Raw genomic sequence first — 136454 nt, 5'->3', positions numbered from 1 at the left:
ATTCGGCTCGAGCGGGCCTTCGCGGCGGCTCCGGCGGCAGAAAAGCTGATGTTTGGGAAAGGCTCCCCCCCCCACTTCGTTTTTGCGCCACCTTCCCCCTCCCCGGGCGGGAAGGATGTCATTTTGCCCTCACGTTCTAGTTGAGTATTTTCCCGGCGTGACTTATTATAACCGCCTTGGTTTCACCCTCTCACGGCAAGTGGATGCTACAGCCCCAGTAGGAAAACTGACGTTTGGTAAATTCTAATTGGAAGGAAAAATTCGGCAGTCTTTTTTTTTTTTTCCCCCTTGCTGTGTCTAGACAGATTTGTTGACAACAACGGCATTTTTGCCTTTTTTTTTTTTTTAATTATAGGCAGGGTTGTTTTTTTTTTTTCTTGCTACAACTTCACATCTTGCTTTGAGGGCTTAAACTAGCGATTACAGTTGCCTGAGCTACGTCTGTGTTTTAAAAGCAATATAAATATGGAAGTGAAAATCGAGGGTCACAGCGTTTGACAGTCACGCACCGACCGTGTCCCAGCCCCTGGTGAGGAGGAAGTTCATCAGACAAGTACAAAAAAACCAGTAGCAGCCAGAGGCAGGTCAGAAGGATGACACCTGGAATCGTCAGAAAACCCTTTGCCCCATCCTTTTAGTTTTAAAATGCTAAAAAAATATATATATATAAAAATCAGTAACATCACTGAGTAGGTAGTCTGTACATTCTGTGCTTCTCTTTCAGTTCTTTCATGCTTCACTGTTCTTCCCTTCCCCCCATCTTACTTTTCCTCCTTGTCCCCTATTTCTTCCTTGTTTAATTTCATTAGGCTCATGGGAACGTGGCTCTGTAGCTGTAAAAAGCCGTTCTGCTTGTTCTCATATGCAGTTTCTATTTATTCATATCATGGGTCTTGTGGTTTGTGAGGCAAAGTTTGGTGTAACCCTTACTGGCTTACTTTGGAGGGAGTGTACTGCTGCTAAAAAAAAAATAGGTTGGGCTTCTTTCAAATGTTTTTCATCTGTGAATAGTAGTTTTATACTACAGATTATTAAAGTGCTTAAATTATGTTATTATCGTGGTGTAACAAAAGGAGATTGTGCAAAATGGTGTCAGAAAAATGTGTACAAACATCCCAGGACATTGCCCACGCTTCTAAAATAGCATTTCTTCTGAAGTTAAGTGTGTGTTTTGGTGTATGGGAACGGACTTGTTTCACTTCACAGCAAACCTCATGCATTAGAGGTAGGGTTTTTTTTTTATTATTATTTTAAGATGTGATTGCCATAGATGAGCAGAAGTTATCTAGGAAGGTTTGTTTGGATTTTTCCCCCCCTCCAGTGAATATTATAATATATATGTATATATCCCACTGTATTTTAAAGTTATCTTTGTACGACTGTTTTTATTCTTCAGAAGTAAGTATTTGTCAGCAGTACAGCGTCTTTCTGAGCTCCTGAGTCTTCTTGAAGTAGTGCCAGAGACGGATTTTGGTGATTAGGACGTGAATAACTATAGCGGTCGGAAGACAAAGCCTTTGCTTTTGGAAGCGGCCGTGGGCAGACAGATAGTGAGGCTGTGTTGTGTTGTGTTGTGTGCAGGAAGGGTACCCGGATCGTTTTCATGCACTTGGAAGGATTTTTTTTTTTTTTTTTTTTTTTTTAGTAAGCTGCGTGTCCTGCTATGGGCAGGCAAAAAAAAAAATACTGTAGGTATCAAGTGAATTTCAAAGTTTCCCTGGCACTGTTGAATATTTTTTTTTTTTTTTTTTTTTTTGAAGTTGACTAGAACAGTGTGTCCTTTTGAAACCTTCCGTGTGTCACGTCAGGGAACTGGTCTTACCACCAGCAGTTAATCGGGTTAATGGGCAGCTCGAGTTCGGAGCTCTGGCAGAGATGGCGCGCCTCTTATTTGCACTGTGTGGCTTTAATTTTCTTCCGTGGACGTTCTGACTTGGACTCCCAGAGAGATGCTCTTCAGTGGCAGTGCTTGTAATTACCTTTCAGAATGTATTTTAAAAGATCATCTATTTGTTCCTCATTAGCAACAAAAACCGAGTTAGCAATCTAATGGCATCCTGTAAGATGCTGATTAGACTAAATGAGGGGTTAGGAGTTGCCTTCCACCTCTTTTTATATCAATTTCCTTTTTCCTTCTCCTTTTTTCCTCTTGGCTTTTTTTTTCTGGTGTACACAGGGGTCTTTTTCAGCTTACATTTACAAGGATAAGCTTGAATCCTTCCTCTCCCAAGAACTTGGGTTAAGTTTCTAGTCTTTCAGTTCAATATTACCTTGAGTTACATATTAATAGTGTCCATTTCTGTTTGATCTGAATCTGGAAGCGACTCACGTTCTGTGGAAACGGGCTGTAATGGTCTAAATGCCTTTTATCGTATTCTCTGTATTCCCTGTGTAGCACTTGCTCATCTTAGAGAAAGCAATGACGTCAGTCTTTGAAAAGTAAACTGTTTTGAATTATTGACTGGCCACCACTCTTTCAGCCATGGAGATGAATACATGTGTGTCCACTCACCAGAAGCCAGATTAAAATGAACAAAATCCCTCGCTAAATGGATCAAGCAGGCAAGAAGTTTATTCTCTGAAATGATGTCATGACAGAGTGCACAGAGAGGGTGCAGAGAAGAAAAACTGGGTTATGTGATTGATTTACACTCGATTTAATAGAATTTGAGGCTATCCTTACATAAATTTATATTCTATCTTCATATAAATTAAAATTATTATTTTTTTTCTTAAAGCTTGGGAAGTGTTATGGCTTCATATTAAGGCATTCCGACAAGAAAAGCCCATCAAAATCTTCCCGAGTTTTCAGAAACATAGAATTGTACCACAAGGTTTCTAAATCCAGTGGACTTCATTCACATGATGAAAGAACTGAGGATACTGTGACCACAGCTGGTTAAATCTGTGCTCTAGATTTACTAAGGTCTGATGTTTTCGGATACTGAGCTGGGATTGTCGGTAACACTTATTTGAAATGGTTTTTCTCACCTCAAAGCAGAGTGTTGATCAAGAAAAGTAATGAATTTATTGCGAAATAAACACTCTTAAATCACGTCGGCCTATTAGTTCGACATTTTAGAAATGTATACGAGATTAGCTTAATTTAATTAGCCCAGAAAGCATTAGCGGTGCCTTAAGAGCTACTCGAGAGCTCTGTGATAATTGTGGAGCGCGATCCCGGGCTAAAAGTGGCTCTGCCACCGTCCTGCGGCCACCTCGCTGGTGGCCCAGAGCTCTCCATTGTGCTTAATGGCTACTGGGAGCCGAGGAGGACCCCGGGGCTGACCAAGTGCTCTGGTCTGGGCAAGGTTTTGAAGCTCAGCAGCATTTTTATGCTCTTTACCAGCAATATATTTCAGCATCTCTTGCTGTAATTTCTCCGTCTGGAACAATAAATAGTTTTCGTGGTTGTTTTTTCCCCCCTCTGATTTCTGTAGCTTTTGTAGCGTGAGCTCATTGCTGCCTTTTAATCCTTAAAAACTCTTTTACTGGTCAGCTATTGAAAACACAGAAAATGCACTTTAGAAAAATTATTATTATTATTTCCCTTAAAATACTAGCTTTAAACATATCCCTTAGAGATTTCTAAAAATTAAATTTTCCTTTATGAAAGATCCCCATTCAGATTAGCATATTTTCTTTTTTTTTTTCCTTTGCAAAGTGTCTTACTGTTTTCTGGATGTTCTGCGGTTTGGAAGAAAGCTATAGAAAAAGTTAGAATTTCCTCCTTGTGCTGGAAATATTACACTTGCTGGCCCACCCACATGCGAAACTCTTCAGGGGGGAAAAAACGCTCCTATTAAATATCTGTGTTTTTAAAGAATTGCATTGTCTTACTGTTTGAGTTTACAGTAGCATCAATAAAGGTGCTAGGCTAACGCTTTTTCCAGTTCTTTGAAATACACCCTGAAATATAGAGCCTTGTGAAGTTATTCCAAACAATTTCATTTAAGGGAAGATTCCCAGGGAAGCTCATCTTTTCAGAGTGTAATAAAATGTCAGGTTCTTTCTGGTTTCGTGGTCTGCTGCTCTTTTGGGACTTAGCAGGAGAAAATCAGTGATCTAAAAGGAATTGTGCAGTTTGTGCCTTGGTAGCGTGGTATTAATACATCTGTGAACAGGGGGAAATTGAGCAATTGTTGGACACAATCTATGTCCAAGTTTGTGTCAAAATACCATACAGTCAGCATTTGTAATCCTTCCATGTTTCCAAGGGGTGTCCTGAGTTTGAATTCTTCCTGTGTATCTGCCCGCATCACTCTGGGCCACTCTCAGAAGTCAGGACACCCTCCAAGCGTCCATGGATTATTTTTTTTTGGGAAGCAGTTTTGTTGGAAGCTGACTGTCCCTGCTGTCACCGGGCCTTGAAAGGAAGCAATCTGAGGACTAATCCAGTGAAGTGACTGAGACCTCCAAAGAATACTCAGGAAATGGTGTTGATGGTTGGTGTGCTGCATTGCTTCCTCTGAATATTGGGCTTGTCCCAAAGTAATGTTAATAAAAGCTGCTTTTCCAACTGCTCTCTCCCAGTTAAAGCTTAGAAGCAGAAGGCTTAACCCATTGCCGTGAGAGATCCCATGACAGTTTTGCAAGAGTGGCATACAGCTTGGGGTTATGCAAGATAATTAGCGCAGGTAATTACATTCTGATCGCCTCCATCCCCCTGCAGTTTCAATTGAATGTGGTATAGTTTTGCACATCCTGCCCTAAATTGTCGAGTATTTGCTATACCGTGGAAAAGTTTTCATTCCAGTCTAATGATGCCTTTTAACGATTTCTGCGTAAAACTTCATAAAACCCTTCTCAAACCAAAGCATCCAGCAAGTAGGCATCAGTGAGCTGAAGCTCTCACTGCTCTGATTTCATGGCTGTGACCATTTTAAAGGATGCTGATTGTATATTAGATGTCTTGGCTCTAATGTCTTACTTTGTGTGGGGGTAATATCACTCATGGACTTGCTTATTCCAAAGGGAGCTGACAATATTTTTTCAGCCTCTTTCATCCTATCATTTTCTTTTCTTTTTTTTTTTTTGGTACTCTTCATGCTTTGCTGCTTTTTCTAAACAGTTTTCCTGTTTCTGAGTTTACTCTTGAAATATTGTCTTTATTACCTTTGATGGGATTTCCATGGTTTATTTTAACCATTAATTTTGCTTTAAATTGTTCAAATGTTGTTTTGCATTTATACCTGCTTGGACTCTTCCTGAATAAATTTAATTTCTTCTTGCTTGGTAGTATTAAAATGAGCCACTTTTCAACCAGTTGTAAGATTAATATGTTATCTTCTCTAAACTTTTTCATTCTGCAGTGCTGAGTATATGTGTGCTATAATAGCTTCAACTCCAGTTGAACTAGGTATAAAGGAGGTAGCTTTAATACTCCTACCAGAAATACAGAATTTATGAGCTTGTCCAGGTTTCATAGTTTTTCTAGCCTGTTCTGAATTTTGTGGTTTTATCTTTAGCTAGATTCTACACTACTAGAAGCATAATGTAAAGCTTTGGTGAAAAGCTTGTGTCCCGTTGCACTCAGAGCAGATGCTTCGATTTTGGTGTTTTCATAATTTGGGAAATGGGTTTTTTGCTTTTCTTCCAGCCAATTGCTTCATTTTTAAGGGATAAGTAGTTGAGCTGAGTTATTTAAATAAGCTGAAATGAAGAAGCTGTTCTTTCTGTACACGTGGAAGAGATTACTTGCATTGAAATTTGTTTCCATGCTTCGGCAATCCCTCATTCCAAATACTTAATAACTACCCTCTATTACTTCTCTGATTTATCTTTCAGACCTTGCATGTTGTTTTTATTATGATTTAAATTTCAATACATTAATCTTAAGATTTCATATTACAATTTTATAGTGGTTTTATTCGTTTTTTGTTTTTTGTTTTTTTTTCCTTGTGAAATACTGTCTTCAAGTGCATTGTAGTTAGAGATACAGAAGTGTTTTTAACCCCTCTTTTTAATTTTCATGTGGAAAGCCACCTTGCTGTAGCTTCACTTGCTGCAGACGCTTTCTTGCTTAGTTTACTGAGTCAAGTATCTGGTCACGTCCAAAACTTGGAGAACCCTCTGATCCAAGGGTTCTCTCTGCTCTCCTACTTGCTATCCTCATTCAGATCGTTCTGCTGCTTTATTTAGGTTTAGAGTAGTACTAAAAGGAGGATGTGTCCTCCAGGCTTTCTTTGGGATGGGATTGTTCAGCAGAAACAAAATGGATTTTTGAGGACTAAGGGTAGGAAAAAAACCTCGTTGTTTGAATGTTTTCAATTTTTCCACTTCTGAATTGCAATCATTGTTGAATGTTTACAGAAGTGTAATTTTTGCTTTAAAAGTCTTCATTAACAGAATCTAGAAACTCATGGAAATGGTCAATATGCTTCTGACTAAAAATGTCTTGCCTTTAGTATTCCTTCAGTGTTAAATGAGGGATATCAGTGGTTCTTAAAACTTCCGTTATGTGGATCTTCTAGAAAAACTTCTGAGTGATGTGTGGACCCCCATTGAGCAGATAGAGACCTCTTCTCAGTAGACTTGCTCTTCTGAAGGTGTGTGATTTCACACGTGCTGTTAACTGTTGTGAAAATGAATAGACTTGCCAATATTCATGCTTGCCCGGCCATTTGATCAGCTGGATCAGCATCAGGTTACCCGTCCAGCTGAAACCAACCCTCCTCCCCACATCCTCCTGCTTCCTCTTGCCTCCCCTCCATCCCTCTGATTTGATTATCAGTAGAAAATTCATAATGTCACCCTAATTTTAATGCAGGCACAAAGGAGGGGAGAGGAACACCGGTGGTGGGAGTGCTTGGAGCGGGACAGTGAAGATGGGTGGAGGACAGACTTAAGGTTACTATTTTCTGGGCTTTGTCATAGTTTGGCAGAGGCTGCTCTGTAGCTCACTCTCCCTTTCTTTCATGAACCTACAAGTAGCCCATAGATTGGAAGAGCTTTTTTGCATGTCAGATCAACAGCTGTTGAAAGGCACTCAACCTGGATACCAACTGGCGTCTTTTTCTCTTATAGATAGGTTGCAACTATGAAAATACAGAATAAACAGTGTTGTAGGTAGTGGTTTCTATTTTTAACTTGCAAACTTCTAATTTTTCTCAAAAGCTTTCACATTTACTGAATAACCTGAACTCTAGAATTGAAGAGTTCCAGGAAACAAAATGGAACTCTGTTGAAAAAATAAAGCAGATCTTCTCATGCAAAAAGTATGTTTTTAACATGAATGAGTTGGGAAGAAATTATTGTCTGGAAAAGTCTAGATGATGGTATTCTTAATGGCTTTCATTGACGTAAGCATTGTTTACTGAAAACAAAAATACAGAAGCGGAATGTTAAAAGAATTTAGATCATCCTGCAATTGAGGCATTCTTTGCTATCATTATCACCAATGAAATACGGCATTAATAGTTGTTTATTCCAAGATCATCAAGCACTTAAGCATGAATCTTGTTATTTTTCCTTAACACCTGTGGAGAGCCAATGTCTGACAAGTGATTGTGTGCAAACAAGTGGAAATTAGAGAACTGCGACCAGAAGATGCGTTCTTTTAAGCCAACTTTGTCTCTTTTCAAGCTATCAGTAAGGTTAACACACGAGGTCCTTGATGAAACTTGAAGTTCTTAGTAAGGTAGTTAATGTGCTTTAATCCAAATACGTTTTCCCCAGCTTTTTGATATTTGAAGGCACAGGCAGTGTGCTTCCCCTGATTTTCAGGACACAGAGGCAGATGTTTAGCATGCAGCAGTACGTGATGTACCGACATGAATAGAGTCTGCAGTGACCTGGAGTTGAGTCATGTTGCCTTCTTCTCCCAGACCAGCGTGGCAAGTCTTACCTCTTCCCACCAAGCAGGTCCTCAGCCCTGCCATAAAAGAGGGGCTTAAGGGCATTTGCCAGGAAAACGTGGGTTGGGGTGGGGAGAGGAGCTTGTGAGGGATGTGTTGGTGCGGGAAAGAGTGGGTAGTGTGATGTGTCATCTTGAAATTAAGACCTAGTAAGGTGTAAGGTGTGGTCCCTATTTTGAGTGAGCTGATGAGAGGGTTTCAGCTACTGAAATTTTGTACTGAGTGTAGGGGCAGCTGTAGTTCTATTTTATTTTATTTTTGGTGAAGATGCTATAAAGCAAAGTGGTGAACTGAAAAAAAAAAGTTGAAATAGGATTTGAAGGGATTTACTAGATTCTGGTCAGATGACATTATCGCAGTCGTGGTAGAAAATTCATTTGATCTAGTTACTAGGACTTGGAACCAAATAAGAGCAAAACTAAAAATATCTCAAAGAGATTTTGAAGCCTTTTGATTTTTTTTAATTGCTTAGTATGCCTAGCCCAAAAATGCATTAGGATATGCAGCTCTTACCTAATTTTCATCAATAGATCTTAAAGTAGATATTTAATGCGATAAATTTGTAGAAGTTAATGTTTTAATCCATATTTTTTACTTTTGCAGAATGTGATACACAAGGGAGCAAGTGGCTTATCCAGAATCACTGAACAGACAGATAGTGTTTTGGTGTAATTTATTGGTATGGTTGAAATGACGTTAGAGTTTAAATGCAGAAAAAGCAAGATATTTGTTATCCGAGGGCAAAGATGAGTGATCAGCTTAAGTAATTGGTACACTGGGGACACAATCACATTTTCTTCACGGATACAAGCTCTATTTTGGAAAGACAACTTTTATCTTTTTATACCATTGGGATAAAAATATTTATTAAATGCATTAAATATTCCTGAGTCCGTATTTTATTTCTTTTAACGGACAGCCCGTTTCCAGAAGAACTTTGCATGAACTGGTAGGGCAAAAGGTCGATCAGATTTTTTTCACACCTACTTTTAAAATATTAATCCAGATTATTAATATTCTGTGACATTTGAGAAGATGTGTTGTTACACAGCAAGATACAGTTTAAATTAGGTTAGAAATAACTGGAGGACCTGAATCCAATTTCTCCAAAGTTAATAAAAATAGGAGTGAGAGATGTCTGAAGTTGTTGTCTTTTCAGAGAGTCAAATGGAGAGGAAAAAGTTACTTTTAAATATCAAGCTAAGAAATAAGTAGAGGTTTTTGAAAACCTGTAGCTAAAACAGATTTCCTGAAAATGTTTATTTTGTTATTATGAAGACAAAAGTAAACTCTGGGGTGTTTCATGCTTGTTCAGCAGGGCAAAAAGAAAAACTAATTAAAATAGTTTGTGCTTTTAACAAAATGGGGAGGAATAAGATCGATCAGTTGAGGATTGAATGTCATTGTGTCTTAATGTCATGTCTTAGTCACGGGAAGAGAAAACGGTCATAGAAAAGAGAAATCCACAGATGCTGAGGGGTTGAAAGCACTAGGTTGAGCACTGTCATGTCTGAGTTGTGGAGTTGTATGAGCAATGCTGACTTTCTGGGTGCGGCAGAGGGTTAGTCAGAAGAAGGGTGTGACCCACGAGATGTATGGTGAGGAGAGCAAGTTTGACCACGGTGGAAAACTCCAGCATTCAAGTCTGCGTACCTGTGCTTTAGTACAGCTGAACCTGTGGCAAACCAGACGGAGTCTTCTTCAGAAGCTGCGAGGTGTGGTTGTGTGTGGTTTGAATATTACTGCATCCCTTACTCACAAACTCAGTGACCTTGTGTTCACGTACTTGGAGATGATGGCAGTAGAGATGGTTTGTACTCATCCTGTATTACCAAAACTGCTGTATTGCAGTTGTCCGGGGTTGTTCAGACTAGCACTGTAGTGAGGGGTTCTTTGGATACTCTCTTGGCCAGGAGATTCAACTTACTGGAACAGGAAAAACAGAAAACCCCTGCCCTCTCCCCTTCAATGTGCTAGAAGGAGTCTTTGTTTTTTAACTTGAAAATTAATGAGCTATCATGCTTTCATTAATCAGTTACCAAGCTTTAGCTAGCTGGTCCCTGTGATGTACCTGAAGGCAAGCCCTTGTTGGTGAGGACTCCCCTGGTATGTATGTCCTTCAGTCAGGCTGAAAGTCTCTATTGGTGTAGTCACTTTTTTTCTAAGAGGGTCAATTGAGAAGGAAAAAGTCAGTTTTATTCATTGATTTCTTCTTTGTGTTCTTTCAAAACTGAAGGACTTGTCTCTAAATATTATAAATAAAGCTCTGTTAATATCAAATGGCTATTTGAAATTTAGGGATGGATATGGAAGAGGCTACAGGTAATATTTTTGTGGCTTGTTCATGAATGTATATATTATAATAAACATTTTTTCCATCTTTCTCCTTGTCATACAAAGTCGAGAAAACGTAGAGATAAGTATGCAGCTATATTTATTTTATGGCTTTATTTACTTAATCACTTTAGATTTTCTTTCTAGATCTATTGCTACCGTCACTCAGCCACTTTGAGTGAAGAAGGTGTGTTACCAGAGTTTGCCCCACTACCTCTGCAAGACTCTTGCTGTTGACTCTTAGCTCAGCAGCTACTTTGCAGTATTCATTCAGCTGTCACATTCCATGTTACTCTTGAATGCAAAGATCATGAAGACTCTGCTTTGCCAGTCTAGGCCATGGATGGTATCCCGTTAACTCCAGTTATTTCTTTACTCATTATTTGGGAGAGTGCTTGCCATGAGAAGCTGTGCTGGGCTCTGGTTGTTCTGGATCACAGCTGGACTTTGGTGTGTCTGTCTTTTCTGTGAGATCAAAGCAGTTGTGCTAAATTTCATTTACCTCTTTGTACTTGCTGACAGTACATAAATTCGTGTTTTGATTCTTCTCTGCTTGCTTTTTCTTTGTGGCTTTGGTATGCTTTCAGGCAATTTCTAACATGATTAAGATTTTATTAATTTGTATTCTCTGTGTTTTCTCAACATGTGAGTGCGTTGGCTTTGGTGCTGATGTTCCATTAGGAGCTTGGAGTTCAGAGCATTGGTTCCTGCTTCTGCGATTGCATTATTAATTTCTTAATTTTTAAGTTTGATGCTCGTGTCATACATATCTCTTTCCAGTCCCAGAACATTTTCATGATGTGTACTGTTAAGTAATAAGTTTCTGGGTTGAAACTGCAGTACTATTTTTAGTCTTTAAAGGTATAAATGCTTTGAGACCCAGTTACTTGAGGGAGCACGTTGAGTGCAGTGGAATGGTTAGACCTCTTTTGCTCTAAATGGGAGGAAGCGGTGGGTAGACTGCTCTCTGTAAAGGCTTCTCAAATTCAAATTAATTTCTTTTCTTGTTCTAGCATATCCCAGTTTTGCTAATCTCTTGAGTGTAATGAAAGCTCTATCTCCATATTTCACTGTAGGTAGGTGAAAGTTCTGGATGGCAGTCTAGGTGTGATTAGATTCCCTAGAGCTTGAATTTTTAAGATTGTCGGTTAACTGAAAAATGGAGTTTGGATTCTTATTAGTGTATATTTAAAATGTCAATGATTTCTCATTGTAATAGCTTTGTCACTACTTCATGGTAAAATACCTTGTATGTTAGTGTAACTTCTACAGCAGCTGTCCTAATGGGTTAGTATTTGGGCTTGACTGTCTTAAAATTTTGACTTGCTTTGTACTTGCTAAGTTAACGTGTAGAGTTAATATACAGACTCATGGCGGCTCAACTGAAAATAATATCCTAAACGAAGTCATTGGCTCTGTTAAGTAACTGCCTTCGTTGCCAGTCTAGTTCCTCAGGCAGCCGCACTGATGTGATCACATTGACGGGTACCCTGCTCTTCCAGTTTCTGAAGCTATTGGCCAGTATCTGTTCATTTGACAGTATTAGAGACCTCAAAGATACTCAGCTTTTATAAATTTAATTGATAACTCAGTAGCGGAGGGAGGCCTGAAGCAGCAGATTTAGTCTCCAGGTTAGTCGTTAATATTTTGTTTTGCCTGCCCACTGACCAGTTGGCATGCACACAGCACTACATTGCTGTATTGCTTTTCACCAATGTATAGACAGAATAAATAAGGAATACTAGCTAATTTTGAGACTTGGGACCAGAGGCAAGGAGCTGGACGAAATGCAGAGAAAGGCAGTCATAGAAGACCTGGGAGGGGTTAGGATTTTTGCATGGGAAGAAGTAGGGATGGAGTATGGGAACCTCTGCAGTACTAATTTCACTCCTCACAAAATAGCTTTAATGTTAGCCCTCATGAAGCTTGGTTACGTGCTTGTTCCTCTTTCTTAGCCTCATTTTCTCAGTCTCGCCTAGCCGGTTTAAAACTGGTTCTGTGGCTTACCTTGAAACTCTGCTTCTACCCTGCACAGGGTATAGCCCTTGTAGTTTCAGAAAGTAGTTACTAAAATTGACATAATGATGTCTTTCTCCACGTCCACAAATAAACTTTTGGCTTATTAAAGCAAAAAGTACGTACACAAATGCTTACAGTATTCAAAAGGGAATATGTACACTATTAAAATTTTGTGAAAAGTTGGTATTTTGTAGGTGCAGAGTGTTATGGAAAACAGGTGGGTGGCTGCACGTGTGATTTACAGCGCTATGCAAGGGGTGGGTGGTTTGTATTTAGGGATGGTGGTACTTACCTCTGCTACTGCTTTGTCTAAGTCCTAGTTTTAGATCCCAAATTCTGCTTTATCTGATTTAAAGTTTTGATTATGATCTTCTAACATGGATATTATTTTGAGTCACATCGATGTACTTCCTGAAAAAGTGAAATAACAAAGAAGAAAGAAGTATGGGTTTGGGTTGTTTTTTTTTTTGTTTTTTTTTTTGTTTTTTTTTTTTTTTTTTTTTTTTTTTTTTTGTTTTTTTTTTTTTACTGGGATTAGATAAATCTTAAGACTGAATCTTAATATAGACTGAGTTCTTTCCCTGGACCTACCTTGGCAGGCTGAAAATGAGATGTGAACATGGGCTGGTTAGCATTTAATACTAGTTTTTAGTATATTTTAGTATTATCAAAAGTATTTACAAGTATTTATAGTATAAATAAATATCATGTCTTTGCCAAGTACTTGGCATCTGAGAGAATCGTGCCTGAAGTAGCTGTGGAATTCAAGAGTTCCCACGTACTTCTACACATTTGTTTTTTTTCCCCTTTTCTTTCCTCATCCTCCTGAGTTCTGCTGACACTCATTTCATGGAGGGGGGGAAGATGTTTTTGGCAGATTCTTGTCTTTACCTGCAATATGCTGTGTGTTTACCCAGGGAAGTGGTTGAGTCACCATCCCTGGACGTATTTAAAAGATGGGTAGCCGTGGTGCTATGGAACATGGTTCAGTGGTGGACTTGGCAGTGTTGGGTTTACAGTTGGACTTGATGATCTTAAAGGTCTTTTCCAACCTAAATGGTTCTATGATATTCAGTCAATAAATACCATATCATAATGAATAATGTATTTATTAATTTATTAGTAGTATTATAAGTATTTAATATTAGTTAATATTTGTTAAAAATATATATTGGAAGACGATCTATTTCACTCCAGACAGTGGTCCCACCCTCACCTCATGTGTTTTTCTCGCATTATCTTTTGCCCTTGTCTGATTGCTCAGTGAAATGATTCAGCTCACTAACCAGGTAGGAACCTAATCTAACAGATGGAAAGTGAACTTCTGCAGCTTTAGTGAGCTGAGTTGGTTTATGGGTGGGCCAGAGAAACATCAGGAGAAGGTCAAAGAAGGTTGGAGCGGTGCTGTGTGGCCAGGCAAGGGAGTGCATGGGCCGGTCCCTGTTTTGGTGGTGCTGAGCTGTCTTGTAGACTGCACCAATATATTTGGATTTCTTTAGGCTTTGCCACTTTCTAAATGCTGTGCTGTGATAGTCTGTCTTCTTCTCTTAAGAACAAGAGTTTTTGTTGATTTTTTTAAAGTTTTCTTGAGTATGTGAGACATTGTGTTGTTGAGTTACCTGGAGTATGAATCAGGCTGTTGTTGTTAATAAGCCTGATGAACAAATGAGGCTGCTGTGTTCATCTTCTTGCATATAAGTAAAATCATCTTTTGTTCTTAGTCTCAGTGTTTACTGACAATTCCTGGACTTGAATATTTTGAAATCAGTTACTCTCTTGTTGCAAGAGAGAGGATATTTATTTTTTTAATCAAGACTGTTGCTGTGAGCTAAAATTTGTGGCTTCTAGAACCTTGATGGTTTTTAAAATTTTTTTTTGTGGTTCACTTTAACAGAAGCAGATCTTCCAAAGTTTGCCATCTGCCCACTTCTTACGTACAGCTCTGGAGTAATCCCTTGTGATCTTTGAGTTTCTGTCTACGTTATCTCTGATAAGCACAACAGAAAAATCCCCTCCGGTACTGTTTAGATGCTTCCTAAAGGTGTTAACACATGTTGTTAGTGTGTATAATGCTGTTAATGAACACATTAGATAAAAAGTGCCATAAAAGTATGAAGTCCACTTTCAGCGTCTGTTTAACCGTCTAAAGAAGAGAACAAGGTGTTGCAAAACTCTTACAAGAGGGGAGAGCATTACGTGGCTGTTAAAGCATTTTAAAGACAAAGATAACGTCAGTAAATTCATGCTGTGTTTCCAAGCATCATTTTCTTCAGTCCTTTTCTCTCTATTTGCACTGTTAGTTCTTTTGCAGGTAGGTTAAAGTTGCACTGTCATGTGTGATATAAAAAATACAGTGGGTTAGAGAAGAATGCGTGTTTGGAAAGAAATGTAAAATATTATATGAAAGTTTAATGCTTAAAATGAAATATTTTCATAATTTCCAGTAATGTTTGCAAAATAATAATTTTTAATATTTCTGCAAGCCGTTTACTAAGAGTTTGACAGAGACTTCCTTTTTGCGGCTTCCCCTTTACAAACGAGCCAATTAAGTATGGTGTGGTGCTTTTTTTTCTTTTCAGAAAGATGAAGGTAGTGATGCTAGTTTGAGTGATAGCCACATATCTCCTCCCGCCAAACGTACCTCAAAACATGCTGATCCTGTGTGCAAAGACAAATCAAAATCACGCAGTACTGGGCAGCGAGAGGAATGGAGCATCTCAACTGGACAGTCCAGGTAACTTGGTGCCAAGAGGAAAAATTATTTTTCCTGTGTTGTTAACCCACTTACCCTATTTCTGCAGTGAGCTGCAGCTCATGCTCAAGAGTGTATTTTTGAAGCATGTTATTTTCATACGGTTTTCTTTTAGTTTAAGACTCCAGGAACGTGGGTTCCATCAATTCTCTCGTCTCTGTGTTTCTTTTCTATGCAAATTTGTGCAAAATTGGAAAGTCATGTTATTTGAGATGCAGTCTGAATTCTAGTTTTTTGATACATCCACATTTAGTGACTTAATTGGCATTTTTATGTATGCAAGCAACAAGAAGACGTGACATTTTAATTAGGAAATCAGTATTATCATCTTTAAGGAATGGATAATGGTTGAGTTTCTTCCCATTGTTTTCAGCCTCTCTGCCCTGCTTGGTTATAAGGACTGAAGTAAATTACTGTCTTTTATTAAAGATAGCCTCAATGCTACTATATTTTTATAACTCAAAGGAGAAGTAATTTGTTTTATTTTATAACTCTGATGAATAATATTTTACAGAGCATTCTTGTGTTGATAAGGTTCTTCATATGGTTACAGATAATTATGAGACAGTGTAGACAGTATGTTCCCGGGACATGAACTTTCAGTTAACACTGATTCTTTTGTAGATACTTATTTCATATTTATGTACAAATCAAAATTGTTCTTGCAATGCTTTATACGTAAGAATGACTGTAATTCACTATTGGACGGTCATCTGCTAGGACAAGGTATATTTAAAAACTATGTAAACCTTAAAATAGATCTCTTTTTGTTTGTTTTTCCCTTTTAAACGAGAACAAATTAAATATAGCATATTATGTATCGTGGTCATCTGGGAATGTATTGAAACTCAGGCACCTTCTATTTCTCTTGTTTATAAGTGTAGACTTGTACTGTACCTATTAGAAATTCTAAGAGATTAAAAAAAAATATTTAGTGTGCCTGGGAGAATTTAGATCACTGTGTCAAATGAAATTTGGCCACGATGCTGAAACTCATGTTGTTACTCATGTATAACCCACTACGACATGTCTTTGCATCTTGAGATTTTTTTGCTGTTTTCTGCTAAAATCCAAATTGCTGGGCCTAAGAGTGATCTTGAGTCGCTAAGACTTTTTCCAAAAATTTTGTTGCTAAACCTTTATTATAATCAAATTTCCCTTCTTCAGTTGTGGTTTCTAAAATACTTCAAATATTTGACCAGAAAAATGTTATTGGAAAATTGGATGCGGACATGATTTTTGTAAATGTGGTTTTCTATGTTGTTATCCAGTCCTTGCAAAAATCCTTCCATTACCTTTGTTTTGTACAGATTTGTTATACATTTCTTAGGAAAATAATAGCAAAGCCTATGTCTTCTGTGGCTCTGAGTTGAACTCTTTGTAGTCTCTTGAACTCTAGGCCACGTTCAAGCTCAGATTGCATTTGGTATTAAGATTTCCCCTCCTTTTTCTGTTTCCCATCAGATATGTTTAAGCTTTCTAGTTTGAGAACAAGGAGTTCCTCCCTATCCAGTCCTGGTGTGCAGAATATACAGTTCACTTGTCTATGAAGTACTTGGTGTTTCTGAGAGTGGAAGAGAGATTAAAAAAAAATATTTTTGTTTTCCTTTTGCCTGATTTTATTTCACTTTTTTGCATAGTAATGTTGGAAGATTGCTTCTGACAGTCTGCCAGTGGTTGTAGAGTTTTTGTTCATTTATACTCTACTCTGAATTACCTTTCAGTAGAATCATGTCTAATAAATAAGAATATTTTCATTAAGATAAGAAATTAATGAAGGAACAGTTGCTTATGCAATAAAATTGCAGAAAGCTGGAAGATGTTTTTGTCTTAGGCTATGAAGTAGTAGGAGTTAATTTTCCTAAAAGTTAATTTAAAAAGAAATTAAAAATACTGGGTTGATAGAGAAAATCAAAGTATTTTTTACTGATATTAAATACACCCAGCATAAATTAATCCCATTCAGTTGCATTGGTGATTTTGTTAAATTCATTCTTTTTCTGTGTGTACAAAACAGCTTTTTATCCTTGTACTATTTTATCCAAAGTGTTTGAATGATGATTGCCTTTGAAGAGCTATATCAAGATCCTGTTCTGAAACTTTAGGGGGGAGTTACTAGTAGAAGATGGCATGAGGCAACACTGGAGGGATTAATAAAAGAGATGTTTAGATAATTGCAGGGATTCGTGTAATTGGTATTTGGCACTTTTGTCCTCATTGTGATGCTGGGCAAGAGGCAGGCTCTCCAGAGGTGACATGTCACAAAGGTTTTGAAGTCAGAGTGTATCATGTAACTTTCTATGCTTAATGTTTTATTTTCACTGTGTAATTTTTGCTTGACTGAGGAGCATTAAGATTATTTGTGTGTCTAATGTAATTGTTTCCTAGGTTAACTTCTCAGCCTGGTGCTACACTACCCAATGGACGTAGCTTATGTAAGTGTTCTACAGTGGACCTTTTGGACCTACTTTTATATTTAACACTTTTACGTCAATGATTTTCAGTTGCATATATTTTTAATAACATTACTGGTTACTCTGACCATTTTGAATAGAAAAGGTATTGTTTTGGCTCAGTTTTCTTCCGTCAACATCTTGGATGCTCTCTGTGGACATGGGGAACATTCCTAGATGCAAGTCCATTTCTCTTCTCAATTCAGACCTCTTGGCCATGATTGTGATGTTTTCCTTAATTCCTAAATCTACTGTTGTGAACTAATTTCGGCCTTCCTCTCCCAGCTGGTCTCTTTACTTACTCTCTTTGCTCATTTAAGATTTGGCCTTCTGTGGTTCTTAACGTCACTTAAGCCCACTATTGCTTTAGAGAGACCTGCCTTGTCTGCAGCTCTTGCTACTTCGAACAATTTTCTATATGCTTGTACCTTACAAACTTGCCATCTCATTGCATATCTCAGCTAAAACCACTTTCGTCTTTTCGTATCCCTTTTTCATCAGTTCTGTCTCATTTAGTTCTGTGTTGAATCTATATGAGTGTTAATCCATTGAGCATATTTGGTGTTTTTATTATTTATTGTGGTGCCTAAGGAACAATCAGGAGTGGGATCTCTGTTTGGTACTGTACAGAGTAGCTGATACGGATTTACTTCTGAAATCAATATGTTGCATCTGACCTTTTGATACTGTATTTGAAAGACTAAGAATTGAAGCTGTGGAACAAATGTGCATTTTAGTATTAATGTTAACTTAAAAATATTGCATATTTGAATGCCAAATTTTCATCATAAAATAGATTATCTAAGAAAAAAACCTTGAGTCTGAAGAAATAGCTTGTAAAACAACTCTGATAGAAATTTTAAAGATATATTTCTTCAGTGAACATAAGGGTGTTCATACCGTGCTCCATAACTTTTGGTTTATTGTCCTTGCTAAGTATTTTCTTATTCATTCTTGTTTGTGAAAATGTTGTTTCCTGCATTTTGAAGTAGTAATACAAATTTCTCTTAGCTCTCAAAAGCCATCCCCTTCGAGGGGAAAAAAAGGGAGATGGGGACCATGCTTGCATAAACGGAGATATAGAAGTCAGAAAAAGTTGTCGGTCCAGGAAAAACAGATTTGAAACTTTGAATCAGAGTTTATTGTTTGATCAGCTAGTAAACAGGTATGTGGGGATACTTCAGTTGTATTCACAAAGCATCTTAATGATTTTTTTTTAAAAGTTAGAAAACGCTGTCTTCCAGTGCCATCTGTGTGTTTTACTGTGGGAATGTTTTAGTGCTGAGGCAAGCTAGGCTGTGGTTTGAGTTACAGGCTGGGTCCTGTGCTGTAACTGCCTGTGTTATCCATCCTGTAAATGCAGAGCAACTCACCAGACTTCCACTGGGGAGTAAGTTACTCTGTGTTTACACCTGGATAAACCTGTCTACGTTGGCGGTTATTGCAGAGCAGCTGACACGCTGTAAATCCACACCCTAGTTTGTCTCTTAGTAACCTGTTCATGTAGTGATACCCTAAATGTGATGTAAATTGGTGATTAGCAGCAACGCTTGGAAGCTTTCTAGATTTTACTTGTATGGTTTTGATCATAAAATATCAAAAGTTTGTAGCTTTCTTTTTTTTTTCTTGTTTTTGTTTTTTACCATTTGTTAGTAAATCACATAGGGTGGGTGTCACTTTTTTGCATTTACTGTGCAGACAAAGTAGGTCAGAGAGGGAGGCACGGTCTGGTCTGAGCATAGGAATGGGAGCCAGAAATACTTTTTGTGAAGTATTATTTCTGTGTGACCCTGGGCAGGTCTCTTAATGTCTCAATTTTCCCACCTGCAAAATGGGTTTTAATAGTCACATCTGTGAGAGACTGCTTGCTCTAGTGGTTGGAAAATGATTTAAACATCAGCATTTAATTGCCAAGTATGATCTTTATTGTTAAATGTATTCTGTTAAATCATTTGTTAATTTAATTTTCTTTTTCAATTTACTCAGTAACTACTTGGTATCAGTTTACAAATTTATATTGAGTTACATTTATTTTTCTAGTTGCAGTTGAATCTCCCTCTCCTCATCAACAATAGGAAAAAGTCTACCATGAAGATTGTAATTTGATAAGATCATGGTACTGAAGTCTATATATGAACTTATACTGATAACAGTGTGTCCCATAATCATTGGAGGTTTTTTAAGAACAGGTTAGACAAATGTCTGTCAGGAATGATTAAGGTATTGCGTAGCTTGTTCTTGCCTGGCAGAGCCAGTGGACTTTTCAAGGTCCCCTCCAACCCTATTTTCTTTGATAGCAAACTATAGCATGATTTTACTTGGAGTCGTTATATCACACATCACAGATATTTTAGAAAAATTGGTTAAAATTGAGAGGGGCGCTCATAATAAAACCTTAACTTTACTGACTTCTGTCACCAGAACTTCCATTGACTTTTTTCTAGGCAGGATTTCACCCGTTAGATTTACTTTGAAACAATTTAAAAGAAAGGAACTCAAAGTTTCTGCCTTTTTACAAGTATTATAAAATTACAGTAGAATTCCAGTGGAAATCTACCATAATCGCTATGGAGAGCAGTAACTTGGTGTTGAGGACAGGTGGCCAAATAATTGACTTGGCCTGGCTAATACTCTGTTGTTTTCTTCCTTAGCAACGAAGCATCTTGGCCAAGGTTATTATTTATACACCACTATTGTTTTGACAGCTGTTTACAAATACTTTAGATAATGAAAATGCAGACTAATTAAATAGTAGACGATAAATGGTAGAGTAGTGAGGTCAAATAATGAATGATGAAATTCTATGTGTTAGAGATTTAACATTTGAAAAAAAAATCCTTTGTGTATAAACTCTCTTTCTGAGGCCAGGGTAAGGAGCTGTAAAGCTGATGGGGTGGAGGCATTAATTGCTTTCCCAATATTATAATTATGTAGGTTAAAAGCTTTACTTTCTTATTCTGCAAACTTAGTCTTATCTGACACCTAATCTAACATCTAAGCAATTACAAATTTATATGCTACAATTTACACTGAGCAAAAAAGGATTTTTTAACATTTTTTTAAAATGTTGCAGCCCAATTTGAACCCCAGATTTCAATAGCAACAGCATTTCTTCTTTTGCATACTCCTTAGTTTATATTCATTAGGTTCATCTTTCAGTTTTCTTTATTATGGTTGGTTCTGTAGTTAATTGATAGATTCAATTAGCTGTCCTAAAATGTTCAGATTTTAATTCATTTGTATGTTTAGTTGACTTGTAGACTCTAGTATAGCCATAAGAGACCATAGAATTAGGTATGTTAAGTTGTTGGATGCTATGTGAGAAGTTCTGCATGTCTGCTGTTTTAAGACTGATTTTTTTCTTTTTTGTGTTAAATGTTGCATATATTTTAGTACTGCTGAAGCTGTCCTACAGGAAATGGATAATATTAACATCAGGAGAAACAGGCGATCTGGAGAAGTAGAACGGCTACGGATGTGGACAGATACAGAATTTGTAAGTGCAGAGTGACTCAGGTCTTGGATAAAAGTAATATTGGGGGGAGCGTGTTTGTTTTTGCAATCTCCATACATTTGTCTGTAGCTGTGTCAAAAGGCTTCGGATCCTTTTCAGTGGATAATATTACAAAAACTTGATAAATTCAGAATAAAATTCACAGATCATGTGAACCTAAATCATGTTTTCTTTATTGATAAATTGACTGCCATGCTCTCATGGTGTTCTGTGATGGTTCTCCCTTGGTTTGAAGCACACTCTGGTAGTCTGAAAACAGGACCAGGGAGTTACTTTGTTCCCTAAAACAGCTTGATATTGATGTTAACTATGTATTAGATGGATTAGGTACACTCTGAGAGACTTATTTTATCACATATTAAGTGAAACTGCCTTTGTAGTCTACCTGTGGAGGGAAAAAGACTTTTTGGAAGACATGTAGTCTACCTGTTGGAAGAAGACTTGGGGGCTAGAGTGGAGTATTGCTTCCTGAACCGTGGGCTAACACTGAGAGTGATGTGGGACGACAGTACTGATGAGAGTGTATGTGAATTTTATTCCAGGAAAACATGGATATGTATTCTCGAGTGAAAAGAAGACGGAAATCACTGAGGAGAAATAGCTATGGGATTCAGAATCACCATGAAGTGTCCACAGAAGGGGAAGAAGAAGGTACGGATTGTAAAGAATTGTAAGGGTTTTGTCTGAAATACCTATGAAACGAAGCTGTCATCAACATAAGATAGCAATATATTGCACTACAGAAAGTAGTTTGGTTTTGGATCTGGATTTGGAGTTACTAAATAGACCAATTAACAAGACTGTTGCAAATAAGTACACATTAGAGGATTCCTCCTCTTGTGAAGGAGGAGAAGTTTTAGGGATCTTTACATCGTTTTCTCTAAACAAAAGCAAGTTTATTTGAAAGTAGCAGACCAAAGCCTGATTTCTTCATGTTTATATACTACATTCCCTTACTCCTGTTTTCCGTAACACTAAGTAATTGGATCTTTCCTTAAATTCCCTGTAACAGTCCTCTGGTGGAAGCCAGGATGTGATGCGTGTAGTCTACAACTATGTGCATTCTAACTGACTTGGTATTTCTTATATGCTCGGTGGCAGTTACCAGAAAGAATAGTCAGTTTTGTGTCCTTCCTCTGGGGAAGGTACTAATCAAAGTCTCTGTTTTCTATCCATGTATTGAATTTTAGAAGGCATACAACTGTATTTTAAAGTCTACCTTCTTTTAAAAATGTGGATGAAACTGGCCAGTAGGTTCGAAAAGTATTCAGAAAGAAGGGATTCTGGTTAACTTTGCCATGATCAAGAGCATGCTTGGCTTCCTTGAGAAATCAGACTCAGACTTCAGGGATCCATACAGGGTTCAGCGTAGTGTGTCTTGGTTTTGAACTGAAACTGCTATTAGAGGGATGGTCTTTCCCAATTAATAAGAATGCAGGCCTAATTCTGAGATACAGGATCAGAACTTCTGTCCATGTTAATAAATGGACCCTGGTGGTAGTTTTACACTTGTTTATTTGCTTTGTGCAAAAACGATACTGTGAATCGTAAAGTTGTACTTATTTTCATACCATGTCAAATGCTTGATTTTCTGAGGCCCCAATGGGAAAAGAGAAGAAAGGCATTATTCTTAATTTGAAGGATAATTACTGAAGGAGAAAGATAGTTCAGAAGTGATATGTTAAGTACTTTACAACTAAAACTAATTTGACTACATCTATTTTTCTTTCTGTTGCTTTTCCAGAACCTTCTGTGGGAAACTAGAAGGAAATTTGACAATGTGCTGTAAATTTATCTTGGTCGTCAAATTTCCAGTGATTTGACAATTAGCGTAAATTAATAAGAAGGGAATGATTCTCGGTGTCCATTACAATTTATTTTTAGGATGAAGGATAGCTCTGGCATCAAGTAGAAGTGTTCTGAAAATATTTTTTTCTCCCCTGACAGAATCTCAGGAAGAAGATGGAGATATAGAGGTAGAAGAAGCTGAGGGAGAAGAAAATGATCGGCCATATAATCTCAGACAGAGAAAAACTGTTGAAAGATACCAGGCCCCTCCGATAGGTGAGGAACTAGACGGTCCTCATGCAGTTCTGCTCTACTGACCTTCATTAATACCATGGGTGTAGGAAGGGAGAAGTTGGATGACTGCTCCTGATCCCTAACAGAGTTCCTGTGCAGCACTCAGTGACTTTCATCTCACCTCTGTTTCTGTTGTGAATACAACCATTGAGACACAAATTTTCAATATGCCAATGGTGGTGGCATTGCTAGTGCTGCCTCATTGAACTTTGCAAGTACTTCCATGTGCTGGGCTCAGGGTTGGAGGTGGACAGGATTTAGGTCAAGAAATAGTTGAAAGAAGTTGAATTCAGAAAACAGTCTAAGAACTTGCATAGAAAAAATTGTTACTGTTATGCCCACTTCTCTTCTTGAGTGGTAAGCCTAATTCGTAACTGTAGATAAATTGCACAGCAACAATTTTGAAACTTTTTGCCTAGATGAAAAACTTAGAATAGACTATTTCAGTTGGAAGGGACCTACAATGATCATCCAGCCCAACTGTCTGGCCGCTTCAGGGCTGACCAAAAGTTAAAGCATGTTATTAAGGGTGTTGTCCAAATGCCTCTTAAACACTGACAGCCTTGGGACATTGACCACCTCTCTAGGAAGCCTGTTCCAGTGTTTGATCACCCTTTTGGTAAACAAATGTTTCCTAATGTCCAGTCTGAACCTCCCCTGATGCGGCTTTGAACCACTCCCATGTGTCCGATCACTGGATCTCAGGGAGAAGAGCTCAGCACCTCCCTCTCCATGTCCCCTCCTCAGGAAGCTGTAGAGAGTAATGAGGTCGCCCCTCAGCCTCCTTTTTTCCAAACTAGACAAACCCTGCGTCCTATGTCCTGTGTCCTCACAGGACATAACCATCAGGGATCCATGCAGGATTCAGCATAGTGTCTATTAATTTTGAACCTGTTAATACTTGGTTTAAAATAATGTACTCTGTGCACGTTTGGTTTAGGTTACAGTGGTGTATGTGGTGTGCTACCTTAAGGCAGCTTGGAAATTAAGATTGTGGTAGAGAAATGCTGTGGGTTATTTAAGAGAAATTTAAAGACATCCCATATTACCAGCTGTGAAGAGGTTTCTGTATGGAGTTTCATATCCTGCAAATAAACCAATAATGCTAGTTCCCTGGATGAATTACATTCTGTGCCATGATGGCCATAGCTGTGATGATTTGAGGAGGCTGAGGATGGAATTCCCATGACTGTATCAAGCCAAGTATGGCAGTAGGGAAATAAAGCATAAAAGGTTTTAATTCCCTTCACCCTGCCAGTTCTTTTCTTAATTTGAGCATTCAGAGAAACCAGTGATAAATTGGTAAAGCAATAATAATCAAACACTTTTGCGCTGCATTTAAATTACTTTATTATTCTTTTGTAATTAATGTTACAAACCTGTACCTTCTCTTACTCAGTGCCAGCTCATCAAAAAAAGAGGGAGAATACACTGTTTGATATTCACAGATCTCCTGCGAGAAGAAGCCATATCAGGTAAATGTCAGTCTTTTGGTACACAGTTGTTTGCTTTTCCTGAGTACTTTTCTGTTAGCTTTTCATTTGCCAAACATTCTGGAGTGAGTTGTAACAGTTGGTTCACGCCTGTGTGTGGGTCGTGAGTTGTATTTTAGGTTCAGAACCTGATCAGCATACCAAGATGTATTTCAGAGCACTTCAGAATACCAGTAGAAGCTTTGTGATAAACAGACTGGAAACAGGTGTGCTGCAGTACTGCAGGGAGAGTTGCTGTTGCACACCGTGGCTTTTGCTATAAAGGTGTATGTTTAGTGTTTTAATCCAATGCAGTGCTTTCACAAATATCCCCTTTCTGTTCTACAAAAATAAACAAATCAGGATAATGTTTTTTGGTTTCTTCCAGTTCAAATTTCAGAGGTTAATATATTTTAAAAAGAAATAAACTTTCTCAAAACTTCTAAAAAATAAATCTGTCCATGAACAGAATCTGAGTAAACAAAGTCTCAGCTGAAACTCTTGTCTTACTACTCAATTTAATGGCATAGTGAAAATATGAAAAATAAATAATAGCAGCATCTTACGATTCTACAAGTTTATTTGTAATATAAATAAAAACATGTAATTTTGAAGAGCTTATTTTTGGATCTTAAAGTGCATATGACATTTTTTTGGGCAATCTCAGGACTTGTGCTTGCTAGTAAGATATAAAGAGTGTGAAGCATCCCTTCAGTTCTAACATGCTCATTGCTCCACTGTCAGTTTTTCCTTTCTTGACAGGACGCTGTCATAAAAGTTCTTCCTAATTGCATGATACTCTCTTTGATATGCTTTTAAATATATCTAATTTTTGCTCATCAAACAGTAAAACTGATTGACCATGTTATCCTTTGGCAAAAAACAGCTGATCAGTGCAGTATCATGTTAATACAAAAGATGCAGCTCAATATATTCACTAAAAATACAAGGATTTTTACTACTTCATGCAAAAAAGAGCCAACTTTTTTAAAACTGAACACCTTTTTGTACAGAAGATGTAAGGTACTTTCTCAAATGTTTCTGAAATACTCAGTTTTCTGAAATACTGTCATACTAAAATAAGAAGTGGTTTATGCAGACTGAGTAGTATTTATACTTAGATTCAGAGCAGAAGTCAAACTGCCGTACGAGCGCTTTGTGAAACGGTTCTGCTGTTCAGAATTAATGACCTCATAAAAAGAGACCATATGCTTTAGGAAGTATGGAAGTTTCTCAAAGAATATTTAAAGGGAAGCATGAATTTGACTAAGGAGATCTTGATTATTCTGGTATGTTGGAGGTGGCTAAAGTGGTTGGAGCCTTTCCTAATTCCAGTTGCTGCCTGATGAACTTCAGCAGCTTATTGATCGCATACTCGATCATACTTGCTGAGGTAACGTGGACAGGACCACGTATCTTAATGGGGGTCTACTGTTCTAGTAATGTTGAAAGTTAATGTTGAAATTGGATATTCCTGTGACAGTAAAAGATGCTGTTCCCCTCCTAGATTATTTTGATGCCTAATTAATAAAACTAAAATTTGCAGAAGAGTACTGTACGTGCTGCTTCAGTTTTATTTTTATAAAAGAAACAAAACATGCTGTTCTACTGCAAAATGGACTGAGTTTTATGTTTATTTTGCTACTTCAATAGGAGAAAGAAGCATGCGATTCACAGCAGTGATACAACCTCTTCAGATGAAGAACGTTTTGAAAGAAGAAAATCTAAAAGCATGGCCAGAGCAAGAAATAGGTATGAAAACATCCTTGGTCTTTAGGAGGCTTTTGTTTTTTATTATTCAGCAGAAAAAAGCAGAACTATTCTATAATGTCTTGTCAGTTCTGCAGAGGTTTTTTGATTCCGCCAGTGGTTACCTGCAGACACAGTGTAAGAAGATTGCTGGTTATATATTAACATAAATTTTGAAGTCTTATGAGTAGATAATTAACAATAGTGATAAAAAGATAGAAAGATAAGAATATCTGATTCAGTTGAGTTATCAGACAAATAACTTCCATCAGTTAAAATAGGTTTTTATTCTTGGTGTTACTTGATCCCAGTTAGTTCACTTGTACTCCCAATGTTCATCACTGCCAGTGGAGAGCGTCCTGTTCTTTTGGTCAACGTTGTTTCTTTTGTGTTTAATCACAATAGTCAGTTCAGCCTGGTTCTCCAGACTGAGACCGACTCGAGGACAGGTAAGACTGCGCTGGGTGAAGGGATCTGTAGCTAAAAAGGCCGGCGAGAAGCTCTTTTGGGGGCTTTTTTAGGCACAGGGCAAAGCCTCCTCCTCGAGGTCGAGGCCGTGCAGCAGGTTTCTGCGCCTCTGCCTTTGTACACGGTAAGTTCTGTTTCTCTATTAAACAGACAACTAGCACGTTCATTCTAACTGACCATTCTGTTGTCTCTTGCTTGCAGATGTCCAGCTATGGTTAGAACCAGGTCAAAAACTCTTATTAAGAAAGCCGTGGGCACCCAGACAGAGGCCCCACGCAAACATGTAGGTGTCCAGGCCTCTGGCTGCAAGGAGTGCTGGGGCCTGGCCATTGCCATGGAGAGTAGTGAGGACAACACCTGTGTCAGATGTGAACAGGTGAATGATCTCCTCAGCCTGGTGATTGAGCTGAAGGAGGAAGTGGAAAGGGAGTGCGAGAGGGAGATGGACTGTTGTGCCCACTCCCTGGGAGTAAGGGAACATGCTGATCATGTTGAGGCCTCACATAGAGCAGAGGACTCTCCCCCTTCTTCTCACCCAGCAGTAGAAGGGGATCCCAGGGAGGAAGGGGAATGGAAACAGGTCCCTGCTAGGGGGAGCTAGGGCTCAGTGTTGGGACCATTTCTGTTTAGCGTCTTTTTTGACGATCTCGATAAGGACATAAGGTGTAACATCAGCAAGTTTGCAGATGACACCAAGTTAAGCAGGAGTGTTGACTCCCAAGAGGATAGGGAAGCTTTGCAAGAGGATCTAGATAGATTGGATCACTGGGCCAATGCCAATAGAATGAGTTTCAACAAGGGCAAGTGCAAGGTCCTGCACTTGGGCCACAACAACCCCCTGCAGCGCTACAGGCTCGGGGAAGTGTGGCTGGAGCTGCCTGGGAGAAAGAGACCTGAGGGTTCTAGTTGACAAACGGCTGAATATGAGCCGGCAGTGTGCCCAGGTGGCCAAGAAAGCCAATGGCACTCTGGCTTGTATCAAAAATAGTGTGACCAGCAGAAGTAGGGAGGTGATTGTGCCCCTGTACTCAGCACTGGTGAGGCCACACCTCGAGTATTGTGTCCAGTTTTGGGCACCTCAATACAAGAGAGATCTCGAGGTGCTGGAGCGAGTGCAGAGGAGGGCAACGAAGCTGGTGAGGGGGCTGGAAAACAAATCGTATGAGGAGTGGCTGAGGGAGTTGGGGCTGTTTAGTATGAGGAAGAGGAGGCTGAGGGGAGACCTCATCACTCTCTACAACTTCGTGAAAGGACACTGTAGAGAGGTTGGTGCTGGTCTCTTCTCGCAGGTAATTAGTGACAGAACGAGAGGGAACGGCTTCAAGCTCCAACAGGGGAGGTTTAGATTGAACATTAGGAAGGAATTTTTCACCGAAAGAGTGGTCGGGCATTGGAACAGGCTGCCCAGGGAGGTGGTGGAGTCACCATCCCTGGCTGTGTTTAAGGGCCGTTTAGATGCAGTGCTAAGGGACATGGTGTAGGGGAGGACTTTGTAGAGTAGGGTAGATGGTTGGACTCGATGATCCCAAGGGTCTCTTCCAACCTAGACGATTCTATGATTCTAAGTATCTGTATAGAAGCATAAAATTGTCTTTATGTTTAAGGAACTTCCAGCTAGACAAGAATAATTCCCAAATAAAAATGTTTGTTCTGGTTACATTATCAGTCCAGGAAGGTTGTCTCTTTAGGCTTTTAATCTATTGGTTCTTCCCATTCCAGCAAAATAGTCAGAACAATATTTACTTGGTGGCTTTGTTTTATTTTTGTTGAACAGGTGCCTGCCTTTAAACTTTAGAGCAGAAGACTTAGCTAGTGGAATCCTGCGAGAACGTGTCAAAGTTGGGGCAAGTTTGGCTGATGTTGACCCTATGATTGTTGATAAATCGGTAGGTTTTGTTAAAACATTTTATTCTTCTTCTCCCAATTACACATAACCAGAATTCACAACAGCCTCTCATTAGAATTGAAGTAAATCCATAATAAGTTCACTGATCTTTTTTGATTTTTTTTTTTTCCAAAGCTGTTGTCTCTTTATTCCTTTGGGCTACAAAGGACTTACTTTTGTCCTGTAGCTAATCAACAGGCTGCATACATATTGTAAATAAACCAAGATATCATTTGCTCAACTGTATTTCTTTGTTTACAGTCAGTTTTTGATTACTTGTAGTGGTGGAAACTGGGATATGCGGAGCAGTGCAGAAATCACAAGCACTGACCACCTGGGTTGGTTAACTCAGTGTGAGCCATGTGCTTATTCAGAAACAAGGATGCACAGTAGCTTATGGTGTGTGTTGTGCAGAAGCTGCTGAATTATTCCTAGAGCTGAACACTTTCACAATGCAGGGAACTCCTGTTGATAAATGCAATGTTTTTTGTAATTTGTTTTCAGAGCTGTTATAAAATAAACAAAGGTACTTTTGTGGAAAGCTATTACAAAACATGCTTTATTTTGCTCTTTTTTTTTTTTTTTCCCTAAGGTGCGTTTTGATAGTATAGGGGGATTGAGCCATCATATCCTTGCGCTTAAGGAAATGGTAGTGTTTCCTCTTCTCTATCCAGAAATATTTGAAAAATTCAAAATTCAGCCACCAAGGTAGGTGTATTTACTCTTCTTGATGTATTTTATTTTATTAAGCTCTTGAGAATGCTTCACTTGAAAACACATAGAAGATTGATTCTTTCCCTCAAGTGTTTACAGTTCAAATAGACTTACATGTTTGCTACCCCACTTGTCTATTAGAATGTAATAAGTGGGATGAAGAGTTACAAAAATCTAGTTTATTTTTCTTGTGGCAGGAAGGTAAACTTTGTGATTTGGTCAAAGAAAGAATTCTCAAGTGTTCTATTTAGTAGTACCTTGTCCTTTTTTCCCATTATGTTATCGAGTATTTTACTAAATCAGACTAAATGCTGATGTTTCTTTTATAAAAGTAATCTCAATGATGTTATGTTATGATTTTAATATTTATTAATCAGGCATTTTGGTGTGTGATTTATATGGGTACACATAATCTAAGTAAATTGAAAATTTGGGGATATTTCTGTCATTTAAAGGAAGTACATCTCTTCAAAGAAGTAGCAAACACTGACTCAAGTGTTGGCTAAGATTTAATATTTGAGGGGATATTTAACTACTGTAAAACAATCTTTTAGAAGCTTAATATGCCTTTGATTAATGTTCTCTAGAAAGCAAAGATTTACTGATTTGAAAGCATAAAACAAACTTAGATTTTATGAAGTCATGTTGAGTACACTAAATAATAATACTAGAACTTAAAGTCTTTCTTCTCCAGGCTCCCTGTCTTCATTATAAAATTTGACTTGGAGTTTTTCAGGAGACGTAAAATAAGTTTGTGACTGTGTTGATCCATTTATCTTCAGGGGCTGTTTATTCTATGGTCCTCCTGGAACAGGTAAAACCTTGGTAGCTAGAGCTCTAGCTAATGAATGCAGTCAAGGAGACAAAAAGGTGGCTTTCTTTATGAGGAAAGGAGCAGACTGTCTCAGTAAGTGGGTTGGTGAATCTGAACGTCAGCTTCGACTCCTTTTTGATCAGGTTAGAAAAAAATACATATTTTTTCCTACAATTTCTCTGTATGTTGTTTGTTGTGTTTTCAACAGCCAAATTTATTTGCACTTGAAACTAAATAACTGTGAATTGTCTTAGATTGGGCAGGATTTGTCCAAGTTATATATTTAGATGATAAAATAGAGTAATGGTGACAACATTGTTCTTGCTCTTTAAACTGAGAGGAAGAAGTGACATGGCTTGTCCGTTAATGAAGCAGACAAAGTAGTTTTGGTAAAAATTGAAAAAAAATAGTAAATCAGTGACTTTGAGTTTGACTGGTATGTTCAAGATAAATGCTACATGGAGCAGGATGCAGGATTGCATCAGCTGTGTATATTTTGGTGTCCTTATTTGACTTGGAAGATGATGGACAGGAGAGAGTCACATAAAGCACTGAAATGCAGTTCCTGAAACAGAAGCTGTTTTCAGACACATGTCTAAACAAACAGATTATGGGAAGATAAAATACTGTTTTCTGTGACTAAGTGTAAAGTGTCTCAGTTTGTCTTTAATCTCTCCAGCACACAGTAAAACTGATACACTGGTGCCATCTTGCTTATTGAAAGGAAAATGCAGTCTTTTTTTTCTTTGTCTGAAACAGGACTGTGGTTGAAAATGCAGTTTTCTTTTCAGACTGTACACTTTTTAACAAAGGTGTCTCAGTGTATGTGCTAGTTTAGCATGTTAATGCTTTGTAATAAAACCCAACTGTTTTCAGTGTTGGTGGATATGAATTCAGTAATTATGAATTAACAGTGAATTCAATTTTTTGTTTTGCATACCAGGCATACTTGATGAGACCGTCTATAATCTTTTTTGATGAAATAGATGGCTTGGCTCCAGTTCGTTCTAGTAGACAAGATCAGATTCACAGGTAATATTTCTCATATGCTACCATTATCTTGGTATATACTACATTATCTTGATAAACTCTTAAGTGTAATTTTACTCAGTTCTCAAGAAAGGTTTCTACTTTTGCTTTGCTACTTACACTAGAAAGTGTAAGATTGTTGAGTTTTTTTGGTGTCAAGTCATTTTCTCAGTTCTTCAGAGAGGCTGTAATTTACTGGGAATCGAATTGTGGTGGAGATTACTCTTCAGCCACATCATTAACTTCAAGGTTTCCACAGCCTTTCTTTTGGTTGCTGGTTTCATACTGTAAACAGTCAGTCTGTTACCAGCCCGATAGAATAAGCAGTTGAAAAAAAAAATAATAATTAAAATGATGAATTGAATGTTCTGTGAATGAACGGGAAACTCTTATCCTTTTAATTCTGGATAGAGTGATGTGCAAACTTATCTTGAGTTGCTGTTGTGTCATTTTTTAAAAACCTGTCTCTACAAAGTCTACTGCTGGCTGAAATTTTTCCGGGCTTCATTTAGTCTCGGTTTTGCTGCACTTTTTGTGGCAGTGCACTTGTATCCTCCACTTTATATAGGGGGACATTTGTATCTCTCCATGCACTCAACTGAGGGAGAGAGAAGGGAAATTTTGGGGCCAGCAGACTGGAAGGTTTTGGGAATGTGTGGCTTTCTCTTGGTGCACCTTTCCTCTGCCTGGTGCTACGGTTGCTCTAAACAGGATGATGCACATACTGGTAATGGAAGAGAACTTTTCAGAGCTGTAGTAAATGGCTTCCTGAGCACACAGTGCCCAAAACTTTTAAAGGAGGAAGTTTGAATTTGATGTAATCCTTACTGGAGTCATAATATTAAGTACAGTATAGATTGTCTCAAAAGGGTCCTTCTTGCTTTGAGACTTGGAAGTTATGCCATGTTTTTTTTTTAAACTTAGCTTTTTTTCTTTGAAATTATGAATGTAAAAGTAAACATTCTTGCAGTGTTCTCTATGCATTCTTTTTTTGAAAACTCTCTTTTAGCTCTATAGTGTCGACTCTTCTTGCCCTCATGGATGGACTGGATAATAGAGGTGAAATAGTTGTAATTGGTGCTACAAACAGACTGGATTCTATAGATCCTGCACTCAGGAGACCTGGTCGCTTTGACAGGGAATTTCTTTTCAACTTGCCTGATCAAAAGGTAGAACTTACAAAGGACACTTAATAATTTTTTCTAGTATATTAAACGTTTGAATGCCTGACAAACAAGCTTATGAAATAACAATATGCATTTTTAATTGTAAGAATGTTTTAATTTTATGAAGACGTTTTTAGTGAAAACAAATCAATGGTATACATAAAGTTGTATTGAACTTCAAATCTTCAGAATGTAAACAGAGAGGTAAATTGTTCGCATTAAACTGAGTTGCTCTATCTAAAGACTCCGATTTTGTATAGATTTGTATAATGAGCCGTAATGATTGGGATTTTGGAAGTTGTGGGAAGAGAAAATAACTTTTTTATTATGTAGACTGCTAAGCACCTAAAAGTTGTACATGCAAAGTCAAATGTTATTATAATGGCAATAGGAACGTTTCAGTTCCATGTTCTAGGCTTCTGTAAACTCAGCCATAATATTTCATTAATTTATACTTAAATTTACTTTGCATATTGATATATGTATTCTATGGAATTTTAAAATGAAATATTTTTGGAATTCATGTGGGTGTACTATGCTTCTCAGCAATAAATAAATAAATTGCTGAGGCATTTGACAGTAGAAGCTGTTAATCATAGGTGCAGCAATTAAAAATTAAATGATAAAATTATGATAATTCCTACTAGAACATTAGTTTTGATCAGTTCATGTATAATAATGTTGTTGATTAAACAGCAATTAAAATGTGTAACTGGCATACTGAAAAAAAATTACTGCTTATATATGAAATTAAAAAAGAAGGGAAAACCTTTGCTCTTGAGAGACTTTTGAGTACTGTGTTCTCCTTTAATGTGTCTCTGGTGACGTGTCAAGAACAGGTAAAATAATTTTTTACTCATGTGAATAAATAGTATTTCTGTCTAAAATATTATGACATTTGGTTTTGCTTGCTAATTTTGATCTCTGGGTTTTTTTTTCCTTTTTTTCTTCTTCTTTTTTTGAATCAGGCACGAAAGCACATTTTACAAATCCATACCAGGGATTGGAACCCCAAATTGTCAGATCCTTTCTTAGGAGAACTAGCTGAAAAATGTGTTGGTGAGTGTTTTGATGTCAATATTTTTACTATAGATGCCTTTTCTTCTGTGTAAAACTCTGAAAGTATGTTAAATGTATCGGCAGGATGTTTTATTATTTTTACCTTTCTAAGCTTCTGTACTTTCAACAAAATTCTTTTTTTGTAATAACAAAATATGCTTCTGTCTTACTAAAACACAGAATGAATAGCTAGTAGTCATTTGAAAATACAATCATGTTTCCTTTCTGTAACATCACTGGCCTTATATAGGATGCATACCCTCAAAGAGAAGCAAAATGAAGTGGGAATTGGAGTCTTTAGGTAGACTTCCCATTAAATTAGTATATTACAGAAGAGATAGGAAGATGGGGTTTTTCTACTTATGGAAGGAAAAAAAGATCAGTACTTGGTTTTGGGGTTTTTTGGGAGTTTTGTTTCGGTGGTTTTTTTTTTTTTTTCATTTTCACTGACTGGCATGCTCTCCTCTGACAGAAATCCAACAAACTAACCAGCCTTTCTAGAGATGAAATTTTTCTGAGATTGTCAGCACAGAACAACCCCAAAGTGTAGATATAGGCAGGGGGCAAAAAAAAAAAAGCACCACGCCATGAGTACATTAGATATACCTTTGGAGCACCCAAAGACCTGCTGTACTGAATGGAGGATGGTTGTTCAAGGTAAACCTGCTGCTTAAAAGCTAATCAGAAATAAACCCAAATATGTTCTAGTGAATTTAACAGAGGAAATGACCCTAAAACACACACCACAAACTCTTCTCGACAATTTGTCATGCAAAGATGCATCCTCTGTCAGTCATCTGCTTGGAGAAGCACTGAAGTTCTCAGAAAAAGGACATTCTCAAATATCTGTCCATTGGAATCCATCATCAGAGAAATAAGAACTTTAAATTGAACATCAGTCCATTCAGTCAGCTACAGTACATCCGAATTATCCTCTTCATCCACAGGGACATCTATCATCGAAGCAGCATCCCTCCGCTTTTGATGCACAAAGACCTCAACATCTTCTGGTGAGGAGAAACCATAACTATCCAGCAAACTCCAGTTTAAGCTTTGCCGGGTGTAAGACAGCATGTGCCAAACCCATTTCATGTAAATTCTGCTTGAGTTGTGCAAAGACGTGGTGCTGCTTAGTGGGAGAGAGGGGAATAGATGGGATAAACCCCACTTGTTTGAAAATTCACCATGTTTTTGTGTTGAGAACACAATTATGCGTTTTAAAATTTCAGAGTGTAGGGAAGGCCATTTGTAGGTTTGACTGGAAGATGTTCTTTGTGCTCAATAAAGCCTGTCAGTTCTGTGGAAAAGTCAGCTAACAAAAAGAAACACCCTTTTCTCTTTTCTTTGGCTTTCCTACTGTCCAGTTACTGTGCACTCGATTGTCTCCATTCTGTATCTTGGAATTTCCATACATCCAAGATTAAAACCTTTTTTGACTATTACAAGACTTTTTAAAGCAGCCGAAGTAAGACGTGTTTATCTTCTTCGTCTTGAAATGGCCTCCTCGTTTCTAGAAGTGAAATCTGCAGCAACTAATTATTTAAAGAGCCTCTCCAGATGCTTTGTGACCATTGCACATGGGACTGCTTGGTGCACTTGTCACATTAATACAGTATATACTGCTCTGCTGTTTCCTCTTGTGGGCAGGTTTTCTTTAAATACAAACAAACAAAACCCCCCCAAAAATGACTCCCTGTTCCCCAAATAAAAGCTGCCTGGGCTCCACGGGCTTTTTGCACAGCATGGTTTATACCTCTCTCCAGTCCAGCAAACTTGGCATCACTTAGCTACGAGTGCATGATGAAAATTTCTAATGAAGAAAACTGCTGAAATTGTACCAAAGTAGATGACTTTGGGGAAGCAGGTGTAGGTGCGAGTCAGATATTTTATTTTTTTTTTAAGATCTAGAAGTGTAGTTATAAAGAAACTAGAAGGAAAAAGCCCCAGGACTTGCAAAAAATAGGTTATTTCCTGAGCGTTGATTTTTTTTTTATTTTATTTTTTTTTTTTATTTTTTGTCCCAGGTGTTAGGGATTTACATACATTTTAGGAGATTTCTGTGTATGTGAGAATTAAAGAACCTGCTTCACTGAATGTGACCGCACAACTGCAGTGTGTGCGAGGCAAAGGGAAGCAGCTTGGGGAGAGCATGGAGACCACACACTAATGTCTTATTAGTACCTTCAATAAATTTGAGTAATTATGTTTTTTCCTGCATAGAACTATGTGCTGGAGATGAGCCCTAGCTATCCTGAACTTCAGAAGTCTTTTCTTACCTCTTGTTCTTACTTCATTGTTCTGAATGAGATCTTTCTGTAGATAGAGACTGTTACCCGTGAACTCAGTTGTGTAGGAAACAAAACATAACAGCAACTGAAAAAGTGTGAATTCTTCCATCTGTCATCTTGCAGTTGACATTTTTACATTGTAATAAGGGTTATTTAAATAATGCTAAATAGAATTATAGAGAAGCCGTCGTTCTCAAGATGTTTATTTAAAATATTCTGTGCTTATTGTGGCATTTTGTGACAAAATGATGTCTTGTTAGATTTTTTTTTTTTTTTTCCCCCATCATAATGTAATGATGGCAGGGGAAGTTTTGGCATTAGTGTTCATATTTGTCACTTTTTTTAAAAAAAGAAAAAACACCCATAATAGTTATTTTTCATTTCTGTCATCACGCTGAGTTGTCTGCTAACTTGCTTTCCCCGCAGTCCATTTTAGGAATTGTCAAGAGTTAACGTGATGTAAACTTTAAAAAGTGGTCAAGATTGTTCACCTGAACATTTGACCTCGCTCAGTAGCTGTTTGTTGTAGATTTTGGGGCAATTTTAGGCAGAAGAAATTTTAAAGAGGGCATAATTCTGCACAGTAGAAGCGGAAGAATATGACTTAACAATTTCAATAATCAAAATGCTTTCTTTGAAAACCTGCATGAGGATCTGCTTGTTTGCTGTCCTCCTCTTGAGAAGTTGTACTTCACAAATGTTCAGCAGAGTGCGGTGGTGATGGGTAGAACAAAATGGGCTACTTGACAAGAATTCTTGTTTTGTGCTAAGCTGAGGTGTTCCAGTACATTTTGTCTGCCAAATTGAACATCCTCTGTGAGATGCTTCAAAAATGGAAGCAAATGCACGGAACCTTGGTTTTATATTATAGTGTCAATTTGGGCAAAAATAAATTCAGGTTGTTTACTGTTGGCATGATACATTTTATTTTGCTTTGACAGTACTTTACTCTTGTTTTTCTTCCTCTTAATCAGCGTGCATTTACTTCTTACAAATAAAAAGCGCTTTAACGTTTTGCAAGATACAGGATTTTTGCAGTTTTCCTGTCACTGAAATGGATGTACAGTATGCACAAGAGAGTCCCTCAAAAAGAGACACCAATTATTACTCTTCAAATGTAATTGCTCCTGAGAAATGAAAAGTAGAAATGGAGACTAATTGTGTATCTGATCACCTGAGAATTTAATTTTAAAAATAGGCTACAGGCTATTATTTCCTAATTTTGCAATTCTTCGGAGATGTACAAGCGGTGATTAAAATGACTGTTAGAAAGTGATATTACAGCATTTATTAATAGAAAAATTGGAAAGGATATAGCTACTGAGCTGCTGAATCTTTTGTCATGAAGATGCTAAACTAGTTTTTAAGGTGACAGGCATTCAGGGTGCTACGTATCTCTAGCACGTCTTGGATTTAAGCTTTGATTTAGTGCCCCCCCAGCCAAATTGTATAGTCCGGTATGCTTGTTAGATGAGGAATGGACCAATTTATATGGGAATGTGATACCTGATATTGAAAGAACAAAGAAGAATTTAGAGGAAAAAGCTGATGTACTTGTAGCTACTGCCTCCTGGGTTTACATGGTTGATGCAGTGTGCCTGCATGGTTTTGATTTCATGATGGGGATTAGTTAGAAAAAAAAAAAATAACCTTTGTGCTGAAAACAATTAGTTGCCTGTTGACTAATATAGTGGATGTATTTGAACATATTTCAAATGTCACGTGTATTTGTTTCAAGGTTTCAACTTGTGAATGTGAATTACTATATACCTTTTAGATAACAGTCATTCATAGTGTGTGCTCATCAAGTTTACACCATTATTTCTACTAACCTTTTTATAAATGGAAAGCTCAGTTTAAAAGTTGCAGGAGGAGTCTGATATTTATGGTGATCTTCCCTCTGGATTTTCTTTTGCTTTTAAAAAATTATTTTCAAGTAGGTATGAGAAACTTGGGTGGAATTTGACGCCTTGGCCAATTTAAGTCATCTTTATAGCTTAAAAGTTTCTGTCTTTTATTATTATCCTCCCAATTTATATATCTGAAAGATGGGGATGGAAATGATATCTCCCGTATTAATTGCTTCCTTTTTTATTTTTCAACACTGTTTATGGAATCAGCTTTGTTGCTTGTTGCTGTATGGATATTGTAAAAATATGTGTGGCAACAGAATCCTCATCAGAGGATGAAGAGAGAAAGAAGGCAGGCTTCAGTGTTGGGAAGGTCTTTGGTGCTGCCAAAAGACCGATACAAAAATAGCATAGAAAAAGTGCAAATGGTGCAAGACCTGGTGGGAAGGAGGAAGTCTGGTTAAAAAAAAGTTGATCGAGAATAATTTAACTGAAGAATTGATTAATTAGCTTCTATAAACACTTTGTTGCGAGACCATGAACTTTTATGTGGCGATACCTCGGTACAACACATTTTCCTGTAGCGACTATAATTCTCTAAAAGAGTTTTCCTACTGGAATAATGTTTTACTTTTTTTGAAAGATGGAGCTATGGTGCTACAAAATATGATGGCATATTAATGTCTCTTGCTGAGAGATATGGAAAAATTTGAAATCTAATTTCTAGCTCTGGGGAAAACCCCCAAAGCATTAGTACTGCAAAGAGACACAGAGGTAATTCAGTCTCTCACTATTTCATAATTATCAGATCTGTGTTTTTCAGTAATGATGATTAAGCAATTACAGGTAGCTACCTATTTAGAAGCTAGGCTGAATTAAAATACTAATGCTTTTTAATAGTTGTTCTACTATTTCAGTTATATTAGCAAAATTACGAAAGTCTAAAAAGTCTGAAACATTTTTCTTGACAGTAAAAGCTCACTTTTTTCCAAGAGTCCATATCTCTTCCATATTTTACTCATGAAATATTTTTCTTTATACTGTTCATTTTCTCAGTCTGTAAAACTTTAAAGTCATTGATGTTCATCCAGTATAACAAATTACTTTGCTATTAAAAAATATTCACGTAGCGATAGTAAAGTAAAAAAGGAGGAGAGGGGGTAGCCTGTTAAAATTACAGACATACTTTAGACGATATTAAGGAAAAAGAATGAGCGATGACAGACTTATAACCCTGGGCTGAAAATACACTATATATCACACTATATAGTGAAAATGTAGCTCATTCTAACCTCGGTGCGGAATTGATTTCTTACTATATTCAATATACCTGTACATAATTTCTTGGTACACAACGCTATCACTGGATTATGACCTGATACCTTGTGGCAGATGCTTTCTGGACTTTGACAATTAAGAATTACTGATCGTTTGGGGCGTGTTTGAAATACATGTAGCACAGCAATGCTATTTCATGGCAGATATTTTTGTTTTTGTGTGCACTAGGGTACTGTGGAGCTGACATAAAAGCACTTTGCACTGAGGCTGCCTTGATTGCCCTGAGACGACGCTATCCCCAGATTTACGTGAGCAGTCAGAAACTCCAGCTGGACGTTTCTTCGGTAGTTCTCAGCGCGCAGGATTTTTACCATGCGATGCAGAATATTGTGCCTGCTTCCCAACGTGCCGTGACATCTTCAGGACACGCGTTATCTCCTGTGATCAGACCACTGTTGGAACGTACCTTCACTAAACTGCTCGAGGTTTTACACAAAGTGTTTCCTCATGCTGAATTTAGCCAGGGTGACAAAAGTGAAGGTATGTGGGTTGAAGGTTTGGTTTGTTTTTTTTTTTGTTTTTTTTTTTGCAAAAGCTGTTTTGGTTTGGAAATATTTCTAATGCTAGCCTTAAAACTGATGCTATTTAGTTCGGTGTTATGTAGAACATAAATACAGTTTGCTCGGATGTTTAATTATTTTTGCTGATTCTGTTGCTGTGGAATTTAATAAACTGACCTATGTAGACCAGGTACCCATAGGTGTGAGTGCCATCTCTTAAAAAAAAGGACCCCCAAGTAATTTACAGTTTAAATACAGGAAATAATGGGGCATAATCATATGGTGGAACAAAAGAGAAGAGCGAACACTGTTGCTCAGCATGTTAGGGCCTGAAATTTGTGCTTCTGTCCTGAGTGTTGTTTGCCTGTCCCCAATCCTTTGCTTGCTGATGGTGCAGTGGCAGGCAGCAAAGGAGTGCTGTGGGGACCTCGCAAGCTCAGCGGGTGAGACTGGTTGAGCCCAGATACCTCACCCTGTGTAATGGTCTTTACTGGTCAACGAGGAAGTCCTGAGGCTTCTCTCCCCTTGAGCAGGCCTGATGCGCTCCGGATCCTCCGAGTGGATTCTGCTGATTTAGCAAGTGGAGAACTATTTGCTGATTTGTCAAGTTAGTTTTTTGCCAAATTAGTGAGTAAAACCAAGTCACTAAGGGGTCAGATGTACGCCAGAACCCTGCTGCAATGGGAGTGATGGGAGTGCATTGAGGAAGCAGGGAATAAGGAGGAATGTGTCTGTTTTGACTGGCAGTGAGTCAATGGTTCTGGTTTGTTTTTTTTTTTTACCCAGCTGTTCTCTGAGACACATTTTAATAGTTATTGCTTGGAAGTTTAAATATTGAACAAGTTATCTTGGGTTTGATACCTACTTATTCTGGCATACTGTTTTCTTCTGTTTTTATCTGGGATCCCCCCCATCCTGTGAAAACTGTGCTTGTGGCTGTGTGTGTGATTAAGACTGGGCTATTTTCAAGTTAAAGCAAATCTGTGAAAGCCATGACTTTCTTTCAATTCCTATTCCAGAGCACACTTTCAGAGAATGCAGCTCAGGCAGCTTAAGCCAATCCTTGTACTGGCTGCTGCAGTTCCTCCAGCCCAGCTGTGCGTTTTTGCTCCATCCCTTGCACTTACTTTAGTATGTCAGGCCCTTTGTTAAAACATTTTAGCCAGAAAACTCATCCAAAAATGATGTATTTTTGTCGGGTTAGTTTTCTGCTGACTGTGGGATAGCTGGAGGTTTTAACAAGTGTCAGAGTTGGCACGAGATGGGGCCCAGGAGCATGTGGTGGTGGGTAGGGGGAAGTGAGCTGGTTTGCAGCTGCACTTAGATCATATTAGGCTCCCTCGATCATATTAGGTTCTTGCAGCCAAAGTTGTTTAAGATGCTTAAGTCTCTCTCTTACACTGTTAACCTGTTGGTAATGCCTAATTTGAAGATTGTCATTATTGTTGAAGAATTGAGTTAGGTGTCTCTGTTGTAAAGGTCCAGGTCAGAATATTTTCTTTGGTTCCATTCTTTACATTCCTATTTATTACTGCTTATTATTGCTAACAAAGTGAGTTTGGAAGCATTCATTGACTTAAATAGTAGTTTTACTAGATAATTCTGCTGCTATGGCTACTTTTAAATATTTGTAGATAATCAATTTTGAAGATGTAAGAGGTAAGATTTCTTTTGAAGTTTCCTCTCTACCTTAGTTTTCCTTACCCCCTTAAACCTAAGAAAATATTGAGTAATGAGTTTAATCTGTGTTAAAAAACAGCAAAATCCACATTCATGTAGGGTGATTTTGAGTGTAAATGTAGATTGCACACTAGGGCTTCAGTTTTTCTGAAGGTATGTGTTTATTTTCAGGTATATGGCAGATGCTTACTGGTGTGCTTACAATCTGCAAATCTATTTTCCTACCTGTCTGCAGTTCACTCATGATTTCTCTTCCTCGTAATTCTGTGAATCAGATGCTCAAGCAAAGGGTGCCACAGAAGGATTAAAAGATGGGTTTTTAATGATTATATATTGTATGAAGCAAACACCGTGACCAGTGCATGGGCATAGAAATTACTGATGGTCTGCATTTGGTAGAGCAGAAATTAGGCCTGCGTAGGGACTGCAGCGAGCAGTTAGAGAAGCCAGTCTGTGTCTGGTTGTTTTGAAGGCCTCTGTCCTTGCCCAGAGCTAAATGTCCAGCAGCTTCTGTTCTGCTTTTACCTCTGTGTACTAGCTTTTGGCCACTGGCTGGGGTCTGCAACCTTTTTAATCTTTGCCCCCTGAGAAGTGATTGTCAGGTGTGTGACTGCATCATGCCTTGCCAAGGGAGGTGACGCGTCCTCGTCCCATCGTACCAGCAGAATATTATTCCTGCCCAGCCTACTCTGAATCCAGTTTCTTGTATCACACAGCCAACCAACCAAGGGAACCTTTGTTGTCTCTTACCAATTTTTCCTGGGCACGTATGTCTAGATGCCTGGCTCTTGGATGGCATCACTGTCCAACACTTAACGCTGCCTTGAAGTTAGTGCCTTTGTCCTGTGGTGGTGGTTTGATCAGTGTAGCGGGACCTGTGCCATGGCTTCATCTAAATCGGGCAAATCATACAGTGAATTGTTTATTTGAGAAGTAACCCTTAGATCTCACACTTTCATTTCACGGTGGTCCATTTTCCTAGGTGGCTGTGGCCAACTTGAGCTTCTGTTAGGATGCCTGGTGGTTGCCCTCCACAGCAGTGTGCTGCAGTGACTCTGGGCTGCTCTCGGAAATGCCACCCATCCGTGGCAGAGCATTCTGTTCCTCAGGAGACCTGGTCTCTGCACCACTCTTACTGTACAGCTGAGTGGCTGTGACCATTTCCATCCCGTTGTTGCAGACTGATTTCTCTTTGGGAATGAGAACGAGTGGCTTGCGTAGAATAACATCAACTGAACTCCTTTCCTGGGGGAAATAAAGATCTTGGAGCTGTTTATTTCCCATTGTCAAATCACAGCAACCTACTCTTAATCCTGTTGCAGCTCTGATAGCTAATTTAGCTGTACCTGATTTTCAACTGTCCACTGGTTGTTTTGGTTTAATGCCCGATTTATTTTTTGCAGTTGTTTGTCCCTGCAGTGTGTCTTTTGAATGCAATCAGTCCTTTAGCTTTTTGTTTCTGAAAGCCTATACAGAAAGTACTTCAGTTCGTTAAGCTACTACATTAACAAAGGAATTAAAGTAGGTGAAGGTTTAGTATATGAACATGGAATGAATTGAACTGATTTTGACAAACAGTAGTTTGATATTCTTTGGCAGGTTATCAGAGGGTGCAAAACAATTCTTCATAAACATACATTGTTTAGGTAGTCGTGCTGAGAATAAGTTTGAAAGAAGTGTACCTTTTAAAATTTAGGCACTTAGAACAAATAAATAAGTACAAAATTCTATATAGTCTGAGGAATTACAGATTTTATAACTTTATTCTTGAAAAAGCTCTAGCTGTGAAATAAAAACAAGTTAAACATTTGTTGTATTTGTGAACTTGTTCTGCTTGATGTTTTAAAAAAATAAATTCTAATCATGATTAGACTTCTACAATCTTTAATTTGTTTTGGGTTTTGAAGCAGTAAGTACTTATTATACTGTGTTCTGATATTTAGACAGTTTTAACCAATTTTTTTTTCTACATTTGAAAACGTATTATAATCTAGATGAAGAAAATTGTAATATCTTTTCTTATTTGTTGTGTGTGTACTTAGAAGTGATAAGGTTCTAATTAATATATTTCTTGGAACAGATGTACCAAGTCTAATATTAGATGATAGTGAAGATGAGAATGCTTCATCAATTTTTGAGACGAGCTGTCACTCAGGATCACCAAAGAAACAGTCATCAGCTGCTATACATAAACCCTACCTTCATTTTACAATGTGAGTGTTTTTCTGCATGCGTATAACCAGATAAATAAAATAGTGAAATTCTTACATCAGGAGAGGTAATAAAGGTGATTTTTTTGCTTTGTGGTGGGAATGATGTTCTGTAATGCAAACATGTAAGTGTATGAACAAGAGTTTTGGATATGTGAATGGTCTTAGGAAAGGCCACATCCTAGACACAGTAATCAGAAATATTTGCAACAGACAGGTGTCACTTAGAAGTAAGGATATTAACAGCAATTCTTAATTTTAAAAAGCCATTTTGATTTGAAAGATTAAGAACTGGAAGGAGAGGTATTTAGGAATATTTTGGAGACATTTGCCTTTTTTGGGATATGTAATCGTATATTATATATATATGATTATATAATCATATAATATTATATAATTAATGCAGTAGGATTTCTAATACCTTTTTTTCATTGTTTTTCCTAGAAAGTTTTGGGAAATGGGAATTTAGAAAGCGTGTGTGAAATTTGGATGAGTCTTTCCTGTATAAATTGGACTGGCTATAATAATTAACAATAATAAGCTAACATTTCTTTGCTTTGTTTTAAGAATAGTTTTAGGCTACTTTGTGTGGTGGGTTCTGCATTCTGAATTTGCTAAATAAAGGAAGCAAAATTCGGAAAACTGTTCAGCACTAGTACTGTTTAGTAGAGCCATCTTGTGGAAAACTGCTAAAAGTTTTGTGCTAAAGAGTGATGCCAGCACAGCATTTATGGAAATCTAAGCTGAAAAATAAGAATTTAAATACAAATAGTTTGAGGTATATAGTCAAGTACTTTAATGCCAAAGTTCAGTTTTTGTTGTGAGGGCAGGAGGGGGAACTCAAAACCGAAACATTGGTGTGTGTATATGAAATAATCTTGAAGAGTGTACTTATTTTTCTAAATGATGTCAGCCTCCCTGAATCTACCTTTCTGAGCATTTTTGGTTGCTATCTGTGTGTGTGACCACCACCACCAGCACGAAAAGCCAAAGGTCAGCAATGTTCATAGCTGTTACAAAACGTTGAACCTGGAGTAAAACCAGCCAGTCTTGTTTCACTGCCCGAGCTGATTGATGTGCAGATAGAAATGCCTTCATGAGAGAAAATGCAAATTAATTTTAAAACTTTCTTGTTTCATAATAAATTTTCTATAAAAGGAAAAGACCTTTATTGGAAGAACCTAGTGTTCTCTCTTCATGTCCACTTGTCCGCAAAATGGGGCAAAATCTCCCAAAACAAACTAACACAAAACCCCAGAAATCCTTGTATGGATTCCATAGGGTTTCTTCTCAACAGCAAAAGCAAAAAATAAGTTCACCTTTGCAGTTCTCCCTTCAAAATCTTTTTTCTGTCTAGAAGTGTATAAATATGTTAGAATAGAAGATGAATAGTGATTTTATTCAATCTTACTTCAGATCCTATTTCTTAAATAACTAAAGCATTGAAATGTTGGGTAGCACTTTAAGGGATGAATGAATTGACCTGGAGAGGTAGAGATGTTTTGGTAGTTAGGACTGAACTAGACAGGATTAAATTGATATATTCACTGAAAGTCCATTAAGTCTCTTTATATCATGGAGGAATTGGTTTTAAATGAACTGGTTATAATTAAAGTGTTTGTGAATTTAATATGCGTAAAGCTTTGCACAGATGAGTTTGAATTAAATTGTTTTGAGGTCAAAGAACAGACAAAGCTCGAGTTCTTGAGACTTGGCGTAGTGTTGAGGTATACTGGAGTTAGTTGAATTTTTAAAGGCTATTGTCGGAAACTTACCTATTACTGAAGGCCTTTTGGATTCTAAAAGAAATATCTTAGTATATATATCAATCCATTGATAACAACAGCTTGTTAATTCTATTTTGTAACTTGTTTTGCTGCAGGTCAGCTTATCACCAGCCAACCTCTTACAGACCAAGATTACTGCTATCTGGAGAGAGGGGTTCGGGTCAGACTTCGCACCTTGCTCCAGCACTATTGCACACTCTTGAAAAATTCTCTGTCCACAGGCTAGATTTGCCAGCACTTTATTCAGTCAGTGCCAAAACGCCTGAAGAGTCGTGTGCACAGGTGACATTTCAGATTCTCTTGTAATGAGTAAATTATGTCATTCTGGAACAGATTTGTTGAATCCATATAAAGGCAGCTAACTGGAATGCAACTTAAAAAGCCAGGTTTTCATAGGCTCCTTCTATTTTCATGTTGAAAAGAAAGGAGTCTCTAGAGGGTGATTGAGGTCTCTCTGCTGACTGGTGAGAGTAATTACATTTTTTAGCTTGCCCCTTCAGTCACACACCTAATGTCAAGTAAGATTAATCTTGTTCCAGATTTTCATTTTATTAGCTTGTGTATGAATTGCTGTGCTGTAGTTCTGGGTTCAATTGCTTGGTTTTAAATGTTTTAGGTTTCGAAGCAGTTTGTGGTGCGTTTTGCATGGGTTGCAAACCAGTTTAATTTTCATCTTGATTGTTCAGTTTAAGCAAGTTTTTAAAACACGGATGACAAGTAGTTGTTTTGTACTCTCCATGGCACATTGACATAAAATAATTGATGCAGCTAACGGTGACAAACAGTTGTTGAGAAAGCCTTTGTCATTAGATAATTTTGTTTTGCTGGAACATTTGTATATAAAATGCCACAAACTTGAGTCATTTCCTATTCCACAAGAATTTTATTACTCACAAGTGATGATAATTACTTTCTTAGTTTAAATACCACTGTTTCTTTTAATTAGATCTTTCGCGAAGCTCGAAGAACAGTACCAAGTATTGTTTACATGCCTCATATTGGTGATTGGTGGGAAGCTGTCAGTGAAACTGTGAGAGCTACTTTTCTAACTTTGCTGCAAGACATACCATCTTTCTCCCCTATATTTCTACTGTCTACCTCTGAGTCCATGTACAGTGAATTACCTGAAGAGGTAAGTTTCCTGTGGAAGGAAGCGTTGTTAGGGAGCTGTGTGCTCTTCAGAAGGTTCTGATTATGTAAAAATACTCTGTTTTGCACTGGTTTTCTAACTTAAAAGTATGTCGAACTGAAAATATAATATTAATTAAATGATTCTAATTTTCTGTAATGAGGGATGTACATCCATAATACCGATTTTCATGATCTCCAAGCTGCTTTGCTGAGAAGACAAAATTGTTCATTTTGTCAGTTGTTCATTTTGACAAATTACTCCAGCGTAATTAAATGCAGATTTAGTCTAAAGGCTTAACCTGTAGCTTTACATCCTCTGAGGTTCAGGATGGGGGAGGGAAGTTCCTGTTTTTCTCCTCAACGTTTTCTCTTATATTTTTTTTTTTATCCTGCCCTTTCTTATCTTTCACTGTAGAGGTGGCCACTGTTAAGATCACGGCATACTGCAAGTTTAGTTACTACAGAAAATTCAGTGAGAATACAAGTACTTGTTTTCCCTAGGCTGTGTACACAGCTTGGGGTGGAGTTTACTGTCTTCTCTCCTGTGGCCAATTTTGTAAAGTTTGTAACTAGTGTTTTAACGTGGTCATTAACCATGTATGTTTGAGTGAGGGCTCAATTTTCTTATGATCATTGTTTTGTTTTTTTTTTAGGTGAAATGTATTTTCAGAATCCAGTATGAAGAGGTTTTTTATATTCAAAGACCAAGCGAAGAAGACAGATGGCGATTTTTCAAAGGTTTAATTCTTGATGAGGCAGCAATGCCCCCACCAAGAAGGAAACAGGCTGGTAAACTAAGTTACAGTAAACCAATAATAATGTGATCTGAATGTTTTTTTCTGTGATGTTTTACTTTTTAAAAAGGTTTGAGTAAATGACAGTTAGTGTAAATAACATTTGACAGTGTTAATCAATACCCAGAAAAATTTTGTGGGTTGCAGTTACCAGTTTTGGAAATCGGGAAGCTGTGGGGTTAAGGATGCAGAGATGGTTAGATCAATGAGGCAGATTAAATATATAATGAAATTTGGAGTTGCCTATTCCCAAGAGCTGCTGTTTTGTTAATATTTCCATTGTCTGACGTCTTGTTTTTTTCCCTAGCTCTTCGTGCTCTGGAAGTTCTTCCTCTTGCACTGCCCTGCCCAGCCCGGGAGCTGTCGGAAGCAGAAAAGCAGCGGATGGAGGACCAGGAGGAGAACACGTTGAGAGAGCTGCGGTTGTTTCTCAGGGATGTTACCAAGAGGCTGGCCACAGACAAACGCTTTAACATCTTCAGCAAACCGGTGGATATTGAAGAGGTCTTGTTTCAGTAATGTGCAAACAATGAAGTTGAAACTATTAGAAAAAGAATATATATTAAAAAAAGGAAACGGATGCATTAATAAGAGAAATAGATGTTTGATCTGTGACCTTTCCAATCTAAAATGCTGGCTTTTAGCTGGTGAGATAGTCACAGCCTCATGATCTGATGTGAGGAGTTGGAGCATGTTTTTTTGGCTATAGCAGTGACCTATTGAAAAATCTTACATGTTTAGTTCAATTTTATTACTGAAACCAGCATTTAAAAATGCCACCACTCCTATCCCTACCAGTGCTCTTGAAATATTTCAAACCATAAATATAATTCTTTAATAAAAGCTTTTACAACATTGTAATCATAGACATGATAATATTGGGAAAGTGATCTGTGTTCTCTAATGTATTCAGCATTAATAGTATTGTTGAATAATTTCAGCAGTAATGCTTGTGGATGCCATTAATCACAAATGGTAGCACATTATAAGGCATTAACTGGTCGATTATGGAGTGTGCACACCTAACTGATGAGACAGTTCGATCTGCAAATCTATTTTTGGGTGCTGCTATATGAAATGGATTATGTTCGGTCTGACTTTGAGATCAGACGCTGGCCCACTGCAAGCTTTGCAAACTCGCTAATTAAAAATAAATATGTTTTATTGCTTCTGAAGAAAAGAGAATGAATGATTAGGAGGTGAATATGGGACATGAGAAGTACAGCATTGTGAAAAAGCAGATTTGCAGAACAAATTCAATACAGGGTAGAATAGGCATCTTTTGTAGGCCCATGTGGTCCTTTCTTTCCATAGTGCTGTGTAGCTGACTGGTTTTGAAAGGCTGACGAGAGCTCTTTAACGTGGCAACTTACAGCATGAGCATGGTCTGAGCAGTAACTTTGATTTTTATTATGGAACTGCTTGGGAGGTTCATTATTGTAGGAAACTCTACATACTCATAGTAAAGGCTGTTCCTTTCCCCAAAGAACTTGAGGGCTAAAGGGCACATAAAGTAAGAACAAATTACCATCCTCGTTTTGCAGATGGAGAGAATCGAAATGTGAATTTGTTATTTAAAGACTTGCCAAAACCGCTGCTAATATATCACATCACTAAAAATTAAATGTAATCCTTTCCCATCCACTTGGTGCATTTAAGAACAGGACTATCCTTTTCTAGAGGAGCCTGTCTGCTTGACTTCATTAGAAAATGTGATAAGTTTGTTCCACTCCTACTTGCGTTGCAGAGGATGCTGCAATCTGATAACTCAAGGATTTTCCTGACTAATTCAGCAGCAATGAAAAGAAAGCCCATGGCTTGGCTTTCTGATTACTGAACCAGTTATCATCGTGTTCCCATAAAGGGAGACAACAAGGGACTTTTTGCCATTTTCAATTTTCGTCATAAAGTTCAATGTGTGTATTTAAGGGATTAGGTGACAGACTGCTGACCACTGAAGTAATGCATTAACGCTAGTTTATGTTGTAATGTATTTTTGTATGGATGTCTACAGATACTTTATTTAAAAAAAAATTCTTATGGAGGCATTATGGCTTGATCTGAATATATATTTAAGTCTTCAGTATTTTGGCAGCTGCCGTCATATGTGGGTGATTTCAAAAGAAAAAACACAATACTGTTTCTGAGGCTGCCAATATTTTTAATTGATCATAATCTTAATCACATTGAAACATTCAAGTATAGGTTTTTTCATTGGAAGTAAATAAAAAATTTCATAGATTTTTTTCCTGAACTTTGCTACAGCTGCTGTGCTGATGCATTTGACTATCAGGCTTGAGGCCCTTATGGTACCATTAATTACATGAAATACTTTTAGTGTACCCTAGTGGATGTTAAATCTCTAGTTACGAGTCGGGCTCATAGTGAACTCTGACACAGGGCTTTCTGTTTAGACTGTCCTTCTGTACAGCCAGTCTAATGTCTTCAGTCAATACAATCTGCCTTTTTTTGTTGAACAAGTGATTGAAAGAACTATTCAATAGAAGATATTTAAAAGCTGATAATTTGACTGTTGAGTTTAATGAGAACTCTGCCTACAAGGTGAACAAAATGTAACTTCCCTAGTTTTTCCTAGGGTTTTGAATTAGGCTGATGGATTTTGCTTTTCTAACCCAAGACAGTGCTATAACACTATAAAAAAAAAATCTAGATAAAATTAAAAATACATTTATGTTAAAATGTTTTGCCTCAAAAATACCATTGAATTAATTTTGAAAGATAAATTGGTGAGCTACTGAAGAAAAAGTAGCTTTGCAAGTCCTGTGTTTTATTTAGTCTGATAAAACTTCTGTTTTCAACATAAGTTTGTTAGTTAATGTTTAATTGATGTATTAGAGGTAAGCATATGGAATAAGTAAGAGTATAAAGATGTGAAATTGGCAATGTTAAATAGAACGCAGATGGCCTTGTGTCATTTCTGTATGGTGTTTGTTTATAGGTTTCAGATTACCTTGAAGTTATCAAAGAGCCAATGGACCTGTCAACAGTAATAACCAAAATTGATAAACACAACTACTTAACAGCCAAGGATTTTCTAACAGACATTGACCTGATCTGCAGCAATGCATTGGAGTACAATCCAGACAAAGATCCTGGAGGTAAGGACCTGCTTCATTTTGGCCTGCCTAAACTGGAAAGCCTGGTATTTAGTCATATATTTGGTTATTGTTCAGGCATTAAAATAAACTGGATGCTGTGTGATAATTAGGATAAGCAAGTCCTAAGGATCTGTGTTTTCAGTGTTCTGAGGCATGTGGTCCACTGAGGGATATCGTTAGAGCAGGAGAACTACAGCATTCAGATTTGCTTTCTAATAAATTAGGTTTTGTAGTTCCTTTTTGAATTTGATAGCTTCTTTTCAGTGAATAGACTTTGTATACGCAACAAAATCCCAAGATAATTTGGAGAGCTCTGTAGAGAATGCTGTACGCAATCTGGCAGTGGCCCGCGTTACTTCCACATTAGCTTAGAACATGAAATTCACCCACAGAAATTAAGAACTATGTATTAGGGGATAGAAATAGAACAGGATAAATCACCAGGCAAAGAAGTCAGTTGCAGCTGATTAAGAGAGATTAGAAGGTATTGTCTTGACAAAGTGTGATGGGATGCTTTCAATTAAAATGGAATTTGTAGATTGAAATGCATGTAAAAGCTGTTCATGTCCAAAACTAAGGAAAGAACATCTTGTGTACTCTGCGCTAGGGCCGCTTTACTGTGTACATTGCCAAAAGAAAGATTTTCTATTGGCAGCTTCGTCAATAAAACAACAACAACAAAGCACCCTTTTAATGTAGTTGTATTTCATAGAAGTGGTACTTGGAAATGTGGGTCCATCTGCAAGTGCAGTCATATGTGTTAAAAAGTTTCTCATTAAATCTTGCGAAATCATTTTACCACGTTAAAGCCTGATTTTTCTATATTTTTCTTGCTTCTCAAATTTTTGATTTTGTGAGGCTTTTGCAAAGTTCTTATGTGTGGACTAGATACAGTATAGTCTGGTCAAACATCTACATTTGTTTCAAATTGCCTTTTGAACCCAGTGCTGGTTCATATCTGTAGAAGATAAACTTTTATTTCTTCAATTTATGATGCATTTTAGTTTTACAACTAAAAAAAGGACATGGATGATGCGCAGCAAAAGATTTTCTGTGTTCTTGGTAACACGCTTTTGAGAACTTCTAATGCGTAATTGATGTGAACTAATCAAAGCCTTGATGGACACTTGGGACCCTGAGTGTCTCTGAAGAGCGCCTGTTGAGATGAGAACTGTGAGACATACCTCCTGCATGGGACTGGCGTCTATTTGTGACATAATGATGGGCTTTTGGGAAAATTGGCATTAATATACACCCTTTGTTCTCATTTGTAGGCCCTTCGCATCTATGGGCTTGCTTGTTTCGTTCTAGGAAATGTAGTCTGAAGAGGTTTTTTGAAGTTTCAGTGCAGGTGGTGTGGGACTACAGGCTTGTAAGGTCAGCTCTGCTCAGGAGCATAAACACCACTGGTCACAGGTTTGGTGTGGCAGAAACATAAAGCAGCAAAGACAGCTTGGGGAACATTTAGTGGCAGAAGTTTTCTTTGAGCTTGTCCAAAGAGAAAGAGTTTTAAGAAGTAGGGAACCAAAATAGGGATATTTTGGTTTTCCATGTCATCAGGACTGAGGTGGGAGAAATGGATCTGGCTATTTCTAGGTGAAGATTTGGATTGGAGTTTCTCATCATTGAGTAGGTAATGAACGATAGTTCTGTGCTCTGCATTGTCAACAACTGATGATGTATTGCTCTTCTGGCATGCAAGATTTCCTGAGCTATTGTATAAATACACTGCTGAAACAGCACATCAGGTCTGTTCTGAGTAAGCATTCCGTGCCTTCAGATGCATTGACTTGAATATTAACCTATAAATGTTCACATTCTTTAAAGCTGGGCATATGTGCTTACCTCTGCTTTGTACTTGCATTCGCAGAAGAATCATAGTGTACTTGCTTCTGTCCCATTGTTCAGTTGGAAAGGCAGTTGGAGTACCAGACCAGCTGGCTTTATATGCAGTACAGATATTCAAAACAGACTTCTTTGGGGTTTGGCTTGTTTGGGTTTTTTCCCTTGTACTTTGCTATAAAAATTCAAGTAGGCTATAGTGTAAGATAGTGGATTTTTTTTTTTCTTTCCCTTATATTGTTTGACCAGGAAGTGTTCTTAAAGACATGGAAACATAAGCATTGTGTGTTAGACGTAATAGTATTTGCCTCTTTGAAGCACTGTCTGTGGGAAAGTCTTGCCCATTATAGGATATGAGGAAAGTAGTAGTTCAGTCAATAATCCTGATTTAATTTTTCTTTTTTCTTCTTCTTTTTCCCCCTTTTTCTTTCTTGTGCGAGGGCATCTTAAACTTTATTATCTGACCAACACTTTAAATTCTAGTATTGCAAAATTACATCTGCAAAGAATGCAGTGTGGTTTTTTTGTGATCATAAAACATAATGCTTCACAAACATATGGGGATAAAAATTTCTAGTTTCCAGTTGATTTAAGTGGCGGTAGATTTCATCAGAAAACATATGTAGGGCTTATTTGAGCTGGATACCAGATATTCTTTTTCACTCAGCAGTTTTTCCAGCTGTAAAATTTGCTGTGTCTAGAATTATAATCCTTGTTTAATAAATGTTCACTGATATTCTTAATTGTTGTCTTTAGTGATTATTAGAACAGATTAAGTCTGCTAATTATATAATATGTTGTAGACATTAATGTTGATGTTTCCTGTTGAAGTACCTCCATCAACTGGAAAAAGTAATTCAGTATGGATGAATTGACAAATTAAATATGTTTGTGCTAAAAGCCAACAATGAGTATTGTAGGTTTGATAGAAAAGCAACATTCTAGATGGCAATTTTCTCCACATATGGGCTTACTTATTTTGTTGCATTTACTTTTCAAATCTCAACAGTGTGCTTCAAAGGTATGGGAACCCGTCTTCTCTGGAAAAATGTTTTTTTCATGAGTTGCATTTAGGCTTCCAGTGTGGGCAATATTTTGTGTCCTGTTCCCCAAATAAAAATGAAAAAGTAGCAGACTTGAGGCTTGTTTCTTGCCATTTTTTCTGAATGAGAAGTAGCTGTTCAATATAAGCAATAAAGTAATCTGTTTTAGGACAATTTTGAGTTTTCTAGCAGTTGTTGAATGAAAATTAAGCAATAATTTAAGGTTAAAAAAAGAACGGGGGAGGAATATAAGCAAGCCGGGTCTACCTTGCACATTTGGGAGACATCCAGTGTGATTTTGCAGGCTATATAATTGTATGAATGTTCCTAGACCCCAGTGGGTAAATTAATTCCTGGACAAGTCTCTTGTTACTTTTGGGACTCTCTGCACTGTAATGTCTTATACTGTGTAGATTTGTCTGTAGAAACTGGTATACCTGCTGGTTCTAGCAAGTTTCTAAGGATTGCAACTTGATTTAGCTATGTTCATCACTTACTTTTTGCATTTGTTTATAAATGCTACTATTAAGTAAAGTAACAATTTGTACTTCTGAAAACTCCTGTTATGTCTTAAATACCTGGTTTGTGATTTTTGAGGATGCAGTGGTGTTGATCCATCTACTTTTTCATACATTTGTAGTATTTCCCAGTTACTTCTGTCAGTGTTGTAATGTACAATACAGAACAACATAGAAATGGTAAAGAATTTACATAATTGTGATAAAGTTAACAAGCGTACTGTCCTGTTTTCTAGATAAAATAATCAGACATAGAGCTTGTACTTTGAAGGACACTGCTCATGCTATCATTGCTGCTGAACTGGATCCAGAATTTAATAAGATGTGTGAAGAAATTAAGGAAGCGAGAAGAAAAAGAGGTATGTAACATCTTGTATCATAACACAACGTATATGGGGCAGAAAGCAGAATTTACAAATGTCCATATAAAAATTTAAATTTAAGATGAAATATGGAATATTTCCATATTGGACTCAGGCAGTACATGCTAAAAGGTGACTGAGCTTGAAACTTGTCTGCTTTTTCCAGCTGGTCTGATAAGGCCCCATCCTTCTTTGCAAAAGAAGGATGCATTGCCCCTTGGTACAAAAAGTCTTGTAGAACGTGTTGAACGGGTAAATGTTGGGATTGCTGTACTTATTGAAGACATGTTGAAACCAGAGCTGTATGTAATGCAGTGTAATAACAGTTACGGTTAGGGAGAGTGGCATTTAAAACAGTGGCTTTTCAATTCACCCTGGCACGTGCACAGGTGTACTTTTGGTGACAATCAGTTAATTTTTTGGATTAAGAAACTATGACGTCCACATTGAGGGGAGCACGAGGTTGACAATCTGATGGTCCAGAACCAGGAATTATAGCCCCCTACATTAGAGGACATCAGTGACTTAGTTTTTGTTTAAATTAGAGCAGCTGTTTCCAACTTGTGGTCCCTAGACCTCCAAGTCTGTGGGCAGCTTCTAAGATGACCACAAAAGGTAATCAAAAGCCCAAACGTATTCCCAGCAGGGCTCTGTTTACATGAAAGATTCTGTTCCTCCACAGAAAATTTTTAAAGTACTGAAAGTTGGAAAAGGTTGAAAATCCCTGGACTATAGCATTAGAACAAAATCTCATGCTGATTTAGGGATTACTGATTTCAATAATTCCAGCTTTGTCTTGGCAACTTGTTTCCTGCTTTGCCTTTGTGCTTTGGTAAAAAAACTGCATTAATTGATTTATAGGTTGAATTTGGCTGGTCTTAATTTATAGCTGCCGGTTCTTGAAATTCTTCTCTCAGTAGATTTATTAATAAATTTCTTTGAACTATGGAAGTATCTGTAGGCTTTCTCTTCTTCAGGTTTAAATGGATACAGTTCCTTTTATTTTTCCATTCAGTCATGCATTTTTTTTTGTCTAAATTCTGCACAAGCTTCCAGTGTGTGTCTTGAATTGCGGATAAGAGAACCAATTGTAATTCACCGTGGTTGTAGAATAGAGCTAATATAATGCCTTCATTTCTCCTCTGTACTTTTCTATTAGAAGTATAAGAATATTCACAATTCTGGCCTTAGTGTCACACTGAGAGCTATGCTCAGTTAATTATCCATTATGAGTCCCCCATGATTGTTAAAGGTTATTGCTTCCGAGGTTAAAGTAACTGTTTGTAAGAGATTTTTGTTACAGAGAGTGACTATATAGCTTGTACGTCCCTCCTTGCAAGTCTCGCAAGAGCTAACTGGAACGCTGCCCTTCTCTTTGTGGCAGTGACCAAGCAATATATATTTCTGGGGGCAAAACCTGAAAACTCTGTTGAAAGAGGTGGGTTTTCAGAAGTTGTAATTAAGGCTGATGGTGTCATGCAATTAACTCCTTAAATCAGAAGAAGAAGATATTATTGGTGTCAGATGCTGGTTGGTGGACCTTGGGATATAGGTAGGTGACTGGCAGTACCAGTTGTTTGTGAGTGACAGCTCACATGCCACAAGGTTTCAAAGCGTGCTCTACACATTGGCATGGAAACCTGTAGTGTCACAGATCACACTGCAAAGATGCTCATGTTTTTGGAACCACATCGTGATGATTTCAAGAACAGACAAGCTCTGCAGCTGATCCAGCTGCAGAGTGTGGAAGGCTAGGATGGCTTACTGGATTAGCGAGGACGGGAGGTATGGAATGCATGGAAGAAGTTGTATTAGATTAACTGATTATGAACAAAGAAAAGTATATCAGACTCTTGGGGTCTGAGGAAACATCATGCTGTAAGGCAAGCACAAGGGATTGTCCTATCCGTGGATCAGGAGTTGTTTGTAAAGATTGTGGTGTAGAACATCAAGAAGATGGCACTTCAGGCACATAGTCTTGGCACTGGTCACTGTAATGGATGGAAGGGATGTGAATGCTGGTCAACCTTGCCATTACTCCTGTTTTGCCCAAGAGAATATGCTCAGCAAGATAGCAGATCAGCAAAATCACAGTGCTTCTACTGGTCTGGACTTCGACATGTATCCTGTTTTGGAACATTTTGGACAAGGCATACAAAGGCACATACTTGTGTTTTCTTCTTTTGGCCACAGGGTTATTAAGGGATTTCTGGTTTCTTCTTTGGATTATTTACCAGATGGTCAGGTATAGAAGGGATCCCCAGATCCTCCTCCTTCTCCTCTGCTTCATAATAAGAGTATATTTTGAAATAATGGAAGGTTTCAGGAGGAAATACTTGGGGAAAACTGTTTAAGTGGTGTAAACTATGTCTTTTGCTGTCCAGAAGCTTTGTGCAACTGGTTACCTAAATGCAAGAGTGGTTGCTTATACCAGGCTGTTTGCCTGAGTGGAGCTACCCAATGAAATCATGCTGAATTGGGCAGCCAGCCTTGTTGCTTGACCAGTGTAGGAGACAAAGTGGTGGGGAATTAAAGTACTTCTTTTTAATATCAACAAGAGATGTCCAAGCAAGGCCTTGAATGAACGTTTAGACTGAAGTTCCAGTGAGTGTGCTTCATTGTATGATGCACAACAGGCTTTTGTTCAGCTCAAAGTACTCTCAGTTTCCCTTTTCATCGCCCTTTAAAAGTTCTGGACTAGGACATGTAAAGTGTGATGGGGGCAAAAAAACCCACTCAGTGTCCACGTTTCTCTTCATGTATGTCTGGACTCAGCTTGATACAGGATCGTACCTTCAAGCCTTACCAGCGTTAAAATTCTTAGTTTGCCAACAGGACTCTTGGGAAAGAAGGGTAATAATTCAAACAGTGAACTATGGGAGGAAAAAAGTCCAGGTTTATCATGCAAATCTACTAACAGTTCTTGAACTGACTATAAAACTTGTATTAATACCTTCTCAGAAGAGGTCAAGATAGTGTTGCAGTTCCAGGTTGAGTCAGAGTGGGTGGCTGTGGCCATCAGAAAGGAAATTCCTCTTCTGACAAGAAGAACGTGTCCCTCAGTTACGTCTTGGCCAACATTTTCTTGGCTACATTTGGAAAGACTTCAGCATTTCAACATGAAATTTGGATGGAATTGAACAAGCTGATCTGCATGAAGCTTCTAATAGATTCTGGGGAAATATTATGAAGTGTTTCTGTCTGGAATTGCAGGGGAGCCTGGTAGACAAGTGACGTGCTGTAGGCTTTTTAATCCTTACTGAGTTGAGAAGCCATTGATTTTCTGAATTGTGCCATGTATTAGCTCTTAATTTATTTCCAGGATAGTGAAGATGAGGGTTAAGGCTAAAAGGCTCTATATCCATTTTCTTCAAATTTCTCTTGGCAAGTTATTTAGCAATCTTACATAGTTTGAAAATTGAAGGTATTTTCTACATCACTTTTTTTTTCTACATTTTTTTCTATTTTATTTGACAGATCTGCCATGTTTATTTAGTACTGAGATTGGGCACCAATCTCGAAAGAAGTACTGCAGTGTTACAGAGTAATAAACTGTATAATAAAATTATTATCTAGAATTTAAACTAGAATTTCTTGTTCTTGTATTACTGAAATGTGGTGCTGTTCTTGAAAGACTGTAAATGAATGGTTAGCAAGTTCTAAGCTGGTAAATTAAAAAAAATAGCAAAAAAAAATAGGTTATTTACCACTTCTCATTGAAGTGAGGAGATAACAAGGTAGAAGTGGATGTTTTAAGTAATGAAATATGTTTGATAGGCAGTTTAAAGTATTTGTAATGGCACCTAGAAACTTTTGTTTCTGTAACTATTAACTGTTAGGTGAGAGTTCCTTTGTGCATCTGTTAATTTCTGCTTCCATCAATTTTAGAGCTTCTTGTCACCTCTTGGTCGCTTGGCTCTGGTTACTCTTGGAGGCACGATGTGACATTTTGAAGACTGTCTTAGTGGATAGACAGGAAATTCTAGTTCACAAATATGAAACTTCAGAGATTCGTTTATGTCTTTAAAATGTGCATTTTTAAAATTTAATTTAAAAAAACCCTATGAAATAGTAGAAGCTGAGATGAACTTACATTACAGAAAGCAAACAGACTTTTTTAAAAGCAGAATTGCATTTTCTTAATCTGAGAGCTCATATTGACTCTGAAATGGATCCGTTTTACATAACATAGATCATGGTGACAATACAAGGCTTTTACTCAGATATTCTTTTTGATATGGCATACTATGCCATTATGAATTGCCACTTATTTTAAATCATCTGTTTAAAATTAGGAAAAATTGAAACTGTCAATAAGAATTTGCTTTATAGAGGAAATATGGATAGAAGAGTGCGATCTTTGGGGACCCCAGTGTGAGAGACAGTCATATTTTTCTGAGCCATCAGAGCTGACAGTTTTAAGACCGTGCAACCACTAAGTTATTTTGTCAGTAGAAAACAAATATTCTTGATTTTAATCTTTCTTTCGGATGTCCAGCTAAATATTAATTGATGTGTTCTTATTGCGGCATGGTATTCTAACGTTTCTTTTGAAATTCAGTGGTTTTATGCAGCCTGGTTTATTTAAATAGGTATGGTTATCTTCTGTATGCAGGCTTATCGGTAACAGCAGAACAAATAAATCCTCATGGTTCCACTGTACGGAAAACAGAAGCCAGAGTTGAAGAGGCGTTTCGGAACAAACAGAAACCCACAATGGCGGTGTGGCCCAACTCAGCCAATAAATGTGCATGTGAGTACCATGGGTAATCACTGGGCAAAAGCAAAGGTGCTTTCAGTGGCAAACGTTTCATATGTGTTGCTGCTGCTGTTTACTGATTATTTCCAGAAGTAATTTTAGGTGTGAAACATGAAACTTTAGGCAGTACTCTTTTTCTGATTACCTGAAAACACCCAAGAAGTTGTAAAGAAGCAGGATTTCTGGTTTTGCGATAAAGAATGTTTTTCTAATATAATATGAATATTACATTTTATTTGTAAAAAAACTACTTTAAGTATAAGACGACTGATCTAATGAGAAAATCACTTCTATCTGTTTGATGAGCATTAAGATTTGTTTACTCTGTGCATGTGCATTCACAGGTACGTACCTACACCCTGCTTCATACACTCTCACATGTGCTATAGTTACTCACTTCCTATCTTCAATATGTACAGTATCATGCTAAAAGTTAGAAAAGAGATTGCAAATTTAACTTTATTTCCCTTTATGGCACCTGGTTTTCAATAGTCGGTACCCATTATTGGAGGATGTTAAGATACTCTCGCTGCAGCCCAACTGGATTAGCCCAATTAATTGACTGAAATTTCTAGAATTTTGAGGAGTGGCTTTTTAACTGTGGTGTAGGTAATCAGAGGCACTGCTAATTATTTTCAAGAGGTAAGTTGATTAGAATGGGTAAATACACAACAGATATTTTGGTTATAAACAACATAAAGACTATAAGAGAAAGTAACTATGAGGGTTATACTGATAGTTGTGCATGGCTTTCCTGCTGGAGGTGTGCAATCCATGATTAATATATTATTAGTAGCATTATCAATTATAGCTTAATAGGCAAACTGATAAATTGGAGCTGACAGATTTTCATTGGTTTTCGTGCTCTCCTTCATGGTACTTTTCCTTGGTGAGAAACAGTTTTCTGGGCATGGTGATAACTGCCCAGAGATGAATGTTGTTTGTATGAATGATAGTGTTGATGTCAAATAGTTTAATTAATTAGAGGTGTATGGTTTTATTTCCTGAAGCTGTAATTTCTTCCGTTAAAGGAATTAAAGTCAATTGAACAGAGTTATGGCTTGAATAAATTGTTATATAATAAATTGATGATGTGGATCCAAGCTGTTCTTTATTCATTTGGCAGCTTGTGCAAAAACAGAGAGAGGAGGGAAGGAATTCTCAGTATTTCATCTTTTTAAGTTTCCTATGAAATCCAAGATGGAGATTCTGAGTCTGGCTGATCCACAGAGCACTTTCCTGCCTCTGTGTGCTGTGCAGCAGACGGTGGGCTTTAGAGACCTCCAAGCCAGACATCACTTGGGAAGAGAAAGAGCCATTACTGGTGACTTGTATAAAAAGAAGCTCTGGTACCTCAAATTTCTTCTCCACCTGATGCTGTGGGTGCAGTGACAGTCGACCAAAAGAAACTGCCAGTGTTCCTCTGAGTAAATAAAAAAAGAGCTAGCGTTAAGGCTCTGTTCCTGCTAGGATTTAGGTGAAAATTTGAGGCTTGGGGGTGTTTGGGCCTACGATCATATGAAAATGTGCCTTTTAAGGCTTAGTCTGGGAAAGGTCCAGGAAGGATGCGATGCATCTAGTAATCAAGAGAGAGAACCAGGAATTGATGAGCAATCAGAAGTCTGCAGAGGGGATTCAAGTAGTGCATGGGCACACTCAGAGACTGGGAATTGGGAAGAGATGCAGTCTTAGGTGGGTGTTAGGAGGAAAGAGCAGGGGTGAAGTGAGAACAGAACAGAGCAGATTGTGGGCAGCTCATATAGCAGTAAATTATATGGCGGATTGTGATTGTATAAATGGAAGAAACTACTTTAGAGAGGGGATTTCTGAACAGAGATGATTTTAGAGGTAGAGTGGAAATGTTTTTATGGTCAAAAACTAAGTTGTTTTTTTTTTAAGACTATAAAGCATTATACAAGCAGAGTAACAAGACAATGTTTCGTGTATTTTAATTGCACAGGATTGTACTTTCCAATTAATAATTCTGAAAATCTTACATTTTTTCTGCTATGTGAACTTGAATTAGGTTTTTTCCTTAATAAATTGTAGATAATCTAATCGTAATATTGTTTTCCTGAATACATTAATTTGGGACCTTTGTTTTGTAGCTGTTTTCTAAAATACTGTAAAAGGTCAATTCCTATGAAACACTATGAAACCCTAAAAGAAATTGTCATCATCTTCTCTAAAACCAGAGTTGACTACAGACAGTGCAGCAGACTTCCCCAGTGTAGAGCCCTATTTACTGTGCAGGACTGCCACAATGGAGAATGAGAGCTAATTTATCATGTGCTGGCTTATTTTCTGTGGTTATGTATTTTGTATGAAACTTTATGGCACAAAATATTTGTTCTATTTGAGGGCATGGTGATACGTGTTCCTAAGTTAGATTTAACCTGCAGCTTCCATTTCCCTTGTTGAAGGTACACCTGTGTACTGTGATGGTATATCACAGTATAGATGAGTTTTAGAAGTATTGCATTGCTAGAAGTTGCTGAAAATCCATTTGGGAGAGTTCTGCCGCAGATAATTTTAAAATATTTCCATATTGGCTGCATATTTTGAGAAAACGGCAAGTGTTTTGGTGAGAATTTAGAACAGGACATAGGTCAAAAGCCTGATAAAAGTAGTTGTATGAGCATAGAATCACAAAATTGCTGTGGTTGAAGGAACCTCGGGAGATCATCTAGTCTAATTCCCCTGCTCAGAGCTGGTTGCTCGAGGCTGTGTCCAGCTGTGTTTTAAATATCTCCAAAAACAGAGGCTCCACAACGTACCTGGGAAACCTCTTCTAGTGCTTTGCCACTCTCACAATAATTTATTTTTCTTGCTTTTTAATTGAATGTGTTGTATTTCAACCTGTGCCCATTACCTCTTGTCAGTGGGCACCGAAGCGAAGGGGCTCGTTTCGCCTTGGAATGTACATGTGTGGAAAAGGAAACTATCAGCAACGTGCAGTTTGGTGTGTCTGGTAAATTAATCATTGCCAAGTCATTTAGATACACGTCAGTGCATAAAACATTAGCATCTTTTTAATTATTGGGATGCTGTATAGTTAAACTTTGTCCCACTGCTCTATTTTGACAGTAGATGGAGCACGTTGCATATTATTTTACTGTCTTGCGGTTGCTTCCTTTAGTGTTACATATAAATAAACTGTATGGGGAAGATTTGGTTTTACATTCTTACCTTTTTTTTTTTTTGCAGTATTTAATAATATGTTGTAGTGATAGACTGCAGATTTTATTTTTTCTTCACAGAGAAGATATCTTTTATGCCATATGATGACTATGATAGCTGTGAAAATGGCATTTGGAGCAAATAAGAAAATTAAAATATTTTGTGCTATGTGAAGTATTAAAGTATGTTTTATATAAAAGTCATTTTATGAAATATGAAGTAAACAAACCACTAACTTTTCCCAATAATTGAAGTGATTAATGGTGTCTACGGAGAGAACTGTAGGGAGATCAAGCAAAGATATAAAAAACTGCTGCAGAAAATCTAGTTCCGAAATAAATAATATTGACACAAAGCTATGTGTTTCTGCTTCATAATGGAAAGGAGGTTTTGTTTTGGCAGGGGTATTTCTAAAAAAGATTTTTAGAAAGAAAAGATCTTTTGTTTGTAATCTTGCTCAGAAACTGTTTTATTCATAGTCTTTGTCTGATGTTCATCTGTTTGGTCTCTCTTCTTTGACCTCTCCTCTACAGCAGTGTCCGTGATCCCACGACTGCCGAAATGCCTTATCAAAGGACGTGGCAGACCGGATGCCATATGGCTTTTATTGTTTTAACTATTTTCTGCCTTTTGGACTAGTTCTGAATTTGGATTCAGATTTTGGATGCTGGCATATTAACAGTCACCCAGACGCTAACATTAAGATCCTAGTAGCTGCTGCTGGTTTGTCACAAATCCTACACTTGCTACTGTTTTCTTTCTCCTCCTGCTCTCCAGAAAAGGGATTTGACTAGGACTAATTCTCACTTGAGATAGAGGCCAGTACTGGAACTTGACAAACACCATTAAAAAAGATTTTCTGGAATTGGAGGACACCTTTGTCCTTAGAGGACATTGGAGCTGAGACAACTGTCTCTTTTTATTTCTTTACCATTTTGTTCTGGGCAGTGTAGGAGTTGGCATCCTGGATGAGGGCAGTTTGATCTCCTTTATCTGATGCAGGCTTCCACCAGGTGCTTTAAAAGGAAGTCACAAATATTTGAGAAATAAAAATTATTTTGGCATGCTTTAGTTTGAAGGAAATACCGTCTCAGCTGATTCTGAGTTGGTTAACAGTTCTTTTAAAACCCACAGGCTTTGTAATTCTTCAAATTTTAAATGCCTTTTAGCAGTCACAAATGCTGACTGCCTGTTCCTTTTTGGGATCCCATCAAACTTTTGGACTCAGTGATATCTAGTGGTAAAGAAATTTTCTTTCATCACTATTAAATATCTGCCCCTTAAACCAATCAAATGTCTTTTTCTCTGACAGAGGGCAAAGAGGGTCCTACAATTTACCTGATCAGTGACTATTTTGTATTCTCTTGTTATTCATCTCCTAACTTAGTAATGCAAGATTGTTCAGCCTTCTTAAGGGGATTTTCCTGAAAGCATTATTGCCACCTTTCTTATAAACATGGTAAAAAGAGAACCTTTTTCTAAAAAGTTTTTTTTTATGACTTATTCTAAAATATCTTTTTTTTTTTTTCCTTAGAGTGGTATGCACGAGTGGTGTAAAAAAAAAAAACAGTTCTCAGACCTTTCAGATATATCTTACTCCTTCCTCCCTTTTCAAAATTGTTTAAAGACTTGGTGTAAAGTTTCTGTTTCCAGAAGTTGTTACCTTCTTGTGATTATTACCAGTTTCTTAACTTCAGTTTTCTTTTTTCTTTTTTCTTTTTAATTTATTTTTGCCTCCTTGACACAGAAGCCAGTCAGCAGCCTTGAGCCTTTCTGATATGTGATATAAATGAATGCCATAAACTCTATTGAATGTAATTTCAATTAGATAGGGGGGCCTCTTCTCTGCTTAGGAAGAGAAGGAGAACCTTGCATTTGTTCGTGGCTGTCTTGCAGCAGGGAAGGTGTCACTCAGGAGTCCTTAAGAGCCAGCTGAATGTACCGAAAATGTAAATAGCTGTTAGAGTTGCTATTGTACAAATCTACTCAGCAGAGGGAAAATGAGCAGATCTATAGAGGTGGAAAGTCTAAAACTGATCTCCACAGGTGATATTAATCTGATTGTCTCCTCTCTTTTGACTTCATTTTTCTCTTTAATTTTCTTATATGAATGTCTTGTCATGTACTTTACTAACATAATTACTCTGGTTTCATGTAGATTATATTTTTAGCTTAGTTTCCCAAGAAAATAATACCTGTGCTCTCTGTCCATCCCTGCTTCCCTAATGACTTCTGAATCATGTAGCTGGGTTCAGACAGATTTGACAGGACATGAGGGCTGAAAGATTAGATTCCTGCGGGTTTTGTGAAAATTGCTAGCTGGATAAATCATAAATCTACGCATCTACTGAAGGAAAAGGCTACAGATTGAAAATGGTAGTTAGCTGTTCTGCCTGGCCTTGTCAGCTGATCACTTAAAACATTGTATTGGGCAGACATGGCATGCACACCTCAGATGTCTATTGTGTGTCCTCTTCAGCCAGTGTGGGGAGGAACAGAAGATACTGGGAAAGTGAGAAACACTGGGAAGAGCTTGAGTTGAGAGCATTATAGGAAAGGAGTTGACTAGGGGGAGAAAATGGATGCAAACTGGGGGTGCAAACTGGAACCCAGGAAATTCCATCTCAACGCAAGAAAAACTTTACTTTGAGGGTGCCAGGGCACTGGAACAGGCTGCTCAGAGAGGCGGTAGAGTCAGATATTCAAATCTGCCTGGATGCGTTCCTGTCCAGCCTGCTCTAGGTGAACCTGATTTGGCAGTGGGGTTGGACTAGATGATCTCCAAAAGTCTCTTCCAACCACTAGCATTCTGTGATGCTGCAACCAAGATGGTTTTATTTTGGAAATGTCTCCTCTTCCGGAACTTGATGACACTTTGTTGAGTAGAAGTGCCCAGATTCTTCAAGTATTTGCTGACATAACATAAACCGTTATAGATGCTGCTGATGGTCATAAATATGTTAGGTTGTTGCATACAGTTTTTTAAATGTATTTTTCAGGTCTGTGCCTTGAGTACCTTCCATCTAGGTGAAGAAAATGCCATATCTCTTAGGGGTTAGTTCACTTCAAGCTGGTCAAACTCCACGTTACTCCTAAAGCTGCTGTCTTGCCTTTTCACTGGTTGCATATTTCCACCATCTCCCCTGGGCCAGCACCATCATTCATGGGTTGGAAAGCTCAGTTGGGGAACTGAAGATGTTGAAAACTAACCCAGAAAAAAAAAATATAACGTTTCAGATGGATTTAGTTCCCTTATCTGTTTTACTGCAGGAACAGTAGTGCCGGCACAAATGAGGTAGTGGAAATGCTATAGCTGGCTTTGGAGCGAGAAATGGCTTTGTCTGTGAGTGGAAGCTGGCACCTCATTTGGCTTTTTAAGCCATTGTGGAACTGTGCTCTGTTCTTTCTTGCTGCTTATCTCTGACTGCAGTTTGGGACTTTGTGACTAAAAACCCCAGAGACTTTCAAGTGGACTATTCAGTGCCCCTTGGTAAGGGATGTGGAGCTACTGGAAGCAGCTAAATTACTGTGGCAGATAGATAGATATCCTGGATGCTGCATAAGAGGGTGTAAATTGCTCTCAAGGCTTTGAGCTACTTTACGCACAAGACATCAGAAAGAAGTTTAGGTTTTTGATCATGGAAGAAAAACTTGAAACACGTGCATTGCTTCAAGTGGTTCTTGATGATACTGCAGCCGCAAAATCGAGATCCACGGTGATCTTGCTTGACATGAGAATCTTCATTGGATTTTAATCCCCAGGAATTCTTCATGAAATAAAGGTAACAACAGAGAATCGACTGATGGATGTGAGTTTTATCATTTAATGACAAGAGGATTCATGTTCTCTCATGGACTTTTTAGCAGTGCAGAGGCGTATAAGGGTCTTCTTTTCTGCAGCGTAGAGTGAACTTGTTATCCTCCCCCGATGCTGTGCCGCACTCACCAGACTGTAGTACTCAAACTACAGGGATTTCAAGAGAAACGTACCTGCTTTGACTGCTGCATCTTCTCATTAGAGTTCCTCCACACTAAGGCAAGCAGACTTGCTTGTTAATGACTGACAATCTTTGAATCTTCTAATTATATCCGCTTCCTTTTCCAACTGTTAACTTTATTTCTATATAGTCTGCAGTTCTGTCCCTGTACTACTGGATTTGCAGCAGGACAGCAGCAGTGTGTACCTTAACACCTCAACTTTGATGCTTCTGTACCTTTTTTTTAAAAATCTGTTTTCCTGAGACCATACTAAACAGAAAGGTGACACTTAGCTCTAGATCTTGCAGAAATACCTCAGGAATGTGGGAAAGATTTAGATTTTTTTTGGTCGTATTGTTTTGGGTTTTTTGACCATCACTGTTCTTTAGTATCCAAGAACTGCACCCTGTTCTGGATGGGGTTGATGTGCATTGCTAGGTAAGGGTGTTTATTCCACCAGAAGATTTTGTTGTTATTTCTTGTATCTCACTTGAGAATGTTAAGGTAGAACCCACCAGTGGGTGAGAATTTCTGAAAGTCCACTACAGATTTCATTTTACTTCTGCCTAGAGGACTAGTCCTTCCACAGTAAGTACAGAACTCCCTTTTTAATCATGGGAGGCCACCTCTGGGGGACATGCTGTCTGGCTTAAGTCTGGGGATCTTTCAGCAGACTCTTAAAGTATCTCAATATAGGAGTATAAGGGTTGCGAAGCCCCACCTGCTGCTTAGAAATGTAGGGTAATTTTTTTATTGAGTGAGTAATTACATTGTATTACATAGCACGTTTTAGAAATGCTGTCTGCATACACTTTGGTGCTTAGGGGGAAAAAGAGTGGGGAATGGTTGGTTTTGATGCCAACTTCATGTGAACCTAAGTGAAATGTTACGTGTGACTCGTGGTCAAATAGGTATTTATTGTTATTAAAAATTCTGAATAGCGATTTACAAAAAAGCAAACGAGAAAGGAGCTACAACTGAAGTGAGGATCCTCTTGGCAAATCTATAGAGGTTATGTGAAGATTATAGAGAGAAGAGTTCAGCAATTCAGAAGGAAAGTGAATGTATTCATGTGTGAATAATTGGTATTATAATAGTTTGAGTTATAGAAACTCAGTTCTATAAAGCTGGATTCCTCTGACAATAGTATTTCTACTGCCTCTGGCACAAATACTGCCAAAAGTCTGGGTATCAATGGGTAGATTTCAGATGAGTAGTTTTAAAAGGAATAACTGAAAAGGTGTTAATGCATTAACTTGCAATTGTATATACGTCTTTTTTTTTTAACAAAGTTAACTCAGAAGTTTTTTCTTCTGTGAATGTGTCACAAATCATACTGACTATAAAATCAGTAGAGTGGGATTCTACTCTTGCTAGTTTACAGTCTTATAAATCAACATTAAGGTAGAGGAGAGTGGACTCCAGGTTAGGTTTTATTTTTTAGCAACAGTCCGTTAAGCCATTAATTCCTGCCCATTAGCCCTTTAGTTTTGCATCAGTTTTACCCTATGGTAGCTCCTTCTTCCTTTTTGAGTCATATTCAACTGCCTTGCAGGATTCAGAGATAAATTTTACTTTTTCCTGCCTCATATAACAGCTTCTCAGGTCTGTATTCTTGTGCCTTTTTCTTTCCAGTAAATACAGAGACAATCAATCTTGATGATGAAATCTGGTGCCGACTTCTATATTTGGTCTCATGGTTCCTTGCTCCATTAAACATTCCTGCTTGTACCACTCCCTTAGCGTTACTGGGGGAAGTGGGCAGGACAGGAAGACAGATTGGTGGTGGGTTTTGTTTTTACATGTTGTGTTCCTTGCTCAGCTTTTCTCTCTTCCTTGAGGCTTGGCTGTCTTTATAAAAGAAAAACCTGTGTAACGATATTATGGGTGCTAAGGATCTGGAACAAAAGTGTCCTTCTCCTGTCCCAAAAGACTTTCCTTTGCACAGTGCATCCTAGTTGAGAACAAAGAGGTGTCATTTTGAAGGGGCAGTTTAAAAGTGAGGACTAGAAGTCTACTTTTGATACGATCAACAAGCTGAAAACCAGTGAGTGGGCTCAGATTTATTAGCTGGGGGACTAAGAATCTCACTGAGGTCACAAAAATGATGTGGGCAGTTTTGTGTTAAATAAATTCCAATGAGATATTTGATTGGGTTTGTGAAAGTCTGAGGAGACAAAGCTCCAGTGGTGGGGATGGAAGGGGTTGAAAGCAGGAAGGCTTTTATCTGAATGACAGGAGAAAAAAGTTGATTAGAAGTATATGGACAAAAAGAAAGAGGATTTTTGAAGCGTTGATCACTTGTTGTTGACAGGTCTAGGTGGCTCAGGTACTGCCTTAAAACAAGAAGGGAGAGTCTGGGATGGGAATACTTTAGCATTAACTGAATTCTGTTGACCAAATGTGGGTGAAAACTGAAAGTAGCTAGGTTATTGCTTTTGTCAGCACAAGTACTGTGAAATATTAGGAGGGCATGTTCTGCAGTATCTGGTGATGAAATGCTGTTCTTCATTTGTAAGTCTCTGTGGTTGGTTGTAGGTACCAATTTATTTATTTTTTAATATTGTGACATAACATCAGTTTTATAATAATAGCAATGTTTCGACCAAAGCTCTGCTTTATTTGCATACTTTGATGAGGTAGCTGAAAAATATCCTACATTTACTGGTTTTGATGTAGTGTAAACCTCAAAACTCCTGGGAGGACATCTGTAGCACTTTCTGTGGTTGCTTTGTCCTAATTAAAAACAGCACTAAAAACCAACGTGCACAATGTATGTTCAAATACTGCTGCATGAAAGCAAGAGTTCAGCTGGACTTGGTGACTGTCATTTAGGAAGACTTGACATTTAATGAAATGCATAATACAGGATTAATTGCATTTTACTTCAGTGTGATTTCTCCCTTCCCTTAGGAATTTTGGAAATGTACCTGTGTGTTCAGGCAAATTTTGGGTTCTCATCCCTGGTAGAGCTTTGCAGGATGGTCAAAATGGATGCACTAGTAAAATGGGCATATGTAAAGTACAATTAATTGACCTAATAAATGTCAAATATATTTGACATTATATCTGACTCTTAGAGCAAAGTCAACCTAAAAAGCCAAAACCAGCATATCTTTAAAAATTTCAACTTTCAAAATGTAATTTATGCGTTTAAAGACATATTAAATTTCCTTTAAAAGAGTTTTACTCCCCTCCTCTCTTTTACTTACCCATCTTTGGAGTTGACCTGAGGCTAAACCCATTGCCTAATAGGGGAATTTTTTTGTCTGTAAACTTGTATTTCCCTGTTTAGTTTCAGATTTGCTGCTTCAGTTGTTAATGAAAATCTCTTGCACAATCTAGGGGAAGATTACATGAGCTCCTGAAAAGTTACATGTGTAGGTTGTAGTTTGTCATCACTAAAACAGTTAAACTGACTGTAGAAGCTGCCGTTAAATCTACACAATAGCTGGAGAAAGGGGATTTTCCCCTCAAATCTCACAGTTCTCAGTAAGGTTTATTTGTGACTATAAATACACTCTCCAAGGGAGACTGTGTTTTTATGGCAATGTGTCTGTATCTTTAGATAGGTTTGAAAACTAAAAGGTTAAGATTTATTCGTAATGTAGTGGTTAAACTACCTGCTTACATATGCCACTCGTGGGGAGGAAATTCTGGGGTACAGTTGTTCTTCTCTAATTTATTTCTGAACGCTTGTACCTGCACAGTGCTTGTGTCTTCAGAGTGACTTGATAAACACTGATGTTTGTAACTCAGTGTGAGGTTGGCAGACACAGATCTAGGACTTAATATCCCATAAATCAAAGCAACCTACAAATACCAAGGACATTGTGGAGGTGCTCAACCCAGGAGTTCATTTCAAACTGGAGGAAAATTTGTTAATCTCTATTGGCTGCGATTTTCAATTATTAGCACTTGGCTGCAACTTCAGCAATTTTGCAAAAATATGAGCAGTCTGCATCATTACTTGAATTTGAATGTAGAAGTTCCCATTTTTCCTAATCTTTTCATTAGTCTTCTGAGCTGTGTCATATTACTGCTCTTGAAAAGGACATTGATGACATTATTAGATTTGAATGGTCCTCCTTCTGTATTTACTGGTCATATTGCAAATATATGCTCCAAAATCTTTTTTATATTGATGCCTTATTATATCTCACTGCAAATAGGTTACTAAAAAGAATACCTCTTCTGAAAAAAAGTTCATTATGTGATTATTTTTCCAAAGGCACAGAAAGTAAACATAAGAAATAGGAAAAGTATAAAAGTAAGGATGCAGAGGGGAAAAAAGGATTTTGTGACCGTGTGGCTTCAAGTTGAGTTGCATAATGAGGGGAGGACGTTGGTGATGAGGCCAGTTTGAGGAGCTGTGATTCCCTTTCAGCTTACAGGCTCTTTGCACAAATGCAGATGTTTGTGAGGTTTTGGTGTAGACAGGGTTGCTAAATTGGTCCGGGTCTAAAACATAGATCCTCATTTTCTTAAAACCACATTTTGTTAATGCAGTGAACTTCAGTACAGTGGTGGGAATGAATGGAAGATTGAGGAGCTTTAGCTGATTTTAAGCAGTGAAGATGTATGTGAATCGACAACGGACATAAATTGGAGTGAGAGGTGCTGACTGGATACAGGGAAGAGGCCATTTTGCTGTTGTGACAATTATGGATTGGTAGGAGATGCCTGCGAAGGTGGCATAGTCTGCATCTGTGGAGGTTATCCAATGCAGGGCTGGATAAAGCCCTGAGCAACCTGCTCTGCCCTCATAGCTCACCCTGGTTTGAGTAGTAAGTTGGACTAGAGACTTCCTGATATCCCTTCCAACCTGTATTATTCTGCAAGTCCATGGATTGTATTTCCATTTGTTTTGTTGTGTAACAATTTCAAATCGCTGAGCTTCTAAAAAGGGAAAATGAGGATAACTGTCTTTGGAGGGTGCATTATCCAAATGAGAACGACTGAGTTCTACATCATTGCTCAGCTGCTTTCTTTTAGTGTTTTACCTACAAACGGGTATGTATAAAATACATTAAGTAGGAAAGGCAAGCAAGTCTTCCTCTTTTCATAGTTTAGAGCAGGAATTGTGTACACGACTGAGTGTTCACTCCTTATACTTCTAGAAGTCCTTTGGATCTGTAATTTGCTCACATTGAAATCAATAGACGGCTTGCTTTTTTCCTTGAAATGTGAACACATTTGATTGCCTCACACACCACACCGTATTCTAGTATCCTAGTCTGTTTACTGAGGGGTACCTGTGCATCTCAAAGTTTTTGTTTTGTTTTGTTTCATTATAATTCAGTTCGAATCAGGAGAAAATCTAGACGGCGCTCGCAGTGGGGCAAAGGCATTATTAAGAAGAGGAAAGTCAATAATTTAAAGAAAGATGAAGATGATGCAAAGTTTGCTGATGATGAAAATCATGGAGAGGACAGTAAATTGCTGGAAAATGGAGAGCTGGAGATCAGCGCTGACTGCATTGAGGAGAATGGAGAGGAAACAGGAGATCTCTCGATGACAAATGATGAATCCTCTTGCGATATTATGGATATAGATGCAGAGCAGAGGCTTAACAACGGGACATCGGGAAAGGAAAACAATTTTGCATCCACAGAAGAAGAGAGTTCAAATGAGTCTCTGTTAATAACCGACAGTGTTACCCTGAGTGCTGAGAAGGAGTTAAGGAAGGACTCGACATCCAAAGGGGACTGTGTGAATGGAGAGACATCTGTACACAGCTCAGAGGGGGTACCTGTTCCTGCGTGTCATAACGGTAAAATGGAATCAGTTGATGCTGTTTCACCCTGTGACAACAGGGATGGGTCTAGTAACAGGCAAAAGCCTTCATCTGAAGATCAGCTGAAGGAGAAAACGGAAGCTTCCAGTGAAAGTCAAGGAGCTGATCAAGTGAAAGCTGAGTTACCACATTGCAGCAATAATGAAAAAACACTACAGAGCACAGACATTGAAACTAAAGATGCTGAAGCAGATAAAGAAGGTATAGCTTGATTTCAATGTTTCTGCCCTTATCTTAGTGTCCAAGTTAATATGTGTCTCTTTTTAGTTGGAATAACTTCTGTTGCAGTTATTACTATATGATATTTTATGAACTGCTGTGTATTTATTTGAAATTTTTAGTATGCCTACAACATTTAATTACACATAGATAAATTAGAAGGCCACCCGTGACTTGCTGTAATGTTATCTTAGGCAAGTAAGTGTATCTCAATATTTAGAATATTCTGTTTACTTTTTTGTAGGGTTTATGGGAAATATTGTAAATACTGAGATAAAATTTAAACAATAATTAAACATTTAAAAAATGTTATCAGTGCAGATAAATATATGATGTATGTTTTGGTCTGTCTATATTTTGATCTATATATCCTTTGTCTTACTTTTGTTAGAGATGTATGATAAAAATATCATTGACATTGGATGAAAGACCCTAGAAATCCAGAATGTATTTCTTTAAAAATGTTTACTCATAGCAAAAGCCAGATAAACTGTTGTTTATCTAATGGAGAAGGTATCTGGCTTTGGAGTTAGTCAACACAGTAACAGTGCAGCAAAAAGATAAGAGAAGGAGAAGGGAAATCCTGGTGGTGCATAAAAGAAGGGGCCGTGTCCTTTGAAGACAAGAGACATAGGTTCCTCAGGGAAGAGAAATAAAAGCCTTATGCATGATTGCCTTTTTAATTAGCGTTTCAGAATTATCTAAAAGAATGAAGTCTTCACTTCAAAAGTTAGCACTGAGATTTACAAAGTAAGTGAGCTTTAATGAGAGATCTGAATTATAAGAATATCACTATATACGTGTTAGCTGTGTTTGTACATACATATTTTCTCTAAGGGTAAGGAGAATGGTAGAAGAAAGGTCCTAAGAATACCAGAAGAAGAGTACGATGTATGTTAAGACACTTCTAAATTTCGTAGTTGAATTTTGTATAGAAGACCTCAGAGATCTGAATTATAAGAATATCACTATATACATGTTAGCTGTATTTGTACATACATATTTTCTCTAAGGGTAGGGAGAACAGTAGAAGAAAGGTCCTAAGAATACCAGGAGAAGAGTAAGGTGTATGTTAAGACACTTATAAATTTCGTAGTTGAATTTTGCATACATTAAGGATGGTTAAAATAATAGAAGACCTCAGAAAAAAAAGGGATTTCTAAATAGTTGAGGAGGAGAAAAACAGTGAATGAATGTAGGGAAAGAATCATGAGATAAAAAAATACTTTGTTCTCCACAAGCGGATCGGACAGCAGCTTTAATGCAGAGGTGGATGCAAAGAGACATGTGTCACAAAAGCACGAAGTTTTAGGAGTACAGCAGATGTTCAAGTGACCGTGGTGATGAAGACATGAGCAGCTTTTGAGAGAAAAATGAGGATTTGATTCACTTAAGCAGAAAGATTTTGAGCATTAGCTTAATATCTGAACTTCGCTTAGAAGCTGTATAATTTGACATTGCTAAGTAGAAGTGATACAATGGAAAAACTCTTTCAGTGACCTTCAGTTTTCTGTTGGGACTTCAGAGTTCAGTTTTAAAGATGATCAGTTTAATGTTTGACATTGCTAAGTAGAAGTGATACAATGGAAAAACTCTTTCAGTGACCTTCAGTTTTCTGTTGGGACTTCAGTTTTAAAGATGATCAGTTTAATGTGTGTTTTCTGAACTGTGGTTTTGTGTACCTGTAAGCATTCAGAATTCTGCAAAGCTGATTAATAACGTGCCCTGCTACCATCACGCTTATTTGGTTCAAAAAAACCCAACAAACCAAACAGGCAAAATCAAACCAAAGTGAAAGAAACAAGCTGTTCATTTTGAGAGACTGACAGTGCTGATAATCATTTTTCAAATTACAGGTATATTCAAAAGCAAGAAAACCCGAAAAGTTGCTATGGAACAGTCAAAGCCCACAAGTTTGGAGCAGGTCCCAGAGGAACCATTGGATCCCTTACCCTCTGTAGTCGTTGACCATGACAGACTAAAGGTAATGGAACCGAAAAATGAGTTGAGCTATTAATGAAAATGTCCATGAAAAACACTTCCTTCCTCTGTTGTGAAGTAACATTTCCTTTATATTTGACTGCAGACAAATACTATGGCAGCAGTAACTTCTGAACAGGATTTGTCAAACAGTGGGTTTAGGATGAAAAGTTAATAGAACTTACTGTCCCATCATTACTAGCTTTACAAATCCAGTAATGGCACAGCAGTCCACTATTTTAATTGCCGTTTTTTCAGGTACTCTTATGTGTTAATTGGACATGCCAGTTCCTGAGGAACTGCTGGGTGCCTAGTAATTAGGAGTTAACATCATCTTTTCCCTTCCCGTTTACATATACTTGGTGGAAAGGTCTGTTAGTGGATTGGAAAACAAATTGGAATTTGTGCTGATGTTTTAGCATCATAGACTGAACCCCTGCTAGTTAATTTTCTGTCAGTTTTGTCTCTTTCAAAGCAAAGTTACAATAAAATTTGCTGTCTTCTGTTGTGGAAACTAGCTTGACCTACTATGAAATTTAGATCCCACTTGCTGTGGAGTATAGATGATAATCTCTTTGGAAACAATAAAAATGTTATGAGAGGAGGAAAAAAAATCTTAAAATTTGCTATCTGCTGCCGTATAAAATACACACTTTCACCTTTTGTTTATGAGCAGCTTTACATGTGTTGTCCCCCCCTTTTATTGTACCATTTTTCAACATTTGTGAAATTCCAAATGTGTTTGCATTTGGTACTTAAAATTTCATGCCAATGCAAGTTCTTCAAAATGTCTGCTTTAGCTATCAAGGCAGTTTTTTATGGTTTGCTGTGTCATAATTGTTGACATTACCCTGGCTATACTGAGCATAAAACCTAAGATGAGGATAGAAGTGTGTGTATAAGCAGAGAAGTGAGTAGAGACATTGAGTCTGTTTGGATCTACAGTGGCCTTAGTGGTAGCCAGGTGGGGTCCATTTTATTTGTATATGTCCCTCCAAAATAGGGCTTCAGAAGGAGATAGTGTTTTTGACCTTAATAATTAAAAAAGATTATAAAAGCCCTCTTAACTTTACCTTTCGTTGTTCCAACAGAAACTGCTTGATTTGGTGGTTAAGAAAAGTGACAACCTGACTGTTGACCAACTTGAGAGATTGTATTCACTCCTCAGTCAGTGCATCTACAGACATCGTAGAGACTATGACAAATCACAACTTATAGAGGTGATGTTGAACACTTCCTTTTATTCTTTATCTGAATTTTGTGAGACTTTTTTCAAGAACTAAGTTAATCTATCAATTTATTGTTGTACTAGATGGCAAAAGCTTTAAATAGACTTTGAGGAAGGTATCTATAAGCAGGAAAAAATGTAGCGTACTAATGACTTAAAAGCCAGATGTTTTTAGTAATGCTTTCCTCAGAAAAGCGTTAAGAATTTAACATAAAAGAATGGAGGAAGAAGAGGGGAGAAGACAGCAGCACAGAGAAGCACATGCCAACAGAGCAAAAATGAAGTAGAAGCAGTTTCCACATTGGTGTGAATAACAGTGGATGTAGGGGCTGCTTTATAGACAGACTGAGACAACATTGCTGTGGTTGCCCCTACTTGCATTTGCCTAACTAGGCCAAAAAAAATGTATGTGCCTCTGCTTCAGGCAGTTTGCTGATTGTGATTTTCATAGAAGACCTTAAAAGTTTGCAAACTTCAACTAGATCAGTAAGTATACCCTCAGGAAGGTCCAGTATAGCACCATGTAAGGCAGTTGTCTGCTTTGCTGTCATCCTTTGTCCCTGAAGGTGTTTGCTGTCAAAGGCCCCTTGTCTGCAAACACAGTGAAGTTGGTCACTTCACCATTGGTGTAAGCTGATTTGACTATCAGTCCCCTCCAGCGTCGTTGCTGTAGCTGCAGAGGGGTTTGGATCAGCTTCCAGACTCAGCTGATAAACCAACACTGCGGGGGAAGAAAAGGACAATTGCTAGTTTCCAGTTGGATCACTGAACACTAAATATTTTTCTCCATGAATATTTTACAACAAAACCTGGAAAGGCCTTAACATGGGATATCGTAGAGTTCCTGCAAAATACTTTGCAAGCCATTTTCATGCTGTTCCTCTGCCATCTTCACCTAAAAATATGTTGAAAGTCTGTACCAAATGTTAGGTAGATTAAAAAGACATTTATCCAGCAGGAGTATGTAGAAACTGATCTTTAGTTTGATTTTCCAAACTGTGCAGATATGTTTACAGCTGGGTCACTGATAGCATAAGTGTGCAGTAAGACTTGCATTCATGCAGTGTGCCATTGCAAAGCTTTCTTAGTACATATTGAGTACGTTAATTATATGTGGCCCTAATGCACTTGGATTTTTCCATAGACTATCATAGCGCAGCGCTTTTCTGCATTAGTACTTCTTTAATTAGTTTCCTCTTTTACCATATTTTTCTAGCAGATAGCAGCTCATAAACAGAAATGTTTATTTTCCTATTAGTTACTTGTTCAGTTTTTTAAAATAAAAAATAGCCCAGTGAATGCGATTATGTAATGTAACTTTATTTTCTGTCTGCGTATTTATATATAATTGATGTCTCTTGCAGGAGATGGAAAGAACAGTTCATGTGTTTGAAACATTCCTGTGAACTCGTCAAGATGGGTGGGTTTATCCTCTCAAACTGCTCACGGGAGAGCAGTCCTCTGAGCCATTCAGTTTCCATTTGCACCAAGTATGTGCAGAGCCTTGGTCTTAAGTGCTCTCTCCTTTTCTTTCTGTTGAATTTGGTGCTATTGTCTCAGGTACCTGAAACCAACCAGCCTACAAGAACCAAACGGAACTTCATATAGTTGTATCTGATATAAATAAAGAATACAATGCCACAGCTTGGAGATTTTTGGTGCTACAGAAACTGTTCTCGTTTCTGCTCTTGTTCACTCTACATGCATTATCTTTGGGGAAACTTCAGGCAAAGTGGAGACCAACACATACAAGAGGACTGGAAAGAGCAGATCTAAGTTGAATATTTTTAAACAGGCAAACTTTTTTTATTTTTTTTTCCAATTTTTCTCTTCTCTGGGGTAACGGACAAAAAAAATCTGTTCTAAAGAAGGCAATGATGCATTGTGGTAGGAATCTTGAGTAACTGGATGTACAGTAATTTGAAGATGAGGCTCTCTAGAACTGCCTTTAATGTGCCTTTTAGTCAATTGAGAAAGATAAGGCTAATCATTTGGTTTGGATTCTAGCAAATGGCAATGTTAGAAAGCTGTCTTCAGAATGAAGATCTCCAAAAGGATGATTTGTATTCTCTTCATTGGATGGCAACTAGTATTTTGGTTCTATAATGCCTGTCTTACTCTACAGAACTAAGACACACTGAAAAAGCCACATACTTTACCAAAATGGTGAAATTACTTTTTCATTGGTATGTATTTGTTTTAGAAACAAGTTACACAGCGACACTCTTCTGTGTTGCTAAAAATGAAGCATTTTCCCACCATGTCCTTGTTTTCCATTTTGAAAAAAAAAAAAGCAAGTTTAATACTGGCAGGTTTCTTTCTGAAGTTCCGTGTTTGTAATATAGCTTGGACTGTGCAGTGCAGGTAAGAAGACACTATAGTCGGTCAAAGCCCTGGAGCCCAAGCTCACTTGAAAATAGAGCTTAAACTAGGCCTCACACCTCGGCCCAGGCAAAGCCTTGTCTGTGGGGGGACTGGAGAACAGCCTTTGGAATCGATCTGTTCGGACCAAAGTTCTCTGGGTCCGAATTGCGTAGTTCAAACCCTTTTCTTTCTGGCAACTGGAGAGAACAGTCTAGGCAGTTTTGAGAAAAAAAACTTTGTTTTATCACGAGCTCGGTATTAAAACGTTACCCGGGCTGATTTATGTCAAACCAACGTGGAAAGTCTTTTAGAGCAGTTGGTTGGTGTCACCATCGTGAACCGTTCATTGTGACTGTCCCTACGTAGCTGCGGAAGCGTCTTTCCAGAAATATGCAATACAGCCTGCTTAGTGTTTTTTTTAATTAGAGCAAACAGTCTTGGACTACTGCAGAGATACTGAGCTACCTCAGCTTTTTGTATTTTAGTTACCAACAGTGTTTATGGAGGACTGTGATCACTCTGCTCCCGTTGACAACCTGAAGCTAAGGTACTTGTCTCCACCTCCACGGCTGGTAGTAGTGTAGCGCTGCAGAGAAACCGAACCCGGGCCTGGGGCCACTGCAGTAATCCAAAGTGCTTTGTATATTATGGTTAAACAGAACTCTCTCCCTCTTAGATCTTTTTCTTCCTCTCCCCCCTGCCCCCCGAATGCCACTGTTTTTCTTTATAGCTAATGGCAGAAAAAGGTTTGAAGCGTTCATGTACGTCTAGTTACACCTAAATGCAACCCATGCAGAAACACTGTATTTTTTAGGTGGGAAAGTGCGATTAAAACCAACAAAAACAAGCAGAAAACACACTTTAAATGAGATTCTTTGATCTCAGATTTGATTATGGGATTTTTTTCCATGTTTCATTTAGTATTTATTAGCATCATACCTGTTTGAGATATTTTTGTGTCTGGTACATTAACAGCATTTTGTATTTTGATGGAAATTGTTACAAACTTTAAGATTTGATTAAATGAAATGTAGCAGATTTTTTGTAGCAAGTTTCTGATAAAAGGGGTTTTTGCAAGTCTCAGGTTCTTGCTGCAGAATTTTTTAAAAATATTTATTCCAGTTTCACTTACTCGAAGTTTTTGTTCAAGTAACAGCAGCACTTGTGGAAGATAAAACTGCATACATTTTTAAGAAGATAATAAATTTATATAAATTAAAAGAGTTGAGAATTTTAGTCACCAGTGAGTGTGGAAAGCAAGTTTAAGCTAATGCCTAGCATTAAAAATGGTTCTAAAAGGTCAGGTTTCTAAAGGAAAATTTTTACTGTCAGTTGTTGATTGGGAAAGATTGTAAGAGGCAACTTTACTAATTGAGGAGCTGCCATGTTGTCTTAGAGAAAAGTAGCTGATATCTGATGTTCTAGTGGACAGCTTACCTAAAATGATATACTCGCCTTCCTTGCCCAAATAACCACACTTCAGTTTTTGTTTTCCTTTACAGATGTCTGGTGGTTATAGCGTTAAAACAGCTGTTAATCTCTCCATGTGGTCTAAACTTGTTTACTCTTTGTATGTTTTTAATTTTTCTTTTTGGCCACATAGCATCAGCAAGAGTTTGTACAAATTGACCTCTCTTCCTTGTTTCTTGTTGTGAAAATTGCAAATAAACTCCTGTGTGAGTCCTTGCGCTGGGGTCAGTGACCTGGGGCTGGCCAGAAGGAAGGAGGTTTTTCTCTGGGCCTGGTGGGGCTGTCCTGGAGATTAAATAGAGTTGCTCTTGGGTGAAGTTGATGGTTCTGGAGTTAATTGTATTTGCAAGCTTGAATCTCACCTGTGATTAATTTTTTTGTTTTGTTTTGTGTCCTCTGTATTGTTACTTGATTTCCTCATATGCCAATGTATTTATAGGATTACTGTTTTTTGTAATATCTTGTCTTCCTTTTTTTTTTTTTTTTTTTTTTTTTTTAAGTTGGTGGGTCAGCTCTGGTTTTACCTTCAGTCTCCTGAATGGCAGGTCCTGCAGCTGATAGTCATTTATTTTGTTTTTATTTTGTTTTGGAATCACAACATAAGCTTGAATTTGGGCTTGTACTTGCATCTTTTTGTATCTTGTACATTGGGTTATTTAGACATTGGGGAGTCCTGTTTGGTTTCATTAACGTGCGTCTACTTTGTGGATTAAGTAGACTTCCTTCATCAACTATGGTATATTTTGGATTCTATAGTTTTATTCAGAACTGTGTTTAAATTGATGTTTTGCATTTTGACTTCATTTTACGTTAGTTCGAAGTAAGTTATTTAATTTTTTTTGAACTTCTGGAAATTTTGAACATTTTACTGTAATTTGTAATATAACTGCTGTGAAATACTTGAATAAAGATGACAAGAAAACACAGCTTTAGCTCCTTCAAAAATGTATGTCAAAGAACCGCTGCCTCCTGGCTGATTTCAGTCTTTCTCTTCCCAACACCTCCCCGATCTCACAGTTCAGGGGTTTTACTCTGGGATTTCACTGTTTAGTTATTTTGAGCAGTTTAGCTTTTGATTTCAGTGTTTGTCCATTAAAGAAGAAAGATTCTAGTGTTAATTTTGATTGAAAAAGTGAAATTAGCATTGCACATTGGTGAGTGAATAACGTAATTGCAATCAAGTTATGCTCTGTGCTTAGAAAACACGTGATGTTCAGTTGCAGGGTGCCAGCTGGGACAACGAATAGTGCCTCAGCATCCCAGTGATACCTGAGTTTCTAATCAGATGTTTTTTTAAAGAAACACTCTCTTTCCTCCTTATCAAAGTTGTTCTTACTTTTTGTGGTGTTTTGGGGTTTTGTTTTGTTTTGTTTTAAAGATAAACTTTCGCTATATGTAAGAATTCCTTCAGTGTATCATTCTCTCCCTCCCCAATAATTCTTGCACAGGAGAGCAAGCTGCCAGAGGTTGTGCAAGTGAAGAATCGACCCACAGCATACTCCTTGGCAGTTTATCCGGAGCTGACAAACATCAGGTGATGTATATGATGTGGAACAGAGTATGGGAAGCTGTTCTGTAGATCTGCTACAGCCTCTCTTGGGGTGTAGGACATAAACACACCTGCTCATTTTCCTCTTTCCTTTTCTGTGTGCCTTAAACTATGGGGCTCCTGGTTGAGGAGGAGGATGGTAGTAACTTAACTCACATCTGGCTCCAATTTCGCTTTTATATGCGGCTTGGAAAGCACAATTAGATATTAAATAAAAAATATATTCTATAAATATAATAATGTAGAGAATGATAGAACCTGGGCTCATTTGTATCAGGATGGTCAGGTGTATTGTTTCTGAATGGCCTTGCCAGTCTCAGCACCTCACTTAACACCATCCAGGGGGTTTGTGGTCTGTGAATAAAGAATGGAGGGTACGAGCTCTTACCTGTCTCTTTCTGTCTTTCAGGAGTGGCGATGGCCCCGTAAACAGAGAGAATAGTTTCAGGCCTGATTTCTGACCAGGGGTGTAAAATGATCAGCCAAAAGGGGACAAAACTGTGCTTTGTCTGGGCACTGACAAAAGGATTCTTGTCCAAATACTTAGTGAACTTTGACTGGTGCTTCAAAAGCATGAATTAGGAATAGCTGCATCACGTGTTGTTAGCAGAGCCTTAGGAAAAGCTGGTACAACACCTCTTTGTCCAGTGTTCACTGTTCCACGCTGCTGCTTTCTGCTGCTGCTTTCTGCCTTGAGTCTATTTTTGAAATTTCCCGTATTTCTTTAAATTTGCAGTGGTGCACATCTCCTGTTTCCTCTTTTAAGCCCCTTGGATAATGTATTTAAATAAATTAAAAATGAGATCCTTTTGTTCTGTGTCTCGGGTAGGATTTGGCTTTGGACTTGTAATATATGGGGTTTTAAGCTAGTGCTGCGTGTGAGCGCATTCTGCGAGCTAAATCAGTAAACTGATTAATGAAGCCAAACATTTCGGGGTTTTTTTTCTCCTCCTTTTATGCATCACTTGTGGTCATGTAACTATTATGTAAAAATGAGGGATTATAAACTTTAACACTAATTAATTCAGCCTCATTGCATTTCTAGGTAATTTTTTTACACTGTGATCATTTGCATAGAGAGTGTGTTTCCGTTGAACCCACTGCCAGTAAGTGGCTGTGACGACTGCTGAATTCCATTTATTTTAGGGATGCATTTGAGTTATGCTATATTGAGCCTTTCTTTAAATAGTAGAGAAAATCCTTTTCCTTTAAAAATATGATAAGCTCCTAAGACTTAAAATGGATTTACCTCTTTTAGTGGAATGTTAGTGTAAACCTGGCCATCGGCAGTAAAGTTTGCTGGTACGTGGGTGCTGATTCGACATAAAGCTTTCAGGTTTCAGGTGGAGAAGGCATTTTTGAGTTAATGCTGTGTTAGAAGGCTCCTCACGTTTAATTGCAAGAGTGGGGCAGGTTGGGAGGAGGAGGATTGGGCTCCGCATTTGGGGCATCGCTGCTGCGTCAGGAAGGACCTGTGGGCATCTGCAGGAGCTGGGTGGGTTCTGCTGCCCTGGACTCCTCTCCCAGCTTTGTTTTCTTTATTCCTGTCTCTCAGCAATAAGGAATTTGGCAGAGTATGTGTGAGAAATGTACAGGCCCTCGTGCCTGGATGGCTGCTGGGAGCGCTCACGCCGTTTGTCATCCTGGTTTTTTGTGGAGGTGAATTGTATCAGTGTAAAACTTGAATTGTGCTGTAGCCTAGGGGTGTTGGACTGTGTCTGTGCAGAAGTAGGAGTCTGTAGAAGATGACCTGTTGGCTTTGAGACTGTGGATTAAGAGGAAGGAAAGACTTGGGGAAATTTCAAATGGGCTCCCTTTGAAATATTTCTTCAGCAAAGGAGGTAAAGCAGAGACCAAAATATTAATCCTAGAAAATAGGTTAAATTTGGACTAGTTAATTTGCTAAGAAATTGAGTCTTTCTGCTTTAGAGGGAAAGAAAGTGATGCTGTTTTACTTCAGGAACTATTTCCCATCTCCAAAACCCCAGCTCTAGTTCTGTCGTAAAGGTCTTGTGTTCTCTTGCTGACGTTGTTACACCTTCTGTAACTTCCTTCTGTAGTGGAGGCTCCTGGAAGAACCATGACACCTGATTTTGGTGATAGGGAAGGACAAACTGCCAATCTGCTCCAGGTTTCTAATCAATATAATCCTGAAATGAGTTTTGAAGTGATGCCCACTGCATTCTCTATGACATTACAAAAGGTTTAGTGAGATAAAGGAAATACAAAGTGAATAGTCACATGTTGTATGTGACTATTTACATCAGTTTAGTAATGAATTACTGTTTTGTGTAGACATTTTAAGTATTGGAAATGGAAGCATGTCAGACTACATTTTCATGAAGCACCAGAGATGTAACTGGTTTAAAATTAATGTCTAGCCTTTCTGCTGGGGTTGGAGTGCTTCAGAGTCTTGCTCTAAAATTTAAAGCATGTTCTGAAGGCAGAAATCTGTTTAAAAAGCTTCCTTTTCACAAGAATCAGAGGACGGCCACAAAAGCACAAGGCAAGCAGAAATTTTACAGTGTTAATCACTACATGAGAACAAAATTTGGAAATGAGCCGACACCTTAGGAGGATTTAAATGTTTAGCAATTTGTCACAAAAATTCAGGTTTATTAACGGAGAATAAAGTCAGCAAAGAACCATCTGATGCCGTGGCACGTATGACTTCATCTCATGCACGTGCAGGGTCTGCTAACTTAGGTGTGGCTTCAGTGTCTCTTCAGTGAGGGCATCTGTTCTCGATCTGCAGGGTTTGTGCATCTGCCAGCTCTTTGAGCTCTTCATCAAGTTATGAAGCTCATGGGTAGAAACACGTGCCTTATTCCTCATTTCTTTTGGTCCAGCTTCTACTTCCAGGCACTGCTTCTGGTCTTCTCTTTATGTTCTAGGTGCTTCATACATAGTTTCTCCCCCCCAAAAAAAGATACTAATGTGCTGTGATCAAGTAGCCTCTCACTCTTCTTTTTGCTGAGCAGAATGAGCTCTTTATGGCTTTCACTGCATTTTCTCCAGCCTTTAAGTCAATTTTGTGGCTCTTTTCTGCAGTAGGTCGATTTTTCAACATCATCTAAAACATTTGTTCACAGAGGAAATTGATGTGATATTCCAGCATTGGTCCCACCAGTGCCATAGACAGAGCTAAAAATCGCTGATTCCTACTCACTGGTCCCCGTTTTACACGTCTGAAGATCAATTTAGTCCTTTTATGCCATGAAATTGGGCTGGGAGCTCTCATTGCTTGACTCTTCTCAGACTTGTGACATTTCATGATGCTGTTCCCCATCCTGAGTGTCAGCCTTTCCTTGTTCCCCCCTCTCAGAGGTCCCGCTTAGCTTTATTAAAACAGGGTTTGTGTTAGTGGTCCCGGGCAGATGGAGGAGCCAGCCCAGTGTGTGTGACTCCTTCAGTCCTCCTTACCTTCTGCTCTGCTGATCTCTCTCTCCACAGGTCTGGGACCTTGTGAGTTACGTCAACATTTTCCTTCAAGAGCTGTGGAAGAGGAGGATCCCCCATTAGAAATACTCTGATAAGACCAAATTGAGAATTACTCAAACAGATTAGATATTCCTCAATTAATCTGCCTATTTTTGGCCTGTTTAATATTTGCTGTCTGAATACAGCAAATGAGAAAATGGAAGTATTTTGTCACAAGCTGTTGAAAATCTATTCCCTTATCAATCAAACGTGTAATCCTGTCAGAGAATGAGATCAGGTTTGTGTGATACAGCCGATTTTCTAGAAAATCGTCGTATTTATTCTTATCTCTTTGATTCACGATCAGTTTAGTTAGATATCATCTTTCCATTTTTACTTGGGATTGATGTCAGGTGAATGCCCTGTAATTACCCACTCATTTCACTTGCCCTTCTGATGACTGTCACATTACCAGCACTCTTTCTGAAATACCCACGTGTTAGTAAAAATGAGTCTGAGCAGGGCAGAGGCTTCTGGGCTTTCTGGAGATGGCTGAGTGTTTGGTTACCTCCTGAATTTTAAAACCCCGATCCACCAGGGAAAGTCTAACATCCTCTGCAGGCAGTACGTGGTCTGGACGTCTTCATTCCCATAGGATACCTCTTGCCAGATGGAAAACAAGAAATGTGAGCCGTTCCCAAGCGCTCCCTGCCACATTTCCACTCTTCGTTATCCCCGCCAGGGCCGTGTGTGGCATTTCTGTGGTCCAGTGTGTAACCAGGCAGCCTGCAGAAAAGCTGCCCACAAACTGAAGCAGGTAAAATTGAACCCAGTGTCGACGAGTAATGGGAGCCCTCTATTCATTGGGTGTGAAAGTAAATAACTTATTAGAAGATGATCTTTTGTAATGGAATCAGAGTGGCTACAGCGATTCCAGTGGGCTTGGAAACTCGGGCTTGCTTTGCGAGGGCTGATTATTGGAATTTGGATGGAGGGACCGTGTTTCTGTCAGAGCATAATGCTCTTTGTACTCCAAAGACTTAAATTGGTGCCTCACCTTCACTATTCAGTTCATCAATCTCTGCTTTCCACCAGCAGTTACAAATTAGGGGCTGCTTTAAGTTCCCAAGATGTGGAGAGAAATTGGTTCCTTTCTACCTGTAAGAGCTATTATTTTTATAAACGGTGGGAAGCAGAAGCTTATGTAGGAGTGTCACTGGTGACCTTAGTTAGGTGTCTGCTCTTTAGCCACAAAGACATGGAAAAAAGCCACCAATGCTGGACGATGGAGATGGTGTGTGTATTGCCTGTGGTGGGAGGCATGACTTGGCATCACAGTTCCTAGTTCTGTATCAATTTGCTTGCAAGCTACATGCTGAGGTTGCCTTAATATCTCTATTAATGCCCCTGGGATACCAGTGCTTTTCTCTGGACAGGTGGTGAAAGGGTTTGATCCCATTGGCCAATGTGAATCTTGCCGTGGAAGATCTGGGATATGAAGTCCACTCTAGTGGGAGGTGTCCCTGCCCATGGCAGGGGGGTTGGAACTCGATGATCTTTGAGGTCCCTTCCAACCCAAACCATTCTATGATTCTATGATTCTATTCTAAGTCCAAAGGCAAGAGAGAATGCTGGTCCAAAACTGAAAATCTAAAGCCAGCAGGCAGCCTTTCAGAGCTTCGCTCTACAGACCACCACGAAGGAAAGATGCTGAGGCAGTTTGGGCTCGGTGACAGCACGGGAGCTTCCTTCTCCCAGGTACTGACTGAGCATTGAGTTCTGCCTGTAAAGCTGCTACTGACTGAAGTAGAATTTGTTTAGATAAAGAAAATTGGAATTTGTTACTCCTTAAGAATTCCGCCAGCTAAACAGGAGTTACTAAAAGTGGTGTGTGTTATCAAAAGGAACAACACTGGTGACTGGCAAAGGGAGAGTTGTTTCTCAAGGTTTTCTGCCACCTCATTGTTGTTCCCCGTCCCCAGCAGCTGGAGACCGTGCGGGGGAGCCCGTGATGGCAGCTCCTGCTTCCATGAATTCTAAGCTCAGCGCGTGTTTCATCAGGTCTCAAACAGATCGGCTTTTTGGGGGAAAAACAGGTGTTTCTGTTCTGGTGTCACTGTCCGGCTTAATGTAAGGGGTGATGGTGTCGCTGTGACCAAGACATATCCATCTGCTTCTCTTCAGAGCCCTCTCTTCCTGGATTTTCCCAAAGTTGTAAAGTTATCACCCCAGAACGCTTTGCCGACGATGGGAACTTCCCGCTGCCTTTCCTGGCATCTACTTCAGCCAAAAGCCAATTTCAGCTCCTGTTTTTGAGCCGACTTGAAGTGGGAACTGAGGTGTTAAGGGCTGAGCTTAAGGCTCCCATCCAATTTGAAAAGCTTGTCTCAGCGGGACACGTTGTAAAAATGTCACATTGATACGGAGTCGGCATCTGGGACCTGGCATGGGCACAGCCCGACGGGCACCCTGGCTGTGGGTCTGTCCCCACCTTGAATATTAAGTCACCTTTTTCAGTGGGTGATGGGGGGGATGAAACCAGGCCGTGCTCCTGGAGCTGGGCAGAAGCTCCATCTGAGGCTCCTCTCCCAGCAGATCCCCGTGGAGCCGGGGCTGGGGCCGGCGTTCGGCTCCTCCGGACTCTGCCAAGGGCAAGCTGAAGTGTAACGAATGCTCTAATTAGCTCACTCCAATTGCACTGTGCTAAGCTCAGCCTTAACACCTAGCTGCAGTTAATTAAAAGACGGGGTTGCTGAGGTTTTATTAGTACAGCGTGTTTGCCGGCGGATGAAACGCCGGGAGGAAGGTGGGCGAGTACATTGTCAGGGGGAGGTGGTCACCTGAGCGCGGCCAACGGCCCCCTTTGGAGACCACTGGCCTGCCCAGGTGAGCCAGGGGAGAGGCAACCAGCGAAGAAAAGAGTTTTGATCATGATTTTGATCAGCCTCTCCCCTGGATTTCTTACAGCTTTTACGAAGAAAAATCTCGGAGCAGGTGTGTGCACATGAGTCATTTGGCAAACGCGCTCGGCCAACTTCCCGGAGGGGAACTAAAATAATTTCCACAGAGGAGTAAAGCAAATAGCCTGTGTCTTGTTCATCCTACCAAGTATTATTGACTGGTGCTGAGTAAGAGATCTCCGCGGAGCGGTGATGGAAAGGTTGGCAACTCATTCCACTTGGTCTGGGTTAGTGCAGCGCTGCGGGGTCGGATTGAATTGCGAGGCTTTTAGTCGTCTCCACAGGCTGTTCTACCTCAGCCACTGCACCTCAACTAAAATGTTTAAAAGCCACCTCTCATGCTCTTAAACACTTGCATAGATGCACTCTGTAAGAACCGGAGACAATTTCAGTGTGTGTTAGGTCCTTCCCGTTAACGTGTAGGACAGATATTGCCTCCTAAGATCCAGCTGCAACGTTCCACTGCGGTGGCATTTGAGAGCAGTTATATTTGGCTCATCTTTGTTCCATATCCAGTTTTACAACCACCAGATGACACCCTAATGAAACATCAAAGGAACCAGAAATGGTTGCACTTAAGTGCTCTCTGAAAGATGTATCCAGTGAGGCACAGAGCTCCCCTCTGGACACGAAGGAATTTGGACCGTAGGGCAAAAGCCACCTTCATCCTTCAGCCACGGCAGCAGCCGGGCAGTAAATCCTGACTTTCCTTTAAAACAAAACACAGGCACACACACACACACACACACACACAAATCTGTTTATCAGTGTTTTTTCAGGATCGTTTCCTCAACTATCTTGAGCGCTTTTGTTCTTTACTTACTCTTAAATTTGGGGAAAGAGATGAAGAACCATCCTTGCTGAATTAAATCCAGTCCATCACTTCTAAGAATTTTTTCTGCAATGAGAATGGAAGAGCTTTGGAAGCTACCGAGCGTTTAAATATTAGCTATAAATTTTTGGATCTGGAGGAGAAACTAGTGGATGGAATGAACCCGTTTTCATCCACGGCTGGGTGAGACCTGAAGTCTCTGTCCATGCAGTGCTGTTCCTTGGTCAGTCGTGACAAAATTAATCCAATCTGGATGCTGAATCTAGATCTATAAATATATTTATTATAATATAACAAGAACTTAACAGTAAACATAAACTATATACAATACCATTACAGATAACCCTGTTTTTAATATTATTCACAGAAATAGCCAGTTTTGTTCCAGTGTGAGAAATGAAGAAATAAGCTAAATTGGAAATGTTGAATGTGTTTCGGTCTTGTTGACAGGTAGCACCTCCTTTGGAGGCAGACACACACCAACACTAAAATTAGTCCTGCCCCAGGCAGTTAGAAACTTGTGCTCCAATCTTTAGGTTCACACTTGCACCCTGTTTGACATAAATACTTTAAATGACATACTAGTATATAATTTTGTTGTGCTTATTATTTTTTTTCCTTTAAAGAATAAATAAAACAACTGCATAACAAAGGCTGGAACCTCACTGTCAAAATGAGAGACTTGAGTCGCCCTACAGCTTGACTCAGCTGACTTGAGCACTTTTGCTTTAAATACTGCAAGATACAAATCTCATTTTTTTTTCTCTTTTATTTTAGAAACGATTATTAATAAAATAAGATGATTAGCTAACCATCTGCATTGATTTCCCCGAAGCTGTAGGCAGACCTCCCTCCGTATAAAAAGGCTAGCGTATTTGGTATGAAATTCAACCAGATATTGACTGTAAGAGCTCACCCACGCCCTGGGTAGGACCCTCCTTGAATTATGGGCACGGCATTTGGGATTTGAGTCTGCAAAGGCAAGTATGGCAACTTTTTCCCTCTACTTGGAAAGAAATCAGGCAATCCTTAGCTTGGGGTTACTTCTTACTTGTGAATGTTAAGATTCTTTCCCCTGCCCCTTCTACGTTACCCGGTCCATCTCCCATTTGATCCTTTTTATGTATAAATTTATAAAGAATTTCCACATCACAATGCTCTCTGGATAGACAATATTTTAATATATATAAAAATATAACCCCTGTGCTGTGCATATACTTACAACTCTACATAGTAATCGCTTTAAGTCTCTTATACTGGGCTTAAGCCTATGCATTTTTCTACCATGGGATTTTAACTCATGTGTTTAAAATCTGTAAATAAGAGGAGTATAAGGTTTCCACACCTATGGGGAAACTTGAAAAATAAAATAAAATAAAAAAACAACTTCTGAGACTCTACATGAAAGATAGTGGCGTAAATCCCAACGTAAGGGATTTTGGTTGAGAGCCAAAACTGAGGCATCTTCTCCGTTGGCTGAAAACGTAGCAATCCCAGGCTACGCCGGGCGTTTTGATGTGATCCCAATCAGAAGAAGGGAAGAGCAGGAGAATGCCTCTGGAATTGCAAGCCTTCTCGTTGTGCATTACGGGGATCAAGCGCTGCCGAGTTCACCCATCAGCAGAAACCGGGAGGAGAAGGTTAGAAGTGTCCCCCCCTGCCCCGGGCATGGCCCCATGCGCCCACACAAGTGTCACCGGGAGCAGAAACTCATCCAGCCCAACAGACCTTTTCTTTTTTCTTTTCTTTTCTCTCCTCATCGTTTTACATGGAATTTATTACCAATGGCTATTCTTCTTCCCCCCCAGTCCCTACCTCCCCCTCCCCCTCTGGGCTCTGCTCTCCAGAAAGGAAAGATTCCTTTGATCTGATGGAAGACTGACATCGACGTGAGCCATCTGTCACACAAGATTTCTCTCAGGCATTGGTATTGAAAAGCATGTATTTGTTAAAAACAAATGTAGGAATCAAAGTGGTAAGGACACTTTGACCTCTCAAATAGATTGATGCCTAAAGTGTAATAGTAAAACTAATCTGCATGGTTATTTTAAGAATCAAGCTTGAGCTCTAGAAGTAAAATGCAGATTATTTTTTTTTTTTCCTCTCTTCCCCAGCTTAAAAAATAAGTGAAATTCTATTGCACCTGGGTTGACCAAAAGCCGACGTCCAGAACAAGTGCCACTATAACATCTAGTGACACCCTCGTATTATTAAGTTACAATATCTTACATAGCACGGAGCTCTCTGCTCCTTGTTCACCAAAAGGTGAGGATGATTTTTCTACATTCAATGTAGACACTATTCAAGACTTTAGAGCAATATGTTCACTGGCTGGCTTTTTGCTGCGTTTCTGAAGTAGTAGTATCCTCCTTGCCCGCTGTCGACAGGTACAAACAGTTCTCTGTCCAGCTCCTGGGCAGCGTCAGCCGCTCTGGATGTACTTCTTGATTACTACGCAGCCGTGTCGAAACACAGGGCAGGGCATATTTGGTAGAAGTGTCCACGTATTTGTTTTGGGGTCATAGGCTTCCATGTTTCCCAGGGCAGGCCCTTCGCTGCTAACGATCCCACCCGTGGCATAAATTTTTCCATCCAGAACCACCGCGCTGTATTTAAAAAAGAAAAAAAAAAAGTTTTAGTTAGTCTTCTTTCCCAACAGTTTTCTTTTTAGGATGAGAACAAACCCAGTCTTTTGTGACATCACGTAAACAATGAACACACCTTTTATTATTATCTGTACAAAGATGTGTGGGCATTTCTCTTCCCTCTCCCTTTTTCTCCCTCAAATTAATCCTTTTTGTATTCCTTCCTGGTAAGGAAATGTTGTCTCTAATTTAAGCAACAGAAATTAGTCCAAGTGAGATGTTCCTCCAGCCCACATATGGATGGGATCTGCAGCAAATGTGGCAGGACCACACATCCCGTAACACCACGCGCACGAAGAAGCAATCCAAGGTCCCTGCCCACTTGGTTGGAATTAACCCTTGCTTCAAGTTACTCCTCTAATTACCAATGAATGCTGATTTGGGATTTGAGTCTGCAAAGGCAAGTATGGCAACTTTTTCCCTCTACTTGGAAAGAAATCAGGCAATCCTTAGCTTGGGGTTACTTCTTACTTGTGAATGTTAAGATTCTTTCCCCTGCCCCTTCTACGTTACCCGGTCCATCTCCCATTTGATCCTTTTTATGTATAAATTTATAAAGAATTTCCACATCACAATGCTCTCTGGATAGACAATATTTTAATATATATAAAAATATAACCCCTGTGCTGTGCATATACTTACAACTCTACATAGTAATCGCTTTAAGTCTCTTATACTGGGCTTAAGCCTATGCATTTTTCTACCATGGGATTTTAACTCATGTGTTTAAAATCTGTAAATAAGAGGAGTATAAGGTTTCCACACCTATGGGGAAACTTGAAAAATAAAATAAAATAAAAAAACAACTTCTGAGACTCTACATGAAAGATAGTGGCGTAAATCCCAACGTAAGGGATTTTGGTTGAGAGCCAAAACTGAGGCATCTTCTCCGTTGGCTGAAAACGTAGCAATCCCAGGCTACGCCGGGCGTTTTGATGTGATCCCAATCAGAAGAAGGGAAGAGCAGGAGAATGCCTCTGGAATTGCAAGCCTTCTCGTTGTGCATTACGGGGATCAAGCGCTGCCGAGTTCACCCATCAGCAGAAACCGGGAGGAGAAGGTTAGAAGTGCCCCCCCCTGCCCCGGGCATGGCCCCATGCGCCCACACAAGTGTCACCGGGAGCAGAAACTCATCCAGCCCAACAGACCTTTTCTTTTTTCTTTTCTTTTCTCTCCTCATCGTTTTACATGGAATTTATTACCAATGGCTATTCTTCTTCCCCCCCAGTCCCTACCTCCCCCTCCCCCTCTGGGCTCTGCTCTCCAGAAAGGAAAGATTCCTTTGATCTGATGGAAGACTGACATCGACGTGAGCCATCTGTCACACAAGATTTCTCTCAGGCATTGGTATTGAAAAGCATGTATTTGTTAAAAACAAATGTAGGAATCAAAGTGGTAAGGACACTTTGACCTCTCAAATAGATTGATGCCTAAAGTGTAATAGTAAAACTAATCTGCATGGTTATTTTAAGAATCAAGCTTGAGCTCTAGAAGTAAAATGCAGATTATTTTTTTTTTTTCCTCTCTTCCCCAGCTTAAAAAATAAGTGAAATTCTATTGCACCTGGGTTGACCAAAAGCCGACGTCCAGAACAAGTGCCACTATAACATCTAGTGACACCCTCGTATTATTAAGTTACAATATCTTACATAGCACGGAGCTCTCTGCTCCTTGTTCACCAAAAGGTGAGGATGATTTTTCTACATTCAATGTAGACACTATTCAAGACTTTAGAGCAATATGTTCACTGGCTGGCTTTTTGCTGCGTTTCTGAAGTAGTAGTATCCTCCTTGCCCGCTGTCGACAGGTACAAACAGTTCTCTGTCCAGCTCCTGGGCAGCGTCAGCCGCTCTGGATGTACTTCTTGATTACTACGCAGCCGTGTCGAAACACAGGGCAGGGCATATTTGGTAGAAGTGTCCACGTATTTGTTTTGGGGTCATAGGCTTCCATGTTTCCCAGGGCAGGCCCTTCGCTGCTAACGATCCCACCCGTGGCATAAATTTTTCCATCCAGAACCACCGCGCTGTATTTTAAAAAGAAAAAAAAAAAGTAAGTTTTAGTTAGTCTTCTTTCCCAACAGTTTTCTTTTTAGGATGAGAACAAACCCAGTCTTTTGTGACATCACGTAAACAATGAACACACCTTTTATTATTATCTATATAAATGCGTGTGGGCATTTCTCTTCCCTCTCCCTTTTTCTCCCTCAAATTAATCCTTTTTGTATTCCTTCCTGGTAAGGAAATGTTGTCTCTAATTTAAGCAACAGAAATTAGTCCAAGTGAGATGTTCCTCCAGCCCACATATGGATGGGATCTGCAGCAAATGTGGCAGGACCACACATCCCGTAACACCACGCGCACGAAGAAGCAATCCAAGGTCCCTGCCCACTTGGAAAACCACAAGAGAGGTAGGAAGGGGAAACTCCCCCCCCCCCCAAAAAAAAAATGCTCTGTTGCTTCAGCCCCTTCCATGGTGGCAGAGCCTGGAGGTCCTGCTGACCTGTCCTTGTGCACCCAGGAGGGCTGGTGTCAAAAGCCAACCCAGGGCACAGGAGCTGGTTGTTGGGATGTGCAGGCAAGGGTTTGGCAGAGGAGCTGTCTGCTGCCCTCTGAAGAAGACAGAAAAACCTTACTGTGCTTTAAAAATGAAAATGTTTGACCTCAGCCACCTCTTGCAAATCAAGGATAATGAGCTTGGGCTAATCCCATGGTCCGTAGGCTCTTGCTAGGAGGGAAGGTGCAGAGCTGTGAGAGGTATTTGAAAGAAAATTGCCCTTCAGCCTCATCTCTTCCTCCTCCCTCCTTCCACTTACCCCCTTGGCCTCACCAGTAATCATGTGCAGGGCATGACACTTGCTTTGTGCTAATGAAGTTGGACAACGTGGGGCTGGGCTCCCATGTGTGTATTTGGAAGGGGCAGAAGGACCATGTAGTCTGCACAGCCAGGTGGGAAAAGCCTCTGCAGAGCTGCTGTGTTCTCCCTGCTGCCTCCCCTCTGCTTTTCTGCCTGAGTTTGTCCCCCAACATTTAAAGATGTTAAGATGGAGGGGGCTGGCAGTGTTTTTTCTGGTGGATGGGTCCCTTCCAAGAGCAGCTGGTGGATGGTTGTGTTGGGAAGGAAAAGAGACTTGGAGAGTGCCTGCTGGAGGACAGCAGGGAGAAAAAGAAGGAGAGGAAGACAAATTAAATGCAGCCAAGAAGGTGGCCTGGATCTAAGAAGCTGGAGAAAGGTAGTAACCCTGTAGGCTTGGTTAAAGCACAGTCATTTCTTTAGCTAATTTTGAATTAGCAGGAAGAAGAAGAATGAAAAGTGATAAAGGCAAAAGACAGGGAGCGCTGGAAGACCCAGGATTAACCGAGACTAAAATGGCACCGACAAAGTAGCGTGTTTCTGAAAAACACAAAACTCTGATGTCCTTGTGGAGAAGCAGAGCCCGAGGTTAAAAATAAACCCACAATGACAACAGTGAGGACTCAAATAAGCCTAGTCCCTGGGTACCGCCAGGAAATAGGAAATAATGAGAATCTTGTCAAAATAACTGTTAATCTGAAAGGAGGAGGAAGGAGAGAGAGACTTGAAACACTTGATTAGAGCCTATCCACAAATCAGCAGGGCTGGATGATACATAGCCCAGGGTCCTGAGGGAGTTTGCTAATGAACTTACTGAACCACTGGTAATTATTTCTGAAACGTCAGGGAGAAATGGGGAAGAATGAGGACTTGAGTAAAGCAAGTGTCATCCTGAAAGACAGCTCTGAAAGAGGAGCCCACCTCCAGAGGAGCCAGAGCTGGTGGTGGAGAGGGCACTGCCCGGCAGGGACTGCTGCCAGGGCTGAGGTCCCTACGGAGGGAGCGGAGGTGGCAGGAGCAGCTGACCCTGTGAATTGGACAAACATGCAAATTCAACTGCGGTTTAGGACTTAAAATATTTGTTGGGGGGTGGAAGCCCATCTCTGTAATGGAAGAAGTTCCTATTTAAAAGCAAGACAGGCACAATATGGGATGGGATGGGACGGTCCCATTCCATGAGGAGACTCTCGATGTGCTGGAGGGGCTGCTGGAACCAGCTGGGTGGGAGTTTAGAAATGAGGCCACGGGGTGGTGGTTGCTGTTTGTGCTTCACTTTACTTTTTAAATAGTGAAGTTGAAGGAGATGGAAGCTTATTTGAATTGGAATGTGGTTTGGGATGTGCTGGGCAGAAGAGAGTCCAGTGTCAGAGATGGACTGTGGTATAGAGCAGCTTTGCTTGATCATCAAATGCTGCTCGATCATTAACAAAGCACCCCTACTCAAAGCTTGACCAAAAAAAAAAAAAAAAGCAAATGGGTTAATTTAGCAACTTTTTTGTGTGAAATGAGAAAAACCAAACAAAGTCCGAAATAAAGGAAAGATCCCCTGGAGCGAGCTGGCTGCCGAGCTCCCCATCACGGGCAATAAAATGAAACACCAGTGTGGAGCACGGAGCCTGGGGCTGCTTCCAGCGGTGTTGATGATCAAGGTCCACTGCCCATGAATGGCCTCAGCTAAGTCTTAATTTTCTGGTGTGGACACACTGGTGTAGATGACACACCTCACACCAAGCACAGAAAAGGACCTTAATGGCTGTTGCCATTTACATATGGGATGTGTCTAATACTTAAAGCTCGTTACCCGAGGAGACTGCTCTGCACGGAGCATTTGATCTGGGTGGGAAGAAGGGGATGGACAGAGGGAGGACCCTCTGCGAAGAGCTTTCCATCCACGCTGTAGGTGACCCTGGGAACAGCAGCCCAGCAGCCACCAGCCCTTCCCAGCTGACAGTGTGCTGCACAGCTGAAGTCTGGCCTTAAGTACCACCTCAGGCATCTAGTGTTGGGTCTCTAAACGGGGACATGGGTGCTTCACGAATTCCTCTGTGGCATCTCAGCTGCCCACAGTTCTAGTAAAGCCTCCTCTGTGGCGTCTCCAGTAGCAGCTACTCTAAAGCCAGAGCTGCTGCCCCACAGAGCAGCCAAGCACACCTTCCCCAAAGACCCTGGGTTCCCCCCAGCCCGTGCTCTGGATTCGGGGTTACAGTGGGTGGGCAGAGGCTGCTCTTCTTCTCCAGCACCTGGGCTATGGCACTGGAAGACATTCCTGGGCAGCGGCTGAGAGAAGCAGCTCGAACCGTAACCTCCCATCGTGGTGCTGATGCCTTGGGGGAGAAACAGGCGCTGGATGCCACCCTCTGCAAGCCTGTAGGAATTTCAAACGGTGATGAGATGAGCTTCTGCCCCCTCCCTCTGCAACTCCCGTAGACAGGATGGCACAACCCTTCCCTTGTGGGTCACACCTGAGGTCAGGAAAGGCAGCGACCTACTCCTGCTGTGAGAAACAGGCAGCTCCAAGTACCCAGCGGGTACTTACGTGTGCAGGGGACTTTGGAGACATTCTGCCATCTCCAGGGCTAAAGTGGCAGGTAGGTACTTAAGATCAATTAGGAGTTTAGTCCTAGATTGCTGCTACTTTGCGGTATTAGGACAATCACTGCTAATTTCTGGGACCTTAGGGAATAGGAAACTCAAGTGGGCTCTAAAACCTTGAGGAAAGTGAGTGGAAAGGAGGATGCTCGTTGCTCTCTCTTCATTACTGTGACAATATTTCTTTTCTCCCCTCCCTTCCATCCCATCAGCTGTAAAAACATCGTTACCAAGGCTGATGTACAAAGAAAGGAATAATTACAATAATTAGGATGCGGGTTTATTGCTCGGTGCCATTAATCCTGAGAGATAAAATGATTACAGGCTGTCAGAGCCGGGGAAGGAAGGAAGCTCCGCGCTGCAGAGCCCGGCTGGGGGACACAAACCCTCCCCAGCTTCGGGGGCAGTGGGGACCCCCCCGTCTCTCCAGCAGCACGCCCCGGGGGGACCAGCATCGAGATGGAGGTCACTTCATCTACTCCTTCCAGGAAAATACATTTCAACATTTTGCAGATTATTAGCCTGCAGGCTAACGACCCCGCTCCCCGGGGAACTACTGCCCTTTACGAGAGGTGTCACCTGTAGCCCTGCAGCTGAGTCACCCGCGGTGCCAGGGTCTCCTTCATTGCCCAAACCATGAGCAGTGTCAGAGGATCGTTCTGTGACTGTCCCCTGACACTGCCACCACTAGTCCGGTCCATCTGCTGACCTCCACAAAGCTAGGAAGCACCATCCTAAGAAAATCCCAATGAGGCTGAGGGGCACCAAGGGCTGGTGGGGACCTGGCTGCCTGTGGTTGGAGAGCTTGTGTGATCCAAACACCCTTTAGATCTCCTCTCTACCCACCTTGCAGTTCTTCCCCAGATTGAGCAAACAGGCAGAGAAGATCCCTCTGCCAGCTGACCATTAAATGACTCAATGGACAAAGCCAATCATTGAATCACAGACTCATAGAACAGCCCAGGCTGGAAGGGACCCTGAAAGAGCATCTGGCGCAACCTTTTGTAGGAAATAGAGCCTTGTTAAGATTATCTAGCCCCCTGTCCAGTCTCATCTTGAAAACCTCCAGCAATGGAGACTCCACCACGACCCTGGGGAGGTTGTCCCAGTAACTGACTGTTTGCACTGTAAAAAAATTTCTTCCTTATATTGAGATGAAACGTCTCCTGGTACAACTTGTACCTGTTGCCCCTTGTCTCCTCCATGTGCCTTCTTGCAAAGAGAATGCTTCTGTCCTCCTTTTAGCCATCCTTTCAGCACTGGCATACTGTGATGAGGTGTCCTCTGTATCTTCTCTTCTCCAGGGAAAAGAGACCTAATTCCTTCAGTCTTTCTTCCCAGGGCAGGTTCTCCAGCCCTTTGATCATCTTTGTGACCTTCCTTTGGACCCTCTCCAGCCTGACCACATCTTTTTTTGAATTGTGAGGACGACAACTGGACACAGGTGAGACCTGACAAGCAGTTAATGGAATGATCACATCTCTGTCCTCTGTCTCTGCCAGTAACGCCCCTGCAGATGCAGCTGATTTGCCTTCATTGCTGCATTTGACTTGGCATTGCTTTTTAATCAACTTTTAATCACATGTGAGCAAACCTGCTCATGCTCTATCTCAGGTGTGGGGCACCAGGGCTCAGCACACATGAGCTGGGGGTGCTTTCAGCAGGGGCCCTGCTCAGGTAACTCAGCTGCCATTGGTTTGGTGGCCACTTCCCACCAAGGATGTTATGGACCCTCGATTTTTCATTCAGAAGCATCTTACACTGGAAGTCTCCCGATGGGCAGTAGGTTGGAAGCAACTCAAAATGGAGGATGTCAGTGTCTCTTTTCTGCAGCCTTTGAGAGCAGAGTGCCTGGGAGCTCCTGCCCCAGCCCTTCTCCTCCCAGCTGTGATGGCTGGCCACAGCACCGAGCAGTGGGACTACCAGCAGCATTCCTTAATTTTGATTATTGTTATTTTTAAATTTCCTGCTTAGTCCTAAGGATCACATCAGCCTTATCAGGAAATGTTAAAAAAAAAAAAAAAAAAAAAGTAATCCTATATTGCAGTATCTAGGATTGTAGAAGAGATTTGAAACAGCTGAATTAGCACGTTGTTTTGATTACCTGAAACTTATTATCTTCTGAGTCCACAAACAAAGCTCCTCTCCTTCCTCACTGCTGCCTATGCAGGCACACGCGCTCACTAATTTATTTGGAGCAGTTCCATAAAGGTTATTAAATATGATCAGTTAGATAGACACAGAATCTGCCTAGAAGAAGAAAAAAAACAAGAAATCCTTGCATTTAGCAGTGGATGAATTTCCTTCTTGCCCTGAGATTTCAGGAGGGTTTTCCTGGAGGTGGAACTGAATTGTCACCTGGGTGGGTGACAGGATGGAGAAGCCTGTAGGGCACCAGGTACCACAGGAAGCAGCTGGGTGCGGTGATGGGCAGAGCTGCAAAGTGCCCCAGAAGCTTTTGCTTGAACCAGGGACCTTTTAGTGAAACCTGCACAGTATTTTGTAACGCCAAAGGGCAAGGCATCTCCATGGGTGGTGGTGCTCCGGGTGCCAAAGCATCGTCCCAAGTCTGGTAGGGGTGCTGACAACCTGGGTGGATGTTTGGGGCTGGGGTGGCAGCCAGGTTGTTATGTTTGAGAGGGCTGGAGCTCGGGTGGCCGAGTTGTACTGCCAGAGGTGTCATCTTCACAATGAGATGGATAAATGAGGGTCCAGATTAGTCATGGTCAATTAGGAGGATATCATGCCACTTCTTGGAGCGGGATTATTAGCGTGGGTGTTTTGGCCAAGCTCCAGTTGTGTTCTCCCCTACTCCGTGAGCACTTTCCCCTGCTAATGATCCAAAACCATCATGTGGCATGGTTACTTATTGCTGAAAACCAGCAATGTTTTATCCCAAAGTCCGCTGCACATCAGTAACAGCCCAAGTGCTCTGTCTGTCTCAGTTACGCTCTAACGCACACCCAAATCCTTCATGTCATAAAGCTCTGCAGAAATTATTGCTGTGAGTGCGGGGCGGCACTTCTCACCCGCTGTCCGTGGAGCACGCTCCCACCCACACGTCTCCTTCCAGATATGCTGGAAGATTTGGGGTTTTTTTTTCCCTTCTGGACCCCCAAACACTTCCAGCTGCAAATGCTGCCTGCTGAACAGCCCAGCCTTTCCGTCTGCGGGCTCGAGAAGTGCGTGGCCATGAAGGAGCCGTGCTCTGTAATAGCTTCACCTGGGAATATCCATCCAAACGAGCTCTGCTCTCACCCCTTCCAGCGCCCGGAGTTACCACGAACTTTGCAACGAGGAAAGGAATCAGCTGGGGGAGTTTTCGGCCAGTGCTGCACATTAGCAATGCCTGGCAGTTAAGCACAGGAGCCACCATGCTTCACTGTTCAAGAACAAGGGCTTATTTAAAAAGAAGAGGGGAAAAAAAAAATAAAAAATCCACAAACCGACCCTGGTTTTGTGCTGTTCTGCCCGAGTCGAAGTTTTATTAAAGATTTCCATTCGGCAGAACCATCTAATAAATCTTACTGGTTAACAGTCAGAGGAGGAGGAAGAAAATGCTTTTCTGGTGTCTGTTGGGAATTGCTGGTACTAAATTAGCTGCTCTGGAATTATTGCTGGCACCATCACGCTGCCGCTGTTGCCCCGTGGAGGCTCTCTGTAGCACACGCCTGTTTGCACGCCGCCTGCATCCTAAGCAAGCAGAGTATGGAATTTTTAATCATACACAGAAACACAGTCAGTCTTCTTTTTGCTCATGGAAAAATAGACTCTTGCAGGGCACGGAGGGAAGGGAGAGCGCCCGCCTGCAAAGGGAGGACTCTCCAGCACCAGAGGGGATGGATGTCTTGGCAAGTCCTTCTGGAGGTATTGTCCAGCAGAGCAAGGTGTGACCATCCCGGCTCTTCATCCTGTCAGCTGCTGCCTCCACATCCAAAGAGCCCACAAATGACCAGGACCTGCCAAACCGAGGTGCCCATGTGGCCAACAGGACACGGCTGCCTGATGTTTGGGAAATGTGAAATATTTCCCTCAATCTCGCATGTCGTGTGGAAGATGTTCAAGATCCACATGTGAACTCTCAGTGAATTTTAAAACACTTCACGCCTGTTACAGCTCTTCACCCATTTGGCACCATCCCTCAAAGGGTTAATTCTAGGACAACACAAATTTCTTACTGCCTTCCATCAGGCTGGGCTTAATCTGAAAATGATGCTTAATTTGCTCTTCTGTTGATTGCGAGCTGGAGACCTGAGCCATTTATTTTTTTTTCATTAAAAGTAATTTAACTTGGTATTAAAACCATTTGAATGGACCTTGACTTTTTCACGTGGGGACTGTCACACACATTTCTTTTCCCTGTCCTTGAAGCCATCGTGCTCCCTACTCACTGGGGTGTAGAAACAGTGCAGATAAAAAGAAAAGTGATGCGGTCAAGATTTTTCCCAGTAAATTTGGTATCGAGTGATTCCTGGTGAGAGGAGATCAATAGCGCACAGTTAATTTTTAAGTTGTTTATGTTGCTGCTTTTAAACCATGTTTTTTGTGATCCATGCTAATGAGTGGAATGAGGAGTTTATAGATTCATAGGCTAAGGGCAGAAGGGATCTCTGTGCTTAGTTAATCTGAGCTTGTGTATACGCAGGCCATGGACTTTTCCCCAGGCAGCATCTCTCTTGGAAACGTATCTAATCTCCTCTTAAAAATACCCAGCGTTGGTGAGTTCGGCCCCTCCCTTGCTGGTTCACTGTTTAATTATCTTTGCTGTTGGAATAGTGCCTCACTTCAAGGCAGAGACGTGTAACTTGACTTTCTAGCCCTTCTAACCCGCAACGCCTTTGTCTGCCAGCCTGAAAGCTTTTCCACTTGCTCCCAGTGATCGAGTCACCTCTCAGCCTTTCTTTGATAAACTCCTGAAATTTCAGGAGTGAAATTTCAGAAGATTTGATTTGCAACCCGGGGTCATTTTTGCTGCTTCCCTTTGAACTTCAGCTGGTGTTTCCACGTGTCGATGTGTGGAGGACCCAAGACCTGGCTCCTCTCGCCGCACGCAGCAGAGCTCGCTCTTCCCAGCTTCGGCTTGTTTCCACGGGGGTGGGAGGGCTCATATTCTATATCCAGTATTGGACTGACCTTCTGTCCACCCCACTGTGGTGTGAGCTCGTGTTGTGTAGCGCTGAGTGGCCGCCTTTACGTCCTCCTGCGAGCGCCTGGCTTTCTAAGGGGCGCAGGGCTGCCCACGATTGTGCTTCCTCCATGTATCACTTTGCATTTAAAAGGCTGCTGCAGACTGGGGACCATCTAACGGAGACACACAGATAACTAACTGGCTAGAATAGCTCCTTCTGTAAGATTTTTTAACCCACCAAGTGTTACACCACCTGCAACCTTTACCAGGGGAGATTTTCGATCACCTGGATTGTTGGTAGATACATTAAATAGCATTGAAGAAGAATCAATCTTTGCTACCGGTGGCCTTGCTCAATGATATCTGCTCATTAGCAACTACATTTTGAGATCTGGCAGTGAAGCAGATTTAATCTCTCTAATGTGTGCCTTGTTAATTCCATATAATACCAGCCAAATACCTTGGAGAAATCGCAGTATATTATAGCATCACAGTTGTCTTTAGCAGCCAAGCGTGTTTTATTAAAAACCAAAACAAAGAACCAAAATCCCCCCCCCAAAAACCAAAAAAGACAACAGGTTGGCTTAACAAGGCCCATTTTCCAGGAAAGCGCTTTGATTGCTATTCATTATATTATTAGTATCTCGTTATTTGTTGATGAAATCCCAAATTAACCACTCCGGAATTTTGCAGAGGACCAACACCAGGCTAAGTGAGGCCACTTAGCCTGATGTTGGCACTTTGCAAAATTAATTACTGCACTAAAATTCTCCTTTTCACCTTTTCAAAATATGGAAACACTCTGGCAGTGCCCTGATCCATCCTGAACCGTAAGAGTTATTAAAAATCAACATTAGTGGTTCGAACAGCTTCTCAGCAAAGTCTCTAAAGACGCCTGCGTCCAAGATGACTGGGTTGCCTGATTTGAGAACTTAATTTCTGACCTTTTTCGTTCCCATTTTTCCTTGCTGCCAGCGGTGAACGCTTCTGGTCCCCTCGCAGCAGAGTATGGAACCAGCCTTCTTGCTCCCTTCTGAATACAGATGAGAAATGCCCGTCCAATTGGTTTGTGCTACCCTTTGCTACCTCATCAGCCTTATCAGCAATGGGTTTATAACTGATTAAAATTACAAATTTGATCCCAAAAGTTTTCAAATGCCTTTCTTTTCTTAGCCCTTAGTACTTTCCTGGTTCCCCCAGCATTCTGTAGCAGCAGCCAGTTTTTATCCTATTTGTTACTTCTAACCTCCTATTTTCCCTATTTCCATACACATCAATTTATTTAGTTTTTGTCATAGGTTTTACATTTCCTTTTGGCTAAATATTTTCCCCAGCACATTGAAGAAATTTTGAAAGTGTGCCCTTTTTTTGGCATCCAATTGGGATGTACCGAACTATTCCTTTTTTGGTGACTATCCCACTATAAACGTAGGTTTCCAGTCCACTGTTGGTTTAAGCTTTGGAAAAAAAAATAACTTAAAAGTTTCAAGTTACTTTTTACTGACGGGTGTCATATTCTACTTAAACAAAGCCAGTTTATTACACTACCTAAGCAGCAGCTAATCTTTAGGTAACCAGTTTACTCTCCATGGTCCATCACAAGGTCTCCCACTGGATTCCCTTCTGCAGGGTGCAGAAAAAGCATCCCTTCCTGTTACAAACCTTGGGAAGTTTTCAGGTGAGATGCTCAGCCAACAGCCCCTGGTTGACATCACCCACGACCCTGCAATTTCTCTTGTAATGCATTGTAGATGCATAATTAAGAGATTTTTTAAATTATTATTATGTTTTACAAAACAGAGATGTTCAAAGAGCAGTTCACATCTCTCTATGGGACAATACGGGAATGTATCAAATGTAGAAGTCCCTTGCATTTAATTTTACTGGTTAGGGCTCTAATCCTGAGCTGCATTGTACTCTTTATTTCTGGTTTTTGGGAGCAAAATAGCATTAGCAGCTGCCTGAGCACCGCAGGCTCCTCCTCACCCTGCTTTGGATGGGACAAGGGAGAGCTGGCCTTAGCCAGGACACACACAGCCACAGCCACCCAGGACCCAGTCGGCTGCTCTGACCCCTTTGCTTACAGCAGAATATGCTTCAGCAGCCAAGAGAGGGCGCTCCTTAAATTAATAAAAGAAAAGGGAAAAAAAAAAATAGAAAATCGGAAAAAAACCAGCAAAAAGAGAGAAACCGGGCACGCTTTCTTATGAAGAATTTTTTTCCACCCAAGCGAAAGGTTAAACGCAACAAGTGAAAACATGGAGGTGGTTTTCAACCTTAGGATGGGGAGCAGGGCCACCCCCGGGGCGAGGAGCGGAGGTCTTGGCTGAAGGTTTTGGAGATGTGGGTCCGTTGTGGGCCTGGCCGTTGCCCCATCACTGCCATTCCTCCCACCCCGGCCACTGTTTTGCCCCTGGTTTTGCTCAGTGCTTCAAGATGTTGCCACATCGGGCATGGACACCAACCCCTCAGGCAGTGCCGCGCGAGGCCCAGCGATGGCGGTTCCCAGTGAAACCGATAGCCTGGCCAGGCCCCAGCGCCGGGACCTGCTCTGCGAGGGGCTGGCACTGCATGAAGCCTGAAACAAGCCCGTCTCTCTCTCTCTAACAGCCACGTAATACTTTTCAAAAGGCCTTTAAGCGCTGCCAGTCCCCGCCCTGGGTGCCAAGTTTTATTTTTGTCAGCCAATTTGGGAAGTTTGTTAAACCTGTGCCTGGGATCAGGGAAGCGAGCCCAAAAAGCAATCAGAAGCACGTAATAAATAATAATTAATATCAGTGTGTGGTGCTTATTCAGTATTTTTTTTTTTTTTCTTTCAAGGATCTTTCAGCTAGTTGGCAAAATCCCGTTCCACATTATGGTGGCCTCTCCTACAGCAGATATTTATCCTCCTCTGGTTACACACGGCAAACCGAGGGAAGAAGTGTTCCTGTAGTCTGCTGGAGGAGCCCAACATACGTCCCTCCCCACGATCCATCGCACCTGAAGACACGCAGGAACCACAGCAGGGTCCTGGATGTGTCCTTTGGGAAATGCTGTGCCCCCTGAACACACATGAAAAAAGAGATGAGGCAAACCCCCAGGTGGTACATACCTCCCTTCCCCTCGCCCCTTCACTACTAGGTAGCATCAGCTTATTTATCAGCAGAAAATGTTAAGGCACAGGTAATTCAGTTTTAATGGTTTTTCTCACCTGCAGAACTGCCTGGAGTGGTTCATGTTGGGACCTGCTTTAATATTGCCTTTTTCTGGGTCATAGATGGTGGTTGCTCGTGCATAAGCTCCTCCAAGAATAAAGATGAACCCATTGAGAGTGACTGCGGGAGCATATTTGTTATCTGTCAATGGAAAGCAACACTGAGATCAGTTTTAGGCTCAGGTTTAGAGACTGTTTTTTTTATTTATACATTACCCTTATTTATAGAGAAGTCACGTTTCTCTAAACCTCCAAGGCTAGGGAAAGAAAAATGAGGAAACCTTTCCTGGTTTTGTTCTTCTCTCTCTAAGTTCTCAAAGGCACTTTTAAAGTTCATCAGTCCTTCATGCCCCAGTACGCACCTCCCTCTAAACTGGTAAAGTACAATTATCCTCTCCAGAAGCCTAATGGAGTCACCGTGAAAGCTCCACTCTTACATATGAAATTAAGATGTCAAGTTGTTTCAGAATTTTGAATTGCTTCAAATTTTAACTCGGATGCTTCCCATGGCTGTGCAGCAGCTACGTACAGAAGAAACCCACAGCGCAGAGACACCCTTAATAATATCCAAGAGTTGATTCTCTTTTGTATTCTGCTTTTGCTTGTGGTAAGGTCACCCACATAATCCAGAAGATTTTCCAAGACCCGTTTCCCCCCCCTTCATCTGTTTCATAAATTCACCTGCATTTTTATTTTCAGATGCCTGTGTACCTCCAAGCAGTCCTGTATTTTACCAACAAACTGTGTGAGGTTGGGGTTTGAAATTACGCCAGTCCCTTATCCTAAGTCAGGTTCAATCAGAGATTCCAAGGATGCTTTAAAATTCTTGTGTTAGCTGCGGCATTATTAGAAATATTGGTAAAACCAACCATAAATTATCAACTAAAATAATTCTAATTTAATTAGCTGACTTGTCCCTTATGCTGCTAGCACGCCATATGCACATTATTAAATATGAGCCAGTTGGGCTGAAATTTCTCATGATGGTGTCTGTCTTGATGCGATACAGGTTTTTTTAATCAACATTTCAGTGAAACCAATCAGCAGTGTCTGGGAACAAAAGATGGGAAAATACATTGCTTTCTTTGAGTTAAAATAAGCCTCACAACCAGTTTCTCTAAGAAGCAAGTGCCTGAGCCCTGTGGGGCGTGAAGCAGACGTTGCCTGGGTGGTTACTCTGGTGCCAGGGGACACTTCTATAAAAATTATCCATATGTAGCTGTATAGAATTGTAGAATCATAGAATTGTCTATATTGGAAGAGACCTTTCAGTTCATCTAGTCCAACCATCACACAGGCTCTCCAAAATCTGCATTTTAATATGCTCAGCTCTTGCATCTCCAGTGGAGAACCAGCCCAAACACATTCCTGCCAGCTTCAGCCCCTGCACCCCTCCTCCTGCGTGCAGGGAGGGAGGGCAGCATGCTGGAGAGGAGGTGCAATATCATTTTTACTATGTCCTTACGTCTCTGGTAATGGCCTCTACATAACACTGAAGGGGTCTTTATGTTCTTCCCAGATCTACAAAACTTGGACTGTGTCCTTTTAGGAAGACAGAAAGAGATGGGCTTAACCCAGCCCCAGCAGCTTTACTTTTGGCATTTGCTTACCTCTCGCACAGCTGGCGTTGTAACCCTGAGGTTCTTGTAAAAACCACCTTATTCCATTAAATATTTAACAAGAGATTTAATTTGACATAAGTTAAGTAAAAGCTGATGAATTTCTCCAGAAGAGAGATCATTTCCTTAACTGGGGTTTGAACTGGTTAAGCCAGAAGGAAAATAATGGCTTTGTGGTGTCTCTGCTGTTCCAGCGTGGCCATGGGGTGGTCTGGCTCAGTCCAGCTCACCCCACGTCGGTGGGTGCCCCGGGGGATGGACAGGGGTGCAGCACCCGGCATGAAAACAGACAAAACATGTTATGGGTTGAAGTCAGGCTCCTATTACGCTGAGTATCTACAGGCATATGTCAAAAAAACGCGGATGTATTAGGAAAATGTCACTGATCCTTGGGAACAGATGGGAAGAAACTAATTCATCCAGAAAATAGAACAAGGAGTATTCAGTTTCTCCTCGGTGCCACTAAGCCACTATAATTCATCAGAAAGACTTATCTGTCCTAACAACCCGTCTCGCATCCCTTTCCAAATCAGACTTGCATATGTGACATTTTTTCCAGTTAAGACACTCATCAGAAATTTTCCATATTTAATTATCACATCTTCCTGTGTGTGTTTTTTTTTTCTTTGACTAGCACTGTTTTGCAGGAGAATGAAACTTTTGCATAAAAAATAAAAGAACTCGGCTCCCAAATCTCACAGGGAAATTATTTGGGGCTCCCTCAAGGCAGAAAGAGTGACTTCTCAGGAGACTGAATCACTGACTTCACGTTCCTTTTTGTTAAAGAAAGAGAGGGAAACCCCTTGGTTATTTTTATAGGGACTCATTTTTTTTTCCCCTTTCTTTTAAATAAACAGATGGTCTGATATTCTTTTTCTCTCTTTTTTTTTTTTTTTGAGAGACAATTGTGTTTGATTCTCATCAATTTTTCAATACATCACCTATCTGTTGTCTTTTTACTGCTTTTGGCTTTAGCTACGATTTCATAAATTGGTATAAAGCAAACCTGAGACAGAGAAATCTCTGCTGTTTCTTTCAGGATTAGAAAAGTTCACAGCAAACAGTACCCTGATTGTGATTGAAGATATGGCAGAAAGACACGAGGGACACCCCTCCAGAGACAAGTAGAGAGAAAACAGTGGGGTTTACTGTTTTGTTACCATGGAGGCAGAAATTGTTCATGGATACCGGGAGCTTGGAGGACTCATTCCGGCTACCTTTTTTTAAATAAACAGATGGTTTGATATTCTTTTTCTCTCTTTTTTTTTTTTTTTGAGAGACAATTGTGTTTGATTCTCATCAATTTTTCAATACATCACCTATCTGTTGTCTTTTTACTGCTTTTGGCTTTAGCTACGATTTCATAAATTGGTATAAAGCAAACCTGAGACAGAGAAATCTCTGCTGTTTCTTTCAGGATTAGAAAAGTTCACAGCAAACAGTACCCTGATTGTGATGAAGATATGGCAGAAAGACACGAGGGACACCCCTCCAGAGACAAGTAGAGAGAAAACAGTGGGGTTTACTGTTTTGTTACCATGGAGGCAGAAATTGTTCATGGATACCGGGAGCTTGGAGGACTCATTCCGGCTACCTAGGTGTGGATGACCACCTTCAGTCTTTACCCTTCCATCCCAGGTGCTACCCACACTCTTCCCTCGTGGTTGCCCTTTCCGGGGCTTAGAAATCTCATGCAAACACTCAGGAGACTCCAACTTTCATCGCTGCTCTAAGTCCTTACCATGCTCATAGAGTGAGGTGGGTGGCTGGGGAGCCTAGTCATGCAAAAGCATGTTCTGGTTGGGCTTTTTGGTGAAAGCTACTGGGTGTGAACATGAACTCCTATGGGTCAGAGGTTTCTATGGGATACAGCAGGGACATTGGTTATTTCAAAGTCTGCTGGAGGGAAGGAAGAGAAGGGAGAGAGCACAGAAACAGAGAAACAGCCTCCTTTCCCCTCCAAAATTCAACTGTTGTGGCTGTCGGATACAGTAATCCATTTCAGGATGGAAAATCTGAAATGGGATTTGTGCAGGACAGCAAGCACACTTGAGATTAAAAGGCAGAGAAAAATGTAAAGGAAATAATAGATAAAAAGGTACTCTTCTCTCCAAGTGGATAACATCATAACATCATTCTCCTTTGCTGTTGCCATAGGAAAATATGCAAGTATTTCTATTCTAGCGACAGGTCATTGTGGGAAGGGGTACGCACTCAATGACAATCCTTGAGCCGGAGGTGTACTTCACATGGGGTTGATAATTTAACCTACTGGTGTTCTCCTGACTGAATAACGACAGCGTGCTGTCTGTGATGTGTTTCGTGGCTCTCGTATCTCTCGCTACATTATATGGTCAAGTAGCACAGTTCTGCTTTCCCTTTCATGATTGCTTAAAGATCTTATGTTGCCTTCCAGTAAAGCACTCGGTCAGAGACTGAAGTGGTATCACAATGAATGGCAGCAGCACTTCATATAGAAAAAGGTTATTAAAACCAAGCTAGTCAAACATTTTTATCAGGAGGAAGAAATGCGGGCATGCCACCAGCCCAGACATAACGCCAGCTGAAAGGTCTCCCTGCAGGCGGGGGTGGCCGGAGCTGGGGGCTGATGCACGTGATGAAGCAGATTGGAGAAAAGAGACTAGTTAATAGAAACGAAATCTATTTTAATAGTAAGTGCCTCTTCCCCTCCCTGAATAATATGCAGACAAGCTCAAGAATGGCATAGTAATGGATAAGATAACGACCCTCGGCCGCCTGGAGACCACGGTCTGATCCTCCACGTGGCTTGTGAGGCCCAAGTGCAGACACTGCAATTAGCAGTGGGCTCTCGGATGTCAGCCCTTCTGGCACACTGCTCTCCTGCTAGCCGAGTTCTCATAACTACACAACTGACTGCAGGGCCCTATGGTTTCCCCAGTGACCCTTGAGGATCCCCTCCTCAGACACCCCAGAGTTGACCATGCTCACTTGCAAACGCTGCATTTTGTCTGTCCGTGGTGGGGGACGCCCCATGTCAAAAAGGAAGCTCCACCTGCCACCGTGGGGCAATTTCAGTGTCAAATTTATGGGTAAAACATTGATGAACTGAAGAGAGTTGGACAAAGTATGGCCACAGAGATGAAGCGGCGGTAGGAAGTGAAAGGGAGGACATTTGCTAAAGGACAAACACAAAAATACTGACTTTGCTGGGCAGAGTGAGTGTGTGCGAGGGGAACACATCAGGGAGTGGACAAAACCATTCTGAATAGAGGACATGGCAAATATGGAGGAGAAGTGGGTGAGACAAAGGAAAGAAAAATTCATGCTCACTAGTGGGAAAAACACTTAAGACAAATACGTTGAAGGATGAGAAGGAACTCTCAGTGCTTTGAGACTTCTAGGTGAGAGCCAGTCAAACCCACACACGGGTACTGAACTACTGGCCTTGGGGAGAGAGACAGGCCAAGACATACATCTGATTTTTCTTGTAAAGTCTAAAAATAAATTCATGAGAATCATTATGCATTTTAACCAAAAGAAACCATGGGACAGTGCAGTAAATTTGCACAGATGCTGCTAATGCTGTTTTCCAGATATTTCTTGCATTCTTAGCTCTGTTATTGTCCCACTTTGGCTGGACATATCACTGCAGGAGTAAACAGCATGGTGAGGAACTAGATACTTGGATTACATACCAAAAATGCTCTCGATCTATGACCTCTGTATTTCCATAGTTCTTACCAGATTTTAAAATTTAACAGCGGTGATGTTTAAACACTATTTTTCTTACAGTCCAGAAACATTAATAAAAACTTGTAATTCCACCAGTACAGACACTGTGTTCAGGGTATCAAAAAAGGTATATTTCAGTGCCCTGGCATGAAGGCACCAAACGAACTAAAAGGCAGTGACAAGCTAATTAGGCTTACTTACAATCACTGACTTCAGCATGTCTATGGCCATCTTGTTAAATAAGACAAATTTCAGGAAGCTGGGCATGAAATACATTTTTAGCAGAGCTATGTAGGACAGTCTGGCGAGAAATGGAAAGGCAGGTGTTGGAAGTACACAGCCTGGGTTCACTTACTGTTGTAGGACTTTGGCTTGACAGTAGCAAACTTCTTACAGCTCAAAACACAAGAAGGGGAGGTGCAAGGTGGTTTATCAAAAACATGCAGTGTGAAATCCCTGGGAAGCTCCATTATTCCAGTAATATCAAGCTGTGGGCTGTGCTGCTGCAGGAACACCTGCTGTCTCCAAGGGCAGGGAGGACTGAAGCGGGTCAAAGGATGGGGAACATCTTGGAGCTTTGGAATGGAATCTCCAAACATGGATGTGTGCAATCAACACCTGCCCAGAGGCTACCACAGCATCCATGTGCATTGTGTTGGTGAGCCTAGTGTCATACCTACTGCACGCAGGCATCCACGTCCCAACACTTCCTGGCAGGTGAAGGCTAAAGAACAAATGGAAACTGGGAGTCAATTCACTGCTTAAGCCTAGAAGAAACCCAGGCAGAAGAAAGCAGGGGCTGAGCTGCGTGGACTTGCTATCAGACCCCATTCCATATCTCCTCTGCACAGGCAGGATGTCAGTATCCAGCCTGCTTCACCTCCCTGCAGATCAGCCTACCCTACCCCTTGCCATGGCTGATGTCAGTGTTGCCTTGGGTTAGGTTGGCACATGATGCTTTGGAAGAGATGGACCTGTTGGGTTCAGACGTGTGCCATGCTGCATTCAACTCACTACCATAAAATAGCACAATGGCTTGAGACAGGTACTACTGGCCTGAAAATCTCCAGAGACCTTGGCTGCTTTCAATACCTGCACCTAATATTGCATATCTGAGCATGCTTGAGGTGTTTTTAAACAACCCATTGTCCTATTTGACATAAAACAGTTTTCACTGATCTCTGGGGTGACCATAAACAACGCAACTCGCCATCAGCTATCTCAGGTGACTTAGCTCGAGGAACACCTTAAGAATTCACAAATCAACACCATAAGGCTCTAAGGCTGTCGAAGGCACCCCGGCAGTGATCATAATGGGGATCCATCTCAGGTCCATGTTGTAAAAAGCACCCCAAGACTCCTACTCCCTCTTTGTTTTGGACAGTGTTGCCCGTACTGCACTTGACAGAGCATCCAGTTCGTGGGGGTTACTTTCTAAATACAGGTGATACTACAGTTCCTGTAGAGCTGGAGAAATTAAGATATATTCCAATATTCCCACAGCCTTTTAGTGAAGATCAGGCATCGCTTCCGCACAGTTTCCCAGACATTCTCCACCAGGGTGCAATTTTTCAGGCTCTGTGCTATTTTACTTTATTTGCAAATAAATTGACGTTCTACATTTCCCAACAAAGACACACAGCAACTCCGCATTTCATCATGTGTTTTATGCCTTCATCTTAAACAATTAACTTTGCTTACACCAAGAAAAGATAAATACCATCTTTTAACTTTATGGATTGTCTTTCATGTATTTTCGTTAGGAAATAATAGTACCCGCCCATTAGCACAATGGATGACGAACCCAACTCTGGATGGTCTGGATGATTCTTTCCAAGCACGCGTGATGTTGACACCTGCTAGACAGTATAACGAGCCCAGGGAACGATTTCTTAGCTCCTGTGGCACTTGTACTATTTTGGTAAGGAAAAAAGAATACCTCTTTGCATAATGCATTCATTTTTGCAACACGCTCCGAGTACAGGAAAAAATCTCGTACTGTCAGTCAGGGGCTGAAATGAACAGCAGCAGCTGTGGCCACGTGATGGAAAAAGCCAGGCAATGGGGCTGTTTGCTGCCGCATTACATAAACATGACTTTTCCCCGTTAACGCCCTCCCGCTGGGCGCTTCATGCTGCATCATATGCATGTCATGTTACGTTAGGCTGGACACAAACAGCAGCGAGGCAGTCGGAAAGCAGCACCGCTGGCAGCACAGGGGAGGCTAACGCCGTGGCTGCACCAGCTCCTCACCACCTCAGCTACTGGGGAACCTCAAGAGAAGAACCCTAATAATCGTAACAAGCTACAATAAAAAGAGCAGCTTCTTTTAGCTCTCTGAATATGATTAGGCCTTACCTGAACACCTTACAGCTGTGCTTCTATAGTTTATTACTTGATAGTCCTATTGCTCTACCAGGATCAATAATGATTTTTTTTTTCAAATGAAGCACCTCATGTCACAGTTTCAACGTGACTTAAGAGTTTTAGGATGGTGAAACACTGGCACAGATTGCCCAGAAAGATGCCCCATCCCCGGAAACATTCAAGGCTCTGAGCAACCTGATGAGAAAGAAGGCATCCTATGGTGTGGGGCTTTTGTAATGTGCCTGAAAAAGAGCAGCAGTAAATGTGGAAACTCTCCTTCACTGACAAAGGGTTCCAAGTAAGCCAATATTTCTTCTTGCAGATAAACATGCTGCATAATGGCAGAGCATAAGCAGAGCAAGCTGAGTCAATTTTCTGTTACAAAATCTTCAAGGGGAAGCTATGGTTTAAGGGGTGAGTTTTGATGATTTCTTCAATTTGGAATCATTTTGAATTTGCTTTTTTTTTTTTAGGTTGAATGATCTAATTGAAGATGTCCCTGTTCATTGCAAAGGGGATGGACTAGATGACCTTCAAAGGTCCCAAACCATTCTATGATTCTAGGATGGAAAAGCAAGTCATCCCAAAGCAGCTTCTCTGAGATGATTGTGTGAACACTGTTTCTTTGGCTACTGAAGTCCAACCAGACCAAAGGCTGTCCACAGCCACCCAGCACAGAGGAGGTCACCAAGGTTGGCTGTCACCCTGCAGTAATGTCCTCATGAAGATGAATGCTAAACTTAATTTCCAAAAGCAGCCTAAAGAGTCAGGGTGTAAATCCCCACAGACAGCAAGTAAGTTGCAAACTTCTGAGCACTATCCTGATTTCGGAAGGAAATCTGCAGCTCTGACATTGGCTGGTTAAGATGGCAAGTTTGGCCTCTCATTTTGCTCTTTATTATGTAAAATGTTAATAAGCTACATGTCTTGGAGATTTAAGCTTCTGAAGCACATATGCCTTTGGACACCACTGCAAAATCCCAGTTAAGGATGACTGCCACTTACTGCGGGACAGAGGACATTCTGGCAAACCCCTGAGTAATAACCCATTAACTGAACAGTGCTGCGAAACGGCGTGGAGCTACACATGATGCCAGGATGAAGTTTCACTGCACTTTGTGATTTTTTGGATCTAAAATTACTAGTTGTCCATATCTAATAACCGCTTTCCTTTCTCCTCTTCTTTGAACTCATCGCTTCTAGCTGATAACTAGCTGTATTAATGAGTGACAATTGCCTTCAGTGAAGATCCAGATAATTGCCTCTGGTATAATATACCATGCGTTCCTGCCAATCTGTTGTAAACATATCTCCCCTCATCCCCCCGCCCCCAGCTCATTTGCTTTCTGCAATGGTATTAAAATACCCATAGCACAGAGATTTCTGATGTAAATATGGGTTTACTCTGCCACCATACATCCCTTACCGATCATCGGAGACTCTATAAAACTCCAGGAATTAGTCTGAGGGATGTAGGACTGCAGGACCCCCGCAGCTCGGCCGGCTTCGTTCACCCCACCGAAGACGTAGATCTTGCCACCACAAACGGTGGCAGCGGCCGAATGGACGGCCTTGGGCAGAGGAGCGATGGTCTCCCACTGGTTGGTTATGGTGTCGTACCTAGGACGAGAGGAACCGCGGTGAGCGGAGATAGCGCGATGCTGGGCAGGACAGAGGGGCAGAGAAAGCAGGCTGGGATCCAAGAGAAAGGCAGGTTGACAAGCAGAAGAAAAGCAGAGGTGGAAACGTATTCTTTTTAACATCCTACAAACTCAGCCACTTGGTAAACAGTGTAATTAATGCTTTTTTCTAAGCTTTTAAAACATTAAGAAAAGCCCGGAGAAAGCTGGTTCTATTTTCTCTATATGCTTCTCAAATCTCATTATATTCCAAGCTAAAGAAATCGAGGACATCTTTGTTGAGATGTCTTCCACTAATTAATTTCTATTAATGAGTATACAATGAGATTATTCTTGCAAATCAGTGCAGTGATATCCAATAGCAACCGCAGGCAGGCAACTGTTAATATACTTCAGTTGTTCAGCTCTTGGAACACATCTCACCTACAACATAATGCAACACGATAGGTCTTTTTACTCTGGTTAACTGACCAGTGATGCACATTTTGTGCCAGAATTAAGTTGCCTCCATTTAATTTTCATTGTGCAAACCAGACTACTGCGCTTCATTGCAGGATACGATTTCACTCTTGCATCCGTATTTGACACGAAACAAACAGAAAAGAGTAGGCTGTAAGTGCTAAATTAGTTTTAAGGTCATCAGTATCTGATTTAATTAAGCCATTGACCATAAGGGATGTGCAGTTAATAATCCATGGATGAAGATTCATTTTAGACAATGTCACAAGTACAGACGTCAATTTTTTTTAAAGATAACGTGGCAGGGATCCAAATAGCTGCTCTAAAATGAGTCTTGGAGACAGTGGAAAATAATGTGATTTTTAGGCTTCTATATTTCCATGTAATGGCACATTCAGTCAAATAGGAGTTTCCTGTGTAGTGATTATTCAAAGTTGTTGGCTGTAAGAACAGAAGCCTCATCACCCATTCAGGGCTTTTTCTCTTAATATTAGTGATATGCAATATGCAAACATCAAATGAATCCATGGCCATGAATCCCTCTGTAAAAAAAGATCCAGTGACAGAGGAATTCTCCTTTGCAACACGTCCCTCAAATTCTCACAGCCCAAACTTGGGGAAAATAAAAGGGACAAAAGATATAAGTGGTGGCAACACCACAATATGATGTGCTTAATGAAAACGCATTAATGAGTTTTCAAGTAATATAACTGAAAGTAATTAACACTCTCATAAAAATGAAGGAAAAGCAAGAGGGAGGCAAACTTTAACTAAAAAAAAAATACAGAAAGTCCTTTATAATGAGCATGGAGAACTGCCATTTACAATGCTGTAAATTAGCTACTGAGAAATTAAATTCATCTACAACCAAGTGATCAAAGGGGAGAAATATAACAAGATTAAACAACATGATGCTGGGAGCATTCAAGGTGACACCCCTACATTGGGCTGATTCTCAACGTTGGGTACCAAACTGGAGCCTGCGGATGGATGTTCGACTGCAGGAGAAGTTCCTCCGGGTGAGACACCACATGCTGCAGCTCCTGCCTCTGCCCACAGCGCTCGGGGCAGAATCATGCCCATCCCCAGCAGATGTGCAAAAATCCCACATAATAGAAACCATTTCATACACTGCTTTTGGGTTACACTTTGCGAACTGTACTCAACAGGGCACTGGTAATTTAATTGTTGATGTCTTATTGTAGTTAAGAAATTGGTTAGAATTGGTCAAAACTGGGCAAAGAAATAGAGCTGAGAAAAACTGACCTCATGTGCCTTTCTAGTTCCTCTGCTTCCAAGGTATAAATTGCATCTCTCACCTGACTTGTATTGTCTCACACCATCCACCCTGACCCAGCACCAGGAACCCTTATGGCCAGTCACAGTGGCCTGAGTCTGAGAAGACGGGATGGTGAGCATCCATGCTGCCTCTCCCAGGGCTGGCACAAGCACCTGGCAGACCACACTTCCCAAGACAGATACGTTCCTGCCATCAGCTGATCCTCCTAATACGTTTTGGGGAAGGATGGGTTACATCCTTTACATTTGCTGTGAGCTGGGTGTGCTTGAGGACCATGTCTATAGGAATACTGGGGAAACATTCAAATTACAAAGACAGTAGTCCCTTTTCTGAATGTATTTTACTATTAGGACCACAGATCTCCTAGACTCTGTTTTTCTCTACTGTCTCTTCATGCTCTAAGCAACACAACTAATCTTTCTGTTTTCTACCCTCCTTCATCTGCCACCGGGAAACCAAAAATGACCAAACGCTGAAAGCCAAAGGCTGCAAATCTACTGGACAGAGGTGCAAGTGGGCAGCTTAAAAACACTCTTGTCTTGAGTGTCATTTAGTTTAAAAAGTCAGTGAACCATAAAGCAGGTGGAAGCCAGTCCTTGTCCACCCAACGCAGGCGTCTAATGTGGGTTTCACATAGGCTGCTCAGAAAAGCAACTCTCTTAATTTAGTGCCTAACTTACCCCTGGGGCGGAAGAACAGAAAAAGTTGGTACCCTCAAGTCCTCCTGACACCTGTCCATCAAGCTTCTCCATCTCCTGGGAATTTATTCCCTCCCTGCAAAGCTGCAGACCTGATTTCTAGTCTGTGTTTTGCTTCAGCTCCCACCCACCAGAAAGTAAGCTTTTTTTCCTTTTTTTTTCTTTTTTCTTGGATTATAAAGCTGTCTGCTATCAAATCTCTCTCTTTCACATATGGACTTGCAGAAAATAATAAAGTCACCTCTTCACCTTCTACGGGATAAACTAAGTAGTCTAAGCTCCTTAAGTCTCCCACTGCAAGGCAGGTTTCCATCATCTTGGTCTATCTCAAGTCAGCTCCTAATGTGTTCACACAAGGATTTGCACCAGATTAACTGAATTGGTTTAAAAATGAATAAAGTTGAATCTTTGTAACCTTCCAGGACAGGAAATAATGACACCTGCTTTACCTCTCTGCCCCAGGGCCTTTCCATCTGTGGTGTCATCTCTGGTGTTGTCATTGCTCCACCACCACTAGTGCTAGTAGGGCTCCTTGGCTGCCTTTAACACTGGCTCTGCTCAAGGGCCAGCGGGAGGGAACTGATTTTAAGAATAATCACTTTGATCTCTTTCCATTAGTCAAGCTTTGCATTTGATTCCCCTGTTTGAAGCCATAGATGGAGGCTTAATGGGAGCTGGCTTCAAGCCAAGCGAAGGTTTTTCTTCGCCCTCCTCCATCGCTCCCTCCAGTTCTGGTGTGTCCATCCCTGTCCTTGGCTATGGGCCTACCAAGCCCATCCAATTTGCTGAACTTGAAACTTCAAGGACATCTCCTTTCACATGACTGGCGCCTGGTTGTGCAGTCCTGGCATGCCATGGACTCATGCGTGGTTTTAGACGGATGTCCTTGCAGGCTTTCCTCTGCCCCCTCAGCAGTCCCTGCAACCCCATGGTCCATGGCCCTGCTGTGCTCTGGACATCGGGCCTTCCATGTGTGCAGGACGTGTCTGTCCCCCCATCACCGAGCACCATCGTCTCACCTGACCCTTGTGCAGTCCCTGCCCTCTGGTTTATGTACATACCCATGATACGGCACGTGATCTGAACCCAGCAGAAAACACAGCCTGGGCTTGGAGAGAGCACAGGCAGAAAGAACCTCGCTGGTTTTCACAACTCTCCACCCCGAGGGTTTCATCTGTGGGGCTGATCCTCCTCTCGCTTCACTCATTTTGTTCAACGCCTTCTTTCTTACTCTTTCCCTACCACCTCAATATTAACAGCAGAAACCTTTCATTTCAAGCTGTGCCGTTTGCTTCTCTGCCTTCTTGACTTCTGATCTCTTCAGTACCTGAAAACAGTATTTTTTTTTCTCCTCAGTCTCTCTAACTTCTCTCCTTCTAGGTTAAACAGCCTTATGAGTATCTTCATTTATTCACATTATAAAATCCTTACATCATGGTCAGTCGCTTACAGACATGCACCCTCCAGTTTCCTATACATTATTTAATTGAGTTTGCAGGGAAACTGCTATTTAAAATAAAGCCGTACGGTGTCATATTGATCTGCTCTTCAGATGATTCACATGTTGTTTAAAATCACATTAATGGATTACTATTTTCTGTCTTTTTTATTTTCTTCTGACTGTTCTGAGGGGCTTAAGAAACTATCCTTGGACAAGGCTATATATTTAATTTTCTTAAGACGTCAATAAAACAGTAGGTTCTGAAGCAGTTTCTAAAGCTTATAAAGCTTATACTTTACATTGAATTTTTTAGACTGTCTTCCAAGTACACACTGCCAGCCGAAGTAATCTCCCAATTTTAGACAACCCTATTGTAAAAGTGCTGTCAGGTCAAGGGGATTCATCTTCTTCTGTCCTTCAAACAGATAATAACCACAAAGCACCCACATTTCCACACTTTTAGTCACATACATTGTCTTGTCAGCATACGCAGTCTTCTCGGCTCTCAAATTGCATATATTACAGGGCCCATCCATTATCTAAAAACCTAGTTCGTGGATCCACTTCATTTCGCCGCCTCCCAACTCAACTCATATCTCAGAAGAAGACAGAAAGCGTAATACCCTCCCGCCGAACACCTAATGACTCACTCCCTGTCACACAGGAACTTGCCAGAGGGGCTTGATGGAGAACTGCAGTCACACCGTTATTTCCCTAAACACTCATTCCCAAAACATAACTCTCCCTGAATATATACCCGTGTACAGCCACAAAAATGGACTTATAACTCAGACCCTCTGGCACATGCATATTGTTTTAAGATGAGTAACGAATGACTCCAACCCCTCTGTTTGTGATAGTCCTGCAATTCTATCCATCCAGCTGGAATTTTTACTGCCTCTTTACAGACAAATGGCAAATAAAGGGTAAAAAATCTTGGCCCTATTGAAGCTGGTGGGAAAACACCTACTGATTTAAGTGGCACCAGAATTTCTGACTGAGGCTGCACCCTTCAGCATCAACGACACAACCAAAAGCACGGAGAGAGGAGCCCAGGAGCTGATGCCATAAATCACTCCGAGTCTGGTGGTCCCTTCTTGCTTTAATGCTTTTTAACGGTGCAGCAGATGTATTAGGTGCAGTCAGGTGGTAGCATGTATAGCTGAGATGGTCTGACACCTGTTTTTAAAAACCCAAATGTAATAAAAACATCTTTGTAAGTTTTTAACCACTTAGGATGAAATATTCCAAGAATTCCAGGAAAAACAGGTGAACCACAAGAAGGAAACGGGGAGAAAAAATGTTATTTTCTCCATCTTCAAAGACCCTCTGCGGTGACACCCTGCAGTCTCCATGCTAACTGGTGAGGTCAGGGTAGGTCACTTTGGACCGGAGATGTACCCTCCTCCACACCAGCCAAAAGCATGGAAACCTGGCCAAAGCTGGGCATGGTCACGCTTGAGGTAACCGAGCAAGCAGAAAGCAAAATGTGGTTGGGGAAGATAAGCTGCTCGTGCACGAGTGAAGATGGTAGATGGCCCAGGGAGGGTGTCCAGTGCATTGTTCTTCACACTGGTGGCACAGCCCAGGACCACATCGTGCGTCAGGCCTGGATGAGCCCCCGTACCTCCATCTGGGTGGGTAATGGGGCCATAATCTCAGATGTCTCCTTTGGGGTGAGAAACTAACCAAAACGCAAGAGCACGTGACCCTGAAATTCAGCACTGAGTGAAACAATGGTAACTTCAGTAGTAAATGTAATTTTTGGCATCATCTGACATGGAACATACAATCATGTCACCTTATCATTTTAATATAGTCCTTTTGCAAGACCTGGTTGAACGATGGTGAGTTTATCACCCTCCTGAGAGATGGTATCTCAGTGTCCCATACAAAACAACACAATATCAGAAGAGGAATGTGGAGCCCACACAGAAGTAAGGTGGGAGAAGGCCAGTCACATCTGGCTCTTGGGGGATGGAGAAAGTCAAGACATGAGCATTAACTGTCCCTGCAAACACAAAGAACTGAGCAAATTAAGTGTCTTTATTTTGTATTTTAATGTATTTTTTTCTAAAGTTGCAACCCGAATTCAGATAGCCTCACTGCTTGCAAAAGTGGGTACAATGATTCTCATTCCTGAACACTGGCACAAATTAGCTGCCTGGTCCAAATGGGAAATGATTTTTCCAGAAAAAGGCACGACTTTGCTCAGTTACAGCTACAAGGGTCTGCTATTTCTCACCTGCATTTCTAGCTGCAGACCCCTGGAACATCCTCTCCAAAATGCACAGCTTCAGCCATGCCATACCTTGCTTCTGTCATTCCCCACCGTCATTTTAATGCAAAGAATTAAAAAGGAAACATCCCAAAACCTCTGTCATTTCTTGGCATAACCCAAAAGAGTCCATGTTGCGCTTTTTCCATGGCTGCATCTCACAAGACACTTTATAGACAATAGCAGATTAATTATAACCACGGGTTTAGCAAATCCCCATGACAAGACATCCTTATTGTGGTTGAGACAGCGTGCACTGAAATGATAGGGAGGAAATCAGCTCCTTTCCCCCACAAAAGTCTCTTGGTGGGTTTGTTACAACTGAAAACCAGCGCGGCCGCTCTCGCTGAGCCACACGGGGCACGGCGGGGGCCAGGGCACGACTGTGCAGGCTGCAATGTCATCCGTGGCAAGGGCTTGGGTGACTGAGAGGAGAGGGAAGGAGAGGGGGAGACTTTGCTTGATTTGGATTTGGGGTTTGTTCAACTGACTGACGTTTTGGATGCTTTGTTAAAGACAGACTGTGAGAATCAGAGCAGAGACGCAAAGGAGCCTCTGGAAAAAATAAAGAGATCGTTCAATCAATGACATCTATCAAGACACCTATCTGTGATAGCATTATTTCCATGTTCCTCTTTATCCAGAGATGGAATGAAAGACCGCATCTCTTTCCTGGGCTCTCTCCTTCCCACGTCCACAAAAACATTTCTGCTAGTTAAAAATTTTCTGACTAAAATTACAGGAAAAATACCTTCAGAAAGCAAAGATAAATCTGCATAAAATGGTGAGATTTTCTTCAAAGCCAGTCCCAAGGGCAGTGCCCACCTCAAGCCCAGAGGGAAGCGAGGAGGGAAGCAACGCTCAGGTGTTGAATTCACTGCTGTGATTTATCATTCATTCTGCACTGCCTGCATTTCCCTGACTTGCTGAGAGCATCATCACCAACGTCAGTCCTTCAGCCCGTGCCCGGGCAGGGAGGGAAGGCTACCTGCAGACCTTGTCCCACAGCACACCTCCTTTTCTCAATTCTTGTCTCCTATGCAAAATAGTGCCAAATTTGTGAACGGAGAGGATCACAGCTACATGTGAACGGTGATCACGCAGCACCAGACGGGATCTCCCTGGCCAGGCACACATTCCCCAAGCTGCTCTGCCCCCACACACTGAACGAGGCAGAAATCCTTTGGGAAATAAATAATCATCCCATGATTAAAGATCGTACCAAAAAGTAGATCTGCAGAAGGAAACTTTAGTTTTGGCACTTCCTAATTTCCTGAGTGTTTGACTTTGAAATATTAATAAACTTTTAATACAGGTTTTGGTATTCAGTATTTACAGTGTCTCCTTAAATGAAAAAAATAAACACTCCCTGCATAAATGGAGCATAAATGTTGCAACAGCAAAATTCAGAAAAAAATAGATTGAAAGGAAATCTTTCTTAATGACCTATCCCTTTTTGGATTGCTTGTTAAGGCAACTTTTACTAGGAACTGATTGCTTCAAAATGTTACCGAAGAAGTATTCAAATTCAGCACTTAAAACTGAAAAAAACCCCACCATAGTCATATTTTTGGTTGCCAGATTCACTAAGGAAAAACATTTCACAACAAATGTATCATTAATCTATTGTCACAATGTATTTTTAAGTCTTTGGGTAAGGCTACAGCTGTATTCATCTTTTTGGAATGGAATATTCTTATACTGCATTTCAAAGCGGTTTCTACTTTTTAATGAAAATGTTGATAAAATGTATGGGCTTACTGAATGTTGTGTTTGACATGAAATTAGTTGGTTTTGGAATTCTACTTTGTGAAACGTTTCTTTTGTGCTTTTGTTCCTTCCTCTTTTTTTTTTTTTTTTTTAAGTTCCGTGTGAGAAAAGGAAAACTTTTATATCTGAAGTCTTCTTGAAAAGAGAAATTTCCATTCTCTCCCACCTCTGGTCAGCCCCTCTAGGCCAGGAATTCAAAACTGTTTCCATTTATCGGTTGTTTTACTCAGAGCTTAGCAGGTCCCAGCCCCGGGCCAAGAGCACCAAAGGGAGGATCTTCCTTCCAGCCAGGTCAAGGCTGAGGTGATTTACCAGGAGAGCACATGTGAGAAACTTACTTTGTTGTTGCTTTTTTGTGGTTTTTTTTATAAAAAAAAAGAGAAAGAAAAAGGATTATTGTGATCTGTAAAGACTTTCATCAGCGCTAAATTCAAAGGAAGTTTATTAGTTCATTGTATAATCTGTGTAAAGTGTCCAAAGAAGCTTAATTCCTCTCTTCCCTCCCCCGAGCAAACTGACAAACTGGCAGCTTTTGTCTTTGGTTTTGAAACAATGCTTTCCACTGAAGCTTTAAAAAACAAATCTAATCCTGCACAGTTTCCTCATTTCTTAGCTGTTATAAAAGCTTATTTTAACACACACAGCCCATTTGATGTGTCCTTTAAAAGGGAAAAGGCAGTTTAGCATAGCATGAAGAAAAAAAACCAAACCTCCAGCGAGCAGCGTGGGTTTGGGTGTATTTTTTTTTTTACCTTTCCACATGGTCAACGTTGCCTGCCACACCGACCCCTCCGATGGTATAAATTTTCCCATCGTACACCAGGCTGTTGTGTCGACACCTCGGGACTGTCATGCGGGACACGAGGTTCCAGTTATCGAGCAGGGACATGTAACACCAGACATCAGCCAGCGTGACACCCGACTCCATGCCGCCTGGCGCCCACGACGGGGAAGAAAAGGGGAGAGAATTACGTGAGATCCTGGAACGGCAGCAGCTTTGCGCGCAGCAATCAAAACCAGTTACAAAGTAAAAACTCTTCAAATGACATTTGACTAATTAAAATAAATCACCCTCAATACTGAGCATCTGTTCCGATGATGCATATCTGTGTCATTTATTCATGCGCCCCAAAGGCTGGTTTGTTTTTTTTTTTTTAATAAGATGACATGAAGAAATCAAGATGTCAGACTATGAGGGACATGTACATAAGGGGATAGACCCTTTTCAGTGTTCATAAATAACTTCCAGTCTATTAAATTACTGCAACACTTGCAAGAAGGTGTCAGGAGGCAGAGCCTATTTTGGCTGGTGAGACACAGGCCAGTCTGAAATCTAAAATGCTTAATGCAGTGATGGATTGAAACAACAAATACACGGGCAGAATCAAGTCAGTGCATTAAGCACTGCAGGCTTAATGCCTAATTTTCAGGGACAAATTTCTTATTTATTTTCATCTGCTGACAAAGGAAAGAACCAGCTGTACCCACTCCTGTAAAACAGCTCAAGATGCTCCAGTGAGGTATTTATATTGGCCATTTTTTAACTTCTGAATGAAGCGTCCAAGGTAGCCACTTAGTGGGTGTCTTACTATCCCCATTTTGAAGCACAAAGAGGTGAAATGATCTGTTTTAGACCACACTAGGAGTCAGTGGTTGAGCCAGGAAAAGAAACTAGGCTCAGTTCTGTGGTTTAATGAGAAAACCAGGCTTCCTCCTTGGTATTTTGCTCTCCAAACCTATGCTATGTAGCGTGCGGTCCAGTGCTTGGAGCTTGCAGGAGTTCAGTCCCACTTCTGTTGGTTCCCCCTTCCCTTTTTCCTGTGCCTTGTAAGTGTGAGCAAAGCAAAACATCAACCAACACTCAGCTCGGTTTCCAGCCACGCGGGATTTTCAGCTCTCCTGTTGTAGCTACCAAATACCAGCAGACGGCTCATCCAGATTCAAGGGAAAGAGCTGAAATAAGCTTTGAATTTTGGATTCAACAGCTTTTGTTAGCGGGTATGGCACAGTCTAAAATGGCTCTACATATTGGAAAGTACCTCAGCTAAGAATAACTAAAAGTCAACATCTCACAAAAGCTTCCACAGAAGACCTTCGCTCCAGCGGCAAAACGAGCCTGGGCAAAAAGCACCAAGAAATAACTTCCAATCAATCCTTAGGGCCTCTATGCAGTATTAATGGAATTTAACACCACAGGCAGCAATTTACTGTGGAAAATGCAGTGAGGGAACTCGGCAAGGGAAAGGCAACAGCTGTAACCCCTTACTGGTCCTGCCTGGTGCATCCATGCTCCTGACTACACCCTCGCATGGCACACATCTGCCTGGAATGGAATTTAACACCACAGGCAGCAATTTACTGTGGAAAATGCAGTGAGGGAACTCGGCAAGGGAAAGGCAACAGCTGTAACCCCTTACTGGTCCTGCCTGGTGCATCCACGCTCCCGACTACACCCTCGCATGGCACACATCTGCACCCCCCTGTCCGAGCTCCTCTTCTTACCATCAAACCTCCACTTGGCTGCCACCAGAGCATCCTTGCATCTCCTGGTGGGAATTGCTTTTCCCCCTCCAGCCAAGGAGAGGTACCACCAGACTGCAAAAACCCAGACACCGTGATGCTGGAGGAGTGGTGTAGACAGCTACTTTGGGAGTTAAAGCCTTTTAAGGAACGTGGTCTCAGTTTCATGGAAACTAAGAAGATTACAGGGCTAGTGACTACTGTCAAAAGAGAGGTCTCAACAACAAGTACAGAACGTGAATGCTCCTGTAAGCAAATACTGTAAGTGTAGGTCACATATTCAGCAGTTCAGCCTGTCTGTCTCAAATTCCATAACCCACCATTTAGACTAAACTACAGCCGGTATTTTAAATTGTGTTTCTATGGCAGTGAAACCTCTTTGCATGCTTGATGGTTGTCAGACCTATTTTCTTCACGTTGCCACTGCAGAATATTGCTGTTGACTGCTTTGAGAGAACGTTAACGTCGCAGAGAAATGGAGAATGACAAAAGCAGGGAAATCCCTCTCTCCCAACCTCCCTCCCACTTTTTTTTAATTTTTTTTTTTTTTCCCCTGGGAGCAGCTGGGTAAAATTCCTGCATGTCCTGTGTTGTTGACGCAGGTCAAGAGAAGTGATTCTGCCCCTTTACTCTGCTCTGGTGAGACCCCCACCCAGAGTCCTGCGTCCAATCTACTCTGCTCTGGTGAGACCCCACCTGGAGGACTGCTTCCAACTGTGGAGCCCTCAGCACAGGCAAGACATGGACCTGTTGGAGCAGGTTCAGAGAAGGGCCACAAAAATGATCACCTCTACTGTGAGGACAGGCTGAGGGAGTTGGGGTTGTTCAGCCTGGAGAAGAGAAGGCTCCAGGAAGAACTTACTGCAGCCTTCCAGTACCTAAAAGGGGCTTATAAGAAAGATGGAGAGAGACTTCTTACCAGGGCCTGTAGTGACAGGACAAAGGGAAACAGTTTTAAACCAAAAGAAGGTAAATTTAGATTGGACATAAATTTTTATTATGAAAGTGATGAATCATTGGAACGGGTTGCCCAGAGAAGGATGCCCCATAATTGGAAACATTCAAGGTGTACCTAAAAGGGGCTTATAAGAAAGATGGAGAGAGACTTCTTACCAGGGCCTGTAGTGACAGGACAAAGGGAAACAGTTTTAAACCAAAAGAAGGTAAGTGACAGGACAAAGGGCAACAGTTTTAAACCAAAAGAAGGTAGATTTAGATTGGACATAAATTTTTATTATGAAAGTGATGAATCATTGGAACGGGTTGCCCAGAGAAGGATGCCCCATAATTGGAAACATTCAAGGTTAGGCTGGATGGGCCTTTGAGCAACCTGATCTATTGGAAGGTGTCCCTGCCCAGGGCAGGGGGACTGGAACTAGATGATCTTGAAAGGTCCCTTCCAACCCAAACCATCCTGTAATTCTATGTTTCTGTGAAATCTGATGCTTACCTGAGAGATAGATGTTGTCCCCAGCGCTGACCACGCTGAAAAACTCTCGATCATAGAAGGGCAGGCTGGCCAACGGGTACCACTTGTTGTTTTGAGGATTTAAGCAGGTGACCGCTGTTAAAGCACGTTGATTCATGCCGATCATCTGACGGCCCCCAACTAAGACTATTACCTCGGCTACACCTAGGGTTCAAGTAAGAAAAATAGTATTTTTAAAAAGTTACATCTCTACACCAGGCAGAGCCCCATCAAAGAACACTCGTCAGTCAGGGTAATTTAAATGTATTGTATATAAATCTGTTTCAGACTGAGCAATCCAACCAGGAAGGGTGAGAAAAAAGGGAGTGTGTGTGTGGGAGAGAGCGGTGGGTGAGGAATGACACCACGAACAAGCTTGGGAGAACTTGGGAGGGAGCATGCCATCTGGGCAAAACTTGAAGGGGAAAGAAATAAAAAGGCCTTTCCATGTAAAGATGTCTGTTGACTTCAACAGTCTTTGAGTGAGACCTGCATGTAGCTAATTCCTGGTCCACTGAAGAAAATGGGAATTTTGTCAAGGGTCATGATAGTTTTGGAGCTTAGCCATTATCCAGGGAAAGCATGTTTGGACTTTATCCTGAATAAGGTGTCCTCACGCTAAAAGCTAATGTCTGGAGGAGATTTAGGCTATGGTTAAGGTTCTTCATCTTGATCTTCTCTCTCCATATACTCTATGACCAAATCATTTTCTGGTGGGTTTGTTTGTGCTTTTCTCAGAGAATGAAGGCTTTCCAGATGTAGATAACATGTACACAAGCCATGGATCAGGATCTTAGTGTACTAGGTGCTATGAAACGTGATTGAGATCGCCCCTGCCCTAATATTAACTGAGATTTAGCTGTACTTGAACATCTCCCCCAAGCCCGTAACACACAGGGTGTGCAGCAAGCCAAATTCTCTGTTTGTGCAAATGGACAAAACTTTTGCAATGCGCTTTTGCAATTTATTCCCACTTTACAGCCAGAGCTGAGTCAAATCTGATCTGAGCGTTACTCCAGACTCAGTGATGGGTCGCTGTTTAACTCTGGGACATTTTCTGGCTCCAACCCCCAGAGTCAAGCATTGGGGATAGTTTGGATTTAGCATTTAGCAGAGGCGTTAAAAATCCTTCTGCAGCAATTGCAAGCCCCAGTGCAACTTGTTTCCAGGAAAGGTAGGCTCAGAAGTAGGACCACGAGGCCAGGAGCTGGAAGAAATCGCTTTGGGAGCTGTGCTCGCAGCCAGACCCGCTGCTGTGGTGTGTTCTGGTGCCCAGCCCAGAGACAAGTGTGCACAGGCTGGGGGGTCAGAAGCACAGGAGTGAGATTGCCAGCAAGAGAGATTAGGAGCCGCAGAGGAGAGAAATGTGTCTTCAGAGTAATGGATTATCATCACTCTTCATTAGCTTTTTCAAAAAATATATTTGTGTCATTCAAGCAAGGTTACTCTCTAAAAAGTTATTAAGTTAAAGTGCTGTACAGTTTTAAATAAATATTTCTCAGTAACAAGAGATCATTATTTTTGTTCCATACCAGAAAATCTAATCACCTGTGCAAGACATAACTTGATTATAATCAATGACCTCGAGAGGGCATGTGACATGCTGCAGCGAGTCCGCAAAGGGTGTTTAGAGATCCTTTGTGCCTACGTGAATGCCGTTGATATGCAAAATAACATGATTCTATATAATTAGACTCTGACCTAAAAAACTATAATCACCCTCTCTTACCCCGAGAGAATCACTTTTCCCTCATCAACAAGCTTCTGGAAATGGTTCATATTACACCTACAATTTTATATACATAAAATAAGCACTTTTCAAAAATCCCTTCAAACATCACACCATTAGTCGTCTTCAATGAAAGACTTTTTAGGGTAGATTGTTATTGAAAGTCCTCTACACTTCATCCTTCTGAAAGGTGCCTTGATGAGGCAGTCTCCAGAAGCGGCGAATGCCGTGGTGTGATATGCCATCTCCGTGCCACATTAGCATCAGTGGCAGAGACAGAAAGTTTTGCCTGGCTTTGGGATTGTACTTATGGGAGGCAGAAGTACAGGCAGCACGTTAAAACAATCCACCTGTTTCATCTGGCTCCTTCTTGGATGCAGTTTTTTCCTATGTGATATTTGTACCATTCTCTGTTCAACAAATATTTAGGATATTTCTCACACTACCATGATATGGGCTCTGCTGGCGAGTTGGGCACTTGGGGTTTTTTTCTTATATTCTTCCAAAAAGCAAAATGCATGGATTTCTCAGGTGAGAAACTTCTTGAAGTGGCGTTCTCAATAGCTACTGGGTTTTTAAAAGGAAATATACTGTGTATGATCCATTTGTTTTGGAAGCAGTAAACAACCTGGACTGCTACTGTAGGACTCACTGTATGAAAATCATGTGTTTACATAGGGCTGTGAAAGTGAAGCTGTTTTATGAATATTAATCTGCTGCTCCCTGCAAGAGTCTGAATGGCAAAGAAGCAAATTATTCACCTATTTTTGCAACTAGAGAAACTGAGGCATGGAGGGCAAGGGGTCCACTTTGAGGACAATAGGGTAACATCATGGTTTCTGTCAAAGCTAATAATTCCTAAAAATTAGGCTCCATTTAAAACTCATTTCAGGAGTGTGCATCTAAAAACCCTCATTTGACCATTGGGAGAGGCTCCTCAATGCTCGAGAGAAACAGAAATGGAAAATTGAGCTTGAAATATCAACAGGCACCAAGAAGGAGCCAAGGGAAGGAGATGCGGTCCACACCCCAGCCCTGGGCATGTCCTGGCCATGCCTGAGAAGTGCTGGACCAGAGACCTGCTGTCACTGAAGGACTTTTTACTTTACCTGCAGAGAGCCTGGGCCGGGTCCTCGGCGTCTGCATCTCTTGACGGGCGTGTGGCAGCATGTGATAACGTTTGGCTTCATTCACTAGATCCCGGCAAGCCTCCGAAGACTTTATCAACTCCTCGTTGTCAACAACGTTTAGGAGATAGCTGGGATGGATGAAGGGGAGGCGCACCACCGCCAGCAGCTCCGCAGCATACTGCAGGGGGAGGAAAAAGTAATAATAACACACTGCAGCCTTTGTGCTGCTCTGCATCTCCACCTCCTTCCCTGCAAACTGTCCCCTGTCACCCAACCTGGACAGACACTTGGTGTGGATGCTGCACACAAGCCCTACCCAGCCATCGGGTGGGACAGAGACAACGAAGCCCTAGGTGCTCCCCAACCCAGGCTGGTTTTGGTCCCTGAGGGACTGAAAATAGTCTTCAAAAGGTGGCGACTCTTACTATATAGCACTGTATGGAGGGATTTTTGAAATAAAAGCTCATTCTGAACTCTGGCTGAATATAACCTCTAGTGCACTGGGGACAGGGTGTAAGCTTTTGAGTTTTCTGAATTAACCTTGAAATGTAAGCATGGTTGTTGCACTGTAAAAGAAGCTCAAACAAGTGTTTTTCTGGCACTCTAAATGTGAAACAAAAGCGGGTAAATAGGATGGATTTCATAACTGCTACGGCAGAGACTGAATAATGCCAGCAAATTTGCTAAAAATGTTTTAATAAATAGGGCTTATTTGTTGGTGAAACAAATTGTGTAGTTCTAGATTTTGGGGAAGTCAGACTCCAGAGGGTGCTATACAAATACTGACAGGAAGTTTCATCTTCTAAATAAATACATTAAGCCTCAGAGGGCAAAGGACACCCGAGCAAATGAAGCTGTCTGTCACTGAACATGGCTTAAAGGAGAACAAAACCCCATGAGAGAAAGCTGCAATCAAAAAACCAAGAGTCCATCCCCAGATTATTCTTTTTATATATAATTGCTTATATCACAACACACCACAAGAGTAGTGAAAAGCAGAACAATAGGAGCCCATGGTTCTCGAGACGAACAGGATGCAAACTAAGGGTGCACAGCAAGGAAAGATAATCATCTGTTGTAATAAATATTCATATAGCAGCAGCATCCAAAGATCCCAACTGGGACTGAGGCCAGGATGAAAACAAATATTCCTGAGGTCCCTGTGACTGGTCCTGAGAAACGCTGGGTGCCAGCAGCATCTGCTGGCCTGCAGATGCCTCTGATCTTCCAGAAGCTACTTGGCTCTTGCCTTCTCTTTCAGCAGCGTGCCTGTCCCTGCAGCGCACGAGAGCCAAGTCACAGCAGGAGCAGGGACAGGAATGGGGCAGGGGCACAGCAAGATGGGAGGGCAGGGACGTGGCCTGAGCCAGCTGATGAGCTGGCCAGGCAGGTGAGGGTGCAGCGACACCAGGGACCGCTTTCAGGGCTTCCCCTTTCCCCAGCCAAACTGAAGAAGCAAGCTTCAATTTGGGAGGAAAATAGGAATTCACCCCATTTTCCTGCTGGAGAGCCCCATCAGCCTGGTGCACGCTCAGTGAAAGCGAGGATGTGGCCACCTGTGGGGAGCTGGGACCCACACGTGCAGGGCCACGGCAACAGGGAGACCACCAGGGTCCCAGGCTGAGTCCCAGCCCCATACTCACCAGCCCTCTGTGACACTGGGGCTGGCAATTTTAGGGACAGCCTAAAGAGTTGAGGCCTGGCCACCCTGCAGTTGTTTGGGGATAAAAAAGGTTGTTTGGGTGAGGCAAAAGGGATGGAAAAATGACAGCGCTGCTCTTTTGAAAAAAATAAACCCCACCGATGTGAGCAGCGAGTTTGTGGCTCCTCACTATTACCTATTACAGAGCCGAGTAGGGCTTGAGATCACTTCATCAGCCTCCAAACCCTAAAAGAAGACATTCCTCTCTTTTCCCTTGCTGAAATCCATTTCCAAGGCGCTTTCTAGGAGGTAAAACGGCTGCTTCCTCTCCCCGGAGTCACAAATGTCAGGCACTTGGCTGCAGATACCTTAATGTCATTAAACGGTACCTTGTAGGAGAGGGAGCAGTGGACATATGGCAGTGGGTGGCAAAGCTCTGATTTCAGGAAGTGTTTTTTTTAAGCAGGTTGGAGGCGGTTAACCTTACACAGGAGCCAAGATGGAACGTGGCATCGGGACATGGGAATAATGCGGAGAGCGGGGATCCCAGGGACGAGCCAGACAACCTGCCGGGGGAGGTTAATCCCCACTCCAGGCTGCTCAGGAAGCAGAACGAGCCGCTAAAGGGCAGTTTAAATGAAGTCGTAAAATACAGGGAGTCTCTAGCGGAGCCAGAGCCTTCCCTCGGTGTGGTGGGACACGCCAGCGCTGCCTCTGGTGCTCCCAGGCAGGTCTGTGCTGGAAGCATCTGTAGCATGAAGCAAGGCAAAACACAGGCACAAACAGTTGTGTCACTGAATTAGGACACGGGTTACAGAATCACAGAATCACAGAATTACAGAATCTTAGTGGTTGGAAGGGACCTCCGAGATCGAGTCCAACCACAAAAAAACCCCCAAAACAAAACAAAAAAAAAACCAAACCAAAAAAACACACAACCACACAACCACCACAAAAACAACAAACCCAAACCCACCACCCACCAACTAAACCCCACACCCACAACCCCATATACTATACCCCACCACAAACCTATAATCTTGGGCACTAGAGCATGCCCTGAAGAGCCACGTCTACACGTTTCTTAAATACCTCCAGGGATGGTGACTCCACCACCTCCCTGGGCAGGCTGTTCCAGTGCCTGACCACTCTTTCAGTAAAGTAATTCTTCCTAATATCTAATCTGAATCTCCCCTGCCGCAGCTTCATACCATTACCTCTGGTCCTGTCATCATTCCTTTGGGAGAAGAGGCCAACCCCCGCCTCTCTACACCCTCCTTTCAGGGAGTTGTAGAGGGCAATGAGGCCTCCCCTCAGCCTCCTCTTCTCCAAGCTAAACATGCCCAGTTCCCTCAGCCTCTCCTCACAGGACTTGTTCTCCAGGCCCCTCACCAGCTTGGTGGCTCTCCTCTGGACATCCTCCAGCACCTCAATGTCCTTCCTGTAGTGAGGGGCCCAAAACTGAACACAGTACTCGAGGTGAGGCCTCACCAGTGCCGAGTACAGAGGCACGATGACTTCCCTACTGCTGCTGGCCATGCTATTCCTGATACAGGCCAGGATGCCGTTGGCCCTCTTGGCCACCTGGGCACACTGCTGGCAACAGTACGACAGGGACCAGGATGTCCCGAAGCCGAGTGTGAATATGCATTGAGAAGAAAGCTCCCCTGTGGCAGGGATGGACAATTCCCAGGGGTCCAGCAGAGCGACCATCTCCATCTCCCACCTTTCCCAAAATAAAGGAGGCAGCACGGCTGCCTGAGCACGGCGAGCTCTCCCCCTTGCTCGCCCACCTTGCTTTAATTAGATAAGTGAGAAAATGTGATTCTGTTTCTCTCCTGGATTTTTTTCCCCCACTTTGTCTCCTCTTTTGTCTGAGCTCGTGGCTTATTTTGAAGAGGAATAATAATTAGAACATGTTGCTCCCTTTCATCAGCTTGAAAGTTAATGTCACATATCAAAACCGATGTCACTTTTCACTCTTATTCCTCCTTTTGCTCAAACAGCTGGAAAAAGCCAGCTCTGCGTGTGTGTGTGTGCGCACGACCACACGCAGCCGCGACGCGGGCTCGTGGCTGATGGCATTAAGGGTACATATAATCGCAGTGTTTTTCACCAAGGGATCTGAAGAGTATGTACCATCGCAGTGTCTCTAGAAGACAGGAGAGGCTTTTATAAACCAACGGCTTTTCGCATCAGCTCTTTTAAGCACTACAGTCAAGGGTGAATTTCATTTAGCCTCACTGATTTAAGAATATTCAAGTGATTTAGGCAATCAGCAGCCTTTTTCTTTTGTATTCTCCCTTATGAAGGCTTCCTAGCTCTGTTAGCTATGATTGTACTAAATATCCTGTTACTATTATCCTTTTCATTTAGGACTGGAATAAGCACCATAAAGCATTTCGACCTCCTTACCATCTCTTATTTGCTCTCCATTCTCTCTCTTGCCTTTCCATTGTTCCTTATACAACTATGAAATATCTACTGCACCTACTGATGTTACCGGTTTTTATTAAAACAGCAGAATACCTGCACAGGGCATGTTGCCAAATTCATCAGACAACAACCTCCAGTCCCTGGAGTTGCAGTTTACTCCTCTAACTCGGAGGGCGTTTTCTTCTTGCTACTCGGCTGCAGGCACTGGCTGGACAAGTAGAAATATTTCTGGGGTCTTTGCTGGGAATCACTTACGACTACTCTACAACCTGCATCACACACCGGGGTGAAGCGGAGAATATTAATGCTTTTTTCTGGCCTAAATTTGAGAGTTATCAACTCATAGACATGGGAGGCCATGCCTCAGCTCCCTGAAAATGGACACCATTATGCAAAAACCTAACGAATTTATTGCTTAAAATGCTAGGGAAGTGTTTGAACGCTGCCAGGACTGGTTTGGCAGGTGAGGTGAACCTCAGCGTAGCTCCTGTTGGACGAAGGGAGCTACTTGGGTTTTGCACCAGCAGAGGATCTAGTCCCTAAACTGCTTGCTGAGCAGTGATGCTGCTGGATATCCCTGCCGTGCCCTGCATGGCCGGGGTGATTCTGCCTGAGCCAGGGAACCGCCACCAACTGAGCAAAGGCTTTTTGAACAGTCACCGGGGACACAAGAGAGTAGCAACTTTTGAGAGATGCTTCAAGGCACCTATTTCACTGATACGGATTTCAGTGGCTGAACTGCAAGCAGCATCTTCAACCAGCTTGCAATCACCAGTGTGTGTCATAACACACAGAGAAAGAAAAATCTTAGGAGATCTTATCTTTCCATAATTACCTGAACATTTCAAGGGAGAGGTTCAGCCCTAGATTCAGACACCTAAATAGGTACATACAAGCAAGTATTTACTTGTCAGCTAGACACGTGTAAACTCATGTTATAATTAATAGAGATTTAGTCAACACGCTTAATGCAGTCCCCAGAGCAATCTGAGCTGAGAGGATGCATCACGCACCAGGGGAAGCAGAGAATATCAATGTCCCCTCCTGTCCTAAAACTGTGAGCCATCAGCTCCTGGGAAAGGGAGTGTGTTCCTCAGACCATGCCACATTGAGATGTCTACAATTAGATGTCAACCCAAACTGGAAGGTGATTAATTCTCCCCTCTGGAGGGAATTTTTGTGTCCATTTTCCCTGGGTGCTCTGCTTGGAAGGTCATGATCAGACTACCAGGAAGCCTAAATGTTACCATTGGGTGAGCATTGACTCAGAGGGATATATGATCAACTATAGTGTATGACACTGTACCTTGAAGTTGACCCTTTCAAGTCCTTCCCTAATAATCAGTTCATAGTTAAGTTACTCTCAGCCCTGTAGGCAGGCCAGAGCTTGAGCAAGCCAGATTACAAAACAGGTCAATGTGGGTTTTTTTTTGTTCCTGGCTGGTAGTTTGAGTGAAGATATTTACTTTGCAAACTTTTTGTGACATTTCTTCTCCTACTAATTATACCGGTATTATGAAAGCTTGCTTGCAAGTGGGCTTTGTTCTGGTATCTTCTAAATCTCAGTTACAAAACCCTCTTCATTATCACATAACGATAATCTTTTTATTCTTAAATCTCTAATCCAGTGAAATCCTCACAGGTATTCTCCAAAAGGACTCTCAATGTGCTCCTGCATAGACTTGGGCTACACCAGTATACAGTTAGTTTTACAAGGAAATATGTTTACTGCTACAGAGTCAAATTTCCTGCTCCTTAAATGCTTCACTGGAAAGCTCTCAAGATTTTTAACATTTTTGAAGTAATGCCCAGAGAGGTTAAAATAATGTTTCCCTTATGCCTTATAACTCATGTGCCTCTCTAGTTTACTGTTCTTTCTACAAAGGACCCTTTGTGCTATCTGCCTAAAGAAACAGGCTTCAGCTAGAAATACAAATCCAGAAGTTAGACTACCCACATTATGACGATAGGGTTTTGCTCCAACAAACCGCTGTTTCAGCTCTCTATGCATAGCTCCAAGAGAATTTTTAAAAACATGATGAAGTAGGAATATATTTAATTCATCTGAGAGGAGATTTGCTGTCTCACATAAACCCCGGGTTCAGACTGGCCCCACATCTTGCACCAGACAGATCTGAGAGCTGCAGCAAGGATGTCCTCAGATGGAAGAAGCCATCAGGGACTGAACTGAAGCAGAATCAATTCCCCGCCGCATAAAATTCCTTCAAATGAGGAGAGGGTGCTCTAATTAAAACCACCACCCCAGCCCCCCATACCAGCAGATGCTAGCCATTGATGCCTACCCAGCAGCCAGGTAACGAGCTCCCCAGCAGGCTGTGGTGATGGTGATGGCTGGGGATGCAGCGTGGTGGCCAAGCAAGAAGGTGCACTGGAGTGGTGACCTGAGCGGTCCCTCCCCACAACCAGCCCAGGCTCCCCCAGCAGGGTAACCAACCTGATATTCAAAATATTGCTGGCTCCAACTTTCTAAGTGCAAGCCCAGCAGCAAACTGGCTGGTTTGGGGAAGCCAAAGCTGTTACAGATTCACATAAACACAGAATGCCAGTATGATATGGGGCTAGAGGTTGGAAGAGACCTAGCTGTTGGTGCACTGCTTTGCCATTTTCAGAAATAAACCTTTTCCAGCATATTTTCACGGTGTGGCTCCGATATTTGGTAATGAAGGTACTTGCTTTGACACATCTAACCCCAGGTTATGACAAAGACGTGCTCTGTTTCCAGAAACCTCCTCACATTCCTACACCCAAGGTCACATCCAAGCCCAACCTAAGGTCTCTGGTGTGCTCAGTATTTATTAATCACTTGTACTGACTTCTCGGAATGGTAATGGTGCCTTCAGCTTGAACCAAAAGGCTTGGTAGCGTGTCAGCCACCGGCCTCACAATATCACGAGACGAACACGTGGCAGAAAAGCTGGGTCACAGGCGCTGGGTTCAGCCCGTGCCTTGGTGGCAGGATGCCACGTGCATAAATCTCGTGCCCAGCAAGAAAGAAAGAAAGAGCAGCCCCTCTGTCTTCCTGCAATAAGGTTTCAACGTGACATCTTTATGGCAGCACAGCTGACTAAACACCGTAATGTCATCAGCGCCGCATAAAGCCAACTGCTCTCCTCTTCTCCGAACTGTCTGCAGAGCAGCACACGAGGAGGTATTTCCAGCAGTAATATGATGATGAGAGGTTTTTTTAAATACGCAGGAAGATAAATCATTGATCCATCATACTTGGAGTTTACCCGATATTGAGGCTTAAAAAAGCTCCTCTCTTACCAAGCAATTGCTATCCTGCTGACTAAACGCTATGAAATAAAGTCCCCGAATTCCCCCAAAGGTCGCTACAGAGGTGAGTGCCATTCCTTTTGTTTATGGGCAGTCACCTATTCGAACACCCACATGCACATGGATACACCACGAAAGCACACTGCCAACAACAAAATGGCTGAATTTCACTGAATTCACTGAATTTTTAGAGTTGGAAGGGACCATAGAGATCATCTAGTCCAACTCCCCTGCCAAAGCAGGACCACCCAGAGCTTGTCAGAGCATGTTACTCAGGACTGCATCCAGGCGGGGCTTGAAAATCTCCAGAGAAGGGGACTCCACACCCTCCCTGGGCAGCCTGTTCCAGGGCTCCATCACCCTCACCGTGAAAAAGTTCTTCCTCATATTCAAGTGGAACCCCTTATGTTCCAACTTGTGCCCATTGCCCCTTGTCCTCTCACTGGCAACTACTGAAAAGAGTCTGGTTCCCTCCTCCCTCAGCCCGCCCTTGAGATACTTGTAGGCATTGATAAGGTCTCCCCTCAGCCTTCTCTTCTCCAGACTAAAGAGTCCCAGCTCTTTCAGCCTCTCCTCATAAGGGAGATGCTCCAGTCCTTGAATCATCTTTGTAGCCCTACGCTGGACTCTTTCCAGTAGTTCCCTGTCCCTCTTGAACTGGGGAGCCCAGAACTGGACGCAGGATTCCAGTTGTGGCCTCACCAGTCCAGAGCAGAGGGGGAGAATGACCTCCCTTGACCTGCTGGCCATACTCTTCCCTATGAAGCCCAGGATTCTGTTGGGCTTCCTGGCCGCAAGAACACACTGCTTGCTCATTGTCATTTTGTTGTCCACCAACAAAAAGCTGAAGCTTATAAGACATTTCACAAAACCAAGGAAACTCCTGATCCATCCATCCCAACCACGCCCTGACACGCAGATCCATGCTCCACCAACAAAAAGCTGAAGCTTATAAGACGTTTCACAAAACC

At 40.8% G+C, this 136454-nt stretch overlaps 2 protein-coding genes across 3 annotated transcripts in view; one reads left to right on the top strand and one right to left on the bottom strand.

Moving 5' to 3' along the window:
- Positions 1 to 14914: 14914 nt before the first annotated feature.
- ATAD2B (ATPase family, AAA domain containing 2B) lies at positions 14915 to 80121 on the top strand. Its single transcript, XM_014956884.1, has 26 exons — positions 14915 to 14943; positions 17350 to 17396; positions 20808 to 20910; positions 21471 to 21579; positions 22876 to 22992; positions 24410 to 24485; positions 26136 to 26234; positions 28474 to 28585; positions 29177 to 29292; positions 30081 to 30255; positions 31056 to 31144; positions 32151 to 32310; positions 33276 to 33366; positions 39011 to 39322; positions 43103 to 43235; positions 45115 to 45301; positions 45966 to 46151; positions 46804 to 46939; positions 47252 to 47448; positions 49904 to 50063; positions 53703 to 53825; positions 58444 to 58581; positions 71048 to 71743; positions 73618 to 73745; positions 74833 to 74961; positions 76334 to 80121. The coding sequence occupies exons 3-26, from the start codon at positions 20833 to 20835 to the stop codon at positions 76373 to 76375; spliced, it is 3789 nt and encodes a 1262-aa protein (XP_014812370.1). The 5' UTR covers positions 14915 to 14943; positions 17350 to 17396; positions 20808 to 20832; the 3' UTR covers positions 76376 to 80121.
- A 10502-nt stretch (positions 80122 to 90623) lies between these two features.
- Positions 90624 to 136454, bottom strand: part of KLHL29 (kelch like family member 29) — a 338750-nt gene continuing 292919 nt past the window's right edge. For both annotated transcript variants that reach the window (XM_014956895.1, XM_014956896.1), the window contains 6 exons: positions 128088 to 128286; positions 125232 to 125414; positions 122014 to 122194; positions 113102 to 113295; positions 103973 to 104117; positions 90624 to 92235 (listed from right to left, as the gene is read on the bottom strand). In XM_014956895.1, the coding sequence (XP_014812381.1) occupies positions 92052 to 92235; positions 103973 to 104117; positions 113102 to 113295; positions 122014 to 122194; positions 125232 to 125414; positions 128088 to 128286 (1086 nt within the window). In that variant the 3' untranslated portion in view covers positions 90624 to 92051. The remainder of the gene's footprint in view (positions 92236 to 103972; positions 104118 to 113101; positions 113296 to 122013; positions 122195 to 125231; positions 125415 to 128087; positions 128287 to 136454) is intronic.

Source organism: Calidris pugnax, unplaced genomic scaffold, assembly GCF_001431845.1.
Source record: "Calidris pugnax isolate Ruff unplaced genomic scaffold, ASM143184v1 scaffold171, whole genome shotgun sequence".
In the NCBI taxonomy this organism is placed as follows: Eukaryota; Metazoa; Chordata; class Aves; order Charadriiformes; family Scolopacidae; genus Calidris; species Calidris pugnax.
Note: the sequence above shows the minus strand (reverse complement) of the source record. Positions and strands in the feature narration are given on the sequence as shown.

What these genes read in the sequence shown, in the direction of transcription:
- ATAD2B (XM_014956884.1), top strand. Translation starts at nt 20,833, where the DNA reads ATGGATAATATTAACATCAGGAGAAACAGGCGATCTGGAGAAGTAGAA. An exon ending in TGCTGAAGCAGATAAAGAAG is followed by an intron (nt 71,744 to 73,617) that starts GTATAGCTTGAT and finishes TTCAAATTACAG; the next exon opens with GTATATTCAAAAGCAAGAAA. An exon ending in ACAAATCACAACTTATAGAG is followed by an intron (nt 74,962 to 76,333) that starts GTGATGTTGAAC and finishes TGTCTCTTGCAG; the next exon opens with GAGATGGAAAGAACAGTTCA.